The sequence below is a fragment of the Dendropsophus ebraccatus genome, chromosome 5 (genome assembly GCF_027789765.1).
Source record: "Dendropsophus ebraccatus isolate aDenEbr1 chromosome 5, aDenEbr1.pat, whole genome shotgun sequence".
In the NCBI taxonomy this organism is placed as follows: Eukaryota; Metazoa; Chordata; class Amphibia; order Anura; family Hylidae; genus Dendropsophus; species Dendropsophus ebraccatus.
Window position 1 is genome coordinate 141,571,648 of NC_091458.1, and position 121,304 is coordinate 141,692,951.

General features: G+C 46.7%; 3 protein-coding genes across 4 annotated transcripts; 2 read left to right on the top strand and 1 right to left on the bottom strand.

Moving 5' to 3' along the window:
* Positions 1-10,451: 10,451 nt before the first annotated feature.
* On the top strand, positions 10,452-58,761 carry IPO9 (importin 9). The gene is made up of 24 exons (XM_069971491.1): positions 10,452-10,697; positions 12,241-12,302; positions 19,564-19,650; positions 19,751-19,952; positions 21,373-21,461; positions 21,692-21,778; positions 22,836-22,955; positions 25,144-25,244; positions 26,251-26,309; positions 26,389-26,537; positions 26,613-26,711; positions 29,229-29,335; positions 31,004-31,143; positions 31,496-31,655; positions 31,745-31,971; positions 32,191-32,339; positions 34,922-35,050; positions 35,546-35,821; positions 35,925-36,091; positions 36,776-36,909; positions 38,127-38,252; positions 39,485-39,577; positions 41,152-41,228; positions 56,227-58,761. The coding sequence occupies exons 1-24, from the start codon at positions 10,550-10,552 to the stop codon at positions 56,335-56,337; spliced, it is 3,099 nt and encodes a 1,032-aa protein (XP_069827592.1). The 5' UTR covers positions 10,452-10,549; the 3' UTR covers positions 56,338-58,761.
* A 9,372-nt stretch (positions 58,762-68,133) lies between these two features.
* On the top strand, positions 68,134-84,434 carry SHISA4 (shisa family member 4). 2 transcript variants are annotated; one of them, XM_069972594.1, is made up of 5 exons: positions 68,134-68,350; positions 73,144-73,315; positions 75,473-75,606; positions 83,875-84,186; positions 84,283-84,434. In XM_069972594.1, exons 1-5 carry the CDS (start codon positions 68,293-68,295, stop codon positions 84,312-84,314), a joined length of 708 nt encoding a protein of 235 aa, XP_069828695.1. In that variant the 5' UTR covers positions 68,134-68,292; the 3' UTR covers positions 84,315-84,434. The 2 variants fall into 2 exon arrangements, with proteins under 2 accessions (XP_069828695.1, XP_069828693.1); XM_069972592.1 differs by having other exon boundaries at positions 68,136-68,350; positions 84,280-84,434.
* A 16,911-nt stretch (positions 84,435-101,345) lies between these two features.
* Positions 101,346-115,389, bottom strand: LMOD1 (leiomodin 1). The gene is made up of 3 exons (XM_069971492.1): positions 114,942-115,389; positions 106,114-107,526; positions 101,346-101,404 (listed from the first exon to the last, which is right to left on the bottom strand). Exons 1-3 carry the CDS (start codon positions 115,161-115,163, stop codon positions 101,378-101,380), a joined length of 1,662 nt encoding a protein of 553 aa, XP_069827593.1. The 5' UTR covers positions 115,164-115,389; the 3' UTR covers positions 101,346-101,377.
* Positions 115,390-121,304: the final 5,915 nt, after the last annotated feature.

The following is a 121,304-nucleotide window of genomic DNA, read 5'->3' on the forward strand; positions in this document are numbered from 1 at the left end:
AGGGAAATAGCACTTTATGTGCATTTCCCATAACTAGTGTATATTAGAAATTTGTCTAACTTTCCATTAGTAATAACCTATCAAAAAATACTTTTGGCCGGAGTTGTCCTTTAAAGTTGACTCAACCTCTGTCCTTGTGTGACCACATTGAGCATGGAGAAAAGAAAGAAGACCAAAGAACTGTCTGAGGACTTGAGAAGCAAAATTGTGAGGAAGCATGAGCAATCTCAAGGCTACAAGTCCATCTCCAACGACCTGAATGTTCCTGTGTCATCAAGAAGTTTAAAGCCCATAGCACTGTGGCCAGCCTCCCTATATTTGGGAAAAGAAAAATTGACCAGAGATTTTAACGAAAGATTGTGCGGATGGTGGCTAAAGAACCTCGACTAACATCCAAACAAGTTCTAGCTGCCCTGCAGTCCGAGCGTACAACAGTGTCAACCCGTACTATCCGTTGCCGTCTGAATGAAAAGAGTCTCTATGGTAGGATACCCAGGAAGACCCCACTTCTGACCCAGAGACATAAAAAAAGCCAGGCTGGAGTTTGCCAAAACTTACCTGAGAAAGCCAAAATCTTTTTGGAAGAATGATCTCTGGTCAGATGAGACAAAAGTAGAGCCTACAGTCAAACATGGCGGAGGTTCCCTGATGTTTTGGGGTTGCTTCGCGGCTTCTGGCACTGGACTGCTTGACCGTGTGCATGGCATTATGAAGTCTGAAGACTACCAACAAATTTAGCAGCACAGTGTAGGGCCCAGTGTTGAGAAAGCTGGGTCTCCCTCAGAGGTCATGGGTCGTCCAGCAGGACCATGACCCAAACACACACTTCAAAAAGCACTAGAAAATGGTTTGAGAAAGCACTGGAGACTTCTAAAGTGGCCAGCAATGAGTCCAGACGTGAATCCCATAGAACAACTGTGGAGAGATCTCACAATGGTAGTTTGGAGGAGGCACCCTTCAAATCTCAGGGACCGCAAGCAATTTGCCAAAGAAGAATGGTCTAAAATTCCAGCAGAGCATTGTAAGAAACTCATTGATGGTTACCAGAAGCGGTTGTTCACAGATATTTTGTTTAAAGGTTGTGGTACTAAGTATTAGGTGGAGGGTGCCAATACTTTTGTCCGGCTCATTTTTGGAGTTGTGTAAAATAATCAATAATTTTTTATTTTTTTTTGGCATTCTCTCATGTTTTTCATTGCAAGCAAAATGAAGATATTATTACCAAATAATTTATGATTGCAGTCATTTTCTGGAAGAAATTGAGTATTATCTGACATAATTGCAGGGGTGCCAATACTTTTCACGAGCACTGTATGGTATTAACTTTTGAAGTATTTTTTTAATATCTGCCTTAATATAGTCACAGTAGGGGGGATATTAGTCTGTGTACAGCAGTTTTTATCTATGGGTGATAACTTGATGTGAAAACGGTGTGTACAGCACAGGGAACATAAAAAAAAAACAAAATAACTTTATTTGTCCATTTCCTCAAAAAAATAAAAAGGGAGAATTATTAAACCTTGTGCAGAAGAATAATGAATAGCAACCAATTAGATTCTTGCCAGGAGCAACAGCTCTGCTGTGTAGTCACACAAGGTTTGCTGGGTGTCATGTGCGCTCTACGGTGACACTATTCATCTCATCTATTCCTACCGGGAAATAAAGATATTTTACAAAGAACAAACAAACTGCTATGTCCGACACAGGACAACGGACCGAAACACCAGATCATGGCCCTGGAACAGCGAATCACCACACTGGGACACAGCACCAAATCACGACACCACATCGGGGCACATCAGCGGAACACCGAATCACCACATCGGGGCACGGCATCGGGAACACCGAATCACCACACTGGGACACAGCACCGGAACACAGCATCGGGAACACCGAATCACCACATCGGGAACACAGAATCACCACACTGGGACACAGCACCGGAACACAGCATCAGGAACACAGAATCACACGAGGCTGAAGTTGGTTTCTTATTCGGCCAGTTTCTTATTCGGGGCTGAAGTTGGTTTCTTATTCGGCAGTTTCTTATTCAGAGGATTTTTCTTTTTCCTGTTTTAGCTATTATTCTTAAAGAAAATGTATAATATTCATACCCTACCGTAAGTGAGGGGCCCTGAGGGGACCGGTGATAAAAATGGCAAAAAAGACCCCACGGTTGGCATAAAAATGGGCATGAAAGTAAAACCACAAAATTATTATTTAAAAATAAAATTGACTTTGGGCCACTGATCTCACACTGATATTACACAGAGAGGGATGCCCCGCATCACATCCAAGAGAGTCCAGCCTGGCCCAAAGTGGTTCTTGGTATAAAAACTGGCATCAAAGTGGGCAGATTGGCATTTTTTCCTAATTTGAATAAGTAACAGCTGTTTTCAAAGGGTTAAATGAGTTTGGGCCACTGATCTCACACTGATAATACACAGAGAGGGATGCCCCGCATCATACCCAAGAGAGTCCAGCCTGGCCCAAAGTGGTTCTGGGTATAAAAACTGGCATCAAAGTGGGCACATACTTATTCAAATCATGAAAAATGGCTAACAGGTGTTTTCAAAGGGTTAAATAAGTTTGGGCCACTGATCTCACACTACGTACACACAGATAGTGATGCCCCGCATTACATTCAAGAGAGTCCAGCCTGGCCCAAAGTGGTTCTGGGTATAAAAACTGGCATCAAAGTGGGCAGATGGGCATTTTTGTCCTATTTTGAATAAGTAACAGCTGTTTTCAAAGGGTTAAATGAGTTTGGGCCACTGATCTCACACTGATAATACACAGAGAGGGATCCCCCGCATCACATCCAAGAGAGTCCAGCCTGGCCCAAAGTGGTTCTGGGTATAAAAACTGGCATCAAAGTGGGCAGATGGGCATTTTTGTCCTATTTTGAATAAGTAACAGGTGTTTTCAAAGGGTTAAATGAGTTTGGGCCACTGATCTCACACTGATAATACACAGAGAGGGATCCCCCGCATCACATCCAAGAGAGTCCAGCCTGGCCCAAAGTGGTTCTGGGTATAAAAACTGGCATCAAAGTGGGCACATAGGCATTTTTCCTAATGAATAAGTAACAGCTATTTTCAAAGGGTTAAATGAGTTTGGGCCATGGATCTCACACTGATAATACACAGAGAGGGATGCCCTGTGGGTCCTTACCAGACTTTGGAGCAAATGCCAAACTTTACTGAAACGGTAATGAGGATTAAGGTAAAACACACCTTTATCCATGGTGTTTTTGGTGCAATAGGGAGCTATCAGCAGTTTAGATTAATCTAACTGGCTGACAGTTCCCCTTTAACCCTTTCCCGCATATGGACGTACCGGCACGTCCAAATCTGCATACAGTTCCTGCAGATGGACGTGCCGGTACGTCCACGGGATGACAGGGGCGCAGGAGCTGCACTCCTGTCATCCTCGGCGGGGCCCGGCTGTCAGTGATAGCCGGGCACCCGCCGCAACTGCCGAGATCCGTGCCGTGCCTAGATCCCGGCAGTTAACCCCTTAGTGGCCGCCGATACGGCGGTCACTAACGGGCCGGCGCTGTACTGCATTTCATCTCCCCCCACCGTGAATCCACAGCGGGGGGAGATGAAATAAGTCAATCAGACCCCAGATCAGCCCCCCTAGTGGGCTGGTCACTAACCCTCTCCCTCCCCGCGGCGGCCATCAGATCCAAGATGGCCGCCGCAATCACTGTGAACAGACTAATGTCTGTTCACAGTGATCAGAAAATAAAAATTAATGAAAGCCCCATGCTCTCCGCCACCGGAGGTAGCGGAGAGCATGGGGCAGTCATCGGGACCCCCCCTGTGGGGTCCCGGTACAAGCGATCAGCGGTATATACTATATACCGCTGATCGCTTGTGCCATGTGGAACCCGGCACTTTTTATCCCCTGTCACCGTCAATGACTGGTGACAGGGGATAAAAAGTGTAACCGTGGCCCCCCCCCCCCAAGTCGACCCCCACCCCCCCTGTCACCCTCGTCCCCCAGTCACCCCCCTTCCCCATATACTCACCTGCTCCTGGAGCTCCTTCCTCCTCGACGTCCAGGCTGGTTATGAAGTGCGCATGCGCTCCATAACCAGCCAACTCTGAAAATTTAAAGTGACAGAGACCAATTTGGTCTCTGTCACTGAACTATGATTACTGTGATAGAAAATATCACAGTAATCATAGTAATACAGTGAAAATGAATGTATAAAATACAAAAAGTGACAAACATACAAAAAAATAAAACACACACTTTTTATTATAGTAATAATTGCAGTTTACTCCCAAATTACCCTTAACCCCCCCAGATTACCCGTAACCGCCCCAGGTTGTCCGTAATCACGCCAGATTGCACGTAACCCCCCAGATTACACGTAACCACCGCATGTTGCCCGTAACCACCGCACGTTGCCCGTAACTACCGCACGTTGCCAGTGACCCCCTCCAGATTGTCCATAATCACCCCAAATTACATGTACCCACCCCAGATTACCTATAAACACTTCAGTTTATCCATAACAATGCCAGATTGTCTGTAACCCCCCCCCCCCAGGTTTCCCGTGACCACCCCAGGTTGCCGTAATCATGCCAGATTACATGTAACCCCCCCCAGATTGCACGCAACCACAGCAGGTTGCCTCTGAACACCGCAGGATGCCTCTGACCACCGCACGTTGCCTCTGACCACCGTACATTGCCTCTGACCACCGCACGTTGCCACTGACCACCGCACGTTGCCACTGACCACTTCACCTTGCCTCTAACCACCCCAAATTGCCAATGACCGCCTCCAGATTGCCCGTAACCACGCCAGATTACAGGTACCCACCTCAGATTACCTATGAGCACTTCAGTTTATCCGTAACCACCCCAGATTGCCCGTAACCACCCCAGATTGTCCGTAACCACCCCACGTTGCCCGTAACCACCCCACGTTGCCCGTAACCACAGCAGGTTGCCTGTAACCACCCTAGATTACCCGTAACCACCCCAGGTTGTCTGTAACCACAGCAGGTTGTCCGTATCCATGTCACGTTGCCCGTAACCACCCCAGGTTGCCCGTAACCACCCCAGATTGTCCGTAACCACCCCACGTTGCCCGTAACCACAGCAGGTTGCCTGTAACCACCCTAGATTACCCGTAACCACCCCAGGTTGTCTGTAACCACAGCAGGTTGTCCGTATCCATGTCACGTTGCCCGTAACCACCCCAGGTTGCCCGTAACCACCCCAGGTTGCCCGTAACCACAGCAGGTTGCCCGTAACCACAGCAGGTTGCCCGTAACCACAGCAGGTTGCTCGTAACCACAGCAGGTTGTCCGTATCCATGTCACGTTGCCCGTAACCACCCCAGGTTGCCTGTAACCACCCCAGGTTGCCTGTAACCACCCCAAGTTGCCTGTAACCACAGCAGGTTGTCCGTATCCATGTCACGTTGCCCGTAACCACCCCAGGTTGCCCGTAACAACCCCAGGTTGCCTGTAACCACCCCAGGTTGCCGCGACCACCCCAGGTTGACCGTATCCACCCCAGATTACCCGTTACCACCCCAGGTTGTCTGTAACCACAGCAGGTTGTCCGTATCCACCCCACATTGCCTGTAACCACCCCAGGTTGCCGGTAATCACCCCATGTTCACCGTATCCACCCCAGATTACCCGTAACCACCCCAGGTTGCTTGTAACCACCCCAGGTTGCCTGTGACCACCCCAGGTTCACCGTATCCACCCAAGGTTGTCCGTATCCACCCCAGACTACCAGTAACCATCCCAGGTTGCCCGTAACCACCCCCAGATTACCTGGAACCACCCTAGACTGTCCGTAACCACCCCACGTTACCTGTAATCTCATTTTTTTTTATTGTATTTTAGTAACTGCGCTATTCTAATAACCGATACTAGCTGCGGTTTTACTCCAGCAAATTGGCGCTCCTTCCCTTCTGAGCCCTGCTGTGTGCCCATACAGTGGTTTACGCCCACATATGGGGTATCGTTGTACTCAGGAGAACCTGCTTTACAGATTTTGTGGTACGTTTTTTCTCCTGTTTCTTGTGAAATTTAGAAATTTTAAACTAAATGAACATATTATTGGAAAAATTCGAGTTTTTCATTTTTACTAGCCAATTTTGAATACTTTCCTCCAATACCTGTTGGGTCAAAATGCTCACCACACACCAAGATGAATTCTTTAAGGGGTGCACTTTCCAAAATGGGGTGACTTATGGGGTGGGTTCACTCCACTGGCACTACAGGGGCTCTGCAAACGCACCTGGTGCTCAGAAACTTCTTCAGAAAAATCTGCACTGAAAATGCTAATTGGCGCTCCTTCCGTTCTGAGCCCTGCTGTGTGCCCATACAGTGGTTTATACCCACATATGGGGTACCGTTCTACTCAGGAGAACCTGCATTACAGATTTTGCGGTGAACTTCCTCTCCTGTTCCTCAAGAAATTTAGAAATTTCAAACTAAAGGAACACATTATTGGAAAAATTCGCGTTTTTCATTTTTACTGTCTAATTTTGAATACTTTCCTCTAATACCTGTGGGGTCAAAATGCTCATCTTACCCCAAGATGAATTCTCTGAGGGGTGCACTTTCCAAAATGGGGTGACTTATGGCGGGATTTTACTCCGCTGGCACTACAGGGGCACTGCAAACGCACCTGGCGCTCAGAAACTTCTACAGCAAAATCTGCATTGAAAAAGCTAATTGGCGCTCCCTTCCTTCTGAGCCCCGCTGTGTGCCCATACAGTGGTTTACGGCCACATATGGGGTACCGTTGTACTCATGAGAACCTGTGTTACAAATTTTGGGGTGCTTTTTCTCTCATGTTCCTTTTGAAAATTAGAAACTGTACTCTAAACGTATATATTATTGAAAAATTTTAATTTTCCATTTTTTTACGGCCTAATAGTGAATACTTTGCTTCAGCCCCTGTAGGGTTAAAATGCTCATTATACCCCTAGATTAATTCTTTAAGGTCTGAAGTTTCCAAAATGGGGTCACTTATTGGGGTTTCCAGTATACAAGCCTCCTAAATCAACTTAAGAAAAGAACTGGTCCCTAAAAAAATCAGTTTTGGAAACTTTCACGAAAATGTGGTAATTTGCTGATAAATTTCTAAGCCCCGTAACACCCTAAAAAATGAAAATGAAATGAAGCCAGAATAAAGAGGACATATCGGTAATGTGACTTAGTAACTAATTTATGTGCTACGACTTTCTTTTTTTAGAAGCAGAGAATTTCAAAGTTCATAAAATGCTAATTTTTTTAATTTTTCATGATATTTTGATGTTTTTCACAAAAAACACACAAAGTAGTGACCAAATTTTGCCACTAATATAAAGTGCCATATGTGACAAAAAAATAATCTCAGAATCGCTAGCATATGTTAAAGCATCACTGAGCTATGAGCGCATAAAGTGAGACAGGTCAGATTTTGAAAAATGAGCCTGGTCATTAAGGCCCAAATAGGCTTAGTCTTGAAGGGGTTAATAATGGTCATTATTTGCCCTTAGTTTTACTTTGTTTAAACATAGCCTAAAGGGGTATTCCTGGAAAAATTGAAAAAAAAAAAGAACCAAAATTAACCCTTAACTAAAGAACTTATATATTCCTTGTTGGCTTTACTCGAAGATTGCTGGTCCAGTCACATGAAGTCGCAACCTTTCTTACAGTGATGTCCTACTTCCTTTCATCTTCTTGGGTATGGTGACGTCAACACTTGGGGGCAAAGCCATCTCTCGTACCCAGAACGGCCTTCCTACACGTGCGCAGTGCGATCATTAGTATTGCAGCATGCATCTGCTAATCCCACTGGGTACAGGGACATCAATGCTCCCGTAATCAGGTTCTGCTGGCTACAAGGGCGGTCTTACTGGCTACAAAGGGGTCCTATATGGCTACAAGGGGACCCTGACATTGCAGGCAACACATAGGACAAATATATTTCAATGGCCCTGTTCACACATCTGTACAAGTGTTCAGGTCCACGTCCCGCGCTACAAAAAAAATAAAGGATAGATTATAGTGCGGACTTGCATTTGCGGCACGAATCATTGTCTTCTACATAGTGCTCCGTAAACTGCGTAGCACTGTTACTGCACATTCATAGTGCGGTCCACCATTACAGGTCCGTATTCACTGGCTCAACTATGGATGTGTGAATGAGGCCTAACATAGCCTAAAGCAGACCTGTCAGCAGAAAACATTGCTGCAGGTATTGTTACTATAGAAATGTATTCAGGGTTAGCCGAGAAATGTTTAATAAGAAGAGATGGGACAGCTAATTCTGGGATCCTGTTATGCTGACAAATGCCTCCTGAGTACTTTAGCCCTGTTTGCTTAAAGGGGTAGTGCGGCGCTAAACATTTATTCACAAAATACCCAGAACCACTTTGGGCCAGGCTGGACTCTCTTGGTTGTGATGCGGGGCATCCCTATCTGTGTGTACGTAGTGTGAGATCAGTGGCCCAAACTCATTTAACCCTTTGAAAATAGCTGTTACTTATTCAAATTAGGAAAAATGCCAATCTGCCCACTTTGATGCCAGTTTTTATACCCAGAACCACTTTGGGCCAGGCTGGACTCTGTTGGATGTGATGCGGGGGATCCCTCTCTGTGTATTATCAGTGTGAGATCAGTGGCCCAAACTCATTTAACCCTTTGAAAACACCTGTTACTTATTCAAAATAGGACAAAAATGCCAATCTGCCCACTTTGATGCCAGTTTTTATACCCAGAACCACTTTGGGCCAGGCTGGACTCTCTTGGATGTGATGCGGGGCATCCCTCTCTGTGTATTATCAGTGGCCCAAACTCATTTAACCCTTTGAAAATAGCTGTTACTTATTCAAATTAGGAAAAATGCCTATGTGCCCACTTTGATGCCAGTTTTTATACCCAGAACCACTTTGGGCCAGGCTGGACTCTCTTGGATGTGATGCAGGGCATCCCTCTCTGTGTATTATCAGTATGAGATCAGTGGCCCAAACTCATTTAACCCTTTGAAAATAGCTGTTACTTATTCAAATTAGGAAAAAAATGCCTATGTGCCCACTTTGATGCCAGTTTTTATACCCAGAACCACTTTGGGCCAGGCTGGACTCTCTTGGATGTGATGCGGGGCATGCCTATCTGTGTGTACGTAGTGTGAGATCAGTGGCCCAAACTCATTTAACCCTTTGAAAACAGCTGTTACTTATTCAAATCATGAAAAATGCCTATGTGCCCACTTTGATGCCAGTTTTTACACCCAGAACCACTTTGGGCCAGGCTGGACTCTCTTGGGTATGATGCGGGGCATCCCTCTCTGTGTATTATCAGTGTGAGATCAGTGGCCCAAACTCATTTAACCCTTTGAAAACAGCTGTTACTTATTCAAATTAGGAAAAAATGCCAATCTGCCCACTTTGATGCCAGTTTTTATACCAAGAACCACTTTGGGCCAGGCTGGACTCTCTTGGATGTGATGCGGGGCATCCCTCTCTGTGTATTATCAGTGGCCCAAACTCATTTAACCCTTTGAAAATAGCTGTTACTTATTCAAATTAGGAAAAATGCCTATGTGCCCACTTTGATGCCAGTTTTTATACCCAGAACCACTTTGGGCCAGGCTGGAGTCTCTTGGATGTGATGCGGGGCATCCCTCTCTGTGTAATATCAGTGTGAGATCAGTGGCCCAAAGTCAATTTTATTTTTAAATAATAATTGTGTGGTTTTACTTTCATGCCCATTTTTATGCCAACCGTGGGGTCTTTTTTGCCATTTTTATCACCGGTCCCCTCAGGGCCCCTCACTTACGGTAGGGTATGAATATTATACATTTTCTGTAAGAATAATAGCTAAAACAGGAAAAAGAAAAATCCTCTGAATAAGAAACTGCCGAATAAGAAACTGGACAAATAAGAAACCAACTTCAGCCTCGTCAGAATTACCAGATCGGGAACACCGAATCACCATACCGGGGCATGGCATTGGGAACGCCAAATCACCACACCCCACTGGATCACAACACCAAACCGGAGTGCGGCACTGGAACACTGAATCTCCACACCACACTAGGGCACCGCACCAGAACACGACATCGAATCCCAGCATGAGATACCACACTGAGGCATGTCATCGGTACACCACACCGGGGCATGGCACAGGAACGCCGAATCACCAGACTGCACCGGTACACCACACCGAGGCATGTCACCCGTACACCACACCAGGGCACAGCACCGGAACACAGAATCACCACACCGGGGCACGGCATCAGAACACCAAATCCCCACACCACGGAATGGCAGCAGAACAGCCCACCACACCGGGGCAGGCAGCGCACATCACTAGGACGCCTCTCAGGAGGACAGCATGGTCTGCCCGGGAAGCGCCTCAACAATGACCTTACCCTTCACCCCGCGTAGCCCCGCCCCTTACCCCGGCGTGACCCCGCCCTCTCCCTGCGTGCTCGGCTTGGCGGGCGGTGTTTGGCGCGCTGTAGTGGACGGCATTGAAGTTTTCCCGGCCGGTGCTCAGCTCAGCATCAGGAGAATGGCGCAGGGCATGCCGGCCGGGCTCCCCACTGTACAGGCGGGGCTGCGGGAGGCCTTGCTGGAGACTCTGGGCGGCATCCTGTCCCCGGGACACGAGGTGCGAGCGGCGGCGGAGGAGCAGCTGAAAGTGCTGGAAGTGACAGAGGGTGAGGAGGCAGCACAGCGGGCACCGGGATCGGGCACTGAGGAAGGCAGCACAGCGGGCACCGGGATCGGGCACTGAGGAGGCAGCACAGCGAGCACCGGCATCGGGCACTGAGGAAGGCAGCACAGCGGGCACCGGGATCGGGCACTGAGGAGGCAGCACAGCGAGCACCGGCATCGGGCACTGAGGAAGGCAGCACAGCGGGCACCGGGATCGGGCACTGAGGAGGCAGCACAGTGAGCACCGGGATCGGAAACTGAGGAAGGCAGCACAGCGGGCACCGGGATCGGGCACTGAGGAGGCAGCACAGCGGGCACCGGGATTGGGCACTGGGAAGGAGGCAGCACAGCGGGCACCAGGATCGGGCACTGGCAAGGAGGCAGCACAGTGGGCACTGGGATCGGGCACTGGGAAGGAGGCAGCACAGTGGGCACCGGGATCGGGCACTGGGAAGGAGGCAGCACAGTGGGCACCGGGACAGGGCACTGACGAGGCTGCACAGTGGGCACCAGGACCGGGCACTGACGAGGCTGCACAGTGGGCACCGGGACCGGGCACTGACGAGGCTGCACAGTGGGCACCGGGACCGGGCACTGACGAGGCTGCACAGTGGGCACCGGGACCGGGCACTGACGAGGCTGCACAGTGGGCACCGGGACCGGGCACTGACGAGGCTGCACAGTGGGCACCGGGACCGGGCACTGACGAGGCTGCACAGTGGGCACCGGGACCGGGCACTGACGAGGCTGCACAGTGGGCACCGGGACCGGGCACTGACGAGGCTGCACAGTGGGCACCGGGACCGGGCACTGACGAGGCTGCACAGTGGGCACCGGGACCGGGCACTGACGAGGCTGCACAGTGGGCACCGGGACCGGGCACTGACGAGGCTGCACAGTGGGCACCGGGACCGGGCACTGACGAGGCTGCACAGTGGGCACCGGGACCGGGCACTGACGAGGCTGCACAGTGGGCACCGGGACCGGGCACTGACGAGGCTGCACAGTGGGCACCGGGACCGGGCACTGACGAGGCTGCACAGTGGGCACCGGGACCGGGCACTGACGAGGCTGCACAGTGGGCACCGGGACCGGGCACTGACGAGGCTGCACAGTGGGCACCGGGACCGGGCACTGACGAGGCTGCACAGTGGGCACCGGGACCGGGCACTGACGAGGCTGCACAGTGGGCACCGGGACCGGGCACTGACGAGGCTGCACAGTGGGCACCGGGACCGGGCACTGACGAGGCTGCACAGTGGGCACCGGGACCGGGCACTGACGAGGCTGCACAGTGGGCACCGGGACCGGGCACTGACGAGGCTGCACAGTGGGCACCGGGACCGGGCACAGGGAAGGAGGCAGCCCTGTGTGGAGGGCGATTGAGCAGCACCGTTTTGTTGTGGAGGGTGACCAGGCAGCGTTGTGCTTTTCTGATGGGTGACTGGGCAGCGCTGTGTTGTTGTGGAGGGGAATCGGGCAGCGCTGTGTGCAGCAGGCAGGTCCTTCAGTAACTTCTCTCCTTCTCTTCTTGTTTCCTGATAGAATTCGGGGTGCACCTGGCTGAGCTGACCATTGATCCCCAAGGTGCTCTCGCCATACGGCAGGTAAGACATTGGTGAAGCCTGGAGACTGTACAGGGGATGAGAGTGAGTGCTCAGCTGTGTGTGCAGAGTATTGGGGTGCTGGGGCGCTCCTGATGCTTTGGCTGCGACTGATGTCTCTATTTTATAAAGGGCCCCAGATGGGGCCAAAAAAGGCTCCTCATCCCCAATCACCCACTACTGTAGTCCTGGTGGTTACCAGTCCTGGTGCTCCTAGGCTGCCTTTACACAGAGAGATTTATCTGACAGATTATTGACGCCAAAGCCAGGAATGGATTTGAAATAAAGAGAAATCTCAGTCTTTCCTTTATGACCTGTTCTCTGTAGTCTGTTCCTGGTTTTGGCTTCAAAAATCTGTCAGATAAATCTCTCTGTGTAAAGGCACCTTTAGGGTCTCTCCTTTTTCTGTCATGCTGCACTGCCTGCAGAGGTGGTCGGGTCTTCCCTCTTCCCGTCATGCTGCACTGCCTGCAGAGGTGGTCGGGTCTTCCCTCTTCCCGTCATGCTGCACTGCCTGCAGAGGTGGTCGGGTCTTCCCTCTTCCCGTCATGCTGCACTGCCTGCAGAGGTGGTCGGGTCTTCCCTCTTCCCGTCATGCTGCACTGCCTACAGAGGTGGTCGGGTCTTCCCTCTTCCCGTCATGCTCTTCCATCTTTCTGTAATGCGCACTGCCAGCAGAGGTGGTTGGGTCTTTCTGTCATGCTGCACTGCCTGCATAAGTGGTTGGTTCTTCTTTATGAGGCGTGAAACGAAGGCAGCATAAACTAGTGACAGAAATGCTGAATGGATCCATGCGTTACATAAATCATTCTGTTCAGCGGGTATGTAGGAGAATGGAATTTGTGCCGCCCCCCTCGATCTGCTGATTTACAGGTGACTGCCTATACACAGCATGGATAGATAACTGGTAATTAGCAGCTGGTTTGCTTGTGCTCATGAATATCCAGGACTACTATGCACATGCACATATTGGAGATAACTACTTAATGTCCAGGTTGTTCAGGAGAATATCTCTGAATTAGCTGCACAGAACAATGTAAGTGATACATCATTCTGTTCACGGGTTAATGTTTCCTACCGACAGTCAAGATCTGTGGAAATGCCAGCTGTCAGACACAGAGCTGGTGCACTTCTGAAGTCAGAATAAATAATCATAATGATCAAATAGAATAAGTATCAAAAATATAATACAAATATTTGGCATTTCCAGGGGGGAAAAAAAAAGTCTGTGACCAGCAACTGTTTAAGTCTTGCACCTTCTATCCAAAGTCGGTATCTTCAGGGCTTTCATCAGCCCTTTCTGCAATCCACCGCATACAGTGGGACCTTATCCTTTGCTGTCGGGTCTGTTGTTGGGGATTGAGTAGGACTCTCCCTCTCATAAGGTTCCACTGTATGTGGCGGGAAGCGAGCTCAGAACTCTATTCCACGAAACAACTGGCCCAGTGCTGCACCAGTCATTTCTGATAAGGCTTCTGGACATAAAATTTAAGGGGAACCAATCACACTAAAATTGGCCATAAAGCTAAGGAAACGTGCTGGTACATCAGCCAGCACGCTTCCTAAACATCCCCCTGTACCCTCCGTCCCATGTACATACAGCCCGCAAAGTTAGTTTAATAGTCTCCCGCGCTCTGTAAATTACCATGCAAGTAGTCACGGTGGGCGGGGGCTTCTTCAAGTAGTCACTGGGTCCTGGGCCGGCTCCGGCGCTGTAATCACGCCCCTGCGCGGCGTAGTACAGCAGCGGCTTCACCCACTGCACTGCGCATGCGCAGCATAGTAAAGACGTCGGCGTGGCCGACGTGCAATGCCGGCCCCTCGAGTGACGTCACCAGGCGCCGCTTTCCATTACACCCGGAGGGGCGTGATTACAGCGCCAGAGCCGGCCCAGGACCCAGTGACTACTTGAAGAAGCCCCTGCCCACCATGACTACTTGCATGGTAATTTACATAGAGCGCGGGAGATTATTTAACTAACTTTGCGGGCTGTATGTTCATGGGACGGAGGGTACCGGGGGATGTTTAGGAAGTGTGCTGGCTGATGTACCAGCACGTTTCCTTAACTTTATGGCCAATTTTAGTGTGATTGGTTCCTTTTAAAGGGGTTATCCAGGCTTAGAAAAACATGGGCACTTTCTTCCAGAGATGGCACTGCTCTTGTCTCCAGTGGAGGTGCGGTTTGCAATTAAGCTCCATTCACTTCACAAAGGAGTATAAAGGTGCGTTTACACGTAACGATTATCGTGCGAATTTGTGCGATAACGATCGAATTCGAACGATAATCGTACGTGTAAACGCAGTGAACGATCAAACGACGAACGAGAAATCGTTTATTTTGATCTTTCAACATGTTATCGAATCGTCGTTCGCAAAAAATTTGCAGATCGTTCGCCGACTTAACCAATGTGTGAGATAGGCTTAAGCGATCGCAAAACCATTTTCCGTACGATATATCGTACCGTCTAAACGCTGATCGTTATGAAAAAAAAATCGTTACTCCGACATCGTTAATCGTACGATCGGGCCAATTATCGTTTCGTGTAAACGCACCTTTACCTTCTCAACTAATATAGCTATACTTGTAGGACTTGTCAAAATAAAAAGTTTTACTAACACATAAATTTTGCAAACTTGTCTTCTCCTTCTGATATGCTGCTCTTTTCCTCCCATATTTAACAGCTCGTTGTCAAGGTTACCGACCACCACTCAATTCTAAAAGCTGTGGTCTGGCTGATTTACATACACAACTATAGTATACATGTATACTCTTCTCCACGACATGATATCATCCTGTCCACTTATAAAGTCACAGTCTCCTGCTGTTGTGCAAATGGAACAGACAGTAGGTAGAAATGATCGGCAGTGAGGAAGGAGTGTTTCTGCAGGTGGAGACCGTACACCATTTCTCTGTTCTCATCCTTTCTGGCAGCTGTTTTGGTCACACTTGCATTTTGTCATTGCTCTCACCCCTAGAGGTAGCATTAGGCGGTGTGCCATCCAGAATGGCGTGTAATCGACGTGGGCTGTGGCAAGCAGAATAGCTGTGTCTGTCAGAACAGAGTCCAGAGCATGGAGCAGATACCAGGAGACAGGCCAGTACACCAGGAGGAGGGGACCGTAATGTCCAGAGCATGGAGCAGATACCAGGAGACAGGCCAGTACACCAGGAGGAGGGGACCGTAATGTCCAGAGCATGGAGCAGATACCAGGAGACAAGCCAGTACACCAGGAGGAGGGGACCGTAATGTCCAGAGCATGGAGCAGATACCAGGAGACAGGCCAGTACACCAGGAGGAGGGGGGCCGTAATGTCCAGAGCATGGAGCAGATACCAGGAGACAGGCCAGTACACCAGGAGGAGGGGGGCCGTAATGTCCAGAGCATGGAGCAGATACTATGAGGTTTGGAGAGCAACAACCCAGCAGCAGGACCGTTACCCCCTCCACAGGAAGAGAAGTGCTTCCAGAGCCCTGTACAATGATCTCCAGCGGCTACTGATATCCATGTGTTCTGCTCACAGTGTCAGAAACAGACTCCATGAGTGGGGGGCCCAACGTCCACAAGTCACAGCTAGAGATGATTGAACAGCGCTGATATTCAGGTTCATACGAACTCGAACCATCTGCATTTGACTCCTGCAGTCTTCCCGTTCCGTGGAAGTCCCGCCTGGAAAACAGGAATACAGCCTGGGCCATAGGTTATATTCCTGTTTTCCAGGCGGGACTCGGGCTGTCTCCACCTTTCCCACGGAACGGGAAGACTGCAGGAGTCAAATACCGATGATTCGAGTTTGTACGAACCTGAACATCAGCGTTGTTCTATCATCTCTAATCACAGCCCAACACCGTGCAGTGTTCGGAAGAAAACACCAAGATTAGACATTGGCGTCCTGTGCTATTCATGGATGAGAGCAGGTTCACACTGAGCACTTGTGACAGACTCGGTACAGTCTGGAGATACCATGGAGAATGTTCTGCTGGAGGATGCTGCAGCTGCAGGAGTGGTTTGGCAGTGGGTCAGTAATGATGTGGGGGGCTTAACAGCCGTGCTAGCCAGAGGTCCCTGACTGCCATCAGGTACCAGGAGGAGATCCTCAGACTCAATGTGAGACCATATGCAGGTGCTGTGGCCCCTGGGCTCCTTTTGATACTTGACAATGCTAGACCTCATGTCCCTGAAGTGTGTCAGCAGTTCCTGCATGATATAGGCTATGGACTGGCTCAACTATTCCCCAGAAATGAATCCTTTTGAGCATATCTGGGACATCATGTCTCCTTCCATCCACCACAGACTGTCCAGGAAGAGATCCCTGCCGAGAAAATCTGCCGCCCAGGCCTTGTAGGGAGGTCATACTAACAACCGCTTCCTCATCAGGAGCATGCCCAGGCCTTGTAGGGAGGTCATATCCCCCCCCCCCCCCCCCCCCCCCCCCGTCTTCATCAGGAGCATGCCCAGGCCTTTGAAGTGGGTCATACACCTCCGCCTTCGTCATCAGGAGCATGCCCAGGCCTTGTAGGGAGGTCATACTAACAACCGCTTCCTAATCAGGAGCATGCTCAGGCCTTGTAGGGAGGTCATACACACACCCGCCTCCTCATCAGGAGCATGCCCAGGCCTTGTATGAGGGTCATACACACATCCGCCTCCTCATCAGGAGCATGCCCCGACCTTGCAGGAAGGTCATACACACATCCGCCTCCTCATCAGGAGCATGCCCAGGCCTTGTATGAGGGTCATACACACATCCGCCTCCTCATCAGGAGCATGCCCCGGCCTTGCAGGAAGGTCATACACACATCCGCCTCCTCATCAGGAGCATGCCCAGGCCTTTGAAGTGGGTCATACACCTCCGCCTTCCTCATCAGGAGCATGCCCAGGCCTTGTAGGGAGGTCATACTAACAACCGCTTCCTAATCAGGAGCATGCTCAGGCCTTGTAGGGAGGTCATACAACCCCCCCCTCTTCATCAGGAGCATGCCCAGGCCTTGTATGGAGGTCATACACACATCCGCCTCCTCCTCAGGAGCATCCCCCGGCCTTGCAGGAAGGTCATACACACACCCGCCTCCTCATCAGGAACAGACCCCGGCCTTGTATGAGGGTCATACACACATCCGCCTCCTCATCAGGAGCATGCCCCGACCTTGCAGGAAGGTCATACACACACCCGCCTCCTCATCAGGAGCATGCCCAGGCCTTGTATGAGGGTCATACACACATCCGCCTCCTCATCAGGAGCATGCCCCGGCCTTGTAGGGAGGTCATACACACACCTGCCTCCTCCTCAGGAGCATGCCCCGGCCTTGCAGGAAGGTCATACGCACATCCGCCTCATCCGGAGCATGCCCAGGCCGTGTATAGGGGTCATACACACACCCGCCTCCTCATCAGGAGTATGCCCTGGCCTTGTATGAGGGTCATACACACATCCGCCTCCTCATCAGGAGCATGCCCGGCCTTGCAGGAAGGTCATACACCTCCGCCTCCTCATCAGGAGCATGCCAGGCCTTGTAGGGAGGTCATACACCTCCGCCTCCTCATCAAGAGCATGCCCAGGCCTTGTATAGGGGTCATACACACACCCGCCTCCTCATCAGGAGCATGCCCAGGCCTTGTAAGCGGGTCATACACACACCAGCCTCCTCATCAGGAGCATGCCCAGGCCTTGTATGGGGGTCATACACACACCCGCCTCCTCATCAGGAGCATGCCCAGGCCTTGTAGGGAGGTCATACAGGCATGTGGAGGCCACACACACTACTGAGCCTCATTTCCTTGTCTTGATTCATTTCTATTGAAGTTGGTTCAGCCTGTAGTGTGATTGTGTCATTCCCTATCCCGACCTCCGAGGGATGTTCATTCTGATTTACATTCATCCTTTTTATGCTTTATTGTTCTGAGCACATTCTACATTGTTACCAATAAAGATTTACAACTGGACTTTTTCCTTCACTGAGATCTAGGATTGTGGTCTTTTATTGTTACTTTTATTTTTTGTTCACTATCTCTATACATCTACATTATAGCTATATATACACCAGCCAGATCACTGCTTTTAAAGCAGAGTGGTGGTCTTTCTTAAAAAAAAAAAAAAAAAAAAAAAAAAAATTCAAAACTTTTGAGGTTTCCCCACAAGTGATAGCTAAAGGTAACGCAACATTAACATGAAATACAGTGTGGCATAAAACAATTGTGCGAAGTGTTGCATGGATTATCGGCTATTACCTGGGTATCATTAGTTTCTTGTACGTGCTGTTATTTACTTGTTGCACTGCTAAACAGCATACACTGAGGTATAAGGAGAGTGCCGCCGTAGTGATGAGCCAACCCTGAGCACGCTCTGCATTTGATTACCGGTGGCTGCTGAAGTTGGATGCAGCCCTAAGGCCGTACTCTCACACTTGGTAATCCATGGAGGTCACTGAGCGTGAAGCTGTGCAGTGGAGTCTGCATCTCCCGGCATCATGTATCAATATACGGCTGTATCAATAAAGTCCTGCAAAGATTTATGTTTTGTTTTTTTTTCCCCTAGCTCAGCTGGTGTCATATTGATACATGGTGGCAGGAGAGGCTGGGAGTCCACTGAGCAGCATAGCGCTCTATAACCTCTGTGGGTTAGGCCGAGTTCACACTGCATGTTTGCAATCCTTCTTTTTTTTTCCATCCGTTTTTATGGGGGGAAAAAAGGATGCATTTGTTTGCTTCTGTTTTTCCATTGACTTCCATTACCAAAAAAAGGATCAAAATGTATCTATGTTTTGATCCATTTTTTTTTATAATGGAAGTCAATGAAAAAACCAATGCACATAAAAGCAGTGTGATCCCAGCCCAAGGGCCAGTTCACACCAAAGTAAATTCGACGGAATTCCGCTTTCCGCTGCGCAATCTCGTCGGCCTCAGTGTCCCGCAGCGTCTATATGGGAGGGCGCGCACGCCTCTGCTTCCTCCCCTCTCCACTCAAAGAATTGACATGTCAATTCTTTCAGCAGAGGCGCAGGAGCCCTCCTATAGACACGCTGTTTGACACTGAGGCAGGTGGGATTCCGTGGAGGAGAGCGGAATTCTGCCGAATTTACTTTAGTGTGAACTGGCCCTAACAGAGCATAACAATAAGATCTTAGGGCTGCATCCAACTTCAGCAGCCACCAGTAATCAAGTGCTCCCCGCTCGGGTTGTTATACACCATTTCATAGTAGTTGGGTTTCGTTTTTTCTTGTGTCTTTGAGCCATGTTGATAATTATAGTTACTCTTCGCTCCTTAGCTGGCGTCTGTTGTGTTGAAGCAGTATGTAGAAAATCATTGGTGTTCCCAGTCGGAGAAGTTCAGATTACCCGAGACTACTGAAAGGGTGAGTTACTTTTGAACTTAAATCTTGTATAGGGGATTGAGAGTGTGAAGGTTGTGTATGGAATTACTTTATTTTATTTTTCTCTCTCCTTATTACATAGGCTAAAGCAGCAATCCGTCAACTGCTTCCTCGTGGTCTTAGAGAGTCCATAAGTAAAGTACGTTCCAGTGTAGCATATGCTGTGTCTGCTATTGCACATTGGGATTGGCCTGAAGCCTGGCCGCAGCTTTTTAGCTTGCTCATGGAGATGCTAGTAAGCGGGGAAGTCAATGCTGTCCATGGTGCCATGAGAGTTTTGACAGGTACAAAAAGTTTTATGATTGTTGAGTTCTGTGATAACAGTTAAATGGGTACTCAGAAAAAATAAATCTGTTGGTGTCAAAGTTATACATATTTGTAAATGACTTCTATTAAAAAAAATTCCAGCACTTATCAGCTGCTGTATGCCTACAGGAAGGGGTGTATTCTTTCCAGTGTGACACAGTTCTCTCTGCTGCCACCTCTGTCCATGTCAGGAACAGTCCAGAGCAGTAGCAAATCCCCATAGAAATTTCCTCCTGTTCTGGACAGTTCCTGCCATAGACAGAAGTGGCAGCAAAGAGCACTGTGTCAGACTGGAGAGAATATGCCACTTCCTGTAGAACTGAGAAGTACTGGAAGACTGGAGATTTTTTTTTTTTTTTTTTAACATAGAAGTAATTTACAAAGCTATATAACTTTCTGGCACCAGTAGATTTAACATTTTTTTTCCTTTGTAGTACCCCTTTAAAATGCGAGGAGTTCTATTACAAGAAGCTTCAAACATATTGTAGCGTACAGTCCTGTGCCTAAATATTTTGGAGGAGTGTTGAATGTGTCCTGTGTATGTAACCGAACCAGTGACTAGAAAATGGCAGGCAGTATTACAGGGTCAACTCCGAGGGCTCTGGAGGATGTTCTGCTGCTACAAATATGAGACAATTCAGACTACGCGCTCACCTTTTTTTTAAGATTTACCAACCACAACAGCTGGAAGTTTCCTCCAAGCATCTACTACTCTATCAGCAAAGTAATATTTTCTCTTGTTGCTTCAGATCTTTCCCCAAATAACCTCAGATCATGGCCCCTTGTTCTTGCTGTATATATGTAATGCATTGATGCTGTATGTATGGTTGCTATATGTTACACTTAAAGAGGATGTACCACCAGGTACATCCTCTTTAATCTAAACCCACTGATCGAACGGCGCCGGCACGGGGAAGCTGGTGCTGTGGTCCGCTTTTCGGACCGCGTCCTGGTTCCCGTGCTCGGCGCCGTTCTATGCACCGGAACCGGACGGTGCTCAAGCACTGGAGGCCGTCCGGCCCGCCCCCAGTGGGAGGAAATTCCCTCCCCTGTATGACGCGTCTCCGTTCATTCCAAGGGAGCCGTGTCATACAGGGGAGGGAATTCCCTCCCACTGGGGGCGGGCCGGCCTACCTCCAGTGCTTGAGCACCGACTGGTTCCGGTGCATAGAACGGCGAAGTGCACGCGAACCGGGCTGCGGTCCGAAAAAGGGACCGCGGCACCGGCTTCCCCGTGCCAGCGCCGTTTGACCCGTGGGTTCAGATTAAAGAGTGTGTACCTGGTGGTACATCCTCTTTAAGCAGTTTCTGCCATTTACAGGTTTACATTGCATGAGATGTTTAATATGTTTTCTGCAAACATTGTCCATGCTATAAAACGGCTTCCCTTCTTCTTAGAGTTTACTCGTGAGGTCACTGACACACAGATGCCTTTGGTCGCTCCTGTCATTCTCCCAGAGATGTACAAGATCTTTACCATGAGCGAGGTGAGTTACATGGATTTACTTGTCTGGCAAAATCTGGCATCTGTGTAGAGGTGTTTATATCCTGTGTGTAGATAGTCTATACAGGCTCCCACGCAGTAATATTGCCCATCATACAGCCCATAGGCCACCTCTGTGCCCTGATATAGTCCTCATCTCAAGTATATGCATTAATAACTGCACTGCACACTTCTCCCCATGATTTTCTCTCCATCTTTCATCCTTATTTCCAGGTATATGGCATTCGTACTCGGTCTAGAGCTGTGGAGATTTTCACTACATGTGCCCACATGATCTGTACGATGGAGGAGCTGGAAAAGGTTTGATGTCTTTCATTATTATAACTGGTATAGAAATCCCAGCACTAGTCTACAGTGTTAGTAAGAAACTGACTCTATCACCACAAAGCCTGTAGGACATCTGAATTGGTGTAAAACCTACAGATGACCGTGTGTATAGCGTCTTAGGGGGAGACCAGAATCTGACGCGTTATCACCCTAAGAAGACATTACTGCTCATTGGTTGGATGGAGGTGGGGGGGGGGGGCGGTGTGGCTAGAGGGGTGTATACAGAAAAGGGGGTACGCTAGTCAGATACAATACTGTTTGGAGGGCATACTATTAAGAAGTTGTGTGAAACTGCCTGACCTCTTAGGACTCTTGCACAGCCCGATGACTTTCTGTAAGTGAGCGCTGGTATCCTAGGTCTGCACTCGCTTACTGAGCCCATACACTGCCCGATAATCTGGCAGCAAGGGCTGCACAGACATCGTTAGCGATGTCCTTGGAGCCCTTGTAAAAAAATAAATAAAATAAACTCCTGCATACCTCTCCGCACTGTGCTTCAGCCCGCTCCTGGCACTGTCTGAAGTCACAGGCCGCTCAGCCAATCACTGGGACAGTGCCACGGCGGGCTGAAGCTACAGGACATCAGGGAGCGTGGAGAGGTATGAGAGGTAGGTTTTTTACACAGTCACCAGCCGTCAGCCAGGCATTGCTTTTACATTAAGCTATTACACGCAGCAATAATGGCCAATAATTTTAGGTCTGGACCAAAAGAGGCGATCAGCTTATGATCATTGTCTCCATTACACAGAGCGATGATCGGGCTGATTTGGACGATAATCGCTCCATGTAATAGGGCCTTACTGTCTGTGCTTGCCTGCATCCAGTCCATTGCTCCTGTTTGGTTACTGCTTATGGAGATGCGTTGGGATGGTGGGGGGGGGGGGGGTGATGTGGATTATTTGGGTATTGCTATGAAGTTACTCAGATTGATGATGTCACTGTCTCCTTTGTTGGACGACTGGTCCTGCTGGAAACATTAATCTGTGAATATGTTCCTAGTTTGTAACCAGATTTGTGTTTCTTTCCTCAGGGTGCGGCGCACGCGCTCATCTTCCCGGTCATCCAGCAGTTTACAGATGCATTTGTCCAGGCACTTCAGATGCCTGATGGCCCTTCTTCTGATAGTGGCTTAAAGATGGAGGTGTTAAAGGTACATTCTTAAATGGGTATTCTCATGTTCCATCACGGCTTCCTGGCTCCCTGCATTCAGTTTGCGCCTTTATAATTCCATTGACATTAATGAAAGTGTAATGGTGCAGCCCTGTGGGGTATGCTGCTGATGCCACTCCTGGTAGGAGGGGAGGCTCTCTTGGTAAACAATCTGCCATTGCCTTTTGCCTGCAAGGTCTTATATACGAGTTTTATATGAGCTATTAGAAGATTGTGTTGTAAAATCCTCTCGTGTTATAGAGCTGGAGGAGATGAGCAGGTCCATACTGCAGGGAGACCTTGGTGAAATGTTTTGGTGTAACGCAATTGTGACAAATTGTGTCTAAGTGACATATTTGTCTTAAAGGGGTTATCCAGGGTTAAAAGAAATAGCTATTTCCTTGCAGAAAACAGCACCACCCCTGTCTCCAGGTTATTTCCAGTATTACAATTCAGCATTGTTCATTTCAATGGAACTGAGCTGCAAAATGCACACCCTAACTAGAAAAGTTGTGCTGTTTCTGAAAGATAGCAGATGTTTTTTTTTTTTTTTAAAGCCCAGATAACCCCTTTATTATGTTTTCATACACACATAGCATTGAGTCACCAATTATACATGACCTCTAGACTCCTAAGCCCAAAATGAGCCAAAATTTCAGTGAATTAAGTTGTACTGTTTCTTTTAGCCAAAAACGATATATATCCGCCCTCCCAGCCTCTCCTGCTGTATAACATGTCTGCAGGTTAGAGGACTTCAGTTTAGTGTGACAAGTTCTCTATAACCCTTTTACATTGTTGATGTGGCTATTTACGTCAGCGGACCTGGAAAATGAGTATGGAGTGGGCCCAGGAGCCATTTGCAGTCGACGTCCTCGGCTAGTGGCAGATCTCGGCCATTGCGCTGATGTCAGTCATTTAAACTTCAAAATGCTGCATTCAATAGCGTTTGTAGCATTTTAAAGGCAAAAAGATGTGTATCATGGGTGTCTGATGACTTACATCCCCACAACGCACGCCTGGGGGGGGGGGAGGGGGGGGGGGGACAAGCAGAGGCCTTGACTAAGCTTTCGTGCTAGCCATATTGGCTCTACTAATAGACTGATCATTGTCATTCAGCTTCCTCACAATTAGAGAAGTGCTGGTCTAATATTTTAGCATTTAGGTCCGTAATTGCATCCGTAGTGAATCTGTATCTGCATCCGCAAAAATATTAATCTGATAAAAAAATATAACTAGTTTGCTTAGACTTGATCCGCGTTTTTTCATTGACATCTTGGATGTGACGTCCGCAAAATACACAGAACCCATAGACTTCTATTGGTAATCCATTCTGCAGTCACAATCTGCACTAGGACGTGTCCTATTTTGTGGTACGGACTGCAAATCAGCAATGGAACAAACTTAGTGAATAGCCCAATAGAGATCAATGGGTAATATGTTGATCCGTAATAGCGGATCCGCAATCACGGACAACTTTGAAGGACGTGTAAATAAGGCCTTAGAAATTAGAGAGTAACTTTTGATTTTTGTTTAGGTTTTGGTTACTTAAAGGGGTTATCCAATGCTAAAAAAACATGGCCACTTTCTTTCAGAGACAACACGACTCTTGTCTCCAGTTCAGGTGCAGTTTGTAATTAAAGGGGTGCTCCAGCGTGGGGGCACTTTTTTGGGGGGACCGGGGAGGAGGTGGCTGAAATAAAAGACGTCCACTTACCTCCCCGGTTCCAGCGGCGGGTCCCGCATCACGGCGCTCCGGTTCCCGGCCACTTCCGGGTGTCTGATGCCGCCCGAGACGCTACGTCTCAGGGCCACTCAGCCACTCAGTGAAGGAGGCGGGATCCGAGCGGACTTCAAACGGATCCTGCCTCCTTCACTGAGTGGCTGAGCGGACCTGAGACGTCACGTCTCGGCCCCGCGTCAAACACCCGGAAGCGGCCGGGCACCGGAGCGCCGTGATGCGGGACCCGCTGCTGGAACCGGGGAGGTAAGTGGACGTCTTATTTCAGCCACTTCCTCCCCCCAAAAAAGTCACTGCAATGGAACTGAGCAGCAAAACCCCGCCCAAGCTGGAGACAACAATGAGGCTGTCTCTGGAAGAAAGTGGCCATGTTTTTGTAGCGCTGGATAATCCCTTTAAGGCTTTTCAGTTTTTGTAATACAACAACATTACTATGTACTCGTCTCTCTAGGCCGTCACTGCACTTGTGAAGAACTTCCCAAAGCACATGGTTTCCTCAATGCAGCAGATTCTACCTATTGTTTGGAATACATTGACTGAGAGTGCCGCTTTATATCCTTTATTATGCCTAAAGCTTGTCTGAATTACACACCTGCATGTTAAAGAGGAGCTCTGGCTTCTCCTAACGTGTCTAATTAATCTTATTTCCCATGAAATACCAATTCTGATAAACTTTTTCATACAGCTGTGTTGTCATTCCTCTGTTAAATGGATACTCCGGCCACACTTACTTTGTACAGAGCTCAGCTGACGGATATCTGAAATCACAGGCAGCTGCGTTACATCACCACCATTCTATGCCGTAACGTCAGCTGCAGAGGGCTTCCCTTGCTTCAAAGTAAGCGTGGACGGATTACCCCTTTAAGAGCCAACTGAGCGTCAACTGGCAAACAAAGCTGACAGTATCAGGCAGTGTAAGGACACTTTCCAAACTTGGTAACGCCCAGTGGACTCTAGGCATTCCTTTAACCTGTTAATGACACAGGACGAGCATATGAGCCTGCTCTATACTCGGCTGCTGATAGGAGCGTGGCTTTTAGCCGGCAAAACCCATTAACCATTTAGACGATAAACTGACAGTGGCATTAAAATGGCCTGTAAAAGCCTTCATCGGTGGTCCAGTGGGGGGATCGTAGGAAGCAGTTCTGTTTCCCAGACAGTCCCTAGGCCGCCTGGGCTGCCGTGGCTCTTATGGCTCAGAGCTTATAGAAACCCATGTGCATGGGGATGGGTCTTTCTAATTGTTATGTCCAGTTGACTGAATTCAGCACAGATAGCTTTGAGATGTTTCTACGCCTTGAAGCCACCAGAACTAATAGTCAAGCGTCATGGCAAATGGTCTGAATACAAAAATTTTAGATTTCTTTCTTTTTTGATAAGTTTGCAAAACTTTTAAAACTGTGTTGCCGATCTCATTATGGGATATTTCGTGCAGAATGATGAGTTTTGATTTTTCTTTTTACTATAGCACACATCTGCCAGGGTCTGAAGACTTTACTAATGCATTATGTATAGTTAGAAAAAAAAAAGTTGTGTATTTCCTTAATTCTTTGAGCACTTATGTTCGGACTGAAGTGAATGATACAGAAGAAATAGAGGATCCCGTGGATTCAGATGGTACGCTTGCTTATCAATGTATTAAAAAAAAAAAGAAACGCAGTGTGGTACTACTCTTACTGGTTTCCCATTTCAACAGGTGAAGTTTTAGGTTTTGAGAACCTGGTGTTCAGTATCTTTGAGTTTGTGCACACGTTGCTGGAGAACAAGTTCAAAGGAACGGTGAAGAAAGCCTTGCCCGAGCTGATCTACTACATCATCCTGTACATGCAGATCACGGAGGAGCAGGTAAGAAGCATGCATGTGCACTTATGGGAGGAGATGGTAAGGAGGCTTCTAGTTATTTATTGACTTTACACATAGATAAAAGTCTGGACTGCAAATCCCCAGCAGTTTGTTGAGGATGAAGATGATGACACCTTTTCATACACTGTCCGCATAGCAGCTCAGGATCTTTTACTGGTAAGTGAATCAATAAGGCTTTCTAAATAAGTTCTCGCTTGTATCATTTGGGGGGGGGGGGGGGGCACAGAAAGTGGGTATAGGCTGGTGCCACTAGGAGGCGACATTAAGCAAAGGAAAAAGTGTTAGCTTCTGCCCCCAGGCTATACCCCTCCTATGGGCACAGTGCTAGTTTTAGCTTAGTTTAAGCTTAGTGTCCATAGGAGGCTGACACTCCTGCCATTATTGCACTTCCCCCCCCCCCCATTCTCTCCCTATTACATGGGAAATCATAGACAAGCAGGTCTCCCTGATTCCCCAATGAGCAGGGTGAGTAGCATTGTTCTGCCAACACCCCCTAGCTCCAAGAAAGCAAGTGGCTACATGAGTACTGGCCACTCTTCAAGGGTCACCCAGATGCTGAACGGGTGACCCTGCTGGTCTCAACAGGGAACTGAAGAGAAGGGTAGCAAGTGGGTGAGTATTCCCCTCTCCCATTCGCTGGGGCCCATTCCTCTTCTCCCTGAGCCTCCCTCACATCCCCCTACTCCATTCACTTCATTGAAACTGACTTATAAAACTTCACCCAAACTGGAGACGAGAGTGTTATGTTTTTGTAGCGTGGGATAAACCCTTTAAGGCCTTACTAGGTCTTCTCTCCTGGGGGCGTAACCGCCAATGGCAGAGCAGTGCGCCTTTTTCCGCTGGCTGGTCATTCGTACCCAGGCAGGCAAAAGTGATTTCCTACAGCTCGGTGCGGTACATACTTCCTCTACTAGCCATTATTTTATAGCTGCTCCACGTCCCACTTTTTACCTGCAGTGAAAAATTGTGTGGTACTCTGGCACCCTCTAGTGCTTATATAACATTATTACAGTTCCCATTTGTTCAAAGGAGCTCGATATGGAAGTTATGGTTTTACTTTGACCCTCTGCTCCCAGGACAGCTGTCCTTACTATAGTACCAACTATCGTTAAAGCAGCAGATTCAACTTGGCACTCATGCTGCAGTGGTACCATCCTGCCCTCCTGTAGGTTACCAGTCACATTACTCCATTCCACAGGCAATGTAATTGTGCCATAGCTGTACAATGCTGCCATTCTGTCATTCTGTCAATATAATGAATATTGCTACATCAGCAGCCATGTGAGACTGGCTATCGCTACAACATCAGTCATATTACTTCTTTTACAGGTGATGTAGTAGTGATACCATCCTGCCTGTTATATGGCATTGGCTATCCCTACATCGACAGCCATATTACTTCCTTTCACAGGTGAAGTAATCATGCTACAGTGCCATCCTGCCTGTTACTCAGTACTAACTATTGCTATATTACCAGTTGTATTACTTTCCCCAGTGATGTAGTTGTGACACAGTGCTATCATCCTGCCTGTCACATGGCAATGACTATCACTTCGCCGGCAGTCCTATTTCTCACTTACGCAGGTGATGTGCAGCAGTGATACCATCCAGCCTGTCATAGGACACAGAATATTGCTGGTGATGGATGTAATCATGCTATAGTTGCACCATCCTGACTGTCTTATGGCATACCTATTGCCACATCCGCCCCCTTTCTAGGGGAACAGTCACGTTTCTCTCCACAGGTGAAGGAGTCTTGCTACAGTGGTACCATTTTGCCGCCTCTCATGTGGCGTTGACTATTGCCCCAACGGCAGTCATATTAGTCCCTTTCACAGGTAAGGTACATGTGCTACAGTGGTACCTTTGTGGCTTTTAAGGTATCACCACTTATTGCCACGTAAAATCATAATACCCCCTTTACAGAGGTGAAGTATTTCGATTACAGCGTTGGCCTTCCTGTCTGCCGTGTAGCGCCACCTGCTGATTACACACATAACAGGTGGAGTAATTCTGGCATACACAGTACTTTTTATCGCTATGTTAGGGGTCATCTTTCTCTTCTGTCTGCTACGGCTACGTCAGTGGTCTTTTTCCACTTTCTATAGGCGTAGTGCCTTGAGATATCCTCTTGTTCTTTAACTAGTTCCTGCTGTGTTCGCATCAGCAGTCACCTTTCTAGAGAGGGTAAAAGGGCTGCACTGGGGTTCCCTCCTCTGCCCTACAACTGCTTTTGCCACACTGCTAACCTCCCTAAGGGTAAGGTAATTTGGTGTTTCTTTCATCCTCCTATATTCCTCATGACCCCAGAATAGGCCTGGGTCAAGCAGTTGTACTTCCTTAAGTCAGTCTCTCTCTCTCGCTGAAATTGGATAAAGCCCTCATGCTGCCTGGAAAAGATGGATATAGCCATAGGCCATAGTCTGTATCCGTCTGTTTCCAGGCAGCCTTTATCCAACATCAGCAGCCATCCCTAATCTAATGCCGCATGATCAGGTTCGGACAAACTCAAGCATACTCAAATGTTCGCTCAACTTTAATGATACATGATCTGTTTTGTTTCATGTCGTCCATATAAACGGACTGTGCATAGTACGTGGGAATGAGGCTTTAGTGTGAAATTCTCGGCTTCTGCCCTTTTGTTTAGCTATCCCATTTATTATTGGTTTCCAGGCAGTTTCTAGTGAATTCCAGAATGAAAGTGCAATTGCCCTTGCTGCTGCCGCCACTCGTCACTTCCAGGAGGCTGAACAAATAAAGGGTCAAGGTGGAGAGCACTGGTGAGTGGTGGTACTGTTCTTTCCTCCCTGCACTGTTGTGTGTTTATATGTATTAGAGATGAGCGAACTGGGTTCGAGTCGAACCAAACCCGAACGTTCGGTATTTGATTAGCTGGGGCTGCTGAACTTGGATAAAGCTCTAAGGTTGTCTGGAAAACATGCATACAGCCAATGATTATATCCATGATTTCCACATAGCCTTAGGGCTTTGTCCAACTTCAGCAGCCACCGCTAATCAAATGGCGAAAGTTCGGGTTCGGATTGACTCGAGCATGCTCCAGGTTCGCTCATCTCTAATCATTATGTATGTGTATATAATATAGTGTCTCAAAGACTACACTGCTTAGGTTTTTTCCTGCATTTTTTTTGTGGGACGTAAAGTTGGAGCAGATATCAGTTCATTTTGTAAATAATTTTAGAAAAAGATGGTCAGAAAAGATGTGCTTGCCATATAGTAGTTAGACCTTTGATGTGCATCCGTATAGTAGTTGGGCCCCCTGTCTCCCCATGTAGTATTTATTCTTTCTCTGTGCATTCATATAGTAGTAGTTCCCCCTATATGCATCCATATAGCGGTTAGACCCCGCAGAGCAGCCTAACTACTATATGAATCCACAGTCACCAAATACAGTAGTTATTCCCCCTCTGTGCATCCATATAGTAGTTAGGTCTTTTTTGTGCATCCATATTGTGGCTAGGTCCCCTCTGTGCCTCCATATAGTGGTTAGGCCTCTCTGTGCATCTATATAGTGGTTAGGCCTCTCTGTGCATCTATATAGTAGTTAGGCCCCTCTGTCTCCCCATATAGACGTTAGGCCCCTCTGTGACCCCATATAGTATTTAGGGCTCCTCTGTGTAGTATAAATCAGACACATTTTTTTTCCCGGTAATGTATAAAATAATTTTGTATAAGTTTTCCAGAGAGACTTATCAACACATGTATATCCATGTGCCTTGTCTGCCTATATAGCACATAAAGGTGGAATACGTTTTGGTGATGTAATGGTAACAGCCTTTTACAATATATTACCAGTCAGCTGTTAGGGATCTGCTGCCTGTTCATATGAATGAGTTTAGTTTACACACTAACTAGGTTCATGATAGTGGGAGACCCTCTTACAGCCACTATAATGGGGCATATGGAGGGGCGTTTTAAGTTCGGATTATTAATAATTTTAGTAATCCAGCACCTTACCAAGGATATTGTACTGACAAGCACTTATATTCAGAAATGTGGCACCTTCCTTCAAAATAACTGAGAATACTTGTCAATGACTTAGAGGGGTATTCCAAGCATGAATTTTTGTCTAAAATAATGAGGCAGGTGGAAAACACAGAAATACATACTCTCCCACCGTCCTGCTCTCCATCCTGATGCACAGTATATGGTATTGCCCACCATCCACCAATCAGTGGCTACAGCAGTGTCCCTCCTCAGCTGCTGATTGGCTGAGCAGGCAATACCACATGACAACCCCAAACACAGAGGGAGCTTTGCAATGGGACCAGCTCAGTGAGAACGGCAGCAGGAGCAAAGTAGGTGAGTATGGTTTGTGTTTAACTGCCTGCGTGGAATACCCCAAATCACATTACGGTTTTGAATTGCAAATTGACATTGTACATTATTTTTATTTAAATAGTATATGGTCGTTTTTGATATGTGCTTAGGTGGAAAATACATGAAGCTTGCATGCTGGCCTTGGGGTCAGTGAAGTCTATTCTCACAGAAGGTGTTCAGAGTGGAAGAGTTCAATTTGATATGTCTGGCTTCTTGACCGGAGTTATCCTTTCAGATCTCAACCTTTCAGGTATTTACCAGGAACTCTGGTAATAATAGTTTACTTTCAAATCTGCTGGTGTCAGATAGTTACATAGATCTGTAATGTACTTCTATTAAAGAAAAATCTCCAAACTTCCAATATTTATCAGCTGCTGGATGTCCTGCAGGAAGTGGTGTATTCTTTCCAGTCTCACACAGTGCTCTCTGCTGCCACACCTGTCCATGTCAGGAAGTGCCCAGAGCAGGAGAGGTTTTCTATGGGTATTTGCTCTTGCTCTGGACAGTTTCTGACATGGACAGAGTGTGGTCTGTCCCAGAGAAAGTTTCCAGGGTCTTGAGCTGGTTATGTGCATTACTGAGTGTTGTCTTTTCTCATACAGTTTCCCCGTTCCTACTTGGACGCTCTCTTTGGGCAGCGAGTCGCTTTACAGCTGCTATGTCTCCTGAGCTGATCCAGCAGTTTCTCCAGGCTACAGTGAGCGGGCTTCATGATAACCAGCCACCATCAGTGCGCATTTCTGCTGTCAGAGCTATTTGGGGGTGCGTTTCATTTTCCTTATACTACTACCAGTTTTTATATATTGCTATATATTATATTTTACGTGTTTATTATTATTTTTTCTTGTCAGGTATTGCGATCAGCTCAAAATCTCCGAAAGCACTCATGTTCTTCAGCCCTTTTTGCCCAGTGTGGTTGATGGACTTATACATCTTGCAGCACAGTTTACTTCTGAAGTGTTGAATTTGGTGATGGAGACTCTGTGCATTGTCTGCAGTGTGGATCCAGTATTTACTGCAAACGCTGAATCCAAGATCTGCCCTTTCACCATTGCAATCTTCCTCAAGTACAGCAATGGTAAGACCTACAACTAGGTCATTTTAGGCTTGCATGCTCGGATATATTGTGTGTGTGTGTGTGTGTGTGTGTGTGTATATATATATATATATATATATATATATATATATATATGTGTATGTATATATATATATATATATATATATATATATATATATATATATATATATATAATAAAATGAAATTTTATTTTTTTATGCACTTTTGTCTTCTTTCTAGACCCTGTTGTTGCATCTTTGGCACAAGATATTTTTAAAGAATTGGCACAAATAGAGGGATGCCAAAGTTCCATGCAAATGCGACTTATTCCGACTCTTGTTAGCATAATGCAGGCTCCCTCTGAGAAAATCCCAAGTGGTCTCTGTGCGGTAAGTAATTCATTTAGTACTTCTTTTGATACAGGCTTTACCCTTTTTCAGGGTAAGGTTATTTACAGCTACTTTGAGAACGCTGATCCCATAGACTTCTATTGAGCAGTCCGTGCCGCGTTCTGCCTCTGCACTAGGACACTTCCTATTTATTCTCAACACAGATTCCGGTATGGGTCGTGGCATGGAGCGTCTGAATAGTGAATAAGGCCTTATACTAGAAGATGCTCGGGTTTTGAAGGAAAACAACAAATCTAACCTGCTAATATGTCCCTATTGTGCATGGGACGCTGAGCACGATGGGAAGTAGGGCTGGGCGATATGGCCAAAAAATAAAATCTCGATTTTTAAAAAATTTTGGACGATTCTCGATTTAAATCTCGATTTTTTTGTTTTTGCTAAATAAATAGGACATTTTTCTCCCTGCAGCATCAGATACGATTTTATTGACGTTTGAGACAACTATATTGTTTCCCAGTGTAACAGTGCTCCTCCTGTGCCCCCATGTAGTAGACAAACACATTGTGTGCCCCATATAAGTAGTTTTCCCAAATATGTGCCCTATGTACTCTGTGCCCCCATATAGTATAGGCGATCTTCTTTGTGCCTTCATCTAGGTAGGGAGTAGTAGTGAGGGTATAGTGGATAAGGGGTGTAATAGTACAGGTAAAGATGAGGAGTGTGGTAGTAGTACAGGTATAGATGATGGGTGTAGTAGTACTACTGAGGGGGTATGGGGTGGACTGGGGGTCACTGAGTGGGTATGGGGCAGGCTGGGGGTCACTGAGGGGTATGAGGCAGGCTGGGGGTCACTGAGGGGTATGAAGCAGGCTAAGGGTCACTGAGGGGTATGGGGCAGGCTGGGGGTCACTGAGGGGTATGAGGCAGGCTGGGGGTCACTGAGGGGTATGAGGCAGGCTGGGGGTCACTGAGGGGTAGGGGGCAGGCTGGGGGTCACTGAGGGGTATGGGGCAGGCTAAGGGTCACTGAGGGGTATGGGGCAGGCTGGGGGTCACTGAGGGGTATGAGGCAGGCTGGGGGTCACTGAGGGGTATGGGGCAGGCTGGGGGTCACTGAGGGGTATGGGGCAGCTGAGGGGACACTGAGGGGTATGGGGCAGGCTGGGGGTCACTGAGGGGTATGGGGCAGGCTGGGGGTCACTGAGGGGTATGGGGCAGCTGAGGGGACACTGAGGGGTATGGGGCAGGCTGGGGGTCACTGAGGGGTATGGGGCAGGCTGGGGGTCACTGAGGGGTATGGGGCAGGCTGGGGGTCACTGAGGGATATGAAGCCGGCTGGGGGTCACTCAGGGGTATGGGGCAGCTGAGGGGACACTGAGGGGGTATGGGGCAGCTGAGGGGGTATGGGGCAGCTGAGGGGACACTGAGGGGGTATGGGGCAGCTGAGGGGACACTGAGGGGGTATGGGGCAGCTGAGGGGACACTGAGGGGGTATGGGGCAGCTGAGGGGGACTAGGCAGGCGTGGTAAAGTGTCAGGACTGCGCGGTGAGGTGCAGGGCCGGCAGTCAGGAGAGATGTGGTACCGGCGGCTCCAGCCTCTTCACAGAGCCGCGGCTGACCTCTCCCGCCCCTTACACGTTAGTGCCGCGCTGAGCTGCGTCCCGCTCTCTTACTGTCACACGTGCAGGTCCCGTTCTGTGGAGGAGGCGGCAGGGATCGCAGCAGAAGGAGAGAACGTCGCTGCGGGTCCTGGAGCTGTACAGCGGGCAGCGACGTTCTCTCCTTCTGCTGCGATCCCTGCCGCCTCCTCCACAGAACAGGACCTGCACGTGTGACAGGAAGAGAGCGGGACGCAGCTCAGCGCGGCACTAACGTGTAAGGGGCGGGAGAGGTCAGCCGCGGCTCTGTGAAGAGGCTGGAGCCGCCGGTACCACATCTCTCCTGACCGCCGGCCCTGCACCTCACCGCGCCGTCCTGCAACTCTCTCCGGACCCGACACTTTACCGCGCCGCCCGCAATGATTTTTTGTGAAAATCGAATTTACGATTTTCACAAAAAATCAAATCGATTCTAACTGTCTGGGCGATTAATCGAATTAATTCGATTAATCGCCCAGCCCTAATGGGAAGTGTTTTACTTCATTCTCAGCGCAGTTTCCTTGTAGTTAGTAGTTATATCCTTAGGCTACTACGGCGGTTTGGAGTACTGGGGGCAGATTGCTATGTAAGCCTAAGGATATAACTAACTACACGGAAAGAACATCTGCTCGGCTTTTCCGTAAACAACATATATACTTTATTGTCACTCTTTAAGCAGTGGAGGGGAAATTTAAGAGATTTTCCCAAGATTACAGTGTATCACTTATCCACACAGTGTTAGGACCCCCATCCTTCTTTGGAAGCGTGGTTTTAGGTGCCGTTTGTCTGTTGTGGCTGTAGTTCATCTACATCCTGCTGATCATAGCTGAGTGCCCCCAAAATAGGAGCACACAGGATCTGCGTTCTGGGATTAGTGGGAGTCCTAGTAGTCAGACCCTCAGCAGTTAGATGGGTGATATGGAATACAAATCTACCATGTGCCATATTTATGTCTAAAGTGACATGTTCTGTCACCACTTGCAGACGTCAATTGATATTCTGACCACAGTTGTGAGGAACACAAAGACCCCCCTCTCTGAACTACTTATCTGTCAAGCTTTTCCTGCAGTAGCTCATTGTACCCTGCGAACAGATGACAACACCACCATGCAGGTACTCAGAGATTTTTACTGCTGTTTTATCTGGATAGAAGTGTATGTATGGATATTACTGGGTAGAAGTGTATGTATGGTTATTACTGGATAGAAGTGTATGCATGGTTATTACTGGATAGAAGTGTATGTATGGATATTACTGGGTAGACGTGGATGAATGTTACTGGGAAGAAGTGGATGGATGGAGGTTACTGGGTAGGAATGTATGTATGGATGATAGTGGATGGATGTTGGTGGGTAGAAGCGCATGGATGTTGGTGGGTAGAAGCGCATGGATGTTGGCGGGTAGAAGCGCATGGATGTTGGCGGGTAGAAGCGCATGGATGTTGGCGGGTAGAAGCGCATGGATGTTGGCGGGTAGAAGCATATGGATGTATGAATATTACCGTGTGAAAATGTATGGATGGATGTTACAAGGTAGAAGTGGATGGATGGATGTCATTTTTTCTGCTGCAAAGCTATAGTGTATTTGTCTTTTTTCTTTTGTTCCCAGAATGGCGGCGAGTGTCTTCGTGCTTATGTTTCGGTTGCCCTGGAGCAGATTGCGCAGTGGCAGGATGATCAGGGACACAGCGGCCTGTGGTACGTCATGCAGGTGGTCAGCCAGCTTCTGGACCCTCGAACGTCTGAATTCACTGCAGCATTTGTGGGGCGGCTTGTATCCACTCTTATTTCCAAGGCTGGTCGTGAGTTAGGTGAAAATTTGGACCAAATTCTGAGAGCAATTCTCAGCAAGATGCAACAGGCAGAGACGCTCAGTGTCATGCAGGTATTCATACAGTCACATTGATACTAACGTGTCATCTATATACCATTGCATGTAGTAACTGTAGAATGCTGAAATAATGATCTTTTCTCCATCTCTCCTTTAGTCCTTGATCATGGTGTTTGCCCACCTTGCAAACTCACAGCTGGAGCCATTGCTTGAGTTTCTTTGTAGTCTCCCTGGCCCTACTGGTAAACCAGCTCTAGAGTTTGTCATGTCGGAGTGGATGAGTCGACAGCATTTGTTCTATGGACAGTATGAAGGCAAAGTCAGGTGAGACTTGGAGGACATGTTAACAATTTGTTGCAAAGCTATTTCTCCAAACCCTGTTTATACACCGCAGTAAATGGGAGCGCATGCTGCAGCTAGGCTGGGGACAAGTGCATAGAGTCCATAAGGTATCACCAGCAGGTCGTGTGTTAAGGATTCCTTCGTATTTTATAGTTGATATAATTATAGTCAGTGCCTGAAATATCACCACAGGTGGTGTTTGTTCATAGCATGGCCTGTTGGGGGTACTCTGGAGAAAACTCTCCCCCCCCCCCCCCCCCCTTTCAAAACTGGTGTCAGAAATTTACAAATTTGTAAATTACTTCTGTTCAAAAATCTCAAGTTTACCAGTACTTGCAGGAAGTGGTTAATTCTTTCCAGTCTTACAGGTGCTCTCTGCTGCCACCTCTGTCCATGTCAGGAACTGTCCAGAGCAGGAGAGGTTTTCTATGGGGATTTGCTCCTGCTCTAGACAGTTCCTGACATGGACAGAGGTGGCAGCAGAGAGCACGGTGTCCGACTGGACACCACTTCCTGCAATACATACAGCAGCTAATAAGTACTGGAAGACTGGAGATTTTTTAAACCAAAGTAATTACGATTACAAACCTATGTAACTGTTGAGAAACACTGATGTGATTCCAGTCATTGTAAAATCTCACCGAGTCTGTGCTCCTTTCCTAACAGCTCAGTGGCCCTGTGCAAAATTCTTCAGTATGGCATTACAATGGATGACAAGAGGCTGCAAGACATCAAAGTGAAAGGAGATGAAATATTTGATATGCATGAAGGTATCCGCACAAGATCAAAGACATCTAGAAGTGAGCTCAGCTTTTATCTTTAAAATATTTTTATTTTGGACAGACATTCTTATGTATGCATTATGCATCTTGCGGTTTCTGAACCTGGTAGGATATGTCATATCCTAGAGAGAATGCCAAAAGATTTGATTGGTCTGCGTGTTCACACTCCCAGCGCTCGCTAGAACTGGGTTAGGGAACCTTGGCTTTAGTTTTGGCTCTCCAGGCATGATGGGAGTTGTAGTTTTGCAACAGTTGGAGAGCCAAGGTTCCCTACCCCTGCGTTAGAATAAGCCAGGAAAAGCGCTTGGCTGAGCGCTGCTTCCCCGTCTGCTGAGATCCTTCAGTCACGTCAAAGGTTTTGCTAAATGACAGTAACCCATTCATTCTTAAAGCGCATTTAATGTATATGTATTGTATGTATTTGTATGTGTTAGCCTTTAGAACTACATGACCTATAACAATAATGACCCATGTGGAGGGGATAGCTACAAAAGTGCTGCCCCGAAAAGCCTCTACTACATGTCCCAGAGATGCTCTATAGGATTTAGATCTGTGGACTGGTAAGGGAAGGAAGACTCGCTTTTATATTCCTGGAGAACCACTTGCAATATTTCTGACTAGTTCTTGTGGCATGGAGCATTGTCCTGCTGAAAGCATCTTTCTGCCATAGGGTAAACGGCTGCCAGGGATGTATAAACTTGGTTAGCCGCAATGCTTGGCATAAACCCTACTGTCCTCTATATAAATAATGGTATGCTGGGCTGTATATATAATGGTATGCTGGGCTGTATAGCTAGAGGTATAACCAGTAGGAAGAGGAGATTGTGATCCCGTTGTATAGAGCTCTAGTGACATCACATCTGGAATACTGTGTCCAGTTCTGGAGACCTCACCTACAGAAAGATATTAATAAAATAGAATGGGAAAGACCTAAATGTTCTCTGTCACTACAAATAACTTCTGACATGTGTGCGGGGCTGATCACACTGAAGCGGCCCCGCACACACAATAAAATATACATTACTACTGCACGGGGCATCGGCAGTATGAACGTATGTAGTCATATGGCTGACGTGAAGGGGTTAATAAGCTTATATAGATAGCGGCCTCCAGGGAAGGTCATGTACTCCCTTCAGATATCTGGTAGCACGTGTTATTAACCAAACAGCATTATTGTTACCTTTTTTTTAAAAAAAAAAAAACTTTTTTTTTTTTGCATTTTTTTTTTCTTTAAGATCCTCAACGTTTTTCAACCATACCCTTATTGGTAAAGATTTACAAACTGATTATTAACGAATTGTCAAGTGTAATTGAAGCTAATGCGACCAGGAATGCAGAAGAGGAATGGGCACAAAGTAATGGTAAGTGGATGTGCATTGCTTCTCGTTCCTAAATATCAGGCAAAAGATGGTAAACGCCAAGTCAGTGTGATAGCTGTAGTCTGTGGTCTGCTTCCTCCCTGGTCCAGTGATTAGCTGAACCGCCTGTCAGCTCTGATCGGCCGCTCTGAAGCTGCAGTGCGCAGGATCGGGGAGGAAGCGGAGCGCTGGAGGAGCCCTGAAGCATGGATGGGTAATGTATATTGTTTGTAGAATAGTCAGCCGCTGGCCACGCATAAAAGCAAAAACGCATAAAAACAATAAAAACTAGGGCTGGACTGACATGCACATGGAGAGAGGGATTAACAGCCAAGAAGCCCCACCTCAGTGACTGTACACCAGTCTGTACTATAGTCTACTACACTGTTTCATACTTTCCTGTTCCATTCCAAGGGCATTCTTTTGGCCTGCATATATAGCAGTAGACCAAGGACCCCATTACACGAAGCGATAATCAGTAGAATCAGTCAGATTATCACTCGTGTAATGGAGACAATGATCATCGGCTGATTGTGTCTTTAGGCCTGACACCAAAAGACCGCAAATTGCTACGTGTAATAGCGATGTGTGGCTGACTGCTGCCAATTGTGTAAGCTGTTACTACATTTCTCTCCACGCTTCCTGTCTTCTCCTGCCCCCTGCTTTCACTGTGGCAGTCCCGGCCAGTGACTGACTGAGCGGCCTGTCACTGAAGGACGTATTACATGGCACGATTTTCTTGTGGAAACAAGCGCGACCTGTCAGCTCAGTGCTCACTTCCCCTTGTTTCCTGCTCTCTGCCTGTGCTTTTGCTCAAACAGCAAACAGGGAGCGGTCACCCAAATGATCCTTAGATCGTTCAGGCTTCCCATTGAAGTCAGCGGCAGTCTGCTGCTGCTTCTTCTATTGCATGGAGCGATTTGAGTCTTCTTCTTTCAGCATGTTAAAAGACCATGATCAACCAACATTGTGCATGTCATTGCCATTCAACATGAGCTATTACACTGAATAGTTATAGGCCAGAACAGTCGGTAGTCGACCAAGTAGGGCCGATAAATCGTTTAGTGTAATAGGGCCTTAAGGACGATGATTTGAGTGTTTCGCACAGTCCTTACACAAACCTGTGTAAATGATCTTGTTTCCTCACAATTGATCCTGGTGATCCGCTCAGTAACTCCTCATTATGCTCAAACCTGTTCATCTTCTATAATCATACATTGTTGTTCTCATTTCAGAAGATACCAATGATATGTGGGAAGATGAAGATGATGAAGATGAAGGTTTGGCAGGACAACTTCTATCGGACATTATTTCTTGCAATAAATATGGTAAATATGGCATTTCTTTATAATGTTTTTTTGAGGATTGTGCACTTTTAGGGGTATTCCCATCTGCAGAGGTTATGATCTCACCACAGGATAGAGCGTAACTGTGAGATTGCGGAGGTCCAAACACTGGGGCCTGCACAATCTCTCATATAGGGACCCCCATTATTATTATTATTATTATTGTTATTGTTATTGTTATTGTTATTATTATTGTTATTATTATTATTATTATTATCATTATTTTTTATTTACTTTCTTATTGGTGTCTTATTGGCGGACACAGAGATCATGGGTGTAGGCTGCTACCAATGAGAACAAAAAGAAGCCCCTCCCAGCAGCCTATACCCGCCCACTGGCCCTGAGCTACTTTAGCCTAGCGTCAGTAAGAGACAGGCACAGGCCTGCTAGCTGTAGACCAGTTTTGCTTGTTTTTCTTCCTTACAGGTTCTCTGGGTGGGCACTGTGGGTGATCTAGACCCACTCTGACCCTTGGTCACCACCAGCCAAACCCTGCACTTGTGGCCACAGTTCAGTCTTTCTGTCACCTGCCCATGCTCTTTGCACTATAGGGGAATTGCTCTACCCCTCTTCTCCTGCGTGATTCTGGTGACTCTCTGGTTCCCCATCTTTCTAGGGCTGCACTAGCTCTGTGTGGGTTTATTTTCTCTTGAAGCCTGTCTGTGTGCATCTACCCAGCTTTCCCAGGCACAGACAACAGTTGGTCGTCATTATCTGCCAGCTTCATTAGGTGTTGACAACAGTGCTTCCTTAGCCCCTACAAAATTCACTTATCTTTCACCGTGTAGGTTTCCCCTCACTCTCTAACCCTGTGTTTCTGCTATGGGGGATGCTATACCCAGTCTGCTCTGTGAGGCCCTTTCCCTCCTAACCGCCCTCACAGCCCGAGACACAGTGAACCCTAGCCAGCTTGGACGGTCTCCCTCCACCAGTCTATTTCTGACTTTGTCAAGTTTTTCCCGTTCATAAAAGCTGCCGTAATACCCCTTTAACGGCCCTCTACTGGTTTGTGTAGTGGAGGATAATGCAGTTGGGTATTGGGGCAACCTTCACCCACAGCTGGGTCTGCGAGCCGGAGGCAGTGTTTGTGGTTGCCTGTCAGGAGACGCTCTGCACAGGGGAGACAAGCAGCTGCCTGCACGGGTAGAGAAACGGATGAAGGCTCTTGTCAGAGCGCTGTGCAGATGGCGATGTGTACTGGCAGGAGTCCTGCCAACTGAAAGTGTGGGATGCTGGGGGCACTCCTGGAGGGGCAGTGAGGACTATAGGATATCTTTGGATGTTCATTGCTTTATATTTGAGAACGTGCTAGATCTGTGTGGAGGGGTTGGTTTGTGGATGGTCTGATCTGGTGATAAATTGATTCACAATACACCTCCCACTCACTTACGAATAATAACATTACTTAGAGTAAAATAGTGAGAACTTGATCTGGATAGTGACTTGAGAAGTCAGTCCTATCCATTGAATTGATTGATATGTGCCATACATCCCTGCATCCTTTATAACATTATGTGCTGAGTTAAGTAAATTTTATATTTATAATTGCTTGACAGATGAAGATTACTATGAGGATGATGAGGAGGATGATCCGGATGTATTGAAGGACCCACTATACCAGATTGATCTTCAAGTAAGTATTGTGCAGTTAAATTCTATAACAAATGTATAGTGTTTGTCCGCTTTATGTATGCTGTATATTTTTGCATCCCCAGTGGCCCATTTAGGCCCCCATTGTGCTGCTTCTGCATCTCACTCTGAGCCAGTGGGCGGAGCCTTTAAAAAAAAAAAATTATAAATGGTGTTTGCAATAGGGAAGAAGATCAGGTAGTTCACATTGGGGGACGTGTACTGTACTTAGCCGATCAGCATTCATCACTGAGACTACCTGTGAAGAGCAGGGAGACACCTGATATCAAGTCCTGCATTTGGTCTTTTTTTTTTTTTTTTTTGCTGTTACTAAAGAGCAAATGTCTTTAGTGACGGAGTCATGACTGCAGTTTTGCAGTGAGACACTAGTGGCTGATTGGATAGCATTGTATTTTATATAGAAAACAGGCAAAAAAGTAGATTGCAATTATTATCATTATTTATTGTTAGTGACAGCACCCATTTAACCCCTTCACGTCAGCCATCTGTATATATACGTTCCTATTGCACATGCCCCGTGCAGTAGGAATGTACATATACGTTCCTGACTGACAGGGGCTTTGTGATGAGAACGGGATCGCTGCAGGGACAGCGATCCCGCTCTCATCTGTGTACAGCACCGGAGATAATGAGGATCAGCGGCGATTCCGCAGCTGACCCCCATTAACCCCTTAGTGACCGCCGAAACGGCGGTCACTAATGGGCCGGTGCCGCCGCTGTATTTCATCTCCCCCCACCGTGAATCCACGGTGGGGGGAGATGAAATAAGTAAAAATCAGACCCCAGATCAGCCCCCTAGTGCCCCAGTCACTAACCCCCCAAGATGGCCGCCGCGATCACTGTGAACAGACTAATGTCTGTTCACAGTGATCAAAAAAGAAAAATGAATGAAAGCCCCATGCTCTCCGCCACCGGAGGTAGCGGAGAGCATGGGGCAGTCATCGGGACCCCCCCTGTGGGGTCCCGGTACAAGCGATCAGCGGTATATACTATATACCGCTGATCGCTTGTGCCATGTGCTCCAGGCACTTTTTATCCCCTGTCACCATGAATGATTGGTGACAGGGGATAAAAAGTGATGTCCCCCCACCCCCCCAAGTCGCCCCCCACCCCCCCTGTCACCCCCGTCCCCCAGTCACCCTCCCTTCCCCATATACTCACCGGATCCACGGAGCTCCTTCCTCTTCGGTGTCCTGGCTGGTTATGAAGTGCGCATGCGCTCCACAACCAGCCAAGCTCTGAAAATTTAAAGTGACAGAGACCAATTTGGTCTCTGTCACTGAACTATGATTACTGTGATAGAAAATATCACAGTAATCATAGTAATACAGTGAAAATGAATGTATAAAGTACAAAAAGTGACAAACATACAAAAAAATAAAACACACACTTTTTATTATAGTAATAATTACAGTTTACTCCCAAATTACCCCTAACCCCCAGCCAGATTACCCGTAACCACCGCAGGTTGCCCGTAACCACCGCACGTTGCCCGTAACCACCCCAGGTTCTCCGTAATCACGACAGATTGCACGTAACCCCCCAGATTACCCGTAACCACCGCACGTTGCCCATAACCACCGCACGTTGCCCGTAACCACCACACATTGCCAGTGACCCCCTCCAGATTGTCCGTAATCACCCCAGATTGCCTGTAACCACCCCAAATTACATGTAACCACCCCAGATTAGCTATAAGCACTTCACTCTATCCGTAACAATTCTAGATTGTCTGTAACCCCTCCAGGTTGCCCCTAACCACCGCAGGTTGGGCATAACCACCCCAGATTGCCCGTAATCATGCCAGATTACATGTAACCCCCCAGATTGCACGCAACCACCGCAGGTTGCCTCTGACCACCGCACGTCGCCTCTGACCACCGCACGTCGCCTCTGACCACCGCACGTCGCCTCTGACCACCGCACGTCGCCTCTGACCACCGCACGTCGCCTCTGACCACCGCACGTCGCCTCTGACCACCGCACGTCGCCTCTGACCACCGCACGTCGCCTCTGACCACCGCACGTCGCCTCTGACCACCGCACGTCGCCTCTGACCACCGCACGTCGCCTCTGACCACCGCACGTCGCCTCTGACCACCGCACGTCGCCTCTGACCACCGCACGTCGCCTCTGACCACCGCACGTCGCCTCTGACCACCGCACGTCGCCTCTGACCACCGCACGTCGCCTCTGACCACCGCACGTCGCCTCTGACCACCGCACGTCGCCTCTGACCACCGCACGTCGCCTCTGACCACCGCACGTCGCCTCTGACCACCGCACGTCGCCTCTGACCACCGCACGTCGCCTCTGACCACCGCACGTCGCCTCTGACCACCGCACGTCGCCTCTGACCACCGCACGTCGCCTCTGACCACCGCACGTCGCCTCTGACCACCGCACGTCGCCTCTGACCACCGCACGTCGCCTCTGACCACCGCACGTCGCCTCTGACCACCGCACGTCGCCTCTGACCACCGCACGTCGCCTCTGACCACCGCACGTCGCCTCTGACCACCGCACGTCGCCTCTGACCACCGCACGTCGCCTCTGACCACCGCACGTCGCCTCTGACCACCGCACGTCGCCTCTGACCACCGCACGTCGCCTCTGACCACCGCACGTCGCCTCTGACCACCGCACGTCGCCTCTGACCACCGCACGTCGCCTCTGACCACCGCACGTCGCCTCTGACCACCGCACGTCGCCTCTGACCACCGCACGTCGCCTCTGACCACCGCACGTCGCCTCTGACCACCGCACGTCGCCTCTGACCACCGCACGTCGCCTATGACCACCGCACCTTGCATCTGACCACCGCACCTTGCCTCTGAACACTGCACCTTGCCTCTAACCACCCCAAATTGCCAGTGACCCCCTCCAGATTGCCCGTAACCACGCCAGATTACAGGTACCCACCTGTATTAGCACTGAAGTGTATTAGCACTTCAGTTTATCCGTAACCACAGCAGGTTGCCTGTAACCACCCCAGATTGTCCGTAACCACAGCAGGTTGCCTGTAACCATACCAGATTGTCTGTAACCACAGCAGGTTGTCCGTATTCACCCCACGTTGCTCATAACCACCCCAGGTTGCCTCTAACCACAGCAGGTTGCCTGTGACCACCCCATGTTGACCGTATCCACCCCAGATTATCCGTAACCACCCCAGATTACCCGTAACCACCCCAGACTGCCCGTAACCACCCCAGACTGCCCGTAACCACCCCAGACTGCCCGTAACCACCCCAGACTGCCTGTAACCACCTCTAGATTACCCGGAACCACCCCAGACTGTCCGTAACCACCCCACATTAGCTGTAATCTAATTTTTTTTATTGTATTTTAGTAACTGCGCTATTCTAATAACTGTTACTAGCTGCGGTTTTGCTCCAGCAAATTGGCGCTCCTTCCCTTCTGAGCCCTGCTGTGTGCCCATACAGTGGTTTATGCCCACATATGGGGTACCGTTGTACTCAGGAGAACCTGAGTTACAGATTTTGGGGTACATTTTTTATCCTGTTCCTTGTGAAATTTAGAAATTTCAAACTAAACCAACATATTTTTGGAAAAATTCAAGTTTTTCATTTTTACTGGCCAATTATGAATACTTTCCTCTAATACCTGTGGGGCCAAAATGCTCATCCTACCCCAAGATGAATTCTTTGAGGGGTGTGCTTTCCGAAATGGGGTGACTTTTGGGGGGATTCTATTCTGTAGACACTACAGGGGCACTACAAATGCACCTGGTGCTCAGAAACTTCTTCAGAAAAATCTGCAGAGAAAATGCTAATTGGCGCTCCTTCCCTTCTGAGCCCGGCTGTGTGCCCATACAGTGGTTTATGCCCACATATGGGGTACCGTTCTACTCAGGAGACCCTGCGTTACAGATTTTGGGGTGAATTTTCTCTCCTGTTCCTCGTGAAATTGAGAAATTTCCAACTAAAGGAACATATTGGAAAAATTCGAGTTTTTCATTTTTACTGTCTACTTTTGAATACTTTCCTCTAATACCTGTGGGGTCAAAATGCTCACCACACACCAAGATAAATTCTTTGAGGGGTGCACTTTCCAAAATGGGGTGACTTATGGCGAGATTTTACTCTGCTGACACTACAAGGGCTCTGCAAACCCACCTGGCGCTCAGAAACTTCTTCAGCAAAATCTGCATTGAAAAAGCTAATTGGCGCTTCTTCCCTTCTGAGCCCTGATGTGTGCCCATACAGTGGTTTATACCGACAAATGAGGTACCTTTTTACTCAGGAGAACCTGCGTTACAAATTTTGGGGTACTTTTTTTCTCTTGTTCCTCGGGAAATTGAGAAATTTTAAACTAAACGAACATATTATTGGGAAAATTTGAGTTTTTCATTTTTACTGTCTACTTTTGAATACTTTCCTCTAATACCTGTGGGGTCAAAATGCTCACCACACCCCAAAATGAATTCTTTGAGGGGTGCACTTTCCAAAATGGGGTGACTTATGGCGAGATTTTACTCCGCTGGCACTACAGGGGCTCTGCAAACCCACCTGGCGCTCAGAAACTTCTTCAGCAAAATCTGCATTGAAAAAGCTAATTGGCGCTCCTTCCCTTCTGAGCCCCGCTGTGTGCCCATGCAGTGGTTTATGCTCACATATGAGGTACCGTTGTACTCATGAGAACCTGCGTTACAAATTTTGGGGTACTTTTTTTCTCTTTTTCCTCGTGAAATTGAAAAATTTCAAACTAAAGGAACATATTATTGGAAAAAATTTGAGTTTTTCATTTTTACTGTCTAATTTTGAATACTTTCCTCCAACACCTGTGGGGTCAAATTGCTCATCCTACCCCAAGATGAATTCTTTGAGGGGTGTACTTTCCAAAATGGGGTGACTTATGGGGTTTTTTCTCTCTGCTGACACTACAGGGGCACTGCAAATGCACCTGGCGCTCGGAAACTTCTTCAGCAAAATCTGCAATGGAAAAGCTAATTGGCGCTCCTTCCCTTCTGAGCCCTGCTGTGTGCCCATGCAGTGGTTTACGCCCACATATGGGGTACCGTAGTACTCAAGAGAACATGTGTTACAAATTTTGGGGTGCTTTTTCTCTCATGTTCCTTTTGAAAATGAGAAACTTTAATCTTAATGTATATATTATTGGAAAATTTAAATTTTTCATTTTTTTACAGCCTAATGGTGAATACTTTCCTCCAGCCCCTGTAGGGTTAAAATGCTCATTATACCCCTAGATTAAATCTTTAAGGTGTCTAGTTTCCAAAATGGGGTCACTTATGGGGGTTTCCAGTATACAAACCTCCTAAATCAACTTAAAATAAGAACTGGTCCCTAAAAAAATCAGTTTTGGAAACTTTCACGAAAATGTGGTAATTTGCTGATACATTTCTAACCCCCGTAACACCCTAAAAAAGTAAAATATGTTTATGAAATGAAGCCAGAATAAAGAGGACATATCGGTAATGTGACTTAGTAACTAATTTATGTAATACAACTTTCTTTTTTTAGAAGCAGAGAATTTCAAAGTTCATAAAATGCTAATTTTTTCAATTTTTCATGATATTTTGATGTTTTTCACAAAAAAACCACAAAGTAGTGACCAAATTTTGCCACTAATATAAAGTGCCATATGTGACGAAAAAACAATCTCAGAATCGCTAGCATACGTTAAAGCATCACTGAGCTATAAGCGCATAAAGTGAGACAGGTCAGATTTTGAAAAATGAGCCTGGTCTTTTAGGTGCAAATAGGCTTGGTCTTGAAGGGGTTAAATATTAACCCCCTAACGATGGATTACGAGTATACCTATCTTGCTACTGTTACAGAGATGGCTCACAACGTACTGGGCTGCTATTAGCCGGACCATTTAAATATCTGTCAAAACTGACAGGTAAAAATGCATCATTGGTGGTCCAGTGTGGTGATCAGCCTCCCCTGATGTGTTTAGGTGAGGCTGATCACTTGTAGCTGCCGGACCAGGCCTCAGCTGATCTTAGTTCCGTTCTTGATTGCTATGGCCTTTATCAGCCGTTATGGTGCGTTCACACAGACAGATTTATCTGGCAGATTTTTGAAGCCAAAGCCAGGAATGGATTAGAAAAGAGGAGAAATTTTGGTGTTTTCTTTATGACCTGTTCTTTGTTTTTAAGTCTGTTCCTGGTTTTGGCTCCAAAAATCTGTCAGATAAATCTGTCTGTGTAAACGCACCGTTAGATATTAAGCACTGATTGCATAGATAAATGCAGTGCATATGTACTGCATTGAACTATATGAGCAATTAGTGTATTCCCCTAGGGGGACTACTACAAATTACACATTTTTTTCTTTTCTTTATAAATAAAAAATTTCCCATCCCATATTAAAAGTTTACATTGCCCCCCCGTTTCCCATTTTTTTCCCAAACATATTTGGAATCACTCAAATTATTAATTATTGCATTCCTAATCTCACACGGTAAACTGCATAAGCGCAAAAAAGCCAAACTACACAATAGATCACATCAAATTGAAAAAAAATGTAATAAAAAGTGATCAAAAAGTTGCATATACGCAAGCAAGGTACTGATAGAACGTGCAGAAAATGACACCTCACACAGCCCCATAGACCAAAGGATAAAGGCGTTAAAAGAATGGTAATAAAGCAGTTCTAAACACATTTCCTTTTCTTTTAACCCTTTGAGAACCAGGCCCAAAATGACCCAGTGGACCGTGCAAATTTTGATCTTAGTGTTTTCGTTTTTCCCTCCCCCCCTTCTAAGAGCTCTAGCACTCTCAGTTTTCTATCTACAAGGCCATGTAAGTGCTTGTTTTTTACAGGAATAGTTGTACTGTGTAATGGCGTCTTTCATTTTACCATAACATGTATGATGGAATCCCAAATAAGAGGATTTTTTTGTACTCACCGTAAAATCCCTTTCTTGTGGCTTCATTGGGGGACACAGCACCAGTGGGTATAGGCTACTGCCACTAGGAGGCGACACTAGACAGAAGAAGAAGTGACTCCGCCTGGCAGCCTATACCCCTCCTACAGACACCAGGCTAACTCAGTTTAGTCACAAGCAGTAGAAAGTAGTAACAAAAACAGGCAAAAAAACCAGGCTGGTCCCGGGAACGAAAAACCCCAAGAACAGAACAACCTCCAACAGGGTGGGAGCTGTGTCCCCCAATGAAGCCACAAGAAAGGGATTTTACGGTGAGTACAAAAAAATCCTCTTTTCTTGTGCCTGTCATTGGGGGACACAGCACCAGTGGGACGTACAAAAGCAGTCCCAGAGGGTGGGGAAAGAAGATTACAATCCCCATGCGGCCTGCCTAACGCACGGCGGCCTGCAGAACCTTGCGGCCCAGACTGGCGTCAGAGGAAGCCAGGATATGGACCTGATAAAACTTTGAAAAAGTGTGAACTGAAGACCAGGTGGCGGCCTTGCAGACCTGGGACACTGAGGCCTGATGGCGAACCGCCCAAGAGGCCCCCACAGCTCGAGTAGAATGAGCGGTGACCCGAAAAGGAGGAGCCCTGCCACGAACGCGGTAGGCCTCTGCGATGGCTGCCCTGATCCAACGCCCAATGGTGGTCTTGGAAGCCGCCAGCCCCTTGCGCGGACCCGACGGGACCACGAACAAGGAATCCGAGCGGCGGAAGGAAGCAGTGACTGACAAGTAGATCCGTATGGCCCGGACAAGGTCCAAACAATGCAGGGACCGTTCCCTAGGATGGGAGGGCGCAGGGCAAAAAGAGGGGAGAATGATGTCCTCATTAAGGTGGAATGCAGACACGACCTTCGGCAGGAAGGAAGGAAGAGGACGAAGCACCACCTTGTCCTTGTGAAGGACCAGATAAGGGGAGCGACAAGAGAGCGCTGCCAGTTCAGACACCCTACGGATGGAGGTAACCGCCACCAGGAAGGCAACTTTCCAAGAAAGGAAACAAAGAGACACCTCCCGAAGAGGCTCAAAGGGAGGACCTTGCAGAACCTCGAGGACTAAATTAAGGTCCCAGGGCTCTAAAGGCTGACGAAAAGGAGGGGCCAAATGGACCACCCCCTGAAGAAAGGTCTTCACCTGGGGGCGGAAAGCTAGAGCCCGCTGAAAAAGAACAGACAGGGCGGAAATCTGCGAACGCAAAGTGGAATGACTGAGGCCTTTATCCAGCCCAGACTGTAAAAAGGAAAGAATCTTGGGCGTGGAACACACCAAGGGGTGAAAATTATTCTGTTCGCACCAAGAAAAGAAGGCCTTCCACACGCGATGGTAGACCCGAGCTGACTGAGGCTTACGGGCCTTAAGCATGGTTTGGATGACTGGTTCCGAGAACCCACGAAACCTCAACACCGCGGCCTCAACAGCCACGCCGTCAAACTCAGCTGAGGTAAATTGGGGTGGAATATTGGCCCTTGTGAAAGGAGGTCGGCCCGCAGGGGAAGGCGCCAGGGGGCGTCGGCCAGGAGGTGCACTACGTCGGCGTACCAGGACCGGCGCGGCCAGTCTGGAGCGACAAGAATGGCGGGAACGCCGAGTGCCTTGATGCGCTTCAGGACTCGTGGGAGAATGGGCAGAGGAGGAAAGGCGTAAACCAGGGAGAACTGCTCCCATGGGGTCACCAAGGCGTCGACCGCGAACGCGCAAGGATCCCGGGCCCGAGTCACATAGATGGGGAGTTTGTGGTTCAGCCTGGAGGCGAAGAGATCCACATCTGGGGATCCCCACCGCCGGCAGATTTGAAGAAACACCTCGGGATGTAGAGCCCATTCGCCCTGATCCAGTCTTTCGCGGCTGAGGTAGTCCGCCGCCCAATTGTCCACCCCGGGAATGTGGACTGCCGAGAGAGCTGGAACAACCCGCTCCGCCCAACGGAGAATGCGAGCGGCCTCGGTCATGACAGAGCGGCTCCTGGTGCCGCCTTGACGGTTCAGATAGGCAACGGCGGTGACGTTGTCGGTCTGAACACGGACCGGATAACCCCTCAGGCGATCGGTCCACTGAGACAGGGCGAGAAAGATGGCCCGGAGCTCCAGGATATTGATGTGAAGCCGAGCCTCTGTCGGCGACCAAGAGCCCTGAGCTGTGTGGCTCCCGAAGACAGCCCCCCACCCGGACAGGCTGGCATCCGTAGAGACGACCAGCCAATTGAGGGGGAGGAACGAGCGGCCGAGGAGGACCACCGGAGACGTCAACCACCAAAAAAGCTCCCTGCGAACAGCAGGGGACAGGAGGATCTTCTTGTGGAGAGACAGAGGGGACCTGTCCCACTGCGACAGAATCGCTTGCTGCAGAGGGCGCGAATGAAACTGAGCAAAGGGGATCGCCTCGAAAGAGGAGACCATCTTGCCCAGGACTCGCATGCAAAGGCGAATCGAACAGGGGGCGCCCGAGCGGAGCAGAGAGGATGCCGAGCGCAGGGAGGCAACTTTGTTTGGAGGAAGGAGGACGCGGGCCATCTCGGTGTTGAATAGCATCCCGAGAAACTCCATAGAGCGGGAGGGAAGTAGGGAAGATTTTTGATAATTGATCACCCAACCGAAATTGGTCAAGAGATCGAGTGTGATCTGGAGGCTGGACAAAGTGTCCTGCTTGGAGCGGCCCTTTACCAAAAGGTCGTCCAGGTATGGCAGGACAGCCACCCCCTTTGACCGAAGCAGAGCCATCAAAGGTGCAAGGATCTTGGTAAAGACCCGAGGCGCCGTGGCGAGCCCGAAGGGCAGGGCAACGAACTGGAAATGTCCAGAACCGACGGCGAAACGTAGGAAACGTTGATGACTGGCTGCGATGGGAACATGCAGATAGGCGTCGCGGATGTCTATAGAAGCAAGAAATTCGTCCTGCTCTAGAGACGCGACCACCGACCGCAAGGATTCCATGCGGAACCGCCGAAGGCGAACAAACCTGTTCAGCCGTTTCAAATCCAGGATAGGACGGACCGAGCCGTCCTTTTTGGGGACTGTGAACAGATTGGAATAGAATCCCTGGAAGTGCTCGGAGGGAGGAACTGGGACCACAACTCCTTGAGCTAGGAGATTCTGAACCGCCCGAAAAAGCTCGGAAAGCCGTGCCGAAGAGCGTGGGAGATTTGATGGAAAAAAGCGAGGAGGTGGAATGCACACAAACTCGATTTTGTACCCTGAGGACACCACCTCCCGAGCCCACACATCGGACACATGGGCGAGCCAAATCTCCTTGAAGGAGAGCAGACGACCCCCTACTTGAGGGAGAGACCCGAGTGGTGAAGGACCCTCAGGAAGAAGACTTGGGTGCAGGACCCTTAGAAGGGCGAGAACGGGGCTGCCAGGTGGGGCGGGGTTTGAAGGAGGGCTTCCTAGAAGGAGCTGGAGGCGTATCCTTAGCCGGGCGACGACGTGCCGGAGGCTCAAAAGAGCGGAAACGGCTGGAACGCCTGGGAGGCTGAGGGCGCCGGGATCGGTTTTGAGGAAGCAAGGAGCTCTTCCCCCCCGTAGCGTCCGAGATTATCTTATCCAGCCGCTCCCCAAAAAGTCTGTTTCCTGCAAAGGGAAGAGAAGTCAGAGCCTTCTTGGAGGCGGCGTCAGCTGACCAGCATTTTAACCAGACAGAGCGTCGGATGGCTACAGAGTTTGCCAGGGCCCGCGCAGACAAACGAGCAGCTTCCTGAGAAGCGTCGCACAAGTATTTGGACGCATGTAGAATTTGTGAGGCCAGAGACAGGAGATCCTCACGCGGGGTGTCCAGGGAGAGGTCATGGACTAACTGCCTGGCCCAAGAGGAACAAGCCTTGCTGACCCAGGATGCAGCAAAGGTAGGACGTAGGGCCGAACCAGCTGCAACAAAGACAGACTTCGAAAAAGCGTCGATTTTCTTGTCCACCGGGTCAGTGAGTGAAGCACCATCTGCCAGAGGCAGAGTAGTTGACTTGGAGAGTCGAGAAACTGGAGGATCCACAGATGGGGGCACTGTCCATGTAGTGACCAGGTCAGGGGAGAAGGGAAACAAAGCCTCGGCACGCTTAGAGGATGGAATCCGCCGGTCAGGGTGATTCCACTCCTTGGCTAGGAGGTCCTCAAAATCCTTATGGCTGGGAAAAACCAATGGCTGTCGCTTCTGGCGACGGAAGGAAACCTCACTCTTGGAGGTAGAAGAGGACTCCTCCTCAATATGTAAGGTGTCTCGCATTGCCCGGATCAAGGCTTGCACTGCAGAGGCCAGCTGATCCTCCCTGTCAGACTCTGAAGCAGAGTCAGAGGGGTCCCCCGAGGTGGCGGAGAGGGGTCGCTGGGAAGCGGAACCGCCTGCAGTGGATCTGGGAGGAGAAAGGTCTGAGGAACACCTAGAGGGCGACCGTGAGACAGAGAGTCTAGGTCTCTTATGAGACCGTCCTCTGGAAGGGGAGTCAGGAGATACCCTGGAGGGTCCTGCTGCTGGAGGCGCCTGGGAGGGCAACCGCTCAATGGCATGGATCATGACCTGCGACAGCTTAGCGAGGTCACCGATCGCCTGGGACAGGGATCTAGCCCACTCAGGAGAAGCTACATCAGGACCTGGAGGGGGGGCCTCCTGGGAAGTGGCACCAGGGTTAAGGCATAGCAGGCAGAGGGAACCAGGCTGACCACAGGGGAATTTCTTATTGCAACGAGCACACGCAAAGTGTGTCGCCACAGCCGCGGGAGCGAGCTGCCTAGGGGGGTCATCCCGGGGACCAGACATGGTAGCTAGGGCTGTTAGCCTGGGGAGTGGAGGAGGGGAATATCACCCACTGGGTGAGCCTACCAGACCCTGGAGTTGCTGCTGCACTGGATGCTGGAGCTGCTGCCGCACTGGATGCTGGAGCTGCTGCCGCACTGGATGCTGGAGCTGCACTGGAACGACTGCACTGGATGCTGGAGCTGCACTGGAACGACTGCACTGGAAGCTGTAGCTGGTGCACGCTGGAATAGCTGCACTGGATGCTAGACTGCTGCTGTGCACAGGGAGCTGAGGCTGCTGTACTGGCAGAGATAACAGCAGGAGGCCACGAGCTGAAGCTGCTGCCGGCAAGAGGAGGAAGGGAGGGGGCAAGGAGGAAAAAGGTGGGGGCTACAGAGTAGCCAATAGGAGAAAGGGCTGTGGCGGGAGGAGCCGAAAAACGGGCGGGCGCCCCGCCCCCAGTGACGTCACTAGCGTGCGCCGACGCGGCCTAGCTCCGGCAGAAGCCGGGGCCTAAATTTGTGGGGCAGGCCGGCGGCAGTGAGACGGCGGCGCGGAGCGCCAGAAAACGCGACCGGAAAGGGAGAGAGGAGCCCAGCAATCCCCCAGCTGTCCCTTATGAAGCCGCTGCGGGCTGCAGTGGCTCCTGGATGAAAGGGGGTGGGCATCAGCCCAGGCTAGGAGGGAGATGAGAAGGGGGATCAGGAGACAACCTGTCCAGTAGGACAGGGGATAGAGGAGAGAGGGCTGCGCTGCAGGGAAGTGTGCACTGTGGCAATGGGGACTAGGGAGAGCAGGCAAGAGGCTACTGGTTGCCCTAGCCAGGATGACCCCCCCCCCCCCCCAAGGACAGGACTACTCACCTGTCCGGCGTCTTCGAGTGCTCGCAGGGTCACCCCCTCGGTAACCTCGCACCTGGGTGGGGTACCGGCATCCTGCGCAGGGAGCTGGCAATGGGGGACGGGTGACCGGCGCATGGGAAGTGAAAACTTCCAGTGCACCCTCAGGGGGAGGCTACGTCTGGTGTGGCAGCCCACGCCGACGGTCCCCCTGATAACCTAGAAAGAAAGAAAAAGAAATAAAACTAAAATAATAAAGAGGTGCGTGGCACCTGTGTCTACCTCATACGGACACTAGACTAAAACTGAGTTAGCCTGGTGTCTGTAGGAGGGGTATAGGCTGCCAGGCGGAGTCACTTCTTCTTCTGTCTAGTGTCGCCTCCTAGTGGCAGTAGCCTATACCCACTGGTGCTGTGTCCCCCAATGACAGGCACAAGAAATATTATTATTATAAAGATATAAATAGGTGAAATCGTAAAAAAGAATGCAATATGGTAACGTTTGGGGGGTTCCTGTGTCTACGTAATGCACTATATGGTAAAAGCGACATGATACTATTATTCTATAGGTCAGCCCGAACACAACCATATGCAGGTTACACAGATTCTCTAATGTTATATATATTTTTTTTTTTATGAAATCCTTTTTTTTGGCAATTTAATTATTAATAAAATGGGCCTATTGTGACGCTTATAACAGTTTTATTTTTTCACCTACGGGGCTGTATGGGGTGTCATTTTTTCCGCCATGATCCCTAGTTTTTATTAATACCATGTTTGTGAAGATCGGGCGTTTTGATCACTTTTTATTGATTTTTTTTTTTAATATATAATGTAACAAAATCGGTAATCCGCGCACTTTTTTTCCCTCTTTTCGTGTACGCCGTTTACCGATCACAATAACGCTTGTTATATTTTAATCGGACAATTACGCACGCTACGGTATATTATATGTTTATCTATTTATTTATTTTTATATGTTTTATTTATATAATGGGATAGGGAGGTGATTTCAACTTTTATTGGGGGAGGGGTTTTGGGGTAGTGTAATAGTGTTTTGAACTTTTTTTTTTTTTACACATTTGAAATCCCTTTGGGGGACTTTTACATACACTAGTTTGATTGCTCACACTGTACAATGCTATGCCATAGGCATAGCATTGATCAGTGTTATTGGCGATCTGCTCATTGAGCCTGCCTGTGCAGGCTTAGTGCAGCAGATCGGACCGCACGGAGGCAGGTGAGAGACCTCCGGCGGTCCGTTTTAACGATCGGGACCCCCGTCACACTGCGGGGGTCCCGATCGGTAAGTGACAGGGGACTCCCCCTGTCACTTACACTTAAACGCCGCGGAAGACAGAACATCTGCCGAAACCCCCCTCCCGTAAAACACTATTTAATATTCTTGGACCTCTCCTCTCTATCACTTATGTAGCCAGCATGTACACAGGAAACTGAAATGAATTAATATGCAGACCTGGATCCAGGGACCTGAGGCATAAAATATTTGTGCGAGCCTAGGTAATAGTGTGGAGGTCAGGGATCCAGTTTTTTCTGTTCTACCACCTGGGAAAGCAGAGGAAATTTTGTTGGATATTTTCTGCACATTTTATCCCTTTTTATTGCTGCTTTTGTCATTTTTGTCTATTTATATAACTTTTTCTTTGCAATTTCACCACGCTGACGTGCTTTCCTCTTCCTACTCTGTGTCTGTGTGAGCTGGACAGTCCCATAGACTTATATTATGCAGCCATCCAGGTCATGTGACACAGAGCCGGGAGTGCTGACTTCTCCCAGCTCTTTCTACTGATCGGTTGTGGTCTGGACACTCAGACCCCGACTGATTAAAACTTTTGACTTGTCTCTGTGACAGCTGTAATAGCTGGAGAGCAGTGCATGCCTGTATCTGGTCTTATCCCCTGTGTGCGCTGTATTGGGGTCTGATTTATGCCAATATGCAATGTGAGTGAAAGCAGAGAGTGGAGCAAGTTAAACTAAACTGAAGTGGATCAAGCATTAGAAAAGTGCTAGGGAAGTAAGTATGCGACAGGGTTTGTAGTAATCCCTTTACTGCGTATGATGTATGTGTGTCAGTGGATGCAACGATCCTGTGGAGGTCTCTGGGCTGTCTAGAGCCTGTATGCCATTAGTGCCATGTGTCCTCACATAACCACTGCACCCAATGCCTCCTAATGCCTTGGTCAGAACAGTCCAGATGGTGGGGGCAGGCAGTTCCTTGAGCAGCCACCCTAATTTTTTTAGTCTAATAATGTCATCCGCCCCCCTGTCAACTGGAACAAAATGTCTATGTAGAGGTAGCGGCCATGTCTGCCAGTCAACGACTTCTCACCAAGAGGTACACTACCCAAAAGTAGCATCTAAAAGCCTTTTTATAGAGCTGTGGTGATACTACAGCAGTCTGACGTATAATTTTTTTTTCCATTTATTTTTATGTGCATTAAATCTTACACCCTTGTCTCTGCTCTTACTTTCTAGACATACTTGACAGAATTTCTGCAGCAGTTTGCCCAGCAGCCATGTTTTTCTGTGTTCTCTAATCACTTGAATGACAATGAACGTCGGATCCTCCAGTCCATCGGTATATGAGCGGTCGACATTCGTCAGATGAGAAATTAGAGTCAATACTTCCTGGCAGGACCTACTTGCATAAGCTGAGAACCTGACCCCTCTCTTTTGAGGAGCCACTGTGGAACCTTGTAGACGTGGTCTGTTTCCTTTTCATCCTATTCGGACAGACATCCACTGGATTGCCATGAACTTTTACCAGATAATAGAATTAAGGTGGCAAATTGTGAGCGCCAAGGAGGATGGCCATGAATAACTCATGAGCTTACAGTGTAATGACTGATGTCAGCGGTAACCAGCAACTCTGTTCACAACATTTAGCACTTTGGTTCTATGTCTGCTATTTTGGCTCCTGTGGTTAATACTTTTTTTTTCTATCATAGTTATATTTGAGAAGTACATGGTGCCTTGTACTATGATGCATAGAATTAATAATGTAAAAAGGCACAAGGCTGTTGAGTGGCGAGTCTACTTGGTGCCCGCCACCTACTCTCAGGCTGGAAAGAGTGTCAATCGGGTGGAGCAACCCGCAGCCGGACAGTCGACTTTGCAGTTTTTATTGCTGCTATAGAATGATGGACTGTTTGGAGGCATGTATCAGGAAAATCTGGTCATGGCATAAAGATTCCTCTAAAGTCCTTGAGGATTTAGCTGGATCAACTTAGTTTTCTTCGGCAAAACTTAAAATATAAATTTTTGGTAAAAGCGATTGGTATTCTGAGGAGTGATCTATCAGTTCTGCTTGTCCTGACCCAATGCCGGGGCTTTACTAGTAACTGAGAACCTATAAACAATGAATAAAGCAGTCGTCCTCTTGATCGTGTGCTCATACATGCATAACCTTTCACAAAAAAAACCATGAATTTGAAGACAATTGAGGTTTTCGCCATTAAAGGGTTATTCTGACAAAACAGTTTTTAAAATATTTTTTTTCATAGTTATGTAACTCTGTAAAATAACTTTCTTATAGAAAATGTTAATTTTCAGGCTTTCAGTAACTGGCAGCAGTAAAGGGCAACATGCTCCCCTCTGCTGCCCCCAGTGACTGTATAGAAAACTGCAGGGCTTCAGAAGCCCCTGGTCTTTGCACAGATATCGCTAGTGCTATTGGCATTAGTATAGACATTATAGTTGGTGAAGCTGTCTGTGTCAGTAGCACTGCAGCCACACTGAAGCAGAGCAAGCGGGCAGCAGCTGCAATGTTCCCAACGCAGGCAGCTTTCTCAGATGTGATGTCGATACAGCCTATGGCTATGGCTGTATCCCAGTTTTCCGGGTGGGCAGACAGCGGGAATCATTACCGAGGGTTCAGGTACGTACGAACCCAATCCGAACTCTGTTCGGACCATCCCTAATCAGAATAACTTAGACATTAGGGAAGGCTTAGTATTACTAGTGTGGCAGAATAGAGACCAGGGGCTTCTGAATCCATGAAGTTGCGAACACAGCCACTGGTGGGGGCAGAGAAGCTGTGTTGAAGTTAAAGGGGTATTCCACTCAAACATAACTTATCATATGTTGCTGCCCATGGTGAGACTAACAATTCCTTCCATACTTATTATCTTCTCAGTCTCCTGCTTTCTGCTGAAGAAACAAATCTGTGTGTGAGCCTCTATCTCCTCCTCCCTTCTGAGATGGCTGAAGTAAACTGCCAGGCTTTATCTGCAACTTTGTACTGCTGAGAGGGTTAATCTGAGGTCAGGTTGCTGATGAAATCGCTGTGACTCACCCTCCTGGCATTACAGAAAAGCTACACTGTTGCAGATAATGCCTGCCAGTGAATTGTTTATATCAGCCGTCTCAGAAGGAGGAGGAGGAGGAGACAGAGAGAAAAGCTCTCACACAGATTTTTGTGTCTTCAGCAGAAAGCAGCTGCTTAGAACTGGGGGAAAAAGGCTGAATAGATAACAAGTATGAATTGTTGGTCTCACCATGGTCGGCAACATATCAAAAGTTATGTTTGAGTGAAATACTACTTTAATAGGAGCCTGAAAACCTACATTTTCTTCAATAAAGTTTTTATACAGAGTTATATGCATTTTATGTAAGAAGTGTAAAAGAAATATCAATTTCAGCGGAATACCCTTTTATGGAAAATAAAATCTATGAATAATTTATATCATGTAAGGTCCCAAATATTTTGTACCGTTAACTAAGATATGCCTGTGTATTGTTTGCTGAGCAAAACTTACAATGGGAACAGTGTTACATGCTGCCGAAATGAACGGCATATTATAAACTACTTTGATCATTGCATCCTTTGTATTGTACTGTGTGTTTATATTAGACGTTTCCCTTCTCTAAAAGGTTCTTATCATTAGAATAGACCTTTATTTTTAACATTAGATGATCTTACAAATGGCTTAACAGTAGAGATGAGCGAACCTCGAGCATGTTCGAGTCCATCCGAACCCGATCGCTCGGCATTTGATTAGCGGTGGCTGCTGAAGTTGGATAAAGCCCTAAGGCTATGTGGAAAACATGGATATAGTCATTAGCTGTATCCATGTTTTCCAGACAACCTTAGAGCTTTATCCAACTTCAGCAGCCCCAGCTAATCAAATACCGAACGTTCGGGTTCGGATGGACTCGAGCATGCTCGAAGTTCGCTCATCTCTACTAAACACGTATTAAAGGGCAACACCAGTAAAAAATGTTTTCTTTCAAATCAAGTGTTCCAGTACTTATCACCTGCTGTATGTCCTACATATCTATAAATGTCTGACATACAGCAGCTGATAAGTACTGGATTTTTTCCCCCCCGCAATCTTAATGTATCTGCACTTGAATTTAATGTACTGCAAGCTGTTTCCATCTCCAGCTGATGCTGACAGGCTTTATGGGGCTCTAGAGATCCTGACACAGGTGTTGGTTCCAGATGTAGGACCTGCATCTTTTAGACATTTATTGCATGTCCAGATGAGAATACCACTTTAAGTGCCCAACTTCAGGTCCTTCTGACTTGTCAGTCAGTGAGCTAAGACGTATTTTTGTTTAAGAATAATAAATCCCCGAACAAAATCCCAACCAAGTCACGCGTGAAGAGCCTGTAAATTCCTTGTTGTTTTCCTTCTGCTATATATGACAATAAATCACACCATTAGTAAAATATTGCTCTAAGAGCCATCATGGACTTTTTTTTGTAGAAATTTTTGGTAATTCTTGGCATGTGCCTCTTCGCCAGCTCTAGAGTATTCAGTTTTTTTGTTTTGTTTTTTTCACCCGGAAATTATTTAGTTGCTTGTGTATGTAAAATCCTGGAAATTTGCTGATATTCAGAACACTGTACTCTGTAAACTATTAGAAACGACTTATGAAATTTTCAAATATCTTAAATGCATCATGTTTGCATTATATGTATAAAAGAGAAAAACCTGACAGAGTGTGCAGTGTTTCCTGCTGTTAGTGAAGCCACTTAACTTTTTTTTTTTATCACTGGACACTTACACCAAATGAATGAGATAGAATTAGAGGTTTTCTTTTGAGAGCCGACTACAGCACTCAGCTGTCCTCGACTTCATAGAGAATTTATTGAGCCCCGGGTCCCACAGCTCCATTCATAAAAAAGGAGCCAGGTCCCTTAAAGAGAGATCCCCGGGAGCACGGAGGTCAGACCCCCATGATCTTACTTGTCTCTTATCCCTATACTTAGTCCTTTAACACATTTAATGGTTTGAATCATGTCACCCCTTTCCTTTCTTCCTTCCGGTAACGTATCTAAAGGTTTTCTTCATGTTCTCCCTTTCCCTTCTAAGGCCATGTTCACACAACGTATGTGTTGTATAAATCATGGCCGTTGTTGCAATTTTCAACAACGGCCGTGATTTATACAACACATACATTGTATGCAAATGAATGGAATCCCGGCTGGAGCGTATACACATACACACGGGATTCCATCAGGCCGCACAGAAAACACATATCCTCTTTCTGCAGCGGCCATTCATTGAATAGCGGCCGCAGAAGACATGTCAGTTCACCAGAAGTGAAGATCATCCAACCGGTACTGCAGTACCGTCCGGGATGATCTTCAGTAACGCTGGCAGTTCTGTGATCCGGCCGGGTCACAGAACGGCAGGTGTTATACTAAGAGTGAACATGGCCTAAATCTGTATAGCCTGGAGGAAAGATCCTTTTAAGTCTTTCCCGATATGTTTCATCCCTCAAATCCTCCACCGTTTTGTAGCCGTCTTTGGACCCGTTCTATGTTATCAGTATCTTTCTGTAGGCGAGGTCTCCAGAACTGGACAAGTATTCCAAATGTGATGTCAGTAGAGCTCTATACAGCGGAATCACAATCTCCCTTTTCCTACTGGTTATACCTCTAGCTATAGAGCCCAGCGTACTATTAGCTTTCCCTACCACCTGGTTGCACTGGTGACTCATTTTAAAGCGAAAGTACCATCATGCACATCGCTGCTTCCCGGGGACGCCAGTGGCACAGTTTTTTTATTTTTTATTTTATATAAATGCTGCCCAGTTCACATGCTTAGCACTAGCCCACCCCTTCGTGATAATGCTCCATTAGACTCCATTAGACTCATGGAGCCGCATGAGAAAGGGGAGAGGATACCACCACACTGGGGGGGGGGAATTAGTGGACTGTTTGCACAGTGGGTTGTATTACAAAGCTTATACTCATGAACAGACTACTTTCTGAGGTCTTCTTTAGGCGTTGTCCAGGATCAGGATATGGGGGCCATTTTTAACAATGTAATATACAGAATTGTCTTTATTTCCACAACAGTTTCCACTATGAAGACTATTGTGTCCCTATAAAAAAAACTAAAAACTTCTGTATATAATACTTATGGGGGTTGTTTGTGAAACTATATACTGTAGATTGTTTCAAAGGCGTGTAGATATTCTCGTAGTTCACGTCTTCATAGGTTGCAGGTTCCAGTGCCAACATCTGTGGGCTGATATCTGGTGGTTTTAGTGAGCAGTTTTTTGATGAAACATGGCATTAAAATAAGGAAAAGTAGAACAGACAACAGCTATCACAACTTGAGCCAAAGCTCTCTGCCAACCCTTCATTTCAACTAAATTATGTGTCCCAAGGGTCATCTATCCCTGAATATTATTTTCGTTCTGTTTACAAGTCAGTCCTTTTTAACCCTTTAAGGACATGGCCCATTTTCGTTTTTACGTTTTCGGTTTTTCCTCCTTGTGTTTAAAAGGTCATAGCACTTGCATTTTTCCACCTAGAAACCCACATGACCCCTTATTTTTTGCGTCACTAATTGTACTTTGCAATTACAGGCTGAATTTTTGCATAAAGTACACTGCGAAACCAGAAAAAAATTCAAAGTGTGGTGAAATTGAAAAAAAAAAACGCATTTCTTTTATTTGGGGGAAATGTGTTTTTACGCCATTCACCCTGGGGTAAAACTGACTTGTTATGCATGTTCCTCAAGATGTTACGATTAAAACGATATATAACATGTATAACTTATATTGTATCTGATGGCCTGTAAAAAATTCAAACCGTTGTTAACCAATATACGTTCCTTAAAATCGCTCCATTCCCAGGCTTATAGCGCTTTTATCCTTTGGTCTATGGGGCTGTGCGAGGTGTCATTTTTTGCGCCATGATGTGATCTTTCTATCGGTACCTTGATTGCGCATATACGACTTTTTGATCGCTTTTTATTACATTTTTTCTGGATTTGATGCGACCAAAAATGCGCAATTTTGCACTTTGGGATTTTTTTTGCGCTGACGCCGTTTACCGTACGAGATCAGGAATGTGATTAATTAATAGTTCGGGCGATTACGCACGCGGCGATACCAAACATGTTTATTTATTTATTTATTTGTTTACTTTTATTTAAAACCTGGGAAAAGGGGGGTGATTCAGACTTTTATTAGGGGAGGGGGCTTTTTACTATTAACAACACTTTTTTTTTTTTTTTTTACACATATACTAGAAGCCCCCCTGGGGGACTTCTAGTATATACACTGTGATCTCTCATTGAGATCTCTGCAGCATAGATATGCTGCAGAGATCCATGAGATCGGCACTCGTTTGCTTTCGGCTGCTGCAGCCGAAAACGAACGAGTGCCGAGCCGAGGACGGCGCCATCTTGGACGCGTCCCCGGCCGGCATCAGTAACGGAGATCGCTCCTCCGGGACAAGGTCCCGGAGGAGCGATCTCCCCCACTAGACACCAGGGAAACGTTGCCTCCGGTAATCGGAGGCAGCTGTCAACTTTGGCCGCGCGGCCCCGCTTTGAAGTGCAAGTGCGGACATATGACGTACCGGTACGTCATATGTCCTTAAGAGGTTAAAGTGACTCTGTACCCACAATCTGACCCCCCCCAAACCGCTTGTGCCTTCAGATAACTTTTAAACTTGCAGCCCTGTGTCAAACTGGTGTGGCCTAGAGCAGTGATTTTCAACTAGTGTGCCGCGACACATGGTCGGGTGTGCCGCGGGGAAAGTCCCCAAACTATGGTGCCCCTGTGAAACAGGAGAAAACAATGGGGGAGAGAAACCTGGGGATGGGGGAGAAACGGGGGAGAGAAACATGGGGATGGGGGAGAGAAACAGCGGAGAGAAGCAGGGGTAGAGAAGTTTGGTGGAGATAAGCACAGGAGAGAAGCATAGGGGAGAGAAGCACGGGAGAGAAGCACAGGAGAGAAGCATGGGGAGGAGAAGCAGGGGGAGAAGTATGGTGGAGAGAAGCACAGGAGGGAAGCAGGGGGGAGAAGTATGGTGGAGAGAAGCACAGGAGAGAAGTAGGGGGGAGAAGTATGGTGGAGAGAAGCACAGGGGGGAGAAGAAAACAGGCCCAGGTTTCACACTGAGTATAAATACATTTAGAATCTATATTATTAACTATATGTATAATATGTACTGTTTTAGTGCCATTTTGGTTGGTGGTGTGTCCCGGGATTTTTTAAGTATAAAAAGTGCCGCGGCTCAAAAAAGGTTGAAAATCACTGGCCTAGAGTGTCTGTGCATTAGGCTGTCACAACCTCTCCGTCCCTCCTCCCCACCCTCCTTATCATTAGGAATGCTCCAGGCAGATTTTCTACTATTCATCACCTGTGTGAGCACGGCACATGGGCTGAATCATTAAGGCACCTGTGTAGTGTTAGGAGGAATAGGAGAATACCTGGCTGGAGCATTCCTTATGATGAAGAGGAGGGACAGAGAGGTTGTGCCAGCCTAATGTCCAGACACTCTAGGCCACGCTAGTTTGACACAGGGCTGCAAGTTTAAAAGTTGTTTTTCAGGACAATAGCTGCATCACCTGCCGAACGGACCACAGGACAGATCATGGATTAAAAGGCACTATCTGAAGGTACAAGCGGTTTGAGGGGGGGGGGGGGACAGATTGTGGGTACAGTCGCTTGCACCTTGGTCAATACTGCAATCCGGTCCCATGTTATCAGGATTGTATGTACAAGTATCTATCATCATTTTAAAGACTCCTCCTTTCTAAACCAGGAGTGTCAAGGGCCAGACAGTTCTGAAAGGTGGGACCTAGCTTTTCTACTACTCCTTTGAATGCCTCTCAGGTATAGTTAATAAATTGCTGCTGATTGTAATATGTGTAGTTTATCCAATCTACATTCTTGTTTCTCATTATGATAGGGATAAGTGATTCAAATCCAGCTTTGACTTGGTTCCGGTCCTTGAAGTTATCAGGTACCCCCCTTGGCACTCCTAAGACGTCACTATAAACATGTGGGTCAAAACTGCCAGGGACACTGTAGTTCAATGTTTCCAAATGTAAAATAATGCGCTTGGTGAGGACGAATTCTCTAAGTACTATATCAGCAGTTCTGTATTAGCAAAGAGTTCTGCAGAGAAGGGTCATGGGGCAGTGATCCCTGACAGCCTTAAAATGAGTCACCAGTGCAGCCAGGCAGTGGGTAAAGCTAATGGGATTCTGGACTGTATATAGACTTATAACTAGGGGGAAGAGTGTGTTACTAAGAATAAACTAAATACAAAAACAAGGGGACATAAACTGAGGTTAATGCCCTATTCCACAGAACCATTATCTTTGCCACCAAGGCTATTCTCTCTCTATGTTCATGCATACCTGCAGAACAAGGTTGCAAACTCTTGGCTTTCTGTCTCGCATCGGGTGCACCAAAGTGCAGATGTCTAGAGTTTGAGCTATGGCCAGGGGCAGTATATGTACGTGACTGCCTACTGGATAAACATCCTTCCGAGAGAGCTGCAGCGGCAGCAAGAAGCAACAGAGGTCACACCACTATCTTCTCTGAGAGTCTAGCATTATCCTGAAACCTCATCCTCTGCCTCCACCACCTAGTCCGGTCATCACGCCACTACACACCCTGTCCCTGAGGCGTACCAGCGCTGGCAAACCCATCGCTCTCAGGCTGTCAAAAGTTTTGATTGGTCCGGATCTGAGTGTTGACCCATACTGGTCATGAGAACAAGCTGGGAGAAGACCGCGCTAAGTGCAGTCCACTTCCAGCTCAGTGCCAAATGAGGAGTTAAATGGGTTATCCAGTGCAATTGCAATTAAGCTCCCTTTACTTCAATGGAACTGAGTTTTAAAACTCCACCTAAACTGGAGACAACAGTAGGGGGAAAGTGGCCATGTTTTTGTAGCGCTGGATAACCCCTTTAAGCTTGGAATGATAGTGAATGAAGGTCTATGAATCCCGGCTGATTTTGCTGACACAGAGCAGGGAGTGGACCACCCTTTGCACGGTCTTCTCCTGGCCCGTCTTCACTATCGGTACTGGTCCTTGGTTGTTCTCATTTTCTGTATGAGTGTGAATACTCTGACCCGAAGTGATCAAAACTTTTGACATGTCCCTCTGACATATAAAAAAAAATAATTTGTTGACAGTGACACTTTTTGCAGGATTTTTGTCATTTTTTTTATGAGTAAAAAGCTTTTTTCCTGTTGAATCCATCCAGTATGCTCCACTCTCTGCCCTCACGCCCACCTCTACTCATCACATGTCAGTGGCCTTTATTACTGTCATTTCTTCAGGATTTTCAGTATAGAATTTGCCACATGTGAAGATGACCCAAAGTTAGGGTGCAGGAATGGAGAGAGGTGAGTATCTGTATTTCTATTACACTTGCCAACAAATTTTCCAAAGTTGTTTGGTTCCGAAATAAAATTAGCCATTTCTTAATGATTTTTATGTGCTGAATTCAAATATCACAAGGAAAAATGTGAATTGTCTCTAGTTTCTATGATATGGAAGAGTTCTCATGTTACTGTTTTGTGAATTGTATAGAATACAGTATACTGTTTACTGTTCATAAACTTTTGAAATATATTCATAGGAAACTTAGTTCTATCTGAAATCAACTACTATTTACAGGCAGATCTAAGAATTTTTACAAATTAATTATGTTTATTGAACTCTGGAATGTCGCTCCTTATTCAATGGCTTCTCAAAGTGCATTTACACTACATGGGATTGTCTCTGATAAGGCCTAGTTTACATACATGCGTCCATCCGTCGGCGTTTCCCTCCGGTGCAGTAGAGAATCACCGGAGGGAAACGCATCTCTGAACTGATCCCATTGTTTTCAATGAGACAGTTCAGATGATCCGTTCTACAACTGATGTCGCCGGAACGACAGACAGACCGCACGTCAGAACGCTACATGCAGCAGGATCTTCTCTACATTTCAGCACTATAGGACAGGGGTAGGGAACCTTGCCTCTCCAGCTGCTGCGAAACTACAACTCTCATGTCTGGGATATCCAGGCATGATGGGAGTTGTAGTTTTGCAACAGCTGGAGAGCCAAGGTTCCCCATCCCTATAGTAGAAGATGCCCCCATGTATTGCTGCCCACAGTAGAGGGCTCCGGTGTCCTGCTGCTCCCTATATAGATCGCCCCCTGTAATGCTGAAGAGGAAAAAAGATGAAAACTGATTAAGTAAACGTATGGAAACTGATATTAAATGATAGGAACTGATATTTTTTTTCTGAAAAAAGGATAGAAAAACTGAAGTAAACTGATGCCTTTTTGCCATCAGTTGTGACATCAGTTGTGGTCAATATCTTTGAAAAAAAAACAGAAATGGATGCAACTAATATATGTAAACTAGAACGAACTGTCCAACAGTAATCTGCGTTTTTGCAATCCGTTTTTTTAATCCGTTTTTTGTGCATCCGTTTTGATCCGTTATTCCATCGACTTCCATTATAAAAAAAAAATGGATCAAAACAGACACTACTTTTGTGTGGAAGTCAATGGAAAAACGGATCAAAACGGATGCACACAAATGCATCTGTTTTTTTCATCCTTTTTTTTTGCAAAAAACGAATGAAAAAAACGGATTGCAGAAACGCAGTGTGAACCTAGCCTTACCCTGATACCTTTTTTCCATATTGGTCATTCTAAGATAATTCCGAATTAGACCCCACTATAGCGCAGCAAGACTGACATGTCAGCATTAGACCCCAATGTACCGCAGCAGGACTTGACACGTCAGCATTAGACCCCACTATACTGCAGCAGGAGTCACCTGTCAGTATAAGACCCCACTATACCGCTGCAGGAGTCACCTGTCAAGTATTAGACCCCACTATACCGCTGCAGGAGTCACCTGTCAGTATAAGACCCCACTATACCAGCAGCAGGAGTCACCTGTCAGTATAAGACCCCAATATACCGCAGCAAGAGCCACACGTCAGCATTAGACCCCACTATACCGCAGTAGGATTTACATGTCTGTATTAGACCCCTCTATACCAGCAGCAGGAGTCACTTGTCAGCATTAGACCCCTCTATACCACCAGCAGGAGTCACCTGTCAGTATTAGACCCCTCTACCACAGCAGGAGTCACTTGTCAGCATTAGACCCCTCTATACCACCAGCAGGAGTCACCTGTCAGTATTAGACCCCTCTACCACAGCAGGAGTCACTTGTCAGTATTAGACCCCTCTATACCACAGCAGGAGTCACCTGTCAGTATTAGACCCCTCTATACCAGCAGCAGGAGTCACCTGTCAGTATTAGACCCCTCTATACCACAGCAGGAGTCACCTGTCAGTATTAGACCCCTCTATACCAGCAGCAGGAGTCACCTGTCAGTATTAGACCCCTCTATACCGCAGTAGGATTTACATGTCAGTATTAGACCCCTCTATACCACAGCAGGAGTCACCTGTCAGTATTAGACCCCTCTATACCAGCAGCAGGAGTCACCTGTCAGTATTAGACCCCTCTATACCACAGCAGGAGTCACCTGTCAGTATTAGACCCCTCTATACCAGCAGCAGGAGTCACCTGTCAGTAATAGACCCCTCTATACCACAGCAGGAGTCACCTGTCAGTATTAGACCCCTCTATACCAGCAGCAGGAGTCACCTGTCAGTAATAGACCCCTCTATACCAGCAGCAGGAGTCACCTGTCAGCATTAGACCCCTCTATACCAGCAGCAGGAGTCACCTGTCAGTATTAGACCCCACTATACCAGCAGCAGGAGTCACCTGTCAGTATTAGACCCCTCTATACCAGCAGCAGGAGTCACCTGTCAGTATTAGACCCCTCTATACCACAGCAGGAGTCACCTGTCAGTATTAGACCCCTCTATACCAGCAGCAGGAGTCACCTGTCAGTAATAGACCCCTCTATACCACAGCAGGAGTCACCTGTCAGCATTAGACCCCTCTATACCAGCAGCAGGAGTCACCTGTCAGTAATAGACCCCTCTATACCAGCAGCAGGAGTCACCTGTCAGTAATAGACCCCTCTATACCACAATAGGATTTACATGTCGGTATTAGACCCCAATATACCACAGTAGCGGTTAGAGGTTGCCATGCCAACCACCTCCAGAGATGACAGAGACCATGCGCTCCCTCACACCCATCTTCACTCCCAAGGAGGCCTTGCAGGGAGGGGTCACGTGACCGGCGGAAGCCTCCTACGTCATCAGACATACCAGCAGCGTCTCCAGTGTAGTTAGGAGAGACTCCCTAATCCTCCATCAGCCGTGCGGGAGCCTGAAGATGGCAGCGCCGCTGCTGGGAGCCGCCTGGATCGTGCTGTGTGCCCTGTCCCCCCTGGGTGAGCCTCTAGCTTATATATAGCCGCCATTTATTAACGGGGGAGGTGGGGTCATCTGTGTGGACGGCAGCGGAAATGTGGAATACTATAAGACGCACTAAAACCGTACTGCAGTGCGGTATGTACACGGTTCTGGTGACAAAATAAGAACTCCACCCTGACCAAGACACGGCCAGCTATTTCCTGTGACGTCATGATGCTGCTGCCCCCGGCTCGGGTGTCAGGAGGGGGGAACAGACTTCTCTGGTTACTTCTTGGCGACAGGTTTCCCTTTCAGTCACTTTGGGCATCCAGGACTTTTTTGCACGAATTAAAAAAAAAAAATTAATGATGAATAAGTGATAAATGATGAGTGATAAATGATGAGTGATGAATGATGCGACTGGTTTTAATGAAATTTAATCTGCAGGAATTACTCTGTATCTGTTTACAATAACTGCATAGAATGACACATACACATATAGGGTATTGTGCACACTACGGAATTGCGACGGAACATTGTTATTCTTTGGACGGACGAGCTGCAGAATCCGCAACAGATTTTCCGTCCTAATTTCATAGTGTGCACATACCCATAGAATGATACTTGTATTCTACATAGTATTATACATAGATTGATACATACATACATGGAATAGCACAAATATACACTGGCAATCAAAATTAGCCAAAATGTATGAACACTTTTTTTGTTCAGAAATAATATAAGAGGCACACCATGCCACTAAAGCAGTGCAAGGCTATGTTCACACAACATTAAAAATATTGAAAAGGCGGCCGATTTTTATATTTAAAAAAAAAAGTCAGTTTTTGCTGAGATTTAACTGACTGCAATGGCAATGCATTGAAGTCAATGGGAAGACGGACGTCCAATGCACACAGTGTATTGAATAACAGACGTTTTTACCACGGGCATCAAAATAATGAACATGATCGTTTTTTTCGGACGTCTTTTGCAAACACCGGACGGTTTTTATTAGTTGTTCACACACAGTTGTTCTTTTGTCACTGTTCTTTCTCCGTTTTTACTATTACATTCAATAGACTTTTCAATTAAGCCGCACCCAAAGGCCAATTAGTAACCCAAATTAGAATAATGTGCACTAAGGGGAGACAAGGCTGCTAAATGACGTCAATGACGTTTTTAGACTCAAAATAACGGATGTAATTTTAAACGGAGCTGAAAAAAATTTGTGTGAACATAGCCTAAGGGTTACGCCACATCACTAGGTCAGTGTAAGGCCGGGTTCACACTGAGCAAAACTAGCGGAATTCCGTTAGCCTTCCTCTCATAATGTGAGTCTATGAGTGGCGCACGCTGCTGTTCTCACAGCGTCTCTCCGCTCTGAAGAATGAACATGTTCATTCTTTAGCGCGGACAGAGCAGGAGCGTGCGCCTCCCATTGACTCCCATTATGAGAGGGAAGCTAACGGAATTCCACTAGTTTTGCTCGGTGTGAACCCGGCCTAAGGAGCACACCATGCCACTATATGAATAAAATATTTGCAAAACAAGTGTATGGGCATTGGGCCCATCTGTGCTACAAAATGCTATCTGAGCCATTTATTAAATGCCCCCCTTTAGGTTCAGTCTTTTCCCAGTTTGTTGTGAGACCTAATGTTTCCCAGAACAGCGTGCTCCTCAGTACAAGTCCAGCCTTGTAAGTCTTTCTATAATGAGAGGTTTGGCCTTAAGTCTAAATGATCTTAAACGTGGAGACGCTGCGCGAGGAGGCGGCAGCAGCAGATCCTTAACCTGCGCGAGGAGGCGGCAGCAGCAGCAGCAGATCCTTAACCTGCGCGAGGAGGCGGCAGCAGCAGCAGCAGATCCTTAACCTGCGCGAGGAGGCGGCAGCAGCAGCAGCAGATCCTTAACCTGCGCGAGGAGGCGGCAGCAGCAGCAGATCCTTAACCTGCGCGAGGAGGCGGCAGCAGCAGCAGATCCTTAACCTGCGCGAGGAGGCGGCAGCAGCAGCAGATCCTTAACCTGCGCGAGGAGGCGGCAGCAGCAGCAGATCCTTAACCTGCGCGAGGAGGCGGCAGCAGCAGCAGATCCTTAACCTGCGCGAGGAGGCGGCAGCAGCAGCAGCAGATCCTTAACCTGCGCGAGGAGGCGGCAGCAGCAGCAGCAGATCCTTAACCTGCGCGAGGAGGCGGCAGCAGCAGCAGCAGATCCTTAACCTGCGCGAGGAGGCGGCAGCAGCAGCAGATCCTTAACCTGCGCGAGGAGGAGGAGGCGGCGGCAGCAGCAGCAGCAGATCCTTAACCTGCGCGAGGAGGAGGAGGCGGCAGCAGCAGATCCTTAACCTGCGCGAGGAGGAGGCGGCAGCAGCAGCAGCAGCAGCAGATCCTTAACCTGCGCGAGGAGGAGGCGGCAGCAGCAGCAGATCCTTAACCTGCGCGAGGAGGAGGCGGCAGCAGCAGATCCTTAACCTGCGCGAGGAGGAGGCGGCAGCAGCAGCAGATCCTTAACCTGCGCGAGGAGGAGGCGGCAGCAGCAGCAGACCCTTAACCTGCGCGAGGAGGAGGCGGCAGCAGCAGCAGCAGATCCTTAAGGCCCTATTCCACCAACAGATCTGACAACAGATTATCTGCCAAAGATTTGAAGCCAAACCCAGGAACAGACTATAAACAGGGAACAGGTCATAAAGGAAAGACTGGATTTCTCCTCTTTTCAAATCCACTCCTGGGTTTGGCTTCGAATCTTTGGCAGATAATCTGTCGTCAGATCTATTGGTGGAATAGGGCCTTTAACCTGCGCGAGGAGGAGGCGGCAGCAGCAGCAGATCCTTAACCTGCGCGAGGAGGAGGCGGCAGCAGCAGCAGATCCTTAACCTGCGCGAGGAGGAGGCGGCAGCAGCAGCAGATCCTTAACCTGCGCGAGGAGGAGGCGGCGGCAGCAGCAGCAGATCCTTAACCTGCGCGAGGAGGAGGCGGCAGCAGCAGCAGATCCTTAACCTGCGCGAGGAGGCGGCAGCAGCAGCAGCAGATCCTTAACCTGCGCGAGGAGGCGGCAGCAGCAGCAGCAGATCCTTAACCTGCGCGAGGAGGCGGCAGCAGCAGCAGCAGATCCTTAACCTGCGCGAGGAGGCGGCAGCAGCAGCAGATCCTTAACCTGCGCGAGGAGGCGGCAGCAGCAGCAGATCCTTAACCTGCGCGAGGAGGCGGCAGCAGCAGCAGATCCTTAACCTGCGCGAGGAGGCGGCAGCAGCAGATCCTTAACCTGCGCGAGGAGGCGGCGGCGGCAGCAGCAGCAGCAGATCCTTAACCTGCGCGAGGAGGAGGCGGCAGCAGCAGCAGATCCTTAACCTGCGCGAGGAGGCGGCAGCAGCAGATCCTTAACCTGCGCGAGGAGGCGGCGGCAGCAGCAGCAGCAGATCCTTAACCTGCGCGAGGAGGCGGCGGCGGCAGCAGCAGCAGCAGCAGCAGCAGATCCTTATCCTGCGCGAGGAGGCGGCGGCAGCAGCAGCAGCAGCAGATCCTTATCCTGCGCGAGGAGGCGGCGGCAGCAGCAGCAGCAGATCCTTAACCTGCGCGAGGAGGCGGCAGCGGCAGCAGATCCTTAACCTGCGCGAGGAGGCGGCAGCAGATCCTTAACCTGCGCGAGGAGGCGGCAGCAGATCCTTAACCTGCGCGAGGAGGCGGCAGCAGATCCTTAACCTGCGCGAGGAGGCGGCAGCAGATCCTTAACCTGCGCGAGGAGGCGGCAGCAGATCCTTAACCTGCTCAGTGCTGAACTGCAGAGTGGTTCCAGCTGCAGTAATAAAGCAATTACCCATGGAGACTCTCCACATTATCCTGTCCTCTCTTGCATTTGTCTTATGTGGGTGTCCATCTTACTTGGGGGACTTGAATGAGTTTACGGTGAGGTGTCTCTGCCTGTCGATCATCTCCACAGAGCGCGCCGACAGCCAGAGAGCAGTGACTAGTCACAGATGGCTCTCTGCCCAGCTGACCAGGGCCGTTTTAACAGCTGCTGCTGCCCTAGGCACTAAACCTGAAGACGCCTCATCTTGGGGAACATGGGGGAGCGTGGTTTCGGCCACATACCTTTCTCTACATGTAGAAACATTGTCTAAATCACATTTTTTCATAGTTTTTAAATGTTTAAAACATAATTCCACATTTAATCAATGATTAGAGCCGTCTGCATATTGTCTGAAGGAATTCTCACCACGGGATTGGTAGGTAATAGCTCCAGGCGTCACATTTACCACCGCCATACCAGACCTGACCAATACCACCATACCAGACCTGACCAATACCACAATACTCCTCCCCTTCCTCAAAAAGACACCAGATTTACTGGCAAGTCTGAATGGGAGGTGGGAGACTAAAAAATATAAACAACAAAAATGTTTCTTTCCCTGTGCTCCCTGGTGCTGCCCTAGACACTGGACCACAGGCGCCTAGTGGTAAATACGGCCCTGGTTGCCGCTCCTCTACCAGCCTCATTTTCTGGAATAAAACACGTTTTTCCCTGACACGGCTGGTATGGTAGGGGAGCTGCATAGTAAAGCTTATAGGGTGCAGTTGGGGATAATAGGTTCCCTTTAAGGAAGGGACAGTATCAATTTAAATATAAGACACTAATGTCACTCAGCAGTAAAGAAGGTTAGGCACAGGGTACATCAGACTGCATAGAAGAAAACTAGTTACTTATACTGACAGCAAATAGATATCCTAAACCCTGATTGGATTGGTTTACAATGGCCCATGCTTTATATACACACATTTTGCAAACCCAAGAAAATTACATTGACCCTAATTTGAAGCTTCTGTTTCCTTTTTAGTGTCTGGAGATGAAGATTGCAATGGATACCATGACCATGGAGGCTTTTGGCGTCCTAAGTTTGACTGTAGATTTGGAACATTTTGCTGTGGGAACTGTGAGCACAGATATTGCTGTATCGACCCTACTAAACTGATCACGGAGAGGATGCAGAAGAGCTGCCTTTTTATAAGGTGCATTTTTTGAAGTTTAACTTTTGACGTTTGTAAGGCGCACACCAGTACAAAAACAGAACACACAGGCACAAGTACCGAAGTTGAGGTTAAAATACAGTAAACAGGAATGACAAGGATAGGCAAAAATAGGCATTTTAGCCAGTACTTGTAAGTAGAAACCGCGGGTCACACACGTTAACAGCCATTTGCATAGATACAATGATTGTCTTTCAATGCATTTATTAAAGATTACTTCGACGGTCTGCTGCCCACCACCCTGTGTAATAGGCGCGGCATCAGCAGACCGCCACTCCCTTCTATGGCCCTTGCTAAGATCGTCTGGGCAGCCCCTCCCACAGCTCCCGCCCCCTTCACCGTACTTACCCGCTCGCTGTCTGTGTAATAGCACACTTAGGGCCAGAATTGGACTTCCCCTAAGCGTACCATGTAATATGGCCCTAAGTGATAGTATAGTGTTGTATATTGCATCTAATTGTAAGAGGTCTTCAGTGTTAGAGGAGCTTATCCAATTAAGGTTAAGTAAGACAGTGGGTCCAGATTGCATCCCAACTAATTAGCATAACCCTTCCCTGGTAACAGGAGATGTTCCTGAGGCTTGGAGAGTGGACAATGTTGTACCCATCCAGAAGAAGGGTAGTAGTAAATAGGCTTAAAATTGGCTGAGCAGTCTGCCAGTTCAGAGACCTGCTTTTGAAGCTACAGCAGCAGCTCTAGGAAGCGAGCAGAGGGCAGAAGAACACTGGGACAGAGGATGTATACAGTTTATTTCTTTACACAGTCATCAGCCGCCGGCCACTATTACTCATAGAGATTGTTGTCTTTATTGCATGGCGCCTAATTTGGCCTTAAGTCAGGAAGACTCTGGTTCAGATTTCCCTTTCCCCTCTCAGTTTTCCCCTAACCCAAACCAGCCTCCCTGCCACTATAGGGATGTTATTGGGCAGGTGATGAGCAGTGCCTCAGTACTTCCTCCAGAAAAGACACTTAAAATCATCACCAAAAAGTTTCATCAGACCAGTGAATCTCGTTTCTCACAGTCTGAGTCCTGTAGGTGTTTTTTTTTGAAAATTCCAGTTGTTTTCATGTTTATTTTACTAAGAATAAGCTTCATGACTATGCTTTTAGGGTGACTTCACACACACCATATCGCAGCGGATTTTACAATTTGAGTGTCACAGCGAAATCCGCTGTGATACTGGGCACTGTAATTTTCTATGACTTTACATACTTTCATCCCGAGTATGTAAAGCCTCTTCAAACTTAACCCACCGCTGCCGGGCTAATACATTACCTGTCCATGCTCCTGCTTGCTTCTCAGACTCCCTTGCGTCCTGCTCAGCCAGTCAGTCTGTTGTCTCGCTGCAGCCACTGATTGGCTGAGCCGGGTGCTAGGAAGCCGGGAGTCTGAGAAGCAAGCGGGAGCGCGGCAGGTAACAGGGAAGGGGCTTAACATTCTTACAGAGGAATGAAAAATCTGCTGCGAGTATGCAGAGCCATAGAAAATGACACTACCCAATATTGCAGTGGATTTGGCTGTGGAACTCCCAGCATGAAATCTGCTGCGATACGGTACATGTGAAGGCACCCGAAAGGTGTATTCTGCTTAATTTACATTTTTAATATGTCTCTGCCCTTTGGGATAACATAAAAAAGACAATTTTTACCTTTCTGCGCTCCCCGATACCCTTCTACGCCATCTTCTGTCCCCGCCTAAATGAACCTGCCTTCACTTCTGAGAAGGACCTGTCAGGCAGTGACAGCCCACTCAGCCGATCATTGGCCGCGATGCTGTCCTGTCTGTCACTGCCAGATGAGTTCATCTTGGAAGTGAAGGCAGGATTGTTCAGCCGGGGACAGAAGATAACGCAGAAGGACACAGGTGAGTTTGGTTAAGGTGTAGATGCATCTCGGAAATGATCAAAAGAAATAGGAGGTCCCAAAGTTTAAAATGTCATAGAAAAGTTCTGAATACTGTTTTTTTTCACTTTGTCATTATGGGGCAATGAGTGCAAAATAATGGGTGAAACTTGTATTTTTTATTTCAGCACAAGACTGCAAAATCACAAAATTTGGAAGGTTTTAAAAACTTTCTGAATGGATTGCGTATCCTCACCATTGTGAATTCCAGACTAACCAGAATTTCTTTTATTACAGCCCAAAAACAATTGCTGGAATTAGCTTTGCAGTTGTCCTCTTCTTTGTGGTGATTGCCACACTCATTTGCTGCTTCATGTGTTCTTGTTGCTACTTGTATCAGCGGCGCCACCGCCGTGGAACACCTTATGTTGGTGAGTCTGATTTGTTTTTCCATGCTACATATAAAAAAATTTTTTAAATAATTTTATAAGAAGTACAATAGCATTGCATTAAAACACCAAATAGTCAAATATTCTGGATTATCTTTCAGCTAAAGCGTGTTTTAAAAAATATAAATATCTATCTTACAAGAGAGTAGAAATTAAAGGGGAACTCCGGATATGGAAAAGAACTTTCTATTATTATATAAATGTCTCTATGGATTGCCGTGTCTGCGTAGTTCAGCCGCTCTTAGTAATTCTTTGACATCCAGGAAGTGAAGAAAACTAGCCACCCTGCAATCCACTCTGTCTCCCCCTGCAGGAGGCTAAGATCATGTGACCACTGTCTCATATTAAGTTTGTTTGCTGAGCACAGACTGAGGATGCAGATGAGGATGACGGGGCGAGATGTGGGTAGAAAGGGGCATGTCATTGATGCAAGGCTCAGAAAGGGGCGGGGAACGTGGAAGAGGGGAGTTACCGCAGTGGGAGAAACAGGACGTTCTGATCATGTACCGCAAACACATGATGTAGTGTGTAGTGTAGTGTAGATGTAGTGTGAAAGCAGTGCAGGGGAAGAGAAACAGTAAAAGAGAAGAAGCAGGCACATGTGGGGGAACATAGGTAAGAACCTTGCACTGTGTGGAACGTTTACTTTAAGTTTACTGAAGGAGTGCCTGCCTCTTAATGAGTTAGTTGCATCTGTGGCTGTCCAAGTGCTGATAGCTATGATCTGGTGTAGATTTACGCTATAATTGGGCCATTTTTTTTACATAAACTATAATAAGTTTGTGGCAAAAAAAGTCCATACTCTTCACAGTATGTTCAACTTGTCAAGAATGGGGCAAAACTGAAAAGTCATGAAGCTGCTGTAAATTTTTAAGCTAGGGTCACAGTCTCTTAGCTGTGTCTGTTAGATGTATATGTAGGGGGAAAGCGCAATGTATAGGTCTAACGTATGCCTATGATGGATACCACATAGGGGAATCTGTCATACAAAGGAATTCATCATGTTAAAAAAAATATGTATGCTGAACAGTGTACACAGTGCTCTTGTATAGGATTCAGCTAGAACGAATAATACGGTCGTCTGTGTTATTCAATCTGGCAAACCCCAATGTTTAGGTCCTGAATGTGGCCTAGTTTTAACCTTTGTCATGTGCATGGGCTCTATGGATCCCTGTAAACCCTATACCAGGACCTTTCCCGCTCTTGTGTTAAATGGAGTGTAGCATTTACTGCTTTAACACACCGTTTTGCAACGTTGTTTTCTGGTGGCTATGTCATTACATAACTAACAATTATTCATAAAGCATTCATAAATTTTAAAGTGGTTTCACACACAGTTTTCCTTTTTTTAGTTCAGGATAGTCATGACTATGCTTCTTATGCAGCTGCATGGACACATACCGCAGTGCATACTCCCACCACCATACATAGTATCTCAAATCTTGTGAGACTTGTAACTAAAAACAGATCAGATAGTAACACGTTATTCATTACATAAGTTGCAACATTGCAATTTTTAATACAACATTTAATTAGTTAGTACTATCTGTAATTCATGACAGGAATAATTACACACTGAAAGTCCACAAGAATACATTACAATTACATGTCTCGTTCATCCCATTAAGGCTAAGCGTATTTAAACGCTGAATCCAGAAGACTTCTCTTCTAAGCAACTTAACCCTCACTTGCTCAGGATTGTCAACTTTTATTTGTTCCAGTACCATTCATTTAAGGTCACTAACATTATGGCCATTCACTACTCTAGTTTTACCATATTTACTCTCCTCCTGTTTTTTTTTTTATATAATTGCATATAGATGTGTTATGTTTATTTAAACAGTTTTTTATAGACCTCAAGGTCTGGCCAATATATGCCTTCCCACATGAGCACTTTAAGAGATAAATCACTTGTTGATAATTACATGAAAACCACCCCTTAGTTGTATTTTATTCCCCTTCATGGGTTGTGACACCATGTCACCTTTAAAGCGACTCTGTACCCACAATCTGTCCCCCTCCAAACCACTTGTACCTTCGGATAGCTGCTTTTAATCCAAGATCTGCCCTGGGGTCCGTTCGGCAGGGGATGCAGTTATTGTCATAAAAATAACTTTAAATCCGGCAGCACTGTATCTAACAGACGGGGCTTACATTTGTATATACATTAGGCTGGCACCACCTCTCCGTCCTTACTCCCCACCCTTCTCATCATTAGGAATGATCCAGGAACATTTACTGCTGTTTGAGCTTTGCACAGGTGTATTAACGATCCAGCCCATGTTCATTATACACACAGGTGGGGAATAGGAAGCAATCTGCCTGGAGCATTCCTAATAATGAGGAGGGTGGGGAGGAAGGACAGAAAGGGTGTGCCAGCCTAATGCATATACTAATGTAAGCCCCGGCCGTTAGACACAGCGCTGCAGGATTAAAAGTTGTTTTTATGACAATAACTGCATCCCCTGCCGAACGGACCCCAGGACAGATCTTGGATTAAAAGCAGCTATCTGAAGGTACAAGTGGTTTGGGGGGGTCAGATTGTGGGTACAGAGTCACCTTAATTATAGAGTGGCAGCTTAAACATGACAAACAAGCGAATGTCCCTGATTTTTTTTTTTTTGGCTCTCAAGAATTGTTGTCTTGTTTAAGGTTTCTTTTTAATATCCGCCCTCACTAATTGGTTTGCTACAGATTTTCCATTTTTATAAACAAACCTTGGAGGTTTTTAAAAATTTTTGCCTAATTTGGGGTTGTTCTTCAACATACCCCAATACTTGGTCACAATATATCTTACCAACTTTGCATGGCCATCAAGAGTACTAAGTATTGGGGTCTCGTCTTTTTCTTTTATTCTCTCTCTCTTACCCCATAGACTCTCCCTAGACTTCTTGCCATTTCCTCTCCTACTATCTCAACTTCTCTGCGATCATATCCTCGAGAAACAAATCTTTTATCATCATATCTTTTCTTTTATGATACTCTTGATCGTCACTGCATATTCTCTGTGCTCTTACAAATTGGCTTTTAGGAATCCCCTTGAAAGTGGAGGGGGCATGGCAGCTATCTCTTAGAAATATTAGAAATAATTTTTTGCAATCAGTTTCCTTACTGTACACAGTGGTACTTAGCCCACCTGATCCATTTTTGGTCACCTTCACATCAAGGTAATTTATGGATTCCTCTTGGCAATCTAGGGAGAACTCTATTAGGGGATGACAGGTGTTCAAATACTGAACTTATGTTGCGACCTTTTGTGCGGGTCCCTGCCCCCAGGACGAAGAGATCTTTCACAAAGTGGACCTATAATTTTACATGCCCACTAAGTTTGTGTGAAAAAAACATAATCATTGTCATTATTGGCCATAAAAATGTTTGAAAAACTACAGGGGACTTCAATGGAATCCCCCCTAAAAAAATCTGAAATAATTTTTGGACAGTTTTATTTAAAAAATGTATCATTGTTTTTCAAGTGAGCAGCCATCGTTGCCTTCTTTCTACAGAGCCAGTACCATCAGACTTTTCTGCGGTTGGAAACTCACTGTCAAAAAAAGCCAGACCCACCTTAATATCACTGAGCAACAGGCACGTTGATTCATTTATATGCTACAAGTTCTCGCAATAATGTCAATTCATTTTGTGGTGATGTGGCTGGGATCTGACAAAGGTACCAAGCCTTCACGTTTAAGTGGACAATAAAAGTGCAAAATTGGCAGAGATTTTTTAACTCTGTCACAGTCAAATAAAACTGATGAGGAAACATGAAGATTTCTTATCAGTTTGGTCGTCCATTGGGCCCGATTGCAGGCACCTGGAGGTTGATGTGTATGTCTGGGCTTGCCAGTGAACCCAGGAACTGTAGTGCAAGTGTGAACAACTTCTTCGAATTATCTATTGGATGGTATTGTGCAAGCTGGCTCCTTAAGTGGAGCTAGCTCAGTTGAAACCTCAGTCACTTTTTATTCCAGCCAAAAATTTGGTTTTATCCAGTTTGATTCCAGGCAGCTGAAAATCTCTCGAACAACTTTGCAATGTTGTTTAATAATTAGCTTGGGAAATTGGTGGTTACAAAGCAAACTCGGAGTTCTTGTTGTATAAGGACGCACGCACCAGCTTTTCTACCGGTGTTACTACTGGTTGTGTCAAACGACATAAACTTCCCAGAGCTGCCAATCCTGCAGAACCTTGAATACAGCTGTAGCTTGTGCTGCTCCTGTGCTGTAAGGTATCTCTGGGAACAACAACCCAGGTCCTGCTCCTGGCACTAGTACTGCCAGTCGCTCAGCAGTTTCATTGCGGGTCTGGGTTGCAAAACTTCTCCTGTCCCAGTGTACAGCCAGTGAACCAATGCTGTCAAAGGAAGCTTTGATAGCATTTGCTGCCATCTCTTGATGTAAGAGATGAGCCTGTGTTACAACCGGTAATCTTGCCTGCTCTCTCATTCCTCTAACACTGCAATTCAAAGACACCATTTTTTGTGACAACAGTGACTAAATTCATGAGAGGCCTAAATAGCAGCCATAAACCCACATTTTAGTCAATTTTGATACGTTTCTGCAAATCACCCTAAGATCGTTCATCAAAACTTGCAAATTACTATTATAAATTAATGTAAGTACATTTCAGGCACTCAGGTACATTTCAGTGAATCCACGGTGGGGGGAGATGAAATAAGTAAAATCAGACCCCAGATCAGCCCCCCTCCCGCGGCGGCCCTCGGATCCAAGATGCTCGCCGCCATCACTGGGAACAGACTAATGTCTGTTCACAGTGATCAAAAAATTGGTATTGAATTGGTGACAGGGGATAAAAAGTGATGTCCCCCTACCGCTCCTGTCACCCCCGTCCCCCAGTCACCCCCCCTACCCCTTATACATTACCTGATCCTGGAGCTCCTTCCTTTTCGGTGTCCTGGCTGGTTATGAAGTGCGCATGCGCTCCACAACCAGCCAGCTCTGAAAATTTTAAGTGACAGAGACCAATTTGGTCTCTGTCACTGAACTATGATTACTGTGATAGAAAATATCACAGTAATCATAGTAATACAGTGAAAATTAATGTGTTAAGTACAAAAAGTGACAAACATACAAAAAAATAAACACACTTTTTATTATAGTAATAATTGCAGTTTACTCCCAAATTACCCCTAACCCCCCCAGATTACCCATAACCACCGCAGGTTGCCCGTAACCACCGCACGTTGCCCATAACCACCCCAGGTTGTCCATAATCACGTCAGATTGCACTTAACCCCCCCAGATTACCCGTAACCACCGCACGTTGCCAGTGACCCCCTCCAGATTGTCCGTAATCACCCCAGATTGCCTGTAACCACCCCAAATTACATGTACCCACCCCAGATTACCTATAAGCACTTCAGTCTATCTGTAACAATTCTAGATTGTCTGTAACCCCCCCAGGTTGCCCGTAACCACCGCAGGTTGGGCATAACCACCCCAGGTTGCCCGTAATCATGCCAGATTACATGTAACCCCCCAGATTGCACGCAACCACCGCACCTTGCCTCTGACCACCGCACCTTGCCTCTGACCACCGCACCTTGCCTCTGACCACCGCACCTTGCCAGTGACCCCCTCCAGATTGCCCGTAACCACGCCAGATTACAGGTACCCACCTCAGATTACCTATTAGCACTTCAGTTTATCCGTAACCACAGCAGGTTGCCTGTAACCACCCCAGATTGTCTGTAACCACCCCAGATTGTCTGTAACCACCCCAGATTGTCTGTAACCACCCCAGATTGTCTGTAACCACCCCAGATTGTCTGTAACCACCCCAGATTGTCCGTAACCACCCCAGATTGTCCGTAACCACCCCAGGTTGTCCGTAACCACCCCAGATTGTCCGTAACCACCCCACGTTGCCTGTAACCATACCAGATTGTCTGTAACCACAGCAGGTTGTCCGTATCCACCCCAGGTTGCCTCTAACCACCCCAGGTTGCCTGTGACCACCCCATGTTGACCGTAACCACCTCAGACTGCCCGTAAACACCTCTAGATTACCCGGAACCACCCCAGACTGTCCGTAACCACCCCACTTTACCTGTAATCTAATTTTTATTTTTATTTTAGTAACTGCACTATTCTAATAACCATTACTAGCTGCGGTTTTGCGCCAGCAAATTGGCGCTCCTTCCCTTCTGAGCCCTGCTGTGTGCCCATACAGTGGTTTATGCCCACATATGGGGTACCGTTGTACTCAGGAGAACCTGCGTTACAGATTTTGGGGTATATTTTTTCTCCTGTTCCTTGTGAAATTTAGAAATTCAAGTTTTTCATTTTTACTGGCCAATTTTGAATACTTTCCTCTAATACCTGTGGGGCCAAAATGCTCATCCTACCCCAAGATGAATTCTTTGAGGGGTGTACTTTCCGAAATGGGGTGACTTTTGGGGGGTTCTATTCTGTATACATTACAGTGGTTTACGCCCACATATGGGGTACCGTAGTACTCAAGAGAACCTGCCTTACAAATTTTGGGGTGCTTTTTCTCTCATGTTCCTTTTGAAAATGAGAAACTTTAATCTAAACGTATATATTATTGGAAAATTTTAATTTTTCATTTTTTTACGGCCTAATGGTGAATACTTTCCTCCAGCCCCTGTAGGGTTAACATGCTCATTATACCCCTAGATTAATTCTTAAAGGTGTCTAGTTTCCAAAATGGGGTCACTTATGGGGGTTTCCAGTATACAAACCTCCTATATCAACTTAAAATAAGAACTGGTCCCTAAAAAAATCAGTTTTGGAAACTTTCACGAAAATGTGGTAATTTGCTGATAAATTTCTAAGCCCCGTAACGCCCTAAAAAAGTAAAATATGTTTATGAAATGAAGCCATAATAAAGAGGACATATCGGTAATGTGACTTAGTAACTAATTTATGTGATACAACTTTCTTTTTTTAGAAGCAGAGAATTTCAAAGTTCATAAAATGCAAATTTTTTAAATTTTTCATGATATTTTGATGTTTTTCACAAAAAACACACAAAGTAGTGACCAAATTTTGCCACTAATATAAAGTGTCATATGTGACGAAAAAACAATCTCAGAATCGCCAGCATACGTTAAAGCATCACTGAGCTATAAGCGCATAAAGTGAGACAGGTCAGATTTTGAAAAATGAGCCTGGTCTTTTAGGTGCAAATAGGCTTGGTCTTGAAGGGGTTAAATATGCTAAAAAAAGAATATCGCCGGAGTTGTCCTTTAATGACACCTAAAACAGTGATGTTGAAACAGGAAAAATAAAGTAATATTAATACTGTTAAATATTCTTTATACATAACAAATAGGTAAATTGGAGAGAGTTCCACTGACCTTTGCTCTATTCATGTTTCTTTTGATCCTACGACGTGCCTGTTTGGCGCACTGAGCGAAGAAGTATGGACCCATCACATGGATAGACAGGAGACCTCCATCTAAATCCATGTGGATCTCCCTTGTGAATACTGCCTTGTGCTATGAACGGATTTTCTATATCCATAGGAAATGCCCCTCCAAATTCGGGAAGATAAGGGACCTTTGGTGCCGCTCCTCCCTAACTAATATCTCAGAGTCTGATATACCCACCTTGGGTTAACTTCTGAGTGACAGCTCCATCTGCTATGAGTCCCCGCACTGTACTATATTGATACTTGTATTTCTATGTTATTTATATTTACGCTCTCTACACAGCTCTGTATATTGCTCTGTGGTTTCCTACTTTGCTGAATGTTTATTAATTGAGATGCAACGAATTTTGTAAATGCCAAAGAGACCTTTTAATAAAATTGAGTAAAAAAAATAATACACAGTACACAAGGGGGAAGGGGCCTACTCTGTATCAATAGCACTGTTCAGCAGCACTGGATCAGACCAAGGGACCACAAACTGCAGGGCTTGGACAGCATGACAGTAGAGGGGCGAAGGGAAACAAGAAAATGGTCATCACATCCAATACTACTATTGTCTATGTAGGTGCACGCTGCCATGGCTGAAATATAGACACAAAAATAGAAAAGTGCAATAGCATGCTGCAGATGCCAAGACGTGTGGTTAAAATAGATATTTAGAATTGTCAAATTGCTATAGAAAAAAAATAGATTCTTGATACCACTGTATTAACAACATTTTTTTTTGTCCCCAGATCACCCCTTTAAAAAAAATTTCTTAAAAATTATTTTCATATTAAAAAGCATTTTATATTGTCCATAAACACATTTTTATCACTTTTTTTCTTTTTTTTTAAGTGCAAGAAACGCAAATGTCAGGATTTTCTCAACAGCAGCCGTATCCTACGCAGCAACCGTATCCTACGCAGCAGCTATATCCTATGCAGCAGCCATATCCTTCACAGCAGCCATATCCTTCACAGCAGCCATATCCTATGCATCCTCCATACCCTATGCAGGCTCCCTATCCCCCACAACAAGCATACCCTGTGGACCCTAAGTTTGCTCCATCTCCACCAGGATATGAACCTGTTCCAGCATACCCACTAAATGACCCAACAGCCCAGTACCCTGTGTACCCTCCAGGACCTCCTGCGTATAATCCAAATGGTAAGACACATGCTAGCTTTTTTGGGGGTGATTTTTTTGTGTATGTGCAGTCTTTTTACCTAGAAAAAATTTATTTCTCTTTCTTTTCCTTAGTAGTTCCTCCGAACACAATGCATCATGGATTATGACAAAACAAAAGGTGAAACGGAAGGCATTTGTTTATTTTGTCCTTCGATCCATCGATTCCAGGTCATCTCAGAGAATATCCTGTATTTATTATCTGTTGTGTTCTTTTTTTTTTTTTTTTTTCACCACAGACCTTTCTGTATAACCACTGTACTACCCGCCTGTATAATGGGAATGTTTAGCCCTCCGTGTGGCAGACTTGGCGTATTTATGCCACTAAGTTGAATGGGAATATATATGTTGCTGTTGTTAGTTTTTACCTGTTTATACTACATCAGATTTCAGTTCATAGATTTTAACATGATGCCAGAATGTATTAATAACTTTTTAGTTACAGATTGTCAGTTCAACGTCCTAGCCTTGCCAGTCCCATGTGAATACAAGGAATATTCCCAAAGAATTGTATTATATACTTACTAAAATAAGGATCTCACTTGAATGTATTGCAGCAAGTAAGGCTTCTATTACACGGAGCCATAATCTGCCAAATCCGGCACATTGTCACTCCGTGTAATAAAGACAATGATCATCGACTGATCGTGTCTTTAGTTTCGGACCTATAAACACTGGCCACCCGGCACCCATCTCTACATGTAATAGCAGGGGTGTAATTACCTATGCAGCAGCCATAGCGGCTGCTACAGGGTCTGCCGCATCAGGGGACCCAGTGACCCACTCCTGCAATACACTGGGCCCCTGAGCTCTCATCATTTGCAGCACCCAGGGGGCCCAATCAAAAGTTTGTTATAGGGCTGAGCCATTTCTAGTTACGTTCCTGTGTAATAGTGATGCATGGCTGACGATTGTGTAAAAAAATAAAGTACATACATACCCGACCACGCTCCACAGTGTTTCTGCCCGCTCCCTGGTACCTTCCTGGCTTATGCCTGGTCCCTAGCCACCATGAAAGGCAGCCTCTGAATGGACAGACCGCTTAGCCAATCACTTCAATGGCTGGCTCTGCAGTATTTGCAGAAGACAGGAATCTACCAGGGAGCGGGTAGAAAACAGGAAGGTCCTGGGAGCTGGCATATACATCGGGGAGCGTGGTCAGGTATGTATGTACTTTATTATTTTATGCCGAGCAAGGGCTGCATGGACATCCCTAACTATAACTACACAATATATATATATATATATATATATATATATATATATATATATATATATATATATATATATACACACACACACACACACACACACACACACACACACACACACACAGCCCTTGCTGCACAATGGTTGATCCATGTCATAGGCTCAGTAAACAAGCATCAATCTAGCAGATAGGCACTGGTTTACTACAGTGATTGGGCTGTGTAATACAGCCCTTACAGTGCCCTGATGTGATCACATTTTATCCCTGTCAAACACATAAGGATTGTGAATTATTGATCTTTCCTAAATCCTAACGTCACAGGTATTTTAATGTGTGCTTTGTTTGTGTCATCGCTACCAAAAGTTACTGTCATAATAAACAAAACTTGTTTTAGATGTTTTGTATCATTGTATTGTCTATTGGTTCTAAAAGTGATAAAAAGCAAAAGTGATGAAACAAAATGGAGAACTATAGTTATATTGCCCTTCATGAACATTAAAGGGGCTGTCCAGTTTCTGACAGACATTGTTATATTCCTATCCTGCTCCGTTATTATTAAGGCAAAGAGGTCGGACGCATATAAACAGTGGTTAGATAGTAATAGTAGGTATGGGATTTATCTTGCACCAATATATTTCACAGCACTTTACATGTACAGACAGAATCAGACTTTGGCCACAAGGGGTAGCTCCCCCCAGCACTCGTACACCTGCACAGCGGGTGGAGGAGACAAACACTGGAGCGCTGTATCTGTATCGCTGCAGCCAAGTGAGTATGTTATTTCTATTAGTAGTACATGTAGTTGAGGTGAAGGCTTTCAGACTACTGGGGGGTTACCTATAGGGGGATGTCTATAGTGAGGCATACTATCTGGGACAGGGCTACAAGGGAATGCCAAATAGTGGATTACCTACATGGGGTTGGTTGCTATATGGAGGATACTGTCTACTGGGGCCTACCTGCACGGAGAGACCTGACTATTATATGAATGCACAGAGTGGGCCTAACTACTAATAGCTTCTGCCTCTCCTGTGACAACGCATCATCCTCTGGATCTTGTCTCCCACCCACTGAGTGATTTCACTATCTCTGACCAGCCGTGCTGTATGGTGTTACAGGTAGAGAATATAGCGCACTGTACGCTATACAGGTACAGGTAATGCAGTTATTCTCACAATGAAATGATAGAGTACTGCAATTAATTCAGTAACACAATAAAACTACAATGTGCAAACACATCCTAAATGTTCTCCAACAGCTTTGGGAGAGGGATAGGCATGGCAGAGGACTGTGATGAACTGCTGAGGGTAAGCAATGCATCCTGAAACCTGTAGTACTGAGTACAACTGCCCAACCAGGAAGTGCAACCAGAAAATTCTGAACTAAGACCCCAAAACAAATGGGGTCTTCAAATGGTAGTTTCAGAACTGGGTAAGACAGGTTAGCAATGTTACATGTCTCTGCCGAATTTCTATTTTTTTACCTCATGTTGGAGTACCCCTTTAAAGACTAGGGTCCAGTTTTATAAATCTGACCTGTCTCACTTTATGCGGTTATAGCTCCATGATGCTATAACTTATCCAAACGATTCTGAGACTTTTTTATCGTGATTATATTGTACTTTAGGTTATTGGTAAATTTTGGCCAATATCCTCATGATTTTATTGTGAAAAACACCCTTGTTTAATAAAAAAAAAAGGCAAAATTTCCCCCTTATTTTTAGTTTGACCCTTGGGACATTTCTGTGCCACGTGCGGAAAAAAAACAAAATGTTTCTGGTGTCTATCTAGGAGGTAAAGATCATAAGGTCGCGACAATCTCTTCTTTCTCACCCAGCCAACCATATCCCTCCCTAACTTTTTCTCTGAACTCGCTAAGTACCAAACTTTATCCAAGTATAAAACTTACAGAAATCAAAAGCCCTTAACGTATTATTACCCCCTGCAACTGTCTCTGCCCTTGAGTTTGAGTCCCATTCCGTTGGACACAGTTGGACCTGAGTGTGCAACTCACGCCCAATACCTCTGATGGACGAACTTCCCGCCCATGCTCAAAACCATCAAAGCTGACTTGTTGAGATGGCACAGGGGCATGTTCACCTGGTTTGGCCGTTGTTTTATCTTTATCCCCTTAACGACCCATGACGAGTATACTCGTCATGCCGCCGTTAAAGCGACTCTGTACCCACAATCTAACCCCCCCCCCCCCCCCAAAACCACTTGTACCCTCAGATACCTGCTTTTAATCCAAGATCTGTCCTGCGGTCCGTTCGGCAGGTGATGCAGTTATTGTCCTAAAAAAAACAACTTTTAAACTTGCAGCCTTTGCCAAACGGGAGTATCTGTGCCCTAACTTTGCACCAACCCTCCGTCCCTCCTCCCCATCCTCTTCATGCCACTGGAACATTTTCTCCATGCTGAACAGTGCACAGCTTCTTAACCATGTGCCGGGCTAACACAGGTGGAGAATAGGAGGCAATCTGCCTGGAGCATTCCTAATGATGAAAAGGGACAGAGGGGTGGTGTAAAGTTAGGGCACAGATACTCCCATTTGGCAAAGGCTGCAAATTTCAAAGTTGTTTTTAGGGCAATAACTGCATTTTTTTCCTTTGATCATTTGCAATCTACGATCTCTTTTCGGAGCCCTGCTGGTGAACAGAAGGAGATTTCCCCCTCTATTAACTCTGCTAGATGCTGCGGTCAAACTTATCACAGCGTCTATAGGGTTAACTTCGGGATTGGAGCGCAGTCCTAGTCCCAACAGTTGTGATGGGTGCCTGGCAATCACTGATATCTGGGACACGCATTGGATGGCACAGGCACATGAGCATGTTAAATAAAGGAGTGGTTCATAAAAAAAAAAATTCAGATCAACTAATGCCAGAAGGTGCCAGAAATGTGTATTTACTTCTATTAACAAATCTCAAGTCTTCTAGTACTTATCAGATGCTGTATGTCCTCCAGGAAGTGGTGTATTCTCTCCAATCTGACACAGTGCTCTCATCTTGCACCTCTGTCCATGTCACCATGTCAGGAACTGTCCAGAACAGTAGCAAATCCCCATAGAAACCCTCTCCTGCTCTCCAGACCACTTCCTGCAGGACATACAGCAGCTCAGGGGCGTTGCTAGGGTCCTAAAACATCCGGGGCCCGGGCCCTCTGAGTTTCTCTCCCCCATTTCTCTCCCCCATGCTTTTCTCCCCTTTCTCTCCCCCATGCTTTTCTCCCATTTCTCTCCCCCATGCTTTTCTCCCATTTCTCTCCCCCATGCTTTTCTCCCCTGTTTCTCTCCCCCATGCTTTTCTCCCATTTCTCTCCCCCATGCTTTTCTCCCCTGTTTATCTCCCCCATGCTTTTCTCCCCTGTTTCTCTCCTCCATGCTTTTCTCCCCTGTTTCTCTCCCCCATGCTTATCTCCCCTGTTTCTCTCCCCCATTTTTCTCTCCCCCATGCTTTCTCCCCTGTTTCTCTCTCCCCTGTTTCTCTCCCCCATGCTTTCTCCCCTGTTTCTCTCCCCCATGCTTTCTCCCCTGTTTCTCTCCCCCATGCTTTCTCCCCTGTTTCTCTCCCCCATGCTTTTATCCCCTCTTTCTCTCCCCCATGCTTTTCTCCCCTGTTTCTCTCCCCCATGGTTATCTCTCCTGTTTCTCTCCCCCATGCTTTTCTCCCCTGTTTCTCTCCCCCATGGTTATCTCTCCTGTTTCTCTCCCCCATTTCTCTCCTCTGTTACTTTCTCCCCTGTTTCTCTCCCCCATGCTTTTCTCCCCTGTTTCTCTCCCCCATGCTTTTCTCCTCCATGCTTTTCTCCCCTGTTTCTCTCCCTCATGCTTTCTCCCCTTTCTCTCCTCCATGCTTTTCTCCCCTCTTTCTCTCCCCCATGCTTTTCTCCCCTTTCTCTCCTCCATGCTTTTCTCCCCTTTCTCTCCTCCATGCTTTTCTCCCCTCTTTCTCTCCCCCATGCTTTTCTCCCCTCTTTTTCTCCCCTGTTTCTCTCCCCATGGTTATCTCTCCTGTTTCTCTCCTCCATTTCTCTCCTCTGTTACTTTCTCCCCTCTTTCTCTCCCCCATGCTTTCTCCCCTGTTTCTCTTCCCCATGCTTTCTCCCCTGTTTCTCTCCTCCATGCTTTCTCCCGTTTCTCTCCTCCATGCTTTTCTCCCCTCTTTCTCTCCCCTGTTTCTCTCCCATGTTTCTCTCCCCATGGTTATCTCTCCTGTTTCTCTCCCCTGTTACTTTCTCCCCTCTTTCTCTCCCCCATGCTTTTCTCCCCTCTTTCTCTCCCCTCTTTCTCTCCCCCATGCTTTCTCCCCTGTTTCTCTTCCCCATGCTTTCTCCCCTGTTTCTCTCCCCCAGGCTTTTCTCCCCTGTTTCTCTCCCCTATGCTTTTCTCCCCTGTTTCTCTCCCTCATGCTTTCTCCCCTTTCTCTCCTCCATGCTTTTCTCCCCTCTTTCTCTCCCCCATGCTTTTCTCCCCCCCATGCTTTTCTCCCCTTTCTCTCCTCCATGCTTTTCTCCCCTCTTTCTCTCCCCCATGCTTTTCTCCCCTTTCTCTCCCCCATGCTTTTCTCCCCTTTCTCTCCTCCATGCTTTTCTCCCCTGTTTCTCTCCCCCATGCTTTTTTCCCCTCTTTCTCTCCCCCATGCTTTTCTCCCCTCTTTCTCTCCCCCATGCTTTTCTCCCGTTTCTCTCCCCTGTTTCTCTCCCTATGGTTATCTCTCCTGTTTCTCTCCTCCATTTCTCTCCTCTGTTACTTTCTCCCCTGTTTCTCTCCTCCATGCTTTCTCTCCTGTTTCTCTCCTCCATGCTTTCTCCCCTGTTTCTCTCCTCCATGCTTTCTCTCCTGTTTCTCTCCTCCATGCTTTCTCCCCTGTTTCTCTCCCCCATGCTTTCTCCCGTTTCTCTCCTCCATGCTTTTCTCCCCTGTTTCTCTCCCCTGTTTCTCTCCCATGTTTCTCTCCCCATGGTTATCTCTCCTGTTTCTCTCCCCTGTTACTTTCTCCCGTTTCTCTCCCCCATGCTTTTCTCCCCTGTTTCTCTCCCCCATGCTTTCTCCCCTGTTACTCTCCTCTGTTACTTTCTCCCCTCTTTCTCTCCCCCATGCTTTCTCCCCTGTTACTCTCCTCTGTTACTTTCTCCCCTCTTTCTCTCCCCCATGCTTTCTCCCCTATGCTTTCTCCCCTGTTACTCTCCTCTGTTACTTTCTCCCCTCTTTCTCTCCCCCATGCTTTTCTCCCCTCTTTCTCTCCCTCATGTTTCTCTCCCCATGGTTATCTCTCCTGTTTCTCTCCTCTGTTACTTTCTCCCCTTTCTCTCCCCCATGCTTTTCTCCCCTGTTTCTCTCCTCCATGCTTTTCTCCCCTCTTTCTCTCCTCCATGCTTTTCTCCCCTGTTTCTCTCCCTCATGCTTTTCTCCCCTCTTTCTCTCCCCCATGCTTTTCTCCCCTCTTTCTCTCCCCCATGCTTTTCTCCCCTCTTTCTCTCCCCCATGCTTTTCTCCCGTTTCTCTCCCCCCTTGCTTCTTTCCCCCTGTGCTTCTCGCCCGTTTCTCTCCCCCCGTGCCTGCTCACCTCCTTTTTGATCGCGGCTGCTGCTGTCCGCCTCACCTACCGTAGCGGCCGGAGGTGCTCCTAAAACTCAATCAGCTCAGAGCGGGAGCGTGGGGCCGCTGCGGTGGGCCGTGGCGCACGCATTGATTGGATACGTGCACCACGGCCCACCACAGCGGCCCCACACTCCCGGTCTCCGCTGATTGGATGGAGGAGCGTGTCCGGGTGCTGCGGGCGGCCAGTAGGTGAGGAGGAGGAGAGCAGCAGCGGCAATCTGCGAGCCGGATGCGGCCACCAAAAGAGCCACATCTGGCTCGCAAGAGCGGGGCAGAAGAGATCCGGGGCAGCAGGCATTTTATTCGGGGCATGAGCCCCGAATAAAACTGCCTAGCGACGCCACTGCAGCAGCTGATAAGTACTGGAAGACTGTAGATTTTTCAATAGAAGTAAATTACAAATCTCTGGCATCAATAGATAATGGGTAAGGTGGGAGGTGTGAAGAGTGCAACACTTTCAGGTGACCGTATTTAGTTTATGTTATAGTTTAAGGTAAATGGGCAGCTAGTCCAGTGACTGCCACAAGGTGGAGCCATTGCTGCAGATAGAATAGCTTGGCTGCTGTGTTCAGGCAAGAACTAATCATACTAATAAATAATGGAAATCAAGATGAGAACAACAGGGTGTCAGTCATTTTCACTGTATGAAAAAGATGTCATCTGGAGATTTTTTTGAGCAGCAGATGTTGAGGCGATGAATATAGGCACTGAAGGAGACATCTGAGTATATAACTGAAACCAGAGACTGATGCTAAAAATACACAAAATGAAGCATTGCCTAAAATCACATACAATGAGTCATATTATATAAATGACACTTTATGAGCCTCTTATGTAATGATAAAAAAGAGAAAAAAATTAAAAACAAAATGCCTAACATAGTAATAGTAAATGAAAAGATAGGTACAGGGGCATACAGGATATCACCATGACCCAAGGATATCACTATGACCAAGGATAAAACCATGATGATCAAGGATATCACCATGAAGCAATGTAAGAACAACATTATAAATGTCAAGCTGGGGAAGTTACCATAAGAGAATACAGATCTGTTTGGCAATACCTCTGTTTTCTACAATGAATGGCACAGTGGGGTTGGGGGGCAAATTTTGATTGCTGCCGGCATCAGTGCTGGAGAGGAGGAAAGGTGAAGGGAATTTTTTTTGTTTTGTTTGTTGGGGACCTTGTAGGTGCATCCTGAAAGGGGGGGCAACTACTTAGGTGGTTTAACTACCTACTGGGGGGGCAGGGGGATAACCTAGTGGGGACATGTACCTAATGGGGGGTTAACTAACTACTGGGGGCATTTAACTTATTAGGGGGGGGGAGTTAAAGAGGTTGTTCACAAAAAAAAATTCTATCAAACAACTGGTGCCATAAAGTGCTAGAGATTTGTAATTTACTTAAAAAATCTCATCTTCCAGTACTTATTAGCAGCTGTATGTCCTGCAGAAACTGGTGTATCCTTTCCAGTCCAGAGACCATGAGAGGTTTTCTGTGGGGATTTGCTACTGTCCTGGACAGTTCCTGACATGAACAGAGATGGCAGCAGAGAGCACTGTGTCAGACGGAAGACAATACACCACTTCCTGCAGGACATACTGCAGCTGACTAATTTTTTTATTAGCAGTAAAATACAAATCTTTGGCATTAGTTGATTAGAAATAATCTTTTTAGGAACCACCCCTTAACGTGCACAGGATGGCACAGCCACAGAAGCAGTGCCTGTGCCATCGACGTGGGTCCCAGATGTCAGTGATAGCCAGGCACGTTACAAATTTCTGGAACTTTATGGCACCAGTTAATTTGAAAGAAAACACTTTTCAGAGAACTACCCCTTTAACTACCTAATGGCCGGCATTTGCTTAATATTGGTAGGGGGTTAACTACCTACTGGAGTCCTAATTTGGGATTGAATTACCTACTTACTGGGGGCATCTACTTGCAGGGATATTCCCATTTTAGCTTGTTATCCCCCACCAATCTTTGTACAGGGGCTCTGGTGGTCAGACAAGTGATCAGCTTGATAAATACTTTTGATGAAGCTCCTGTCTCCGTGCTGTGGCCTAAAGAAAGGAACTTTGGTTCAATCTACATGGATCAGAACTGATGTGAAATTTCCAGTACACCTGGGCGTTAGGTACTAATAAGTAATAAGAGGGGGTTAGTGTTAGCTGCCCTATGAGCTATCTCCAACCCCAGCTTATTAATAGATGCTGCCATCTACGTCCGCTACTAAGCCAAAATTTAAAAAAAAAACCTTTATTGACAACCCCTCCCCCCCCCCCCCCCAAGACCCCTTGTAAACCCTTTTATTAAAGTGAAACAGATTGCTGAACTCAGGGAGAACAGCCAAATGACAACACTGCCGGCTGCTAATGAAAGCGCTCAATGCAGTGTAGTCCTAGGTGCATTGCCCCCTGGGAAACATGAGTATGCAAAAGAGGAGTCCGTGGAGCCTCATTGAAGAGTCTCAAAACACAGGACTAGCCAGATATCCCTCCGGGAAGGACCCAGCCAAGTGGCAGCTCCTGTTAGGAAACCACCAAATCCACCATATTAAGTGGCCCTATAAGTCAGTGTAATGACAAGGGATAAACCAAGGCTAGGTAACCATCCACAGACAGCTGTTTCGGGGTGTTGCCCCTCATCAGTGTGGAGCAGGATTCTGGCTAGGTGGGAGCAATGCCTAGTAGAGCCATAAGAGAAACAGATTGCTGAACTCAGGGAGAACAGCCAAATGACAACACTGCCGGCTGCTAATGAAAGCGCTCAATGCAGTGAAGTCCTAGGTGCATTGCCCCCTGGGAAACATGAGTATGCAAAAGAGGAGTCCGTGGAGCCTCATTGAAGAGTCTCAAAACACAGGACTAGCCAGATATCCCTCCGGGAAGGACCCAGCCAAGTGGCAGCTCCTGTTACCTAGCCTTGGTTTATCCCTTGTCATTACACTGACTTATAGGGCCACTTAATATGGTGGATTTGGTGGTTTCCTAACAGGAGCTGCCACTTGGCTGGGTCCTTCCTGGAGGGATATCTGGCTAGTCCTGTGTTTTGAGACTCTTCAATGAGGCTCCACGGACTCCTCTTTTGCATACTCATGTTTCCCAGGGGGCAATGCACCTAGGACTTCACTGCATTGAGCGCTTTCATTAGCAGCCGGCAGTGTTGTCATTTGGCTGTTCTCCCTGAGTTCAGCAATCTGTTATGGCTCTACTAGGCATTGCTCCCACCTAGCCAGAATCCTGCTCCACACTGATGAGGGGCAACACCCCGAAACAGCTGTCTGTGGATGGTTACCTAGCCTTGGTTTATCCCTTGTCATTACACTGACTTATAGGGCCACTTAATATGGTGGATTTGGTGGTTTCCTAACAGGAGCTGCCACTTGGCTGGGTCCTTCCCGGAGGGATATCTGGCTAGTCCTGTGTTTTGAGACTCTTCAATGAGGCTCCACGGACTCCTCTTTTGCATACTTTTATTAAAGTAGCACTCCATTTTTTTTATTTGTCCCCCAGCAGCAGGCTGGTGCATATACTTACCAATGATGATCGGTGTCCTGCAGTGCCACTCAAGTCCCGCGGCCTCTTCGCCAATTGTCCCAAAGGATAGGCCAGAAGTCAGGGTCTCCTGTGCATCTCCGAGCATACTCATAGAGATGCATTGGAAACCCTTACTTCCGGCCTTCAATAGCCCTATAGAAAGAAGAAGGGACAGAAATGATGTGACGTCACAGTGCACAGGATTTGAACAGCACTACAGGACACCATGCCACATGCACCAAACTGCTGTCAGGGAATGAATAAAAAATGGTGGAATGCTTCTTTAAATTAAAAAAATATATATATTCATAGAAAAATATATATTCAGCATGGTCTCTGCTTACTGCCTTGAGGTTTCCTGGGCAGAAAGGATTTGGTGCAATGTGAGCAAAAACTCTTCTTCTGCCCTAAAAAACACATGGCAGTAATCAGTTAACAGTAAGCTAAGGCTTTATACAGCAGCAATGGCTTGCTGTACTGTAGTTATGGTGGAGATTCAATTCCCAGGGTTGCGTAAAGTGGGCTAGGCCCTAGTAATCTACTGACAGAGAAGCCGTCCCTATTGTAGTTTCCATGATGGCTACGCTAACAGCAGAGGTTGCTGTGGAAACTACGCAGAGTATGAACATCTGCGTATGATTCCGGCCGTAGTGCGAACCGCGAATATACGCACGTAGTTTTGAGGTTTCAGCCGCACATGTACGGTGGCGTACGAAATGCGGCCGGACTCGTACGCAGTGTGAACGTAGCCTGAAAGCGTAATGCTAATTCTACCCAATGGCGGATTATCATCCTACTGGGGTTTCTACCTAATGTGGGGATTATCTACCCATGTGGAGAAGGGTTTATCCACCTACTGGGTTTTTTTACCTAATGGAGTAGATTACTAGGGGCATCTACCTAAGGGGGGAATTGTCTATATACCCCATTTCCCTACCCTGCGCCCCAAACCTAATTTCCTACTCACTCATACAATGCAGGGCATTATTTGGGGTACTGAGTGTTGGAAATATGAAAAGGGCAGATGTTTGTCAGGTGCTGTGTAGATGATTCCTGGTTGCAAGGAATATTCATGGTGGTCTGAGTCAGATAGAGAAGAAAAGGAAAGAGAAAAACTCATAGAACATGTCCCCTGTGAGTCACTCGATGTAACTGCAATGTAACCTGTTATACTGTCTGCTGAGCCTGTGGAGAGCTAGGATCACGGCTACATGAGGACTGTATGTTGGATATTGTTTTGTGTGCAGTGGTTTTTATTCAGCATCAATATGGTGGTATTATCCTGTCAATACAGTAGGCCTACATATGCAGATCTTGTGTGTAGTGTTTTACCAGAGCTGAAAGCTGGGCTGTAGTTGGTTGCCACATCTGTTTTACACAGTTTGATAAATCTGGAGCTCAGGAAAGCACTCAATTGAAATGAAAAGGGGAAGAACATACGGCAATTGCTATCCAGCTACTTTGAATACATACATACAGTCAGCAATAAAAGTGGTCTGGTTGCTACTGGATAATAAACAGGTCAAAGTGTGCACAGTGAGAACAAAAGGCAAAGGAAGTGATCAGCTTACACCCTCAGATCTGCAAACAGTTGTTTGAGTTGTGTAGGCAATGTTTGGATCCACATTGCTTTCAGAAGAGATCCCGCATTCAGTAAATGGTTGGCACCCACGTTATAGGGGTATTCCGCCCAGGCCCTTTCCAAACAATCAGTTCAAAAGCAATATTGAGTTACTCACGGTGGGTTTATTAAAATAATTTAATTAAAACACAAGGAAGCACTTTGAGACCGGTCCGGTCTCTTCCTCAAGTGTCTTGTATCATATGTTTTATTAAATTTTTTTAATATTCACTATCAATTCCTGGCTACCTGGACCTGCGCCCGGCATCCTGTTGTTGGAGTGGAGGAGTTTGTCTATTGTGTTAATCCCTGAGATGATTAAACAGGAGTGGCTGCGGTTCTTTTATGTGCTCTTTGTAAGAACTGTGCCTTAGAGCCCTATTACAGGGGACGATTATCGTTCGAAAAAACGTTAGATTGTTCGGATTTGAACGATATTAGTTTAGTGTAGTAGCAGACAACGATTAAACGACCAATGAAAAATCATTGGTCGTTTGATAGAATTTGGACCTATTTTTATCGTTGATCTTTGCAAATCGTTCGGATGGAATAAGACGCCATTCAGTCAACGAGTGCAAAAGCGACGACAAGATGACCGCAAGTACGATACTAAGTAACGATCATCGCTCCCTGTAATTGGGTGAACAATTTCAGGTCGTTTGAGATTGTTTATCACTGATTGTGCTGAGAGTTCCATATATACTTTTACCTTTTTTCTTTTGTCTGGATTACGCTATAGAGCACTGGCTCTCATAGAGCACTCTTGATAGAGTGTGAACATAGCCCAAGTAAAGACAAATGTGAAATAAAGCATTGTAGGTATAGTGTTCCCTATTTTCCTATTGACTTCCTGACTCCAGTGTTTTCTGCAAAAGCACCCAGAAAAACAAAAATGATGTTCTAAAAAATGACACCAACACCAACTTTAAAGTGAATGTACCATCGGGTAAATCATTCTTTTTTCTTTTACATCAGCTGATCGGTAACAACGTGGGGATCCCAGTGGTGTGGTCCTTTTTTTTTTTTTTTTTTTTGAAACACTGCCTCTGGTTCCCATGCTCAGCGCTGTTCTCACCGCTGCACACCGGCCCGGCTCTATGCACTAAGAGCAGGCCCGCGGCCCCTAAGTGCGACCATATCCCCTCCCCTCTGGGACGTGGCTCCACTGATTCTAATGGAGCCGCTTAATGGAGGGGAGGAAATATCGTCGAGCCCACCTCCAGTGCATAGAGCCGGGCTGGTGCACGGCAAAAAAAAAATTAAAAAAATGTACCTGATGGTCCATTTGCTTTACAATTTTCTATACATGATAATTGTATTATAAGTAATAGTACAAATAACATGCAATGAATTGAGGTACCTGCACTGTCATCATTTATTGAATGACACATTCACAGCAATAAACTTATTTGAAAATGTCGCCTATAGAAAAATATGAATAAGAAATATGGGCACAACATGATTCTTTCTATACACAGTGCATATTCCTAACCTGAAATTATTTCATAAAAAAAAAGCTTTAGGGTTCAAACCCACTTGCCGGATCTGCAGCGAGTCTCCATGCTGCGTTTTTGCAGCGAGACTCGCTGCAGATCCCAGCCCTATACTTTCATTAGCAGAGAAAATTTTTTCTGCAGCCCTCCCCATTAACCCCCTAGCCGCCGGACATTATACATTACCGGGTCCCCGTTACTGCTTGCTTCGGGGCTCCCGGTGTCTTCACGGCCCGCCCGGCCAATCAGTGAGCTGCGGCAGGGCAGCGAACTGATTGGCTGGGCAGAACGTGCCGGGAGCCGCCGAAGCAAGCAGGAGCGGGGACCTGGTAATGTATATCCTGCCCGCCCCCCGGCTTCATGATCGCCCCCCGCCGGCCGCATGATCGCCCCCCGCACCCTCCGGCCGCATGGGGTGCGGGAGCGATCGTGCGGCCGGGGGGTGCGATCGTGCGGCCGGGGGGTGCGGGGGGTGATCGTGCGGCCGGGGGGTGCGGGGGGCGATCGTGCGGCCGGGGGGTGCGGGGGGCGATCGTGCGGCCGGGGGCTGGGGGCGATCGGGGCTGCAGGGGGGGCGGGCAGGATATACATTACCAGGTCCCCGCTCCTGCTTGCTTCGGCGGCTCCCGGACTGATTGGCCGGGCGGGCCGTGAAGACACCGGGAGCCCCGAAGCAAGCAGGAACGGGGACCCGGTAATGTATAATGTCCAGCGGCTAGGGGGTTAATGGGGAGGGCTGCAGACAAAATCGCAGCAGGGATGTACATCCCTGCTGCGAGTTTCTCTGCTAATGAAAGTATAGGGCTGGGATCTGCAGCGAGTCTCGCTGCAAAAACACAGCAATGAGACTCGCTGCAGATCCGGCAAGTGGGTTTGTACCCTTAATCAGCACTTACATGTACCACATCCCCCATTGTTTGTGTTTGCATTGGTTCCTCATACAGTTGTGCTCAAAAGTTTACATATCAGAATTTTTGCTTTCTTGTCCTTTTTTAAAACATGTTGAAGGTGCTATATTTTTTCTTTTTAACCACTACTCCTGATGCTCACCCACTATATAAATCATAACCAGCAGTGACATTAACTGTAGGGCTACAAGCAGGGCTGGTGTCAGCACAGGGCTTACCTGGTCAAGTGTTGGGGCCCCAGCACCTCCAGGTGCCCAGAGACAGAGAGGGGCCCCGAGGTTATGATGTTCAGCCTGTAGTGCAGGGTGTGCAGGCTGAACATTAGAAGACACAGGAGAAAGGACAGGACCTGCCCTAGTCCTGCAAAGAGAGAGGGATGAAGGACCTGTTCACATGACCCGCAGCTCCTCAATACTACAGTGTGAAGATCGGCCCAGCAGTGAAGAACAAGGAGAAGACTGAGCTGTAAGTGCTGTGTGTGTGTGTGTGTGTGTGTGTGTCAGTAAGTGTGTGTATGTCAGCCAGTAATGTGTGTGTTATTTAGTGATGTGTGTGTCAGTTAGCAATGTGTGTGTCATTTAGTAATGTGTGTGGTGTCTCAAGTGATTGTGCATAATGGATGGATGGATTAGGGTCCACTAAAACCTGTAGCCGGCCCTGGCTACAAGAATTATATGCAATATGAATGAGCATAAGGGCACAGGAGCATGTGCTTTTAATACATTTTTTGCTATACTTACGGAATGATTTTAAATTAAAGTAAGTAAAAGTGAAGTCAGGTCCCTAAGGGGGCTCTGCTCCCCGGCCTTTGCCTGTGGGATTGGTACAAGTGATCATATTGAACCCCTGACCTCCGACTAGAAGGATCTGAGATTGTTATAATTTGGATTGATGAGACCACCAAAATCAAACTTTTTGGACACAACAATAAATGTTACATTTGCAGAGTTGTCAACAAGGCCTATGATAAAAGGAACACCTTTCCCACTGTAAAGTACTGAGGTGGATATGTGAGCTACAAGGGCACAGAAAACTTGGTCACTGTTGACGGAAAGATGAATGCAGCATGTTATCAGCAAATACCGGAGGCAAATTTGCACTCCTCAGCCTGTGGGCTGCGCATGGGACGTACATGGACATTCCAAGATGACAACAATCCAAAACACAAGGCCAAGTCGACCTGTCATTGGCTACAGCAGAACAAAGTGAAGGTTCTGGAGTGGCCGTCTCAGTCTCCTGACCTCAATATCATTGATCTACTCTGGGAAGATCTCAAGTGCGCAGTTCATGCAAGACAACCCAGAAATTTACAGGAACTGGAGGCATTTTGCCAAGAAGAATGGGCAGCTTTACCATCTGATAAAATAAAGAGCCTCATCCACAAATACAACTATGTTAGAGGGGGCAATATACAGTATTAAGAACTGGCGTATGTAAACCTTTGATCAGGGTCATTTAAATGTTTTTGGTTGTCATTATGATTTTAAAGAGAAAACACAATAGTTTGACAATAAATGTAAACTTTTAAGCACAACTGTAATGCCCCACATCTCAGTCTACACTATGTTCTCCATTCAGTTAGGATACATAATGGATGTCTTGTTGCTTAATCTTTGGTAAGTCTATACATACATCTAAAATTCTGACTATGCTGACCAGGTGAACATGAGACCCACAAACCATATGTAACAAACAGGTATTGAATTACTCAAAGGTAATATGATCAAGCTACAGATCACTGCTAATATTAATAATTCACTGGTTACTCTGTTTCTCATCTTTCAAAGCCATTTAGAAAAAAAGAGAATATCAAAACATGGAGAGCAATATCGTCTATAGTACACTCTATCTTACAATAAAAAAAAATAAAATATATATATATATATATATATATATATATATATATATATATATATGTATATATGGATTGCCCAGTTACAGTACATTGCATCTGCCTCTTCTCCAGCTATGTGGCCTTAGCTATGAAATAATTCTTCTCTTTCTTCATCCTCCCGCGCCTCCCGCACCCTGAGAACAAGTTTCTATGATTTCCATATATGGAGAATTGAAGCCTGAAGTATCTTTCGCTTGTCAGAGAGATTTGCGGTGCCAGACAAACACATCCTAGAAAAACTTACAGGACAAACTCCACTCCAATGCATTTCTAAGGTTTATTAAGCTCTTTTAAAACAATCTTTTTCACAATAGATTTACAGTCAAAAAAATAGATCTGTGCGAATAAAACATTTTAAATAACGGTGATACTCAGTACCCATCTATATGTCGTCACACAGCGATATTGCCATGTATCTGTTAACCAGTCAAGAGGGTAACAGAGGAAAGTGCTTCATGTACTAAGTCATGAGGAAAAAAAGGTTTTCTTTACCAAAGTGTTGTGATTGACCATGTATTGTGGGGGGGTTACCGTACAATGGCGAGAGGTTGTGACATTAGGGAGTCAATAAACGGTAGCAAAAGAGACCTTCAAAATGGGCTTCAGCAATATGCAGCTTATTACATACATAACGTTCTGCCTTGGAAAAGTGTTTGAGAGATTCCTATTCCTCATTGATCCCAGTAAGAGCAATGTAAACTATAGTATCCAATCCCCAGTAGGTAAAATTGTGTCGCTATGTTGATAAGATGGATATGTAAACAGCCCAAGAGTCACATGAATATAATACATTAGGAATGTAAGCCGGGGAAGTCGGCGCTCCCCCCGGACCATTGCAGCAATAACAGATGTGGATTAAGAAGCACAAGATGAAGATGTCGATCAGCACAATAAGAATCAGTTTTTACTTCAGCCATTTGGGCACATCCACCTATAAAATAGAAGACACGCTGTCAATGTCATGCTATAAACTACGGAGAAAGAAATGAGCCTGTGGCTTTCAAATATAAAAGAAATTTATTGGGTGTAGGGGAAAAAAATCATTTAGGGCCGGGGGAGGGGGAAACATAATAAAGAAGGTATGCCCGTCCTGGTGCCCATGCAGCGTCGCATCCCGCTCCTGGACCCCGCTGACAGTCTGCCGATCTCCCCTGCAGCTATGTCGCAACTAAGTCAGCGACTGATAAACCACAATTCATTGTCAGACAAGGAACAAACGCATAAAAAACATATAATTGATTATTAACAAGTGCATTGATCTTGAATGGGTATCCCTGGGACCACTTTTTCCACAATCACTGGTGAGGGGGTGAATGAAAACAATTACATCTACTTACCTCCCTAACTCCTGCGATGCTGCCTTCATCCAGCTGGTCCGGTCCCCAGTCTGCGGCCGCTTCCTGGTCTGAGCCCAGACTTGAGACATGATGTGGGTAGGCCTGCTCAGCTATTCAGCAGCTGAGGTGGGACACCAATACAGCAGCTAATTGCCCAACATCAGGTCTTAAGGCCCATCTTAGGCCAGGAAGCAGCAGGAGACCGGGGACCGGAGGGAAGTAGATGTCATTGTTTTCCTCCTCCCCCTCTTTAGCGATGGTGAAAAAAGGGGGCCCTGGTAAGAGTACCTCTTTAATAAAGTTTGGTTACGTGTGGTTGTCCATGAGCTAGTGTAAATTGCTGTTGCAGTTTATACCGGTTTGGGATGTAAACCATAGTAAATTTGCCTGGCCATTTACTTGTTCACATCACATTTTCAGAGCACCATCGGGCTACATATCAGGAATGTATCAAAAAAAGGATGCTGACATACAGCCCGGTGTGCGGCATGGTCTTGCACGCTTTTGAGAAGTATATATCTGGCAAATAACCAGAACGTAGTTACAAGATTATTCCGTCCTGCCCATTACAGTCACTGCCGCACGCCGGGCTGCACATCAGCATCTTTATTTATGGGGCTGAAAACGTGATGTGAACATAAATGGTACCAAGCATGGTGTCGAAGGGTTTGTGTAAAAATTTTCTTTTTAACATCAGAATACTGGCAGAAGAAAAACTCCAGAACTGAAGTATACTGGAGTACACTGGAGAATATGGGAGAATAGTGGAGTACACTGGAGAATATGGGAAAGTAGTGGAGTACACTGGAGAATATAGGAGAATAGTGGAGTACACTGGAGAATATGGGAGAATAGTGGAGTACACTGGAGAATATAGGAGAGTAGTGGAGTACAATGGAGAATATGGGAAAGTAGTGAAGTACACTGGAGAATATAGGAGAATAGTGGAGTACACTGGAGAATATGGGAGAATAGTGGAGTACAATGGAGAATATGGGAGAATAGTGGAGTACACTGGAGAATATGGGAAAGTAGTGGAGTACACTGGAGAATATGGGAGAATAGTGGAGTACACTGGAGAATATGGGAGAATAGTGGAGTACAATGGAGAATATGGGAAAGTAGTGAAGTACACTGGAGAATATAGGAGAATAGTGGAGTACACTGGAGAATATGGGAGAATAGTGGAGTACACTGGAGAATATGGGAAAGTAATGGAGTACACTGGAGAATATGGGAGAATAGTGGAGTATACTGTAGAATATGGGAAAGTAGTGGAGTACACTGGAGAATATGGGAGAATAGTGGAGTACACTGGAGAATATGGGAGAATAGTGGAGTACACTGGAGAATATGGGAAAGTAGTGGAGTACACTGGAGAATATGGGAGAATAGTGGAGTACACTGGAGAATATGGGAGAATAGTGGAGTACACTGGAGAATATGGGAAAGTAGTGGAGTACACTGGAGAATATGGGAGAATAGTGGAGTACACTGGAGAATATGGGAGAATAGTGGAGTACACTGGAGAATATGGGAGAATAGTGAAGTACACTGGAGAATATGGGAGAATAGTGGAGTACACTGGAAAATATGGGAAAGTAATGGAGTACACTGGAGAATATGGGAAAGTAGTGGAGTACACTGGAGAATATGGGAAAGTAGTGGAGTACACTGGAGAATATGGGAAAGTAGTGGAGTACACTGGAGAATATGGGAGAATAGTGGAGTACACTGGAGAATATGGGAAAGTAGTGGAGTACACTGGAGAATATGGGAGAATAGTGGAGTACACTGGAGAATATGGGAAAGTAGTGGAGTACACTGGAGAATATGGGAGAATAGTGGAGTACACTGGAGAATATGGGAGAATAGTGGAGTACACTGGAGAATATGGGAGAATAGTGGAGTACACTGGAGAATATGGGAGAATAGTGGAGTACACTGGAGAATATGGGAAAGTAGTGGAGTACAATGGAGAATATGGGAGAATAGTGGAGTACACTGGAGAATATGGGAAAGTAGTGGAGTACACTGGAGAATATGGGAGAATAGTGGAGTACACTGGAGAATATGGGAGAATAGTGGAGTACACTGGAAAATATGGGAGAATAGTGGAGTACACTGGAGAATATGGGAGAATAGTGGAGTATACTGGCATACTACATTGACTAATGTCCCCCATAGATCCTTCCTGCATCTCCTGTAATAACAGTGAGGGCACACCAATGTGTAATTTATAAATAGACAGAAAATATAAAATCACCATAATTATATTTCCTTGGCGCCAAGTATCGTGGATATTTAATGAAAACATTAAACATTAAAACGCTCAATAACATGTTTCATTGATAAACAATCTCTATACAATTAATAAGAGGGAGGCTTTATTTGGCCGCAAATTGTGCAATCACGGTAAAATGGTGCTATTTTTGCCACAATTCTGTCAAAATCACAGCAAAAATGGCGCTATTTTACTGCAAATCACTGCAATAGCACTAATTAATGCTATTTCAACACTGGTTGTGAACAAAGCCTAAGTGGCTATGCAGCTTATGGGAACTCTGTTAGCTGCAATTCATATGCTGACAATGTTGGATAGCTGTTAGATCAAGGAGACACGTTACTGTACTGTGCTTCCGTAACAAAGAAATATGATTTTTTTCTCTGGTGCAAAGAGGTGTTAAAGGGGTTATCCAGCGCTACAAAAACACGGCCACTTTCCCCCTTCTGTTGTCTCCAGGTTAGGTGGGGTTTTAAAACTCAGTTGCATTGAAGTACATGGAGCTTAATTGCAAACTGCACCTGAACTGGAGACAAAAGTAGGGGGAAAAGTGGCCATGTTTTTGTAGCGCTGGATAACCCCTTTAACATAGCTGCAGACTTATAAAGAGTGTCCACACTCCCCCTCCCATGGCTATCTCTGCTTGCTTGATTGACATCTGGAAGCTGAGTCCCAAGCAGGGTCATGTATGGGAGAGGAAGGGAGACGGATGTTATTTGCCATTAAATTACGGCCATCCACTCAATTTTAACAGTGTGTGAATATAGCCTTTTTGTGTTTTCAATCCACTCCTGATTTTGGGTGCAAAATACTGTGCAAAAACACTGTTTGGGAACATAGCCTTAAAGAGGTATTCCTGGGGAAAATTCACTTTTCCCTTATCACATCGGCCGGCTGTCTTCTCTTGCTAGAAACCGGGAACATCACGTAACCAGCTCTTCCAACAGTATTGTCACGGCCCATCACTGATTGGCTGAGCAGACAATCACTCAGCCGGAGATGTGACGTTGCAGCTAGCAGAGCTGCAGGACCCCTGCTGCTGTGAACAGAAGCCTTGGGCAGCGCTAGGAGGCACGAGGAGGGGTGAATTTATTTATTTGTTGTTCACCCTCCAACCTGCCAATTTGCCAAGTGTTTGTGTGACTTCTCCTTTAAAGTAAATGTATCAAATATATATTTTTTTCTTTCTATCTATTAGAGCCAGAAACTGTAACATGTTCTTTTTTACCCCACTATTTGTACTATATAGGTATGTTCACACTGAGCCGCCGCGGAATCCCGCCATGCTCAGTGTCCCACTGTAGGTGAAGGAGAGGGTGCGCACGTGACGTTTTGTTTGAGCGGAGAACGTCGGCTGCGGAGGAGCGCGCACTCTTCCATTGAGATGAAATGACACACTGAGGCAGGCATAATTCCACAGCGGAGGTAAGCCTATTTTACTCAGTGTGAACATGTGTATAGAAAAAGCTGAAATAATGGTATCACAAACAACAAATCTGCTACATGTGAATTCCCCCTTACTCTCTAGTATAGAGTCATATGGGGGCACCACACAATGGCCACAGCCACACAATGGGGGGAGATTTGTCAAACATGGTGTAAAGTGAAACTGGCTCAGTTGCCCCTAGCAACCAATGAGATTACAGTCTTCATTCCTCACAGACTCTTTGGAAAATGAAAGGTGGAATCTGATTGGTTGCTAGGGGAAACTGAGCCAGTTTCACTTTACACCATGTTTGATAAATCTCCCCTACGACAAACGTTCTTTTTTACAGCTGTCATTTTGCTGCCAAATAACATCCATAATTTCAAAATGACGGCCTTTATTTTGAAATAACAGACATTGACCGCAAAATGATGTCTGTAAAAAAATGGCCAAAAATACAAGTTGTGTGGTTGTGGCCAATAACTGACCTTACACCTAACTGGACACTGTAACGTCTTTCCGCTCTTCAACATTGAAATCTTTCAAAACAGATAGAAGGCTTTATTGCATGTCACATAATTTTTCTGTCTTACCTTTTTAAGTTGTTTGATATTACTGGATCTAATTGATTCGAGAAGTTTATCTCTTGAGTTCTTTTCCGCAGGCCCGGTCTTGTCTACTATTCTCCTCTGTGAAGCAGGAGACAAGGAGTTTCTAATGTTCTCATTAATAAGTGGTGGTGCCAGAGGAGCCATTGGTGGAGGAGGGGGAGGAGGCACCGGTGCGCCTCCTTTCTTTGGAGCACCCTTTTGAGGATTATTGGTAGCTGGTTTCCCCAATGATTTAGTAGGTTCTTTTGGAGGGGGGATTACCTTTGGAACTTCTAAACAATTCTTCTTGTTCTCTGCTTCTTTTAAAGCTTTCTGCTCTGCCATTCTTCGTTGCCTCTGCTTGTCCATGTTGCGACTTAGCAGGTTGGTAACTGTCATACGTGGCCCTGCTAGTTCAAAGTGGTATCCAAGTTTTAAGAGGGTGGTGTTTTCTTTTAACATCTTGGCTATTTCCATCTCTGTTTTCCCGCCACATATGTGCCGCTGATTATGGAAACGAAGTTCCGTGAGTGTGTCATTGTGTTGCAGAGCTCTGAAGATGGCTAATATGCCCTTACCTGTGATGTGGTTAGAGTCCAGATTGATACTAGTAATGGTCTTGTTGGATTTTAACATGGCAGCAATGGCCAATGCAATATGGTCATCAGCTCTTGTGTTGGCCAAGGAGAAGATCTTAACTACAGTGTTAAATTCCAAGGCCTCTGTAAAGCTCATTAGTGTTTCAATGGTAATACAGTCTGAATTATTCAGGTTGAGCTCTGTAAGCTCAGGATCATTGTTTTTCACTGTTTCTAGTAGTTCATCAAAAATACTTGATGATTCGTCCTCTTTGTTCTCTTCCGTTGCATTCTTGGATCCATTGTCGGCTTGCTGCGGCTCTGTATTCTGCACCTTCTTCTTTTCTTGATCCGTTGCCTGTTTTTCTTGTGTGATGCTTTTATTCGCTTGGACATTCTCTGAATTTACTTTTTTCTCTGGGATCTTGTCGGCACTATTTTTCTTGTCCAGTCTGTTTTCGGCTTTTCTGTTTTCTGTTACCTCTGCATTTTTTTTCTTTTCTATATTTTCTGCCATCTTCTTCTCCACCTTCTCTTCAGCAGCCACATTCTCTGCTTTATCCTTCCCTGTTTGCTTTGAACCTTTCTCTTCTTCTAGCTTCTTTGATGCAGTTTTCTCTATTTTTTCTACCACACTGCTGTTTTTCTCTTGTCTGAACCGCTCCCTCATTTTACTGACACGCTCATCCTTTGGTTTCACTGCTTCTCTATTTGCCTTTGTTTTGGTGTCATTTGTATCTTCCTGTTTCTTACTTGGAGCAGGGTCTTTTGTACGAGTCTCCCTCGTCTTCTCTTCTTTTTGTGACTCTTCTTTTGCCTTTTCTGAAGATTTTCCACTCTGAAAAAATTCAGAGTGTCAGTTATTGTTTTCATTGCTTAAGGCCACCTGCACATGACACTGTTAAGTCCTGTATGTGCTGGACACGTTTTATGGACTGGACATGTCCTACACTATCACACTGTCACTTTCATTTCCTTAGGACATGGACTGAACAAGGTTGTGTGCGTGCGGCCTTAATGGGTTTTGCATATAATTGTAAATACCAGCTTTTAGAAAGAAGAAAAAAATCTGCATATAGAGTTTTTAAAATAATTACATATGGATTTCATAACTATTGTAAAAATGAAATAATTCAGGGGTTCTGCAAAAAATAAAAAAGGGATTTTTCAAATTTAAAGGGAAACTATTAGCAGGTTAGACGAATATTACCTTTTTAATTCTTCCTATTATGCAGGAGATGCCAAGGATGAAGGTATGTCTCTTACCTTCATCCTCATCCTCGGTTAAGATTGTTAGGAGCACTGTCCCACCCCCGTAGCTCTGATCCATCCCTGGCCGGGCTAGATCATCACTAGGGGAGGCGGGGCGGTGCTCCTAATGGTCTTAACATGATCGAGGAGTAAATTATTAAGTGCATGGGAATTACGCCGAGGATGAAGGGAAGAGACATACCTTCTTTCTTGGTGCCTCTGTCCTATGACAGTCTACAGATTGGAGGTATTTCAATATGAGTTAAAGGACTACTCCATCAAAAAAAATCTTTCAAATCAAGTGGTGTCAGAAACTTATATAGTTTATATATATATTACTTCTATATATATATATATATATATATATATATATATATATATATATATATTACTTCTATATATTTACTTCTATTTAAAAATCTATAGTCTTCCAGTACTTACCAGCTGCTGTATGTCCTGGAGAAGGTGGTATATTCTTTCCAGTCTGACACAGTGCTCTCTGCTGCCACCTCTATTCATGTGAGGAACTTTCCAGAGCAGTAACAAATCCCCATAGAAAACTTCTCCTGCTCCATGGACAGTTCCTGACATGAATAGAGGTGGCAGCAGAGAGCACTATGTCAGTGTCAATGACACCGGTAGGGGCTATCCTGCTACCACTAAAAAAAATAGATGTTGGCTGACACTACCATAAACCTCCAGGCTTGGCCAATCAGGAAACATCTAGCTCTGCCATGTATTTTTAATGTTTCTGATCATTTTTTTATTTATGATAAAGAGATAATTAGAACTGATGTTAGTTAAAGTGATACTGTCACCCCCTTCCCCCTTACTCTCACTTTATTTCATCAGTGGACAGTGTTACCTAGGGGGGCTTCATGGCTCTATCTACCGCCTAAGTGACATTGTCCAACAAAGAAATAAAGCTATCTTAGAGCAGAAAGAAGACACAGACAAGTTTTGTACAGGTGTATATTGAATGTACAGCTTCTAAGCTTGGTAAATGTAAATGGTGCGGGGTACATAGAGTAAAGGTGGGGACAATATCACTGTAAAGCAAATCTGTACCACCCAGAACACCCCACCCTCCTACCATTTTGTTGTCCTGTCCCAGGCATGTCTGGTTCTGAGGTCTGCCTGTCTCTTGAGGCCCGCAGATCGCCACTATCCTCTATCGGCTGCCAGGGCGATCTAGCGGGCACCCGGGCAGCCCCCCCCCACAGCTCCCGCGGCCCCTCCCGCACTCACCCGCTCGCTGCGGCCGCATGGAATAGCGGCGGAAGCGAATGGGGAACGAGGAGCAAATGAGCGCTGATACTGCTCGTTTGCTCCTCACTGTCGGCCTGTGGAATAGGGGCTTCACTCCTTAAAACAGCTCTTGGCTACAAGATGTCTCACTTCACTGCAGTCTGCTGCAAGACAGAACACAAGCAGTGGTGGCAGGGCTTACAATGTGCTTCGTGCAAAGGGAGGGAAGGACTGTGTACCTGCAAGCTGTGTCAATGCTCCAGAGGATCAATACTGTCAATGCAAGGTAAGTTTAACATGCAAGGGTAGTGTATGTGTAACCCCTTCCTTGCTGTGCTGCATGTACACTATGCAACCTCCTGTATCTAATATCCCCCTCCTTTGGTCTGCAGGCTTGTCTTTACCAGCAGCTCAATGCTGCCGCTGTTTCTTTCATTTCTTCTCACAAAACAACATGCAAAGCCAGTGCATCAGTATTCCCCTCTCCCTCCACATGCTAGGGAGTAAAAATCATCAGGCCCACACAGAGTCAGCCTATTCAGAGCACACACATCAACTCTGTATCATGACATAGCCGAGTGGAGCATGTGCTGTGCTATGACTGGACAGGCAACTAAGAAATTAACCATGTGAATACTACTTGCAAATAGACCAGCTCTGGTACCATAAGATGAATGAATGAATAAATGAATGAATGAATGAATGAATGAATGAATGAGAAATAGATGTGCACCATGGAAGGGACCCTCAAGGGCTATCCACACTCTGTAAAGCCAGATGAGCTGTCGGGGTGCCGGATGAGTTATCCTGCCCCTTAGCATTTCTGCAGTGAATTTTCTTTATGGTGTCAACAAAAGTCAGCTGTAGAAATTGTGTGTAAAGCCCATTCACATGCTAAGATGCAGACAATAATTGGAATTGCCCAGAAACCATACTTAAATAAGCATGAAATCTGAAATGAGTGAACACAGCCTTTTTCTTATTCTACAAACTAAGAGCCCTATAACACAGCTGTCCACCCTCCCTGGTTTCCTCCTGGCTTCTCCTCGCTCTCCTTCTGGTGCTGTCCCATCTCAACCAGTGGTTGACTGAGCAGCCACTGCAGAGAAGTGTCAGTGGTGGGTGCAGTGAATGGGGAGAGGCCAGGAGGACACCAGGGAGCATGGAAAGGTAAGTATTACTGCTGGAAAGAAAACACCACTTCCTGCAGGACATACGGCAGCTGATAAGAACTGGAAGACTGGAGATTTTTTTTTTAATAAAAGGAAATTACACATCTCTAACACTTTCTGAAACCAGATGATTTAAAAGCGATTTTTGTGTACTACCCCTTTAAAGGCCCAATGGATCAATGAAATATGCAGATGGCATCCATATGCTGCCCCTATTTGCAGATGGTTTCAGGGACTGTGAAGTGGTGTCTGTGCACATTCATCATAATGTAACTAACTTTTTTTCTGAGAAGTAACAGATCAGTGTATGGTCATGTTCACACATTGTAAAACACCGGCAGTTCTGAAACCCGGCCGGGTCACAGAGGATCATCTCGGCAGTACAGGCCGGATGATCTTCATTTCTGATGAATTGGGATGCAGGCGCATCAGTATGCGTCCGCATCCCATTTCACCGCTGCACACAATGGAGCGTGCGGCCGACATGTTCTGTGTAGCCGCTATTCAAATAATAGTGGTCCCACAAAACTGACATGTCAGTTTTTCGTGCGGCCGGTTAGGATTCCATCCGAAGCGTATACTAAGTGTATGCGTTCCGGATGGGATTCCATTCATAAACATACAACGTATGTTTTGTATAAATCCTGGACATTGTTGCAAATTGCAAAAACGGCCATGATTTATACAAAAAATATGTTGTGTTAACATGGCCTATATATGTGTGTGTGGGTACATTGTTTCTCTTTATAGAATAAAAATGTTTTTATAGATCAAAATGGTCAAATCAACTTATACCACAAAAAGAAAAGATTTTGGATAAATTTATCGGTCTTTTGTGTAACTTGTGGGAAATAATTTTTTTAAACGTTTAAAGGAGAAGTCTGGTGAAAATTTTTATTACAGTATTGTATTGCCCCCCCAAAAGTTAAACAAATCACCAATATACACTTAGTACGGGAAATGCTTATAACATGCTTTTTTCTCTGCACTTACTACTGCATCAAGGCTTCACTTCCTCAATAAAATGGTGATGTCACGACCCGACTACCAGAGCTGTGCAGACTGTGGCTGCTGGAGAGGATGATGGCAGGGGGACACTGGGCACTGGAGGGACGCTACGCATCCCTCTGCCATCATTCTCTCCCGCAGCCACAGCCCGCACAGCTCTGGGAGTCGGGTCGTGACATCACCATTTTATCCAGGAAGTGAAGCCTTGATGTAGTAGTAAGTGCAGGGAAAAAAGCTCTTTATAAGCATTTCCCGTAATAAGTGTATATTGGGGATTAGTATAACTTTTTGGCGGCAATACAATACTTTAATATAAATTTTCCCTGGACTTCTCATTTAAGCAAATCGCATTTTTAAGGTTTGCAAAGAGCGTTGTGCAAAAATGTGCAACTTTTCACACCAATTTTCTGGTGATAGCTTTTTTAAAATTGTTTATGTTTATTGTTTTATTGTTATATTACAACATTACAAAACATTGGACATATTTGCTATCACCGTAATTTTACCGATTATTTGTTCCTGTTAAATAAAATTCTAAACCTGAAGTCAAAATCAGCATGAATAAATAAAGCTGTGCCCTTAAGGGGTTAAATGCTGAGTCACGCTTCCCTACCCAAATACAGTGATGGGCAGCTTTTCATGTTAACAAACTGATAGGAGAAAAGCTGTCTACAGGGTGTGGGGCAGGATGGCACTACAGAAAAATGATGAAAAGGTTCATATCACAGAGGGCCAGATCAGGGGGCAGAGCATCAGCCCTTATACTAGGGCCCTTGCACACTGCAGTATTTAGTCCATTAAAGAAGTTGTTCAGCAATTTCTAAAAACCAGCAGGGGGTGGGAGGAAACTTACCTTTCTCCATGCCCGCGGTGAGCAACGGGATCGGCCTTGGGACCCCCGCTGGGATCTGGGATCTCAAGGGTGTCCACGTGATGACGTGGCTGATGGACTGACGTGTCAGCGCCAGAGAGCCCAGCACGGGGACTGATCAGACAGCTCACCGCGGGCACAAGGAGAGGTAAGTTCGTACTCCTGATCAAATTTTCCCCTGCTCCTTCCGGCTGCCAGATTTTAAAATTGACCAGACAGAACATGTCCTGTGAATGGGACTTGCTGCTGCATCATAATAAATTATCATAGTAACACTAAACAAATATCATGAACAAAGAAAAAACTCAGCTCACCATAGGTGGTTTGTTGTGTGATGGTGGACGTTCAGGCAGGAGCAAGTGGAGTAGTAGCGGGCTGCACCCGGTGATAATAGTAAGAAGGAGGAGAAGATCCACAGCGTCCAAAAAAAGTTTTGTTGTCTTTATTATGAGGCATATAAAAAGTTACAAAAGATAACGGCCTACGTTTTTATCTTTTGTAACTTTTTATATGCCTCATAATAAAGACAACAAAACTTTTTTTGGACGCTGTGGATCTTCTCCTCCTTCTTACTAAACAAATATACAAAGCTATGTCAGTTGTGTAGTGTAGTGCAGTGCAGTGTAGTGCAGTGCATTGTAGTGCAGTGTACTGTAGTGCAGTGTAGTGTAGCGCTCTGGCCATTGGGGAACTCACAGCTTTATAATTCAGTCTGATGCAGTGATGCATTCAGCCTGTGTAATGTGGCCAGCGTGCGAGGAGCCCTTATGCTTCCCATAGTTCAGCATTGAGGATCTGACAAGTCACTTCAAGTTAAAAGAAGGAGTGAAGCTTACAGCTGGGAGAAATCCAAGTCTGATGCTGTGTGTCCCAGCTATATGTCAGCACACCATCAAAAAAGTGATGCCAACATGTACTAAGGCGCACAGCAGGGGGTCTATTCTCTGTATTGGCCTGGATACAGTCAGCTAGTGACTCAGTGGAGGAGGGCTCTGTTGGGCTATTGACTACAGCAAAGTAGACATTTTGTAGTGTTGCAGTTTTTCATGCAGGCTTTTCAGCCAGGAGTGGAAGAAAAAGCCCTTTACAGTTCCCATTTTAAAGAGGTATTTTACCAAAAACCAGAAACCAGATCAACTAGTGCCAGAAAGTACCAGAGATTTGTCATTTATTTCTATTAAAAAAAATCTCAGGAACTGTCCAGAGCAGTAACAAATCCCCATAGAAAACCTCTCCTGCTCTGGACAGTTCCTGACATGGACAGAGGTGGCAGCAGAGAGCTCTGTGTCACATTGGAAAGAAAACACCACTTCCTGCAGGACATACAGCAACTGATAAGTACTGGAAGACTTTTTAATAGAAATAAATTACAAATCTCTGCGACTTTCTGGCACCAGTTTATTTAAAAAAAAAATTTGGGCGAACTACCCCTTTAATCTGCTTCTGACTTCGGCGTAAAAAAAAAAAAAAACTTCCACAAAAACTAATTCAAAAAGCAATTCCTGAAAGCTTCATGCCGCCCTCCCTGGATCCGTTATATATAACGCTGAACGAAAAAGCTGAAATCTAAATGCGAAGTCCATAACATGGCTGAGAGCCATGCGGCAAAACCACATACGCTTTACCACGAATTGCATCAAGGGCAGGTGAGGAACAGTGTTTAGGTCCCTCACCTGGTATAGGTACTGCCTACATGATGGTGGCACATATAGAGCAACTGTAGTTTTGCCATGTAACCACTACTATTTCATGGTGACACCTTGTGAGGCCAGTGTTACAGTGCTGTATCTAGCTATAGTATGAGTGCCCGGCCACTATGCCAGCTCCAGCCCTGAGCCTGCTGCCATGGGCACTGCTGAGGGATTCTGGGCACTATGGGGCATTATACTAGAATCCCTGGAAGCTTTCTCAGCATGGCGCACAAACTGGACCAAAAATGATTCACCCCCATTTCCCTGAATAGAAAAGTGTAATGCTGCGTTTACACGGAACGATTATCGTTCGAATTTTCGCAATAATGATCGCATTTGAGCGATAATCGTTCCGTGTAAACACAGCGAATGATCAAGCGACGAGCGAAAAATCGTTCATTTTGATCTTTCAACATGTTCTCAAATCGTCGTTCATAATTCGCTAAAAATACGCAGATCGTTTCGTGTAAACAGTCTTTCAAAGACTCACCCTATGTAAAAGATGGGCTTAAGCGATCTTAAAAACGATCGCTTTAACGATTTTCCTTACAAATTTTCTTACGATTTTTCAAACGATTTATTCGTCTAAACGCTCATCGTTATGAAATCCAAATCGTTGCCTCCAAATCGTTAAACGATCGATTGGGCGATTTATCGCTTCGTGTAAACGCAGCATAAGAAAATGTAAATTATTTACCTCCTTCTTTTACCAAGAATACAAGGAGGCACTGGGTAAAAACGAATAAATAGTCGCAGCAGCCAAGAATAAAGTCGCAGCAACTACACTACACCAAGTACAGAAAGTAAGATGAACCCCACAACTTTTATCTTCAGACCCTTATAAGAATATCACATGCCGGAGAGGTGTCGCAGTCTGTGTTCACACTGAACAGGTTTGTCCTAAATGCTAGAAGCGCCCTTTCTGCTCTCAGGTTTCCACTGCCTGGGCATGCTGGGGGTTGTGGTTCTGCAGTAACCCCCGGCTGTGAGGTGAATGTCGCGGAGCAGTTACCTGGGGCGCAGCCTGCGCCATTCTCTCCCTCTCCGCCTCCCGCTGGCTGGACGCCCGCTCGGTCTGGTCCCGGCGCAGCCCCGCAGACAGCCCGGCATCGGGGTCCCCGGCATCCAGCTCCTTCTGCAGCTGCTCCATCTCCTCCGGGGACAGGGTGGACAGCAGGTTGTCTATGTCGGGGTCCTCGCTCACCTGCCGCCGGTACCGGGCCACCCTGGACATGATGGCTGAACAGGAGACAAGAACCTAACAAGAAGAGAAGGAGCCCGGCCGGAGAAGGGAGAACGTCCTGAGGTTCTAGAGCAGGAACCCGGCCAGAGAAGGGAGAAGGTCCTGAGGTTCTAGAGCAGGAACCGCGGCAGGTGTTCGCCTTCTCCTCAGCCGGTGGACACGACTGTGCTGCTGTGCCTGTGCCTCTCCAATGTCTCTCCCTCCCAAGCCTCCTCCTCTCCCTCCTCTCCATCCCAGGGGCTCAGATTCAAGACATTCTTGTGAATGTTCCACTCATGCCCAAATTTAGAGAGAGGATACATCGCTTTTTATGGAAATCACCAAGGGCTGAGAGTCAATAAAAAGAGAAGTGACTGGCTTACAGATCTGTGTATACCTAGCAGAGATGGATGTACAGAGGATGACCAGCTCCTCTCCATATAGTCTATAAGAAGGACTGCCAGCAGCCACAGTGAATACATATATACTCTGACTATATATATATACATATATATATATATTTATTTATAGTGCACCACATAAAATTGCTGAGGATGCGTACACCATCATGGGACGCTATCTACCTAGTACAGGATAACCCCTTCTTCCCCAGGACACTGAGCCCCCCCCCCCCCCCCCCAGGCTGAAGGAATAAACACTTGTATGGAGGATCCACATTAATTAACAAATCCTTATTTGGTAAAGAAAATATCCCAGTGTTTACAGTCTGCAGCTCCGCAAGTCATTACTACACGTCCCAGGAATGTGAATCTAGGACCACAGAGTCCAGAACAGTCCACGTTCCCCATGCTACCTGCACTGGTGCTATGGGAGAAGCATCGCTGATCTTGGCTCAGGTCCATGGAACTGAACTTATGGGACAGCTGCAAAACAAGTATTGCTGGAATCTATGGACTGCTAATGGTTTTTTGTTCAAAGTATGTGCCGCTCCATCTAGCAGCAGATACTAGGTGCGGGGGGGCTGCCTGTCTGACTGTGGCCTTTAGAGGAACAATAATAAAGGAGATCCCTCCAACTTTTTTTCTTTTTCTTATGTTCAGATTGGCAACAGAATCTGCCTCTAGTTCCTTGTTTGTCTTATTGAGGAAGAGATAAGTTATCAGTGCGCGGATGCTGGTGCTGCGGTCCTTTTTTTTTAACCTTCACCAGATTCCCCCACACGGCAACAGTCTATTATCAAGCACCAGTGATGAACCAACATGTTTATAAATGTTCGTATGTTCATATGAACATGACGCTAATTGTTTGTGCGAACGTACGCAACTGCGTAATTTACACTTTGCACCAGATAATCTGTACACCTGCATAACTCTAGAACGAAATTTAAGCAATCTACGCAACCGTGTGCGCAAATGCGTAAGCCAATGCATATACAACTGCGTAATTTACGCTTTGCACACTTCTACTGTACATTAATTATTTGTTCGGGATTTTTTGTTTCCTTTTTTAAGTTCGTGGTTGGGATCCAAACCAAACATCGCTCATCGCTGTTCGTTCGTCACTACTAAGCACTGGCCAGGCATGAAGCACTGGAGGCAGGCCCGACGTCCCCAAACGTTACGATTTCCCCTCTTTGAGGCGGCTCTATGATGCTAACAGAGGGGAGGGGGATGGGCAAGCTTATTTCTGCCATTTAAACGTGAACTATCAGCAGGTTTGAAGAATCTAACCTGCTGATGTCTCTTACCTTCATCCTTGGCAGTGGCGGATTATAATATGGCCGGTTTGGGCGGCCGCCCGGGGCCCGAGGCTCCGGGGGGGCCCACGCCACGCCGCCCACATTATAGTCCACCACTGTTAACTGTCCCCCGGCTAATGCACGGCTGCCGGGGGAGTATCGTCCTATCCCCGGCAGCACGCGCATCAGAGAGCTCCCCGTGCGCCTGTGGCTGAGGGAGAGAGGCTCAACAGGTGAACGGACGGCAGGTTAGTTGTGTTTTTTTTTTGTGTTATCTGCTGGGGGGGAAGGGGGGCCATCTCTAAGGGGGGGGGAAGAGGGGGGACCAGCTATAAGGGGGGGAGGACCAGCTATAAGGGGGGGGGGAAAGGGGGACCAGCTATAAGGGGGGGGGGGGGAGGGGGACCAGCCATAAGGGGGGGGAAAGGGGGACCAGCTATAAGGGGGGGGAAGGGGGACCAGCTATAAGGGGGGGGGAAGGGGGACCAGCTATAAGGGGGGGGGGGGGAAGGGGGACCAGCTATAAGGGGGGGGGAAGGGGGACCATCTATAAGGGGCAGGGGGAAAGGGGGACCAACTATAAGGGATGCGGAAGGGGGACCAGCTATAAGGGGGGGGAGGACCAGCTATAAGGGGGGGGGGGGAAGGGGGACCAGCTATAAGAGGGGGAAAGGGGGACCATCTATAAGGGGGGAAAGGGGGACCAGCTATAAGGGGGGAAAGGGGGACCATCTATAAGGGGGGGGGGAAGGGGGACCAGCTATAAGGGGGGGGAGGAGGACCAGCTATAAGGGGGGGAAGAGGCGGGACCAGCTATAAGGGGGTGGAAAGGGGGACCAGCTATAAGTGGGGGGGATTGGAGGACCAGCTATAAACGGGGGGGGGGGGGGGTAGAGGGACCAGCTATAAGGGGGGGGAAGGGGGACCAGCTATAAGGGGGGGGGAAGGGGGGACCAGCTATAAGGGGGAAAGAGGGGGGCCATCTATAAGGGGGGAAGAGGGAAGAGAGGGACCATCTATAAGGGGGGAAGAGGGGGGCCATCTATAAGGGAGGGGGACCATCTATAAGGGGGAAGAGGGGAACCATCTCCTATAGGATTAGCACCCTCCTCCCCTGACATCCTCTGTGCTGCTGTGACCTCCCCTATAAGATCAGCACCCTCCTCTCCTGACATCCTCTGTGCTGCTGTGACCTCCCCTATAAGATCAGCCCCTCCTCTCCTGACATCCTCTGTGCAGCAAGGGACCAAACATTATGTTTATTGGGGCCAGCAGGGAGAGGAGGCAGGCAGTGTTTATTGGGGACAGCATTGGCAGGGGCAGTAGTGGATTAGAATGTGGGCGGATTGACCGGGGGGGGGGGGGGGGCAGGTTGGGTGAACAGCCCGGGGACCAGGGTACATTTAATCCGCCACTGATCCTTGGCACCGTTCCAGTCCAGTAAGACCTTTAGGTGCACTAGGACACTGTTAGGAGCACTGCCCCATCGCCATATCCACAATCTGGCATGCTCCATTAATGGGGCGGGCTGGCCGGGGGCAGATTAGGACTATGGGGACAGGGAAGTGCTGGTGCCCCAGTGCCCCCCAAGGGTCTCACTGATAGCAGCATAGACATAACGGTCAATGCTGCTATAACTACAGCCAGACCCTAGGTGGCACAGAGAGACCATGTCTTAGTTCTTCCTCAGGGGGAAGAGTAGTATATCTTAAGCCCCTATTACATGGGGCGATTAGAAGAAGCAAGCGAGGGCCGACCTGTCAGGAGTTCCCTGCTTGCTTCCGGCGCTATTACATACACCGGCAACGAGCAGGTAAGTGCGGGGGGGGGGGGGGGGGGGGGCCCAGGGAGCTGCTGGGGGGCTGCCCGGGTGATCACAGCCCATAAAAGATGATGGGGGTCTGCTGCCGCCGCTCCTCTTGAACTGAGTGATGGCAGCATATCGCGCCTATCGTGTTAGTTTATTTTTCAACAAGCTGAAAGACAACGATTAGCCGACATCAAGCATGTCGGCTGATCGTTGTCTTCCGTAACAGCCGATAATCGCTTCATGTAATGGGGCCTTTAGTGTTGGAGAGGGTAGGCATGGCAAGAGGTAAGCCCATAATGATGTTGTGGACACGGGTTGCTTAGCCCAGAGGCAAATAGCAAGTATCTGGTGTCTGTGGGTAGAAATCTCCATCTCTTATACTGTCAGGGAAGCCAGGAGGCTTAAAGGGAACCAATCATGCTAAAAACGGCCATAAAGCTAAGGAAACCTGCTGGTACATCACCCAGCACGCTTCCCAAACATTCCCCTGTATCCTGCGCCCCCTATACATATAAACCAAAAAGTTAGTTTAATTATCTCCAGCGCTGTATGTAAATTACCTGCCAAGGAGCGTAGTACAGCAGCGTCTTCTCTTGCTGTACTGCGCATGCGCAGACTAGTAAAGCCGTCGGCGCGGCCGACGTACAATGCCACCCCCCTGGGTGACGTCAGTATGCAGTTCTTTTCAACACGCCCAGTGGGGCGTGATTACAGCGCCACAGCTGGCCCAGGACCGTGACTACTTGAACAAGCCGCCCGCCCACCGTGACTACTTGGCTGATAATTTACAAACATTGCGAGAGATAATTAAACTAACTTTGCGGTTTATATGTACATGGTTTGCAGGATACAGGGGGATGTTTGGGAAGCGAGCTGGGTGATGTACCAGCATGTTTCCTTAGCTTTATGGCCGTTTTAGCGTGATTGGTTCCCTTTAAGTTTATTGGAGTGTTCTTTTTCCTGAGTTGTCAGCATTATCCGAAGAAAGTGACGCCATCTGAGGTTTTAGTCAGGGCCTTTGGAGACGGTTCAGTATTTCATCCATGTAAGTCCATGAGAAGTGGACTGGGACACAGTGGAGTGTCAGGGTATAATGGCAAGAGTAGTTGATTAGCTTTCAGACGTCCTGTCAAGGAAATGAATCAGAATAGGTGTGAGGATTAGACATCCATTGCGTGAATCCCACAACAGCTGTCAACAAGAGCATAGGTGTGTTCTCCTGAGTGAATTTTCAATGCTGCTAAGGATAGCAGCAAAGGGGTTGTCCAGGCAAAATTAACTTTTCCCCTATCTACAGGATAGGGAACAAGTAAGAGATCACAGGCGTACCCCCCCACCGATCTCCTTATTTGGCCCCCAGCTTCTTTGCTATGAATATAGCCATCTTGTACTTGTTCATGTATTATTATGTGTTCTCTTATGTATTTTGTGAAAACTTTTGATTAAAAAACATTGAATCGAAGAGAGGGTTCAAACCATAAGATGCTGGATAAATTAAAGGAAAAATTACATATCAGAATACCCCAGCAAGTAAGGGGTGAGGGAGCCTATCTTTTATGATATGTCTAGAACATGGTCACCATCTTGAAAACTGCCAGATTGGATTAAGGGAATATTTTTTAATGGGAAGGTGGTAATGTAACATATCAAAGATATGAAAGATCAGAATTGTCCCAGAAATGGACTGCAGTAATCGGTTTTGCAACATCTTATGGTTAAAAAGTTATCAAGAAACAAATTGATGTGCTGTCCATGGTGCTGACCACAGAGTTGAAGACCGCCATAAGGCTAGGTTCACACTACGTAAGTTTCCGGCCGTAGCGCGCTCCGTGAATAAGCAGCCGGAGATTTACGTAGTTTGCATACAATGGAAAGTATACGATCTACGGCTGCACAGTTCACACTACGTAAGAACTTACGCCCGGATCGTATGTGGCTCCGTAAAAAATGAACCAGACCATTGTTTCGGGACGGAAATGCTGTAACTTACGCCCGTAGTGTAACATGCGGTCCCGTACGGAGTGGTGATTTCTTCTTTTTGACACTTTGATTTGCCGATCCATGCGGCCGGACATATATATGTAGTGTGAACATAGCCTAAATCTGCATCAGAACTTCCTGTGTGGCTGTAGATTAACTGTTGTGTGTGCCAAGAAAACATGAAGGGGGACATTTATTATCCTTGTGCTCATGGCGTACACAAGGGAGAAGACGCAGTTTTGCCCCTTTTCCCCTTCAGCCGTTTCCCCTACTCCCCTGATGGGTGGGCAGGGAGGGGGTGGCAAGGAGGGGAGGAGGCATGGCCTCCTCTAATGCCTGATTTACTATCATTTACATCTGCTCACAGGCGTAAATCATGGCAGAAATCTACACCTGCTCAGGGGCAGGTGTACATTTCTGCGTCCACAGGTCAGGACGGTTTCACTAAGAGGCGTGCCCCTCTTAGCAAATTCAGCAGGGTTTTATTTAAGACCAGCATACGAGTACGCTGGTCTTCATAAATGTCCCCACAAAAGTGCAGGAATGCACCAATTAAAACCAGTCCATCCGCTGGGAAAAGCATTTTCCTTTAAGTCATGATGTCATCAAAACTCGGGGGAGAATTACTTCTGGCGGGGTCCCGCGGACGCCCCAGCGGCTCACT

Excerpts from the sequence above, each read along its gene's own strand:
- IPO9 (XM_069971491.1), top strand. The coding sequence starts at position 10,550 with ATGGCGCAGGGCATGCCGGCCGGGCTCCCCACTGTACAGGCGGGGCTG. Across the intron at positions 35,822-35,924 it reads AGACGCTCAGTGTCATGCAG|TCCTTGATCATGGTGTTTGC; the intron begins GTATTCATACAG and ends TCTCTCCTTTAG. Across the intron at positions 36,910-38,126 it reads AAGATCAAAGACATCTAGAA|ATCCTCAACGTTTTTCAACC; the intron begins GTGAGCTCAGCT and ends TTTTTCTTTAAG.
- SHISA4 (XM_069972592.1), top strand. The coding sequence starts at position 68,293 with ATGGCAGCGCCGCTGCTGGGAGCCGCCTGGATCGTGCTGTGTGCCCTG. Across the intron at positions 73,316-75,472 it reads AAGAGCTGCCTTTTTATAAG|CCCAAAAACAATTGCTGGAA; the intron begins GTGCATTTTTTG and ends CTTTTATTACAG. Across the intron at positions 75,607-83,874 it reads CCGTGGAACACCTTATGTTG|TGCAAGAAACGCAAATGTCA; the intron begins GTGAGTCTGATT and ends TTTTTTTTTAAG.
- LMOD1 (XM_069971492.1), bottom strand. The coding sequence starts at position 115,163 with ATGTCCAGGGTGGCCCGGTACCGGCGGCAGGTGAGCGAGGACCCCGAC. Across the intron at positions 107,527-114,941 it reads TGGCGCAGGCTGCGCCCCAG|AGTGGAAAATCTTCAGAAAA; the intron begins GTAACTGCTCCG and ends GAATTTTTTCAG. Across the intron at positions 101,405-106,113 it reads ATATCAAACAACTTAAAAAG|GTGGATGTGCCCAAATGGCT; the intron begins GTAAGACAGAAA and ends TCTATTTTATAG.